The sequence below is a fragment of the Cydia splendana genome, chromosome 1 (genome assembly GCF_910591565.1).
Source record: "Cydia splendana chromosome 1, ilCydSple1.2, whole genome shotgun sequence".
NCBI classification, from domain to species: domain Eukaryota; kingdom Metazoa; phylum Arthropoda; class Insecta; order Lepidoptera; family Tortricidae; genus Cydia; species Cydia splendana.
The window spans coordinates 13,245,187-13,355,242 of NC_085960.1; the positions used below are offsets into that span (position 1 = coordinate 13,245,187).

Consider the following 110,056-nt stretch of genomic DNA (forward strand, 5'->3'; position numbering starts at 1 on the left):
TATTTATAATGTAGTATATGTTGCAAGAACATTAAACATCAATAAAGTTAGACCAAGAAAAGTCTGCAGCGATTTTGATAGCCCACGCAGTGCAAGTGTCAAACTTCTATCAAATTTCGACGTATTGATAACATTGACCGTCTTTGCACCATAGTTAATGCCTCTGGATAAAAAGGTAACACATTATAGTTTCCTTTGAATGAAAGAAAGTATCATTAAATATTTGAAACTTGTTAATTTGGCCTATGTATGTAGTAATCATTATGGAATTATTACTGCATTGCATACATAGGCCACACGGATAAGTCTCAAATATTTAATAAACCTACAACATTAATTGTATAGTCCAATAAAAAAAATGAATTATAAATGTAGATATCTATAAAATAATATGACATACATAGCACAAGTTATGTGACATAACATATCTACTTTAAGGACGATATACAATCATGTGTTTCCATGTGCATATTTCTTTCCTTACTTTTATATTGGTTTAAAACACTAAGTAATAATTCATTACACTTATTACTCAAACATACACTTACAGAAACATAGTTATTTAAGAAAACTCTTCTCATTTGATTTGTCAAACTTAAATTGTCAAACTTAAAATAATTTCAATGTAGCACTTATAACAAAAACGTAATAAATCAATGAACAAAAAAATAAGACCATATGGCAGTACAACATTTTAGTCTTTCTTATTATTTCTCTTTTTATCTAGTACCGTGCGTACTTTAAAACTATCGAGTACTACTTATTTGTAGTTGAACTTCTCCCTCGCCTTTTTCCGGTTTTCTGTCTCTGTTGGTCTTCTTCATCCATTTTTGAGTAATGAGATTGGATATGCGATAGCAATTTTTTCTCTCTTGAGAATTTTTCTGGGCACATGTTACAGGAATAAACATTTGCATCTGCTTTCGAAGCGTTAGTTTGCGGCGTGGAAGTAGAAATTTGAGATTCCTGAATAATGTTGTCTGTAGGTAGTACGTAAGATGGCTGAAGTAAAGGGTCTACATTTATAAACGTAAAAAAGTTATCCTTTGACCGGGTCGAATCATCAGACGATGCATTAAAAGGCGGCGTAGGTTCTCCTGTATTTGGTACTAACTTCGATTTTCTTGGCTTCTTTTTAGGAGGTTCTTCAACTGGCGGCTGGGCTTTAGTAGATATCAAAAGTTTACTCGGATTACCGGTTTTCACTATAGTATACGATTGCTTTTTCATTGCCGGTGTGGGAAATGAAGGTGGTTGCGGGATTACAGGAGGGGGTAAGGTATTAGGATTGTGCGAAACTGTTGAGAACAATCCTACAGGATATGGAGGCGCTCCGGAAATATGAGGAGTTATTTCTTCCGCATCGTCTAAATTAATTACTTGAGATTGGAAATGGTGATTGAGAACATTTTTAACAACCTGTTGTGGAACTTCACTAGGTTTTACTGGCGTTAGCTTTGGCCTGATGTCTATGGGTGTCCCTGGTTTTTGTACAATACGGGGGACAGGAATGTCGCGATCAACGTCTTCCATAAGCGTAAAAGTGTTGTTTGGCCCTGGCACTAATTTATACCTGCTCTTCAAATTTGGAGCGGCAGGGAATTCAACGGCAGGCATGGCCGCAACAAGAGTTGGTTGAGGTGCTGGAGGACTCGGCTCTCTCGGTGTAACAACCATTCCAACAACAGGGCGTTTAACTTTGCTTGCGGGACCTATTTTAGGCTTAGATTTAACTTCAGGTGCGGGTGGTTGGGTCGGTTTAAGGATAGATGCTGTAGGCGGGACAACTGTTGAAGGTTGTGCTGGTTTTCGGTCGCCGTCGATCCTCGTATTAATATATTTAACAGTGGTTACTTTAGGCGGTTCTGGAATCGGAGCCAAACTTGTGGTAAAATCAATTTTAGGTACACCGGTTTTCGCACAAGCATGAGAAATCACGACTTCCTTCTTAAGGAAGTTTCTGTTACATAATTTGCACTGAAAAAGAACACCAACGCCGTTCACTTTTATCATGCTAATGTGATTCATAATATCAAAATCTTTGTCTTTCGAGGGAGCACTTTTTACGGCTTCCTGGTTAATTTGTTCTGGTTGTTTAATTTTTATATTGTTATCAGATTCATCTTCTTCGCTGCTGATAACATTTTTCTTAGCTTCAATGTGTGGTTTATTTTGATTAGCTGTTAGCTTACTCTTTTTAATACTGTTTCTTGTCTGTAATGGCTCGTCATCGTCAGATTGAACTTCTATTGGCGATATTTGGTTTTTCAAGGATTCAGATTCACGTGTCACCCTTTTGTTTTTTAGTGAATCTAAGGGTTGGTTTCCAACAGGGTTATCATTTTTAATTTCTAACTGCTCTTGTCTAGTTGATCTTAATTCAATGGTATTATTAGTTTCTCTTTTAACTATATTAAGTGGTAAGTCGGATTCATCATCTTCCTCATCATTCTGAGCAGAAATTGTTATTTTACTTTTGTTTTGCGTTTCATCAAGTGGCAACGATTTTAAGACCAAGTCCTCAATTCCTGCCATGGCTTTTTTAATCAAAGCATCACATATTGCATCATTTGAAATATTAGATTTATGCAATTTTTCCTCCCATAGTTTACTAGTTTGAGTTTTTGGACCAGATTGCCCTAAAGCTTTTCGCAAATTTTCTTGAGTTCTAATACATTTTTGTACAAATTCATGTAGCTCCTCCACTTTGGCTGAACAACGGAAGCATATTTTATGAGGAAGGTCGTCATATTCAGCAATCTGAAATAAAAAAACAACATGAGTAAATAAATCGAGCGTTCGTTAGGTACTTTTGTTAAAATTAGCAGATCCAAAAATAAATTTCAGAGAGAGGGAAACAAGTAACATCCCGAAGTTGAACATGTGTGATCACCTGCATTGGTCAGATAAGAAGATGTTATTCATTTCCAATTTAGATCTTATATAAAAGTTGTAACATAGTAGGCTAGAGTTTCCCTGATAGCTAAAATGCAATGCTACGATATTGCGATGACTGATAAACGGATCAGATTCAGCCCTAAAAACAATACCAGTGATAACATCCGGTTGATTGAACAGTACATAAATAAGTAGGAGAATTAACCAAAAAATTATCGATAAGAAAGTTTTTTGCTTTAACATTTAGTATTTTTAGATGTGATTTCATTAAATGGTCAACTTGTGTCTAAAGAAGGAAAATTATTGATTATATGTACTAATTTAACCATATAGGCCATGCATGGTTGTGTTTTACAAGTCTTTATTTGACTTTGTTAATGAGATGTTTTGTTTAGGTTAAATCTTACAGGCAATGTTTGAATTTCCTACATAATAACAATATCACAATCACAATGCAACCAAAAACAATGCAATAAGCGATAGGAAATTGAAACTCAAGTGCTCATAGCGAACACAAGCCAATAGAATAGACTTGACAGCAAATACAAAACCGGTGGTCCCCACCACCACCACCTTCATTCAATGAAGGAGCACTCAGTTGCAAACTTTGCTTATCTGGTGAGCAGTTCACAACTGGAACTTTTGCGCTAAGAGCTCTTTTGTTACTCTCTGTTTGAGTCTAAATGGAACAGCGTTTCAAGATAGTGGAAATAAGCGGCTACTGGCTTACTGAACTAACGTAGCAGCTTTTAAGGGTGCCTTTAAGGCTTTAAGATTATTTGTTATTTGGTCGACTTTGGAGATTTTCATGAAATCAACTGACATTTCGAAAGAAAATCGGACAGTTTCCCTACTGCATCCTCTTCTTTGACAAGGAATTAAATTATTTGGCTATCTAAATGGCTACTAGGTTTTAATTGCAGATAAGTCTCACAAGGTCGTGTGACTCGTCGGGATGGCCGTGTCTGAGAGTAATGGCATCAGTAGCAAAACTCAGAAACTTTTGGAAGATATATTTCAGTCTCATAGAAGAATCTATCTCTGTTATTGCATATGGAAAGAAATAAAAATCAACAGAGTAAACAAAAACTATAGAACCGTAACGTACGCTAGAAGTGTGTGGCAAGAGTAAGATTACTCAATTATTCATAGACTAATAATTCTAGACCGCTGATACCATTGACATGCTTCTAACCAAAACGCTGCTTTCTTTCGTAATCGAGTAATCGACATCTAGCGTCAAGTAGCGGATGTATCAGTACTGCCTGCTACTTGACTCTAGATGTCGCGAGAGTCGCGACGAACGAAAAGTCCATATTTGATTTCGAGACAAAAAACTTACAAGGCCTTAAAAACCAAGATAGCAGTTTTAAGAAAAATTAAAATTGCCTATAAAGGGTGGTATTTCACGCTGGTTTAGCGGAAGCAATGTCCCGAGCATCATGCAGTTAGGCTAGTTAGGGAAAACAACAATAGCGCCAAATAAAATACAGGCAGGACATCTATCATTTGGCAGCATAACTATCACTCGGGATATAGCATAGCTCTAAAACCAGGGCTTGTTAACGATACCAAATTCACATTATAAGTAACGTAAGGTAACGGTAATATTATAAAAATACCGTAAATTGTAACGTTACTTGATAACATAACATTATTATAACTTCACCTAGTTAACGTTACTTTTATCGGTAATTTTACTTTTTATTGCAGGGCTTGTAAACGTTACCCAATTCACATTGTAATATAACGTTACCAAAGTAAAGTAAGTAGAATGACACATTCTTGAGAAAGATTCACGTCATCATGCAATTCGCAATAAACAAAAAGGGGATTATTGCGAGTATTGCGACTAATCTAAATTTATTTCGAATATTATAATTATAAATAACTAGTATTCATTGTATGTATTTAAACTGACAAATGCAACAGTTGGAACAAAATCTTCAATTTTTAGAACAAAACACCAAAAAGCGAGAAAAAATCTTTTCTCAAAATGGTGCTCATGTGGGTTAACACATTATTGCTTATCTGCATCCATCTGTTGTTAAGATAATTTTCAGAAAAAGTGTACTATTTGACATTTATTGAAAAGCTCAACTTTTCAGTTATTTGTACTCAGAGTCATATCAATTTAAAAAGAAAATAAGTTTTTGGCAAAAATTTCATTTTTGGTACAAGCTTTTATCGCTGACTGTACTTTTCTTACGACAGACAACTAATACTCATCAAGACAATTCTAAAAACCCCTAACACAATTAGGTTGCGTTGTTTCATCACAGAGTTCCTATGGCCACCTCCTGTCTCAATCATCAGATCAGCTCGATGGTACCATAATATTGCATTGTCATCCGATTTATACATGCATGCAAAATTTCAGCTCAAACGGAAACCGGGAAGTGGATCAAATTTAACTTGCAAGATTTGATTACAGACAGACAACGGTCAGGTGAAACTAAATAAAAGCTTGTAAAAAAGTTTTCAGTTTTGTGAATATTGTGATGCATGATATTTCAAATACATTTTATATGGACTGTCATAAAATGCCACCTCAATTTTGTATATGAACAACTTAAAACAAATACTTTTTTTTGTTTTGAATCAATAATCCTATTTATTCTGAGTTGAAATAACCCAAACTCATACTGTGCCAAAGTTGGCCAAATAAATACATCAAGTATGATAATGACAATAACATATTCGTTGCCCGTAAGCCATAAACAAGACATCCACACCAGGCCGCAAAAATTTAGTCATATAAAGCTGTAGTACAACGATCCTGACTCCGGTCCAATGGTCATCTGGCCTGGGAACGAAATCATAAAATACCCAATAGCTGGGTTTTCGCCACTGAAGGAACTGTGAGCTTAGTGTTGAGAAACATTAATTGGGTAAGATATTGCAAACCAAAAGCGGAGAAGGCTTTGGCACACTATCTGCTGAAAATAACACAATATCCTGGACAGTGCTCTCATTTGGCAGCCACCAGTAGAACTCTAGTGAGAAGTAACTGAAAGCTCTAATGAGCTGGGAATGACACTGGACTAAATTGAGGCAGAAGGCATCAAGAGGTGTGACAAGGCCTTGAGAAGGCCTTCTGTGCCACTATGGTATCATAACACGATAAATAACAACAACAAAATAGCATTACATATTATAAAACAAAGTCCCACACCGTGTCTGTCTGTCATGTTTGTATGTTTGCGATAAACTCAAAAACTACTGAACGGATTTTCATGTGGTTTTCACCTATCAATAGAATGATTCTTGAAGAAGGTTTAGGTGTATAATTTGTTAAGGTTTTGTATAACCCATATATATGAATAGCCAATGGATACCCACACACTGGGAAACATCACACATCATCCTATTGCATAAGAAAGGCCCAAAGGAAGACATAGGTAACTACAGGCCCATAAGTCTGATGTCTAACTTATATAAAATCTTCTCAAAGGTTATACTGGATCGAATAAGTAAAAGACTTGATGAAAACCAACCAATGGAACAAGCTGGCTTTAGGAAACATTTTTCAACAGTAGACCACATCCACACAGTAAAACAGGTAGTGGAGAAATATAATGAGTACAACAAAAATCTATACATGGCATTCATAGACTACAATAAGGCATTCGATAGCATAAGCCACAAAGCCATATGGGAAAGTTTGTCAAGTCAAGGTATTCCGGAGATATACAGGGTGGAAAGGCACGACGATCCTTTCCGGAAATGGGAGATAGTTTAGCCTAAGCTCTATATTTTCTCCATAGAAACTATGTTAATATGGGCAACCGTTTCTAAATTATGACCTTTTAAACATCCACGCAAAAAACTACTTTGTTCTAACCCTAACAGGTGACAGGGTCAATGAACTTACTTGTAAACAATCAGTATTCGACAAGAAATTATGCTAATTTGTTGCCATCTAACCATTTTTAGGTCTGCTTACAGCACGGTAAGAATCATTGCAGGATTTTCGCTTTCTTAGTGGTTCCACTTGTTCAATACTTGAATGAAATAGTTATGTTATTCCTTAATATTAATAATACTAACCACAACATTGTTTACAACGACAGTTCAAATGGTGACATTGACAACCACTCAAAAGTACGCAATCGTCTTATAAATATCTCTGGTTTCCTTGACTGATAAAAAGGTTTTAGTTTCTTAACACGTTTCACAAAATTATTTTCGAATAATTGGAAACTATCTAAAATAATTAAAAATTACATGTAGGTTGTGTTAGTTGCACCAAATGAACTTGCAAAAATGAAATACTAAGAATAAATCAAGAATAAATACTTCTTCAATACCAAACTAACAAACCTTCTTGCGTGGTAGGAAATAGACAAGACGTCTGATGTTTGAAATTAAATTTTCATTGAACTATACTTATTGAATGTCATATTCTTCAAATAAAAATGTTAGATGCTCGTGGCTATTTAAATTTGTGGGGCTGTGTAAAAGATATGGTGTACCAAACCAAACGGAATGTGAAACTGCGGACGAAATGAGACAAAGGCTAATTGGTGCTTTCTGCGGAGGATAAATGACGAAGAGCATACACTATATCGCATGTGCATCGACATACTCGGGTACGGGCTGCGGCGGCGTTGTAATACACGGAGGTACATTTGAACACCGTATGTGAAAAGAAGATAGTATTAAATATTGGAAAAAAGTAATTATCTAAGAAAGTAATAAAATTGTTTGTAATATTTTTGCATGCATTTGATTTATTTGACATTTATGCGTCATTCATACATCATTGCGATACTGTCAACGATCGGAAAAAAGTGTAAAGTCCCGAGCTTTCCCGACGGAGATCCTTAATCTAGCCGTCATGTGCACATGTTATAGGGTTATCACCACAGTTAAAAAGTAGTATTTTTGCAATTTTTATTTTTTACTCAATTAACAATTCTTACCATTGCCAATAGTCTCTGTATCACTTAAACGACCTAATACTTCCGGGAAGGATCGTCGTGCCTTTCCACCCTGTATATTAACGTCATCAAAACCATATACAAAAACAGCAAAGCAAGAGTTCAACTAGAAAAAATTGGCCCAAAATTCAGAGTAAAGAGGTGTGAGACAGGGAGACCCAATGTCCCCCAAGTTATTTTCTGCAGTCCTTGAAAACATTTTCCGTAAACTAGAATGGGGTCACATGGGTCTCAACATAGATGGTAAAAAACTAAACCACCTTAGATTTGCAGATGATATTGTATTATTTGAAGAAGATCCAATCAAACTGCAAGGTATGATCGAGTCACTGTGCAACGAAAGCAAAAAAGTTGGGTTAACAATGAACACCACAAAAACAAAATTAATGACAAATTCAATAAAAACAGAAATAAACATAGATACGATCGTACTAGAATATGTAGATGAGTATACATACCTTGGCCAACTAATATCTCTGGTAGACCTCACTAGCAAAGAAATAAATACAAGAATAACCAATGGATGGAAAAAATATTGGTCCATGAAAGAAGTTATGAAGTCCACTAATCTCAGCATTACCATAAAAAGAAAAGTCTTCAACACATGTATCTTACCCTGCATTACATACGGATGTGAGACATGGGCACTCAACAAAGAACACAGAGACAGGCTTAAGTACTGCCAGAGGTCTATGGAACATAGTATGACGGGAACATGAAGACTGGACAAAGTGAGAAACGAAGACCTAAGACAAAAAACAAAAGTGACCGACATACTCACCAAAATAGACCAGCAGAAGTGGAGATGGGCTGGCCACATGCTGAGAGACAGGCGGGATAAATGGAGTAAGATTGTAACGGATTGGTACCCAAGAGGCTGTACACGGAGCCAGAGGAGACCTCGAACAAGATGGGAGGATGAACTCAAACTCACAGCGGGCCCGAACTGGAGAAGAGTGGCCCACGACAGACCTCAATGGAAAGAGCTAGAGGAGGCCTTTGCCAAGCGGCACACTGAGCTTAGAGATATACTCTAACTCAGAACAAAGGGGCTAGATAGATAGATAGATAACCCATATGAAGCCAGGGCGGGTCTCTAGTCTTATTATATGTATAACTGGTGCATGTGTACAATGTTCGATGTATCAGTTTGTAGTATCACATTGATAAAAGACAAAGTCAAACTGACAACAAAATAATTTTTACCATGATACCACTTTATTCATAGAAAGGAAGAGCAAGAGGTTTTCACACACACAAGTAGATCATTTTGATTAGTAGTAGTAATAGTAATCACTTTATTATACACAACACAGGTTGGACCTAAAAATGATGTATTTTGTTGTAAAAATGTACATACACTATGTGTTCTGTTTAGTTATGGTATGTGTATATTTCGTTTTAACTTTAGAAATACAATTTGAAACAGCAAAACTAAATTATATACAATGTGATGTGATGTTTAAATCAGTATATATAATATCTTACCACGAATGGCATCAGGTCTTGGGTTTTCTTAGCAGTTAATGTTTCGGGGTCGAAGATGTTAAGAAATGGGCCATCTTTTGTCTCGCAGAGTCTACAAACTTTCATTAGGACTGGCTGAGCAACTGAACTCAAAGCTGCCGCAATGGCTTCTTCTGTGTTGATCGTGTCAACGCCTGGTGTTTTAGTTACAGTCCCAGGTGACTCGACAGCAAGAGCCGGTTTTGCTGACTTCGGTTTAGATCTTTTCTTTGCCATTTTGCTTTATAAATTTGCAGTCTGGCCACTAGAATGCACACTCAGAGTTCGCGTAAGTAATCAAAAGACTTCAATGTTTAGGATGTTATACTTATTACCTATGCACTTATTACATCCGATTTTTTTAATGGATCAATGCATTTTAAACACAGCAATCTAAAACTCTAATACACATGGTCAACAGGAGAGAACATAATCACGATAAGTCATAAAGAAAACAATATTAGCCGCAGCCGCAATAATGTTTGTTCCTCATGTTGCCATTTTCTTCGTAATCTTCGTTCCGTTCGTTCGGTCGTTCGGTTCGTGCCGGACGGTTCGGTTTCTTTTTGGTCGAACAAATTAAGCAACCATAGACAACCTCTGTAAATTCTGACATTCTTGACGTATACAGACGACTATTATGCTATTATATATTATATGGCTATTATGTATTTTTTATAGAAAGGTTATCGGTGCCAGTGATATTTTTGATACATTGCGGCATTTGATCGGTCGGTGGAATATGTTGCGGCTACTGAGCCGGCCATGTATCGCAAAACCTGCGCAAAACGCATACATGTTTCGGTGATCGGTGAGGTTTGTAGAGGCTCTTACGACTACAGTCGTCACCAAAGTCAGTAAGTACTTATAGTCGTGCCTAACAGTCGTGCGAATCGACAATAAAATAAATGAATGTACGCACAAATAAATGAATGAATGAACGCGAAATTCAAATTTTCTATGAAAAGATATCCCTTCGCGCCTACATTTTTCAAATTTGCCGCCTTTTTCTACTGACAAGATCTGCTTGACCAACTATAATTCACTTTTTTTTTCAAATTGTGTTAGCGAATTGTTATTAACTTATTACTCCCAACGGAACCAAGACGGCATAGGGATTATTTTCGTCTAACCGGTCGCAGGACACTACAGTCTGAGAGAGACAGTAATTGGACTGTACTATTTATAAATTCTATAACCTATACATTATTCCCTGTCGCTTTAACAGCAAGAGGCTTGCAAGAGGTTATCTGAAAATGATTTTGATCCACCAAAGATTGTTCTTTATACATTATAGTCTGATAAACCAATTTGTCAGTGGAAAAAGGTGCGAAATTCAAAAATTCTGTTTGAAGTTTGCCTCCTTTTATACTATTACCATAAAGTACTATTACATTACATTGAAGAGCTTACATACATATAATATTATAGATGTGAGATGGCGATACTTCCATCTAGTCCCGCGTATTGCGGCGTCCCTCTCATCAATTACATACTTACTAAATCAAGTATGGTGTCCCGATTGCCATCAATCACATTGTTTCTGAAAGTAGAACATTATTTTTTGTATAATTTGCAATAATTTGTGTTAAAATTCCAGTTTCATATTTTATCTAATTTTTTTATTACATATGGCTTTTATTATCTGGCAATACTTTTCTGTACCCGCCATCCAAAGAGCATATAATCACTACGTTCTAAGCCCCCATTCGCACGACAGCTTTTTCAACGCGCGTTAAAAAAGCGCTTGAATCTGTCCGCACTCTAATTTCGACTTAACGTCCAAGGCTTAAAGTCGAAAATCCAACAACGCTTGATAAAAAGCGCCACCGCTGTCGTGTGAATAAATACACACGTATCCATTTGTGTCATTCAAACGCTTTTTTAACGCGCGTTGAAAAAGCTGTCGTGTGAATGGGGGCTAAGAGAAGGAACTCCATAGTACGTTTTTGTCAAACGGTTGGTTTTGACAGGACTTGACTGATGTATGACTGATGAGCATCTATTCATACCAACATAAAGAAAATTGTTTATAGCACAGATAAAGAAATATATTATCTATATATTTATCTATGGTTTATAGAAAGCAGTGCTGTGAAAAATCGATAATAGTGAGTTCTCGAAACGATAATAACCGACATGATAGAAAGTAGTGCTGTGAAAAATCGATAATAGTGACTTCCTAAACCGATAAAAACCGTCCTAAACTCATTCAATTTTTTATCTTAGAAAATAAAACACCTGTGAGTTTATTACAAACTTTATTAATTTCTTAAATTGATACTTGGTATATACAAAAACTCATTTATTATAAATAATAAGTGTTCTAAAATGAATATAAAACTAAAATTAACTACAATTAAGATAACTGAAGCTAAAAATTTTGCGCCCTTGGTAGGGTACCCATCACGCAGGCAGCGTTCCCGCGCTGGATTGCTATGGCCAATCTTTGCGCGAGAAAGCTGCCTGCGCGAGGATCACCTGTGGCCTCCCTTAGGAATTTACTGAGCACCTTGTGGAGTCCCCGAGCCCCCCTACCCCATGGACCTAGTGTCTCGACGCCAAAGGCTACATATTCGTAGTATGCGCCGAGACAACTATATTTATTCGCCTTGAAGAGTTCTCGGACGTCAGCCGCCGCCCCGGCCTGTTTGCTGGTGGCTAAAATGTAGGACACCGCCAGCGTATCTGCGCAGGTGGCGTCGTACACCAGCGCCCGGCCCATCCGCCAGGGGATCAACGACATCCCGTCGGGGCGTTTGCCGTCGTCCCTTGCGATCTGGGGCTCCAGAGCCGCAGGGACGTCGGCGCTGACGAGCGCTCTCCTCAGGATGTCGTTGAGCGCGGCATGACGGGATAGGCGGCCGGCGCCCGAGGAGCAGGCGAGTCCGTGGTGGCCAAGGCGATCAACAGGGGCCCCACTAGAGGCACAGCTGTGGTCCACACATACATCGGCCCCGACCCGGAGTCCGATAGCAATTCTGAGTGTTTGGCTCGATGAAAGTGCCGTTGTTGGGTGATGGATAGGCGTGCAGCCATAAAATTAGTAAAATAAAATAATGTATTTACCAATAAACTATGGTATACATATTTACCAGGGGCCCCCGCACTAGGTGAGACCTGGGCTATAACCGCGAAAATCGAAGTTCGCAAATTGCGGGCATTTTTCTCTGTCACTCTAATTACACCTTTAATGGAGTAAAAGAGAAAAATCCCCGCAATTTGCGAATTACGGTTTTCGCGGTAGCCCCTCTGTATCGCGGGGAACAATTTTAGGCAGGGGCCTTAAATGGCCTAAGGGGCCCAGAATAACCCACGCTGGCCCATTGTGTATAGTTGAATTATCGAGAAGATGGAATTGCATTTGTAGTGGTTGTATGCTGATAGTACAAGAAAATAGAAAATTCAAATATATAATGCCTGTAAACAAACAATACTACTACATATGCAATTCCACGCTCTCGATGATTCAACTATACAGGGGTACACAATGGGCCAGCGTGGGCCATTCTGGGGGCCGCATTTATGCGTTAAAGGGAGCAAGTGATATTGCTATCTCATTCTACCGCATGGCTGCGTCCCTTGGACTGGCCGGCGCTGGCCCATTGCGTACAGGGGCCTTTAGATTTGTACATGCAGTATCTGAATTTAGTTACTTAATAGGTATAGCATGCAAGTTACAAAATTACTAAAAATGACACTTAAATATTTGCGTACATTATAAAATATTACTTAGTATAGCTTCTAGCTGTTTCCACGTAGTTAAGTGATTGAAGAAGAGTGTAGGTAAGCTTTTTGGCCTCAATAACTGATCTGTCTTTGATTTGAGATAACAATGCTTTAGCATGGCACTGTAGGTTGAAGCCTTAAGGTGGTCCCCAAATCGTTTACCGAAGGCGGAGAAGACTTCTGGAACAGGTAGGTTAAAGATTCGGTTTTTGAGAAGCGAGACGTAACAAGTCATGAGTGTAGACGATTTGTGTGTAAGCAAAACGATACTGTGCAAAAATAACTGCCGAACAGTCAGGCCCATAGCTTCAGCGTAGAGTTCAGAAGTTGGAAATCGAAAGGGTCATTGTCCAGAATCTGGTCACAGCTAGGAGCCTTGCGTGGTCCCTTCCCGACGAAGTGTCAATTGGGGATTTTAGAACGGCAGTGGGGGCTAAGTTGTCCCAGGCCCTTATTGCCTCTCGGGTCTAGGTGGCACATCTGGCAGTTTAGCTAGCCAGGCTTTCTTGGCCTCATCCAAGCACGCGACCTCGCAGTTTGTTATTTTAAGGATTTTACCTGCGAGATCAGACGTGCTATGGATTGAGGACAAGAATGCCGGCAGAGCAATACTCGATATTTTGCGTGTTCCTAAACCGCCAAACCTAATGGGCAAAGAATCTTGGGTCACATTCAAAATCGATTCCAGTTGTGACTTAAGGAGACTATCGATAGGTTGGACTAAACTAGCGACTTTCCAGATAGCGCAGCAACGGAGCAAGTACGTAAATTTGGGAACCAACAACAACATTTTAAAATAAATAAGGCCGAATGGCTACTAATTTTGACTAAACTTTCTGAATCTGATCTAAACTCGAAAAACTTTGAAGTACCTAGGCTGCTAAAGAGGGTTCTACGTTTTCGGAAATGTACAATTCACATTTGTCGAAGTCAAGTTTCAGGTCAATGGCGCTAAATTTCTGTATAACTAGGGATAAGTCACGTCGCTCTCCGGATAGCCTGGAAAGAGTAATAATAACGGGAAAAGTTGAAGGCACGACACCTCAGGGCCCTCCTCCTACTAGATGGTGTGCTCAAATTACGGCACCTATGCTATTAAAACTGCACGAGGCCATGCGCTTGGCGGAGAACAGAACCCTATGGAGGAGCCTGGTCTTCAACAGAAGGATATGATGTCACGATCCTCAGTATTGAGGGACCGACTGAAGAAGAGGGATAAGTCTGCCAGAACCGTATTATATGTGAGTCTCCGCTGATGGTGCCGTCGTCCAGGTACCAAACATGCAGTATGAACGTGAGACTATGAATAGCTGAATTAATAGCCAGACTTAATATATGGTATATATATATGTATATATATATATACATATTTGTTCTTATTGCACAATTTGAATACTGAATGTACAAATATGCTGTACCTTTGTTTTTAAACACTGAACTGTACAAAATATATTCTGGTAGAATTTACAAACGGATACACTGTACTCGTTACAAAATCTAACATGTTTGTCTAAAGATTTTTCAAAAACTAATCTTAGAATTAATATATTTAAATAGGATAAGGTAAACACAAATATAACTGTAAAAAGGAAGTAGGAACTAACTGAATTACCGTCACACACTCAACTCAACAGTCGAAATTATATATACCTAGGTCTATTATATACTTTAAGCCGTATCAGCTGTGGGCTGTGTGTGATAGTGTGTGTGTTAATTATTACGCTATGAGCTGATCCTCATTAACCCCTGACGCAGAATGGCTACAGAATCACAATCTCCAAGTTAATACGCATAAAATAAAACTCATTCAGTTAAGACCCTACCAAAACGAACCCATAGATCTAACTTTAACCAAAATAATAAGTTTATGGCAAAAAAAATATTTTTGGTACAAGCTTTTATCGCTGACTGTACTTTTATTCCACGGGCAACTAATACGAGTACTCATCGAGACAATTCTATAAACCCCAAACACAATTAGGTTTCGTTGTTTTATCACAGAGTTCCTATGGCCACCTCCTGTCTCGCGTCTCGCCTTACTTATGTATACAAATTTCCAGCTTCATTGGAAGTCGGGAAGTGGGTCAAATTTAACTTGCAAGATTTGACCCGTACAAACATAGTTACATATAGTCTGTACTAAATATGGTGTGCATTGATACCATCAATGAAAATAGAGTGTATAGAGGCGGATTGTCAAAGTAAATTATGTAGCCACTGTAAATTTACTGCCAATATCTTTCGACAGAAAATTAAAACTGTTAGAACGCCATTTGACTTTGATCCATAAGGCTGATTAAGACGGCGCGCGAAGCGTATATGCGATTTTAGCTACATTGCGGACTGTTGGTTAAGTCCAATTCGACCGCCCGATCGAAAACCGCAATGTAATGGAACTGGCATGCGAGTTGTCGCATCGACTAAATGAGCCCTTTTATTATTTCACTGATATGTGTAAATTTGTTAAATATTGAAATTAACGCCATCTACTCGACTGTAGGCCAAAGGTTATGGCGCCATCGCTCGAAAAGATTACACCATACCTTTGGCCTACTCTCGAGTAGATGGTGTTAATATTAATATTTAACAAGTTTACACATATCAAATACTATTACTTATTCTGTGATATCAGTGAAAGAATAATGATCAAAGTCAAATGGCGTTCTAACAGGTTTAATCTTCTGTCGAAAGATGGCAGTAAATGTAGGTACTGTAGCTACATAATTTACCATGACAGTAACTCTCTATTTAAAATTCTCTTTGATACCATGTTTCAAAGATGGATTTAAAAACAATTTATCTGGTTAAAGTCCTAAGCTACCTATTAGGCAGACTCTTAATAAAGTAAACTCGATTTCACTTTCATGAGCTTCTTCAGCAATTCTTTCTTCGTTGTATTGTAATCTGTAACAAGTAAAATTAATTTAAATGAAACTCCGTAGAAATCTTTGGTCTCTTAAATGCATTCGTACAATGCAAACATAAAGTACATCCGCGGAAAAATTAAAAGATGTATGAGAACCTTTTACCAAGTGGATGAAATTAGGCTTGTTTTAAGCAATGGTATGTATGCAGGCAGAGATTAAAAAGTATTATTTGGTACTATTCCGCCGTATACATCCTTTAAAACGAAGATGAGATAATAATATACTGTGCGTAAATATTAACCAATAACTTTGGAATGAATGTTTCAAACTGCTGAGAGATAAACAAATTTTATTTTAATACGAGTAACAATACCATATTCACTTACCTAGTCTTTTGATTTGCTCGCTGCGTTTTTCGATTATCAGAAGCAAGAACTAGAGCAGCGGTCGGCAACCTTTTAGCAGCCAAGGGCCACATAGTAGTTAAGGAAGTTGACGCGGGCCGCACTTTTGTTAATATGTGTGACTTTAATCAGACATTGTTGTTTGACAATATTACATACAAAATAGCCAGGGGGGCTCGCGGGCCGCGAGTGAGAGGGCCGCTTGTTGCCGACCGCTGAACTAGAGTATCCCTATAGATCCGCCAGGTTGTTTGTCAGCAAAGTGGGGGCGTTTAGCTGGTATTGCCGCTGAAATCAAATAATCCGCATAATTATAGAGGTACTAGCTGCTCACCTCTTTATTAGTAGTATTAGTACCTACCTACTTAAAAATGGAGACCTATAAGCTCTAAAAACCACGGACCGGAAGACGCAGCGTGGGAAGGCCCTCTACAAGATGGAGTTGTATGGGGTCGGCGCGTGACCGGCCGCTGTGGAGATCGTTGAGGGAGTTCTTTGGCCATCAGTGGACGTCTTTCGGCTGATATGATGGTTATGATGATGATGAAGCTTTCGGAAACCCGTCGCGCGAGTGACTAAAAATACGTAAATGCTCTACCCATCCATGCAGTATCATACCATGACCGTGCTGTCGTGAACGTATCAAGCATGGAATGTAAGTTAGTAATAAATAAGAGCTCGTCAACATAGGTAGAGTTTTTTTGATACTCCTACAGTCAGCAGCAGATGTTGCTAAGCGGACGAGGTGTTCAAAATTACCTTGATACCATCTTGATACGCACTTATTCTCTTAACAATAAAAGTCGCGTTAAGATCATTTTGAACACCTGGCCCTTATAGTAAATAACCTTATAATCGGTCAAGTCCTATAAATTAAATACCTTTGTACTTAAATTACATACTTCACTGCAGGCTTCACTTATACGGACTCTACTTGTCTGGTCTAATGTATGGTTTTGAACCATAACCATTTCTTATTCGGTGGACAAGTCGCATGCTCAATAGGCAATAGCATTAATTGAGCCAATAACATTTTTTTTTTCTCAATTCTACGCTTACCTTTATCCAGTCGAATGCTTATTCCAGATTTCAGACAAGCTTGGCCTGTACTCGTAGATGCAGTAGCTGAAGTTTGTGCTGGAACATTTCACACGTTAAAATTTTAAAAATAAATTACAAACATAGGTACCAACATAAAACATTAATAGTTAGTACCTTCACTTATTTTTATTTGTCAGTCGTAGTTAGCTGTTAACCAAGCAGGTAAGACTTAGACCGTTTAAATACCTTACTTTGAACTTCTTATCTGTTTTATACCGATCCATGTTTTACCTAGTAATAGCTGATACTAATGACCTGCTTGAAGACATGCATATCGGCGTCCGCGTGAGAGCAAATCTCGCATACTACCGAATACCTAGTAGGTAAAGAATCCTCAAGTAAACTATTAAAGAGCATGCGAAGACCATCTCCGTATAAATCCTTAAGCGGACGCACACATTTAACCGGTTTCGATGAAACTTGCATGGGGTATGAACTTTAAGATGTTTTGCCCCGTTTCCAATGATACCACACTCGTAGTTCGTACCTATCAATAAGCGAGATTATCATACTAATACGTACACGTACATTAGAACGTTATTGATAAACCGGTTTTGATAAAACTTCCACTGAATAACCTACTAAGTTGAGATAAATGTACCTATGCCAAAAATATTTAATAGAAAAAACCGACTTGTCAAAACAGTCTGAAATGCCATAAATGAATGACGACTGGTCTGGCCTAGTGGGTAGTGACCCTGCATATGAAGCCGATGGTCCCGGGTTCGAATCCTGGTAAGGGCATTTATTTGTATGATGATACAGATATTTGTTCCTGAGTCATGGTTGTTTTCTATGTATTTAAGTATTTATATATTATTTATATCGTTGTCTGAGTACCCACAATTAACACAAGCTTTCTTGAGCTTACCGTGGGGCTTATTCAATTTGTGTAAAAATGTCCTATAATTTTTTTTTTTATATATGTAATTTATTGGCTGGCATTTAACTGATCACAGTGATCACCATATATAGTAATCCACTTCGTCACCTTTACCTACCCATATAACCATTCCAGTCGCAGAATCACAAAGTGGTAACTAAATGTCAGATGTGTCGTAACAGAGTCCACACAATGTGTCTAGAATTGTTTCGAAACAAAGTGTCGTCGCCGTGTCTACACTTTTCCGTAACAAGGTGTCGACACATTTGTGTGCACTTTGCGTGCGGTTTGCGACTAAATCTGACAGCAAATTTGTGACAGCAAATGTCAATATAAAATACCTCTTGAAAACCAAGGTTTGTCAAACTACTATTAGTGTCTCGTGTGCTCGTAATTCTAGTAAGTCATCATGGGCAATGCAAATGATAATAATCGACCGAAACCATATAAACACCCAACACCCGTCAACCTTTTAAAGAAAAGTTTTTAAAGAAATTCAATAAGCTACTTAGGTCAGGCAACTAATGCTCCAAAAGTTGTAGAGGGAAATGCTCGGAACACAATTTTTGACTCCGTAACTCGGTTTGACAAGTTAGGAGGAGAACATATCAAAAGTCCCCGGCCGTAGCCCTTGAGCGGGGGGGAGAGAGGGGGCTTTGAAGGTCCCATTTTCCCGTTTTTCGATTATATCTCGGAAACTATGCATCTCAGCGACATGGCCACTTATACAAAATGAAAGTTAATTTAATTTGTTACAAGTTTATTCAGTAAATTTTTTCGATATGTTGAATAGTTTTTGAGATATCCGCTCTTGAAAGTTTATTTAGGGCTCTCAATTTTATCTTGATATATCTATATCAGTGAAGGTGCTAGGCCGTGTTTGGTATCGTTTTCGTATAAATCTGGGGTGCTGAATCCATTTAAGGTATCACATTGACACCATTCCACAAAATAAATAAATCTTTTTAGGGTTCCGTACCTCAAAAGGAAAAAACGGAACCCTTATAGGATCACTCGTGCGTCTGTATGTATGTCCGTCTGAATACACAAAATAGTTCTTTACCTATAGATGACAGGAAAACCAATTAGAAATGTGCAGTCAAGCGCGAGTCGGACTTAATGTACGGAACCCTTAATACGCGAGTCCGACTCGCACTTGGCCGGTTTTTTTGAAACTCCTCTTGAAGCTTAACCGCTGAACCGATTTCGTTGAAATTTGGTATAGAAATAGTTTGCGTCCCGGAACAGGACATAGGATAGATCTTATAACCAAAATCATCTTTTGAAGGTGTGAAAAGTGGCGTGGAAATTTGTACGGGAAATCAATAACCGCTGAACCGATTTATATGAAATTTGGGATGGTCTACATCTTTGATTTAGTTAAAAATGATAAAAAAACATGACTTCAAACCTAAACTTAAACAGTATTAACTTCAAGAAGTCAATTCTGAATTCCCCCCTACACCTCATTTCACACCTTTAAAGGATGATTTTTCAGATAACTTATTATGTCCTGTCTCGGGACTCAAAATATATGTGTACCAAATTTAAATTAAAACTGTTCAGCAGTTTAAGCGTGAAGAGGAGTTTAAAAAAAAGTATTTTAATAAGTTTATATGTTTTTACTTCGGAATGGTGTCAATGTGATACCTTAACTAAATTTGGTACTGCGAATTTATACGAAAACGATACCAAACATGGCCTCGTAGCTTTACTGTTGTAGAAGTCAAAATAAAATTGAGAGCCCTAAATTCTTATTACTTGGCCAAACTTGTGTAGAAGGAAAAGGTAAAATAAAAGTCTTCGGCAGGAATATAAGACACAAATATATATATTTTTTTGCGTTACTATTTCAATCATCAAATATAAACATACCTTGATTATATTATTCTAGTGAGATCCTCATAGATAAACAAAAACATTTACTTAAAAAATTACAAGGTCGAAATGTCACGGAACTTGTGAGAGTAATATGTGAAAAATAAAAACTTTTATGACAAAAAAATCTGGACACAATTTAAGAATCACCCAATTGCGTCGAGGAATCATCTGTATTTTTGCTTGTTTCATTACCTCCTCTTTTCTTTTTTGTCCTTTGTATTCTGTAGCAATTTGTTAGATCTGAAAATAAAGATAACTTGCGTCGTCACGGATGTCGATTTATAGGTTTTAGGGAGTGCAGAATTCGAAAACGATGATCATTTTATAATCCAAGATGGCGGCTACGTATTTTGTCATAAAAGTCGTCATGAATATCGTTTTATAGGTTTTAGGAAGTGCCGACTTCGAAAATGATGACCAGTTTGGAATCCAAGATAACTGCCGTGCACTTTGTCATAAAAGTCGTCATGGATATCGTTTTATAGGTTTAAGGGAGTGCAGAATTCGAAAATGATGACCATTTTGGATTCCAAGATGTCTGCCGTGCACTTTGTCATATGACCCGTCATGGATGTTGATTTATAGGTGTTAGGAAGAGTAGAATTCGAAAATGATGACCATGACCAACGTGCACGGCAGACATCTTAGATTCTAAAACCGTCATAATTTTCGAATTCTCCACTCCCTAATACCTATAAATCGAGATCCATGACGACTTTTATGACAAAGTGTACGGTAGACATCTTGGTTTCCAAAATGGTCATCATTTTCGAATTCTGCACACCCTAAAACCTATACATCGCCCCGAACTGTGAACTCGCGGTTCGCCAAACAGATCAATTGAATGCAGTGCTACTTAGTCTGAAATGGGCATTTCGTAATTGATTCCTGATTCCACGATTACTTGAAATTACTTTGTAATCTGATTACCGATTCCTAGATTACTTTGTAATCTAACAATACCGAATTACCAAGTACAATTCCATTTGAGGAATCAGGAATCAATTTTTCGAATACTACAATTACTAGTAATAGAAATCAATGTCGATTCTTCATTAGGTACAGGAATATATATTACTTGATTCCTTTCAGATTACATTTCGTACTACTACATAAGTACTATCAAAAGTACATTTCGATAGTAGATATAGATGTTGTTGACTTAGGGTCGGTTACACCAAACTGTTCGTATCGTTAAAGAGTTCGCTAAATTTTTATGTATGGAAAGTTTCATAGTAAAGTGCCGGGGCGCGCCGGCTGACGTTGATCAGTCTGTCAAATGTGGTTGGTGCAACTGGCCCTTACTAGGATGCATCTACCGATACCTTATTTGAAACAGGTGTGCAGATTTCGAAATTGATGACCATGACCAATAAAACGACATCCATGACGACTTTTAACATAGTGCATGGCGGCCATCTTGGATTCCAAAATAGTTATTATTTTCGAAATCTGCGCTCCCTAAAACCTATAAAACGACAGCCATGACGACTTTTATGACATACTGCATGGCCGCCATTTTGGATTCCAAAATGGTCATCATTTTCGAAATCTGCGCCCCCTAAAACCTATAAAACGACATCCATGACGACTTTTATGACATAGTGCATGGCCGCCATCTTGGAATCCAAAATAGTCATCATTTTCGAAATCTGCGCCCCCTAAAACCTATAAAACGATATCCATGACGACTTTTATGACAGTGCATTGCCGCCATTTTGAAATTGAAAATGTTATCATTTTCGAAATCTGTGCCCCCCAAAACCTATAAAACGACATCCATGACGACTTTTATGACATAGTGCATGGCCGCCATTTTGGATTCCAAAATGGTAATCATTTTCGAAATCTGCGCCCCCTAAAACCTATAAAACGACATCCATGACGACTTTTATGACATTGTGCATGGCCGCCATCTTGGTATCCAAAATAGTCATCATTTTCGAAATCTGCGCCCCCTAAAACCTATAAAACGATATCCATGACGACTTTTATGACATAGTGCATTGCCGCCATTTTGAAATTAAAAATGTTATCATTTTCGAAATCTGTGCCCCCCAAAACCTATAAAACGACATCCATGACGACTTTTATGACATAGTGCATGGCCGCCATTTTGGATTCCAAAATGGTAATCATTTTCGAAATCTGCGCCCCCTAAAACCTATAAAACGACATCCATGACGACTTTTATGACATTGTGCATGGCCGCCATCTTGGAATCCAAAATAGTCATCATTTTCGAAATCTGCGCCCCCTAAAACCTATAAAACGATATCCATGACGACTTTTATGACATAGTGCATTGCCGCCATTTTGGAATCCAAAATGGTTATCATTTTCTAAATCTGCGCCCCCCAAAACCTATAAAACGACACCCATGACGACTTTTATGACATAGTGCATGGCCGCCATTTTGGATTTCAAAATGGTCATCATTTTCGAAATCTGCGCCCCCTAAAACCTATAAATGACACCCATGACGACTTTTATGGCATAGTGCATGGCCGCCATTTTGGATTCCAAAATGGTCATCATTTTCAAAATTGGGGCCCCCTAAAACGTATAAAACGACATCCATGACGACTTTTATGACACAGTGCATGGCCGCCATTTCGGATTCCAAAATGGTCATTATTTTCGAAATCGGCACTCCCTAAAACCTATATATCGACACCCATCTCGACTTTTATGACAAAATGTTTTGCTACCATCTGCATGCAAGACATTTCTATTATTTTTACGTACAAAAATGGCCCCCTGTCAACTTTCAATCGAGATTTAATCGATAATTTATTCGATTAATATTCAGATTAATTCAATTTCAATCTATGTTAGGTCGACTAAACTAATCGCGATTAAAATTTGAGAATTAACTTTTTTTATTCCATTAATTAGTCGAATAAACAGTTAATCGATGAATGCCCATCTCTGACCACGGCATTTTTACACTTTGAGAATATCTGAAAACAAATCAACACAAGGAGCCATTTTGCAAATCCAGTAACATACCAGTAACTTTGTTATTACTTTTGACAGCGCGTGTCATGTGTCAACACAGAGTCGACACAAAGTCGAAACATTGCAACTACTTTGTGACTGCAATATTTCTCAGCCTTAAACCATATTTATACATCATAATTAACAAGTTTCGTAGTATGTAAAGCGTTATTTCTGTTATTTAAGTATAGTATACGCATCGAAGTACTAAAAATGCTTCAAATAATATAGTTATGAACACAGGCACTGAGAAGTAAACAATTTCATTTCCGGCTAAACTAAAACAATGTGGTGGCGCGTTGATTATATTACACTTAGTTTATCAAATCACTCGAGCAGTTTAATTCCCCATAATAATTTAAGTCCTATTGTAATATAAATGCAAACAATATATAATTACGTCTTGTAATCCGTTTTAGAGATGGCGTATTAATGTCACTTATTTTTATTTAAGTATTTTTCCATCTGACAGTTTCCATTTGACAGGAACAAAATGAACGAATGAACGAATGATTTTGGCATAAAGTAGTCGCAAACCCGAAACAATGTGTGCACACGGCGACCACACTTTATGTCACTTTGTGTCATGTGTCGACCCTTCCCCATTTCTGGTAACTGTGTCGACACGGCGACGACTCTGCGACTGGAATTGTGACCGAAACAGACGGTGTCGACACAAGATGTGTCAACACCGCGTCGTAACGGCGACTGGAAATGGTTGTATGGGTAGTAGCATTTCGTTTCTGTAAGGGTCGCAGTTCTTACCTAACCTAATATTAACCTTACCCACTTTTATACTCGTAGTAGCATTTCGTTTCTCTAAGAAGCGCTAGTGGCCTAGCGGTAAGAGCGTGCGACTTGCAATCCGAAGGTTCGCGGGTTCAAACTCGGCTCGTACCTACCAATGAGTTTTTCGGAACTTATGTACGAAATATCATTTGATGTTTACCAGTCGCTTTTAGGTGAAGGAAAAAATCGTGAGGAATCCGAACTAATCCCAATAAGGCCTCGTTTATCCTCTGAGTTGGAAGATCAAATGGCAGTCGCTTTCGTAAAAACTAGTGCCTACGCCAATTCTTGGGATTCGTTGCCAAGCGGACCCCAGGCTCCCATGAGCCGTGGCAAAATTCCGGGACAACGCGAGGAAGATGATGATGATGATAATGATGATTTCGTTTCTCTAAGGGTCACAGTTTTATCCTACCTAACCTAACCCACAAAATCGAAATCGCCAAATGTGTACTATGCGTCGTTCAAGAGTTCTGTTCTGATAATCATCAGCAGTTCCACTTCATCAAATGCAAATGTGACAGTTTTTAATGTAAATGCTTGATTTTCTGATTAAAATACATAAATCTCTGTACGTATGCCTTTAAAATTTGAGGAGTTCTCTCGATTCCTCATGGATCCCATGTTCAGAACTCGAGCTTGACATAAATGTGGCTTAAAAACGTGAGCTATGCGTCGTTGAAGAGTTCCGTTCTTGGCCATCATCAGTTCTACTTCATCAATTGTCACTTTTTTCAATGTAAATGCTTGATTTGTTGTATGCCTTTAATTAAAGATTTGAGGAGTTCCCTCGATTCCTCATGGATCCCATCATCAGTAGGTACCTACTCGAGCTTAACAAAAATGTGGCTTAAAACCTTAACTTGCTTAATAGTAATTTCGAAGACCTATCGAATGATGTGCTTATGTTGATATTTCTCAAGAAAAAAAACAATTTTAGTTTCATACGACGACGACCGGTCTGGCCTAGTAAGTATAGTGACCCTGCCTGTGAAACCGATCGGATCCCGGTAAGGGCATTGTATGATGAACACAAATATTTGTTCCTGAGTCATGGGTGTTTTCTATGTATATAAGTATGTATTTATCTGTATAAGTATGTAATGTATATCGTCGCCTAGCACCCATAGTACAAGCTTTGCTTAGTTTTGGGCTAGGTTGATCTGTGTAAGATGTCCCCTAATATTTATTATTTATTTATTTACCTACCCATGGAGTGTATTTTAAACTACGTACCGAAGCGTAAAGTAAGTACATCAACACCACTTAATTAACGTCCATTAAGAGAAACGTGGACAAACTACTTGAGATCTGTGTGAAAACTAAAATACTTTTACCTAAAAGCAAAACTAGCATAATTACCATTTTCACTGTTTGATGTTGACAGAGGTACTCTGGCATGTGAAGATCTGATCTGAATCTGGTTTGCAGCTGAAATTTAAATTATTGTAAAAGAAATAAGGTAGAAGTACTAGTGCTTGACGCTGCACTAGTATTCGACATGGGCACTTTATGTCAAAGTAATATAGGTTAAATTTGAACAGCGAAGATTTTTCTGTATTCAAATTTAATCCTTGTCACTTTGACATAAAGTGCCCATGTCGAATACTAGTGCAGCGTCGAGCACTAGTACTTCTACCTTAATTTAACATTTTTAGATTAAGTACTATTAGGTATAACTCCATACGCCGTGCACCGCAATAACGCGGTTGGGAGCGGCAATTTATCCAGAAAAAAAAAAGATCTTCATGGACTTTCCATGTGCGACGGTAATCGCTTATTTACAGGTGATTCGTGTCCTCGTTTGCCTCCTATATAACTTATATAGAAAAGCCTATGTTTATTTTAATATCCTTATATCTTATAGTTCTTGAGTAAAATGGCTGTGATCTACGGACGGACGGACGGGCGGACTGACCGACGGACATGACGAAACTATAACGGTTTCATTTTTGCCATTTTGGCTACGGACGGAACCCTGAAAACGATCACAATTCGGACTAACCAATTCGAAGAGAAACGTGGGTAAACTGAGGGCCTCTCGCGAAACACGTTCGCCGTGTTACTTCTCTGTCGCACATACGTACGAATTTACAAGTGCGACAGAGAGGCAACACGTCGAACGTGGTTCGCGGTAGGCCCTCTGAAGTCTGTGTGAAAATACTTTTAAAGATAACTAGCATAATTACCATTTACCTACACTGTTCGATGTCGATGGTCTGGCATGTAAAGGTTTGCACCTGAAATTTAAAATTCTGGTGAAAAATTATTTTAATATTTTTAACATTAGGACATGATGTCACGATCCTCAGCATTGAGGGAACGACTGATGATGATGAGATGATCTATTTTTTATGGGTAATCAAATATACCTACTGTTACTGTCTGTCTTTCGGGGCTCCCTGAGGATGGGGGCCCTGGGCACGAGCCCCGTGTGCCCTTATGGGAAAGACGTACTGACTTATATATTAAACCACTTATTCATAAAACTTAGCATCTACCTTTGTTAAATTTGTCCCTTTCTAACAAACACAAATGACAAAATGACAAAAGCGTTTATGAATAATGTCATAAGAATACTGTTGTTGAAATTGAAATAAGTACCTTCAATTCAATCTCTCATAGCATAGCATACTTAGTACCTATTGATTGAAGTTTCTTGTTAGATGGACATTGTTTCCATCAAAAAATAGGTAGGTAATACTAATAAGTAATGAAAAATAATGAAATAGCTGTAAGTACCTACTCTGGACTGGAATAACCGTGATGTGCACAAAAACAGGCCAATTCGAACATACACTGAAATCAGAATAATAATTTATTTTAATCATCATCATGCATTCATTGTTAAATTTAGTCATCGTGCGTCTTGCCCGCACCAATACATGTACGGAAAAGTACGATATTTGAATGACATTAGTTAGATGTCATTATGATCCAACCTCACAAACACCCAATTATATGACAAATTGTTTACAGTACCTATATTAGGTACTCAGTAAAATTCCTCCTCCTTAGAAGGTAGGTAGTGTATGCCGTTTATACATGTTTTAGGGTTCCGTACCCAAAGGTTAAAAGCGGGACCCTAATATTACTAAGACTCCGCTGTCCGTCCGTCTGTCTGTCTGTCTATCACCAGGCTGTAACTCATGAACCGTGATAGCTAGACAGTTGAAATTTTCAAAGATGATGTATTTCTGTTGCCGCTATAACAAGGAATACTAAAAACAAAATAAAATAAATATTTAGTGGGGCTCTCATATAACAAACGTGATTTTTTTGCCGTTTTTTGCATATGGGCACGGAACCCTTCGTGCGCGAGTCCGACTTGCACTTGGCCGGTTTTTTAAATTATAATATTAGGTCTTGGTACAAAGTTTGTTTGGGGTTAGCTGGATGAAGGGATAACTTCATCTTTATAATTTAAAATGTATCTGTTGCTGTGCTGGACTGTTTTAAACTTACCTACGATAAAATGTTTATTACTTACCTAATCACTTAGTGCTACTTGCACCATACCACTAACCCGGGGTTAACCGGTTAAACCATTAACCTAGTGTCAAATTGTACTGGTAACCATGGTTACTCTAGGTTGAATCAGTTAACCCCGGGTTAGTGAATGGTGCAAGTGGCCCTGTGGGCTACAACTAAGGCTAATTACTAATTATGGCTAATAGAAAGTTACCTCGTCTACTTGTAGCATGTTGAGGAAATTCTCATAATAATTGGTATTCCGACAGTGGAGGTGCGGAAAGATTTAACTTTGGATAGGCTCTTTTTAGGGTTTTGTAGTCACCTAGAAACCCTTATAGTTTCGCCATGTCTGTCTGTCCGAGGCTTTGCTCCGTGATCGTTAGTGTTAGAAAGCTGCAATTTGGCATGGGTACATATATCATGCATTGCGGCAGCGATAAATTAAAAACTATAAAAAAATTGTTTTGTTCCAATAGCGTGGGGTACCGTTGGATAGGTCTTTCAAAACGAATAAGGAGACCCTTTTTTGATATAGTAAATTTTTCGGAAATAATCGCTCCAAAAGAAAAAAAATATGTGCCACCCCTGTAACTTTTGAACCATGGGTCCAAAAAGTATGACAAAAATCGTGAAACAAAAGCTTAATAAATAATTTCAATGAAAACTACTTATAGCAAACATGATCGGTCCAGTCGTTTTTGAGTTATTGCTAAAAATCTCCTTTTTCTTAGTAAAAAGACGTACAAAGCGCTGCAAATAGGTACTCCCTGTAATTTATAATGTACCTACATGATACTTACGAATATCCCCCGTTTGGCCTATTTTGACAGAATCGTAACTACGAAACTCTACACTGAGCAATTGAGCATGGCTCGACATGTAGCTTATTTTCTGTCTTGCCAAAGTCTCTCCGTTCAAAATGATCGCCACAAACGTGACGAATCTTCTGCAACTTTTCTATGGGTAAATGAACGAGATCTTCTTTTCCAGTCTAGCTTATCTAACCCAAGTTATACATCTGTAAGCAAAGTGGTTTTGGCTTCCTTTTCATTGTGTACTGTAAACATAATATTGAGGGACACAAATGATGCAAATTAAAATAAGTATTGCAAACATAAGAGGAAGATAGTAGTAGTAAGTATGTGCTTTAAAGTGATTGCGACATTTGGGTTCATGCAGGACTACTTTCAGATAACTAAAATATGAAATTGAATAACACGTAAGCTTTTATAGTAATAAAAGGTCATATTTGAAAAAGAAATGGAGATTATAGAGATTCGATGATGATAAACAACGTGCGTTGTGTCGGTCTAATAAGTACCCTGTGCCCTAACTATTAGAAGAGACTTACAGGTAGCAAACATAGCAAATTCAAATAATTCACCGCATAAGTAGCAAATAATATTTTTAGGAATTTATAAATTGAAATAGACGTCATCTTTGAATGCCTGAGAAGTATTTGACCATCAACAACTTTGATAACTAGAGACTGATGACCCCACAATCAAACTCATTGTTGAGTTTTGCTGGGCTATGACTATTTTGAAGAATACCTCTGTATTTTATTAAATAAATAAATAAATAAATAACATTTACGGCGAGCAATACGTGCTTGTTCCTCCTATTACGGAGTGGCGGAGACCGGATTCGAACCGGCGTCTCGGTCGGTCTTTAGCTTGTTACGCGGCTGATAAATCAAAATGTTTAATAAAATAATTTGATTTGTTCCCTGGTAGTTGTATTTCGGAACTTGTAGACTTACCGCTGTTCATCCTTGAGAAATTTGGCAAAGAATCCTCCTCGAGTGATTTCTCAGACACCGCATATTTCACAATATCGGTTTTTGCCGGCCATTGTACTATTTTACAACAGTAGGTACGGGTTTCTGTTTCAAATCACCACAAAACTCAGGAGAAGCAAACTCAACTTTAGAAAACTGTTATTATTTTGCAAAATTTGCACACGAATTATGTCAATTTTGTATTTCAAAATGGTTGCCGCTCGTATACGCATAATGTCAAGTTGGCATTTCAATAGTGCTGCCGCCAATGCCACGCCGCTGAACTAATTATGACAAATATCTTTGCTATACGTTTGTTCGTAGTAAGAGAGTTTCTCGCCACTGCCCGCCATCTTGAATTTAGTATTGTGCCAGTCGGGGGGGTGGTGACATATTTTATTTAACCCGTCATCACCATAATTTTGTGAATTTGTTGAAAAAAGGAAAATTAGTGCCGTGTCGAGGTGTGGATAGTTTATGTCAGGACTGAACGTGAAAATGGCGGGTCAGACTATAAACGATAGGCTTTTAGCCGCTCGCCACAGTATAGCCGGGCAAGGCTTAGCAAAATCGGTATGCAAAGCCACTACGGAAGAAATGATCGCACCCAAAAAGAAACATTTAGATTGTAAGTACTGTTTCTACTATGTTTCTGCATGACTGTTATCAGTAGGTAGGACTGTATAACTTTCCGTTCGATAGTATGGATTTGTCACTCTAAATTCGTTCCAAGTTATTGGTCGATAAATTCTACGATATCACTTCTTGAATGGTGTACTTGTGCTTTTTGGTGAATAAATCACCATCATACGGCTGAACAACTTAATAACTTGTAACTTAATAGTCTTCTATTGGAAGTTATCAATCAACCACACTAACTATAGTGTTTTAATTATTTCCAAACAATTTTGATCCCACGAATTGTATGTAGATTGACAGATTCTTGTATTATGTCATGAGAGACTGGAGGATAGTAGTTCATACGATGAAAAAACTTGATTGTATTCATTACTGTTTATGTAAGAACCTTGATTACACACATACTGAAATAAGACATGTAATCTCCTTATACTTATGTCTAAACAACCTCAAACACCTTGTTTTCTGAATATTTTGGTTGGGGTGTAGCAAAGGGGGGGCTGGGACTTAGAATTTTTTTTTGCAAAGTGGTGTCATTATGACACCACTTTTAAATGATTGTAATGTGTAGATCACGTGAAAATAAGCATCTTTTATTAGAACAACTTTTCTATAAAATTAAAAATGGCCGAGTTAGACGCCTCCAAAGATTGGTGTTTTTAAAGGGAGCTGGGACTTGTAAAATTTTCATCGAGAGTGGTGTCATTATAACATATATTTTAAATGATTGTAATGTGTAAATCACATCAAAATAAGCATCTTTTAACTAAAATGAGTAAACATAATTAATTTTATTTATTTATTTTCATAGTAACTTATTTCTGCTGCTGCCGGTAGGCTGCTGGATATCATGTGCAACCTGCAAACTTAAAATAAAATGAATACTATCTAGTAATTATATAGGCCATTTAATGGCATAGCTACTTTGCATGTTATGAGTTAAATCCAAATTTTGGATATAAATAAATGATAACATTTATAAGTCAAGTAAATAATACCTTTGTACTTGTGAATTCTGAAATGGGCTCTATAAAATTATGGAAAGGTTATTGACCCTATAAGGTCATTAATTAGGCACTTGTTTGGTGTATTCACTAAAATTGACCTGCTGTCATTGACAAGAACTTAAACAGCTTAGCTGTTAGTAACATAGAGAAATAAGCTTAGAGCGCTCATTTTTTACATATATTTCCTTACTTAATAGTAATAAGCTTAAAACTTAATTGAGGTTTAATATTATCATAAATAAGTTTTCGAAAAGCTCGCTTAAAACTTATTATGAGTTTTTATCTATGTATGGAGTGAACACTCTATGCTTACTTATTTCTCCATGCTAGTAAAGCATAGCTATTGTGCTTCATTTTTAAGTGTATCCATTTGTATCTCACTATATCACTGTATCTTTAGGTATTTAAATAAAAGTAAAAATCTACCCTCAACTGGCTTAAGGAAGGTAGATGAAAACATTACATGATCAAATAATGTAGGTTACAGTCAGGTCGTTCAGTGACTGATCCAGGTGGTTTTGTATTTGGTTGGTTAACTAATAAATGTTATAACTACCTGAAAATGTCCAAATTGTTTGTTTACTTTTATTAAAATACCTAAAGATAAAGACTATAGTGTTTGATACCCAATATTCACTTGTATTTTAAAAGATAAGGCCAAGGAAATATGCCTGTACAACATGTGGAAGATGATGATTATTCTCATGATGTTATTTCTCCAACTTTATGTTATATATGACTCGAGGTTTTATTTTATAGATAGAGTAAGAAGTAAGTAGTTTGCCCAAATAGACTTTTTTTTTATAAACAACTAGCAACTTTCTCATAATGATGATGATCAGTCAAAACTACCCTATGTCCTTCCTCGGCCTCAAACTATCTCCATGCCAAGTTTCATCTAAATTGGTTCAGTTTTAGAGTGAAGAAGTGACAGACAGATAAGAGTTACCTTTGTGCATTTATAATTAGTAGGAATTATTTAATTACTGACTGCTATTACTATAAATTGTGTACTCTACTAAGTGATTTAAAATACCTATTCATTTTGATCAACTATAAAAATCAGTCATACACAATTACGAGTAAATACATTTGAAATATAAAATATCAAATCTGTTGAAGGCTAACATTTGTTTATTGGCAGCGAGACAGTGATAAACAAACAGGACTGCTTCCTGTGTTATCATTGGGGCTGATATCTAAGCATGGCAACATGAAATGCATTTATAATTGCCTAATTCAGTTGGTTGTTGCATACAATAAATTTTCTGCCATACTTATATAGTTTATATGTTCTTGTGGGCTTGGTTTCCGCAACTCGACGTCATATTATTGCGCCTATTTTGCGTGATGGGTTCAGGGTTGCCGGCACTATTCTTGCCTATTTCTGCCATATCTTATATGGTCAGAAGAATAATGCTTAATGGATATAAAATGGAATTTATGAAAGTTGTCAAGTTTATATGTAATTGTAACATGATATAATAAATCCAGTTTCAGTTAAGACATGATCATGTTATTATTGCTTTTTGTTTGGTGCAAGACCAAGCTACTAACGGAGGGATCAAATATTGTTATACTGTCCTGTAGGAAAAATATTGTAAAACATTCTACTATCATCATCACAATTACCACACTAGTGGCTCTGTGAGCTGTAGACCTCGTGAGCATATCTTATTGGGCACGATGACAATATAGTAAATAAAAAAGAACAATATGAAAAGTGTAAAAAAATACAAAAAATTAAATCCCAGCATATAATTACTGGGGATCGAACCCAGACCTTCTGTGCAAACAAAAAAAGCGAACGTTTGCAAAATACGCCATGATGGTTCTTACTTAACGTGACGAAATTTAGCTACTCATTCTCAAGTAAAAACTAAATATCTTAATACCTCCAAAACCAGCGAAATAAAGTTTCTGAATTTTTGGCCATTTAATCTGTAAACATGTTTCAAAAAGAATACACTCTTATGATACCGATACGACTATTTGTTTAAGCGCGAGCTATCACAACTCTACCATTTTGAAAAATTTCTAAAATCTGGCTCGACGAATTTTTTTTATCGAATCATAGAATTTGGTCACAAAATTTCACGAGAGTCGGTTAATAATTGCGACCTGTAGAGGAGAACATCCGGACATACAAAGTAAAATATCTTAATACCTCCAAAACTGTTAGAAATATAGCAATGTAATTGCACCTTTGTGGTGGTTTATTTTATTTGTGTCGATGACATGTAGTTTAAAACTTACTTCCGGTTTCCGACGTTCTATGTCTAATGTCACTCGTGTCTTTTCTTGCTAATATGAGTAACGTGTAATGGCGATTCTTATATATAAAATAAAACTCACATTACCAATTTAAACTGTTTTCTTTATTTAATTCCATCAGGTTATGGGCCCAGCCACATATTCCTGTAAAATTATATAAAGAATTCAGGAAGTTCATCGCCGAAAGAAATGTGTCGGTGATCAGTATAAAAGTGAGGTTTGGTACGGACGCCATTGTTGAAAGTACAAAATTAATTTACTTGCTCGGCTGAAAGAGCAAGGGAGGACAGCAAGATGGATTTGAATCTTAATACAAATAACAGCTTGATAAAGCTGGAAGGATCCAGTAATTGGAATATATGGAAATTTCAAACCACCGTTTTATTGCGAGGTCAAAATTGGTTGGACATTGTCGAGGGAAAGAGCGTCGAAGAAGCTGGTAATGCTCGAACTACTTGGGAGACAAAAGATGCCAAGGCTCAAGCCTTGTTGGTTACGCGTATGAAAGAGAATACCATGCTGCATATTATATCATGTTCAACCTCGGCTGAAATGTGGAAGAAACTGCAGAGTGTTTATGAGCAAAAGACGGAGACAAGTATCCACATCGTACAGCAACGTTTCTTTCAATTTAAATACGAATCAGGGACTGAGATGTCTACATTCCTATCAAAGATCCAGGAAATGCAGAATCAGCTCAAACAGATGGGCGAAGAAGTCTCTGATAAGTTCGTTATTACAAAAGTCTTAATGTCGTTGCCTGATGAGTATAAACACTTTGTATCAGCTTGGGAGTCTGCCCCTGATGACAAGCAAACTATGGATAACTTGGTGGCGAGATTACTAGTAGAAGAAGAAAGAGTAAAAGAAAAAGGTGAAGAACCAACCCCGTCCTCGTCAGCTTTCCTAGCGAAGAATAAAAAGAATGTAAAGTGCATGAAGTGTAACAGACTTGGACATTATGCCAGTGAGTGTAGAAGCAACAATAGTAACAACAAGAGTGAAGGACATAATAACAAGTGCTTCTACTGTGGTAAAGGGGGACATACTAAAGCACAGTGTTGGTTTAGGAAGAACAAAGAACAGAAGAAAAGTAACGCGTTTGTTGTGTCTGATCCGCTAGAACCGTGTAATAAGACTCTTTTTTTGGTTGATTCCGGATCGAGTGAGCATATTTGCCGCGAACGTGGACTATTTTCAACATTTACTAGCGCTAAAAATGAATGGAAAGTCGAAGTAGGTAATGGTGCGGGACTTAGTGTGCTAGGACATGGACAGATGGCGGTAGAAGTGCATAACGGGAGTGAATGGGTTGAAACAACCTTAGACGACGTTTTGTTCGTTCCGGAAATGAAATCAAATCTATTCTCTGTGGACTGTGTGACAGCTAAAGGTTATGTTGTTGTGACAGATAAAACGTCAAGCAAAATTTGTAAAAATAACGAAGTCTGTGCGGTCGCAAAACGAATGGGGAAGTCTTGTTATTTAGAATTTCGGTTTAAAAACAATGTGGCGAGTGTTGCTAAAACATTGGACGGTACCTTGATCGAGTGGCATGAAAAATTAGCGCATCAAAACTTCGATCATGTCAGAAAAGTGCTTGCGAAAAATAACATTGATGTAAAGAGTTCTTCAGTTCCCAAGTGCGAAAGTTGCCTCGAAGGCAAAATACATCGCTTGCCGTTTAGTAACAGCGAAAGTGTGACCACTAAAACGTGCGGACTTATCCACGCGGATACTTGCGGCCCGATGGAAGTTGCGTCTCTAAGCGGTTCAAAATACTTCGTCGTATTGAAGGATGACTTTTCGAACTACAGAACAGTCTACTTTGTGAAAAACAAATACGAGGTGAAGGATTGTATCTCCGATTTCCTGAACAAAGCAGAAAACATGACAGGAAACAGAGTCCGAGTGTTTCGTAGTGATAACGGAACAGAATTTGTAAACAAAGACGTGAAGGAGATGTTTTCGAGACGCGGAATAGAACACCAGACAAGCGTTCCTTACACCGCAGAGCAGAACGGTAAAGCTGAACGTGAAATACGTATTCTGGTCGAAGCTGCTAGAACTATGTTGAGTGCCAAGAACCTGCCAAAAGAGTTGTGGGCAGAGGCCACCGCAACAGCAGCATTTGTACTGAACAGGACTGGGAAAAGCAAAGATAGTGAAAAATCCCCATATGAAGTCTGGTCAGGGAAAAGTTTTGACATCCACCGGTTAAAACCATTTGGTACCCCAGTGTATACTCATATTCCAAAAGAAAAGAGGAGGAAGTGGGACCGAAAAGGGGAAAAAGGATTGATGGTTGGATACGGAGATACTGTGAAAGGCTATAGAGTATACTATCCAGATACAAAGAATGTGGAACTAAAGAGGGATATAGTTTTCTTGGAAAATAAAGAATCAAAAGATGAGAGTCAGCATGAAGTCACAATGACCACAACAGAAAACGAAGATAATAAAACTGAGGAGCCCTGCAATGAGCCAGAAGGGGAGTTGCCTAGCGTCAGTGACAGAACGGCGACTTCAAGTGCAGAGGAATCAGGAAGTGAATATATCCCGTCAGGTGATGAAGGTGACAGCTCATTAGAGCTAAGTGATATGAATGAAGTGCCTCGTAGAGAACCAAGCACACGAGTTAGAAAACCACCTGAATTTTACAACTGTCACTGTCAGAGTGTCCGCACTACAGAAAATGAGCCTACAACATACAAAGAGGCGATGACCCGACATGATGCTGACAAATGGTCTGAAGCTATAAAGCGTGAAATGAAGACACTGGAAGATAATGCCACTTGGAAAATAGTGAATGATCCAGGAAGTGAGAAAGTGATCAGTAGTAAGTGGGTGTTTAAGATTAAAAGTGGTAATAAGGACACTCCGCAGTACAAAGCCAGGTTAGTTGCTAGGGGGTTTGAACAAGATGACATATTAGATTTAAATGACATTTATGCCCCAGTTGCCAAATTGTCAACTCTTAGGTTGTTTGTAGCAATTGCAACTAAACTTAAATTGCCTATAATTCAGATGGATGTGACCGGAGCCTTTTTATATGGTAAAATAAATGAAAATGTGTATGTTAGCCTACCAGAAGGTGCCTATGAGGGTAGTAAAACTATTGTGAAACTAAATAAGTCTCTTTATGGGCTTAAGAGCTCACCAAAATGTTGGAATGAAACATTTAATTCAGTAATGGTTAAAGAAGGCTTTACTAGGTCAAGTTGTGACTCTTGCCTGTATACAAAGTGTAATAAAACTAGCCAAACGTATCTGTTGCTATATGTAGACGATTTGTTAATTTTTGGGTCAAATGAAAATGAAGTGGAACAACTTAAAAACAAATTAAATAAAGAGTTCAAAATGAAAGACCTAGGGCTAGTGTCAGATTACTTAGGTATTAATATAAAACAAAATGTGCAAACAGGCATTACTGAACTGAGTCAAAAGAGTTATTTAGAGAATGTACTTAAAAGATTTAAGATGGAGAATTGTAAACCTATGTTGACACCAATAGATGTGAATATTAACAGTAAAATATTTGAGGCTGATACTAGCACTGTAGATAAAAGTATTGAAAAGAATTGTAGACAGATTATAGGCTGTCTCATGTATGCAGTGTCTGGTACTAGGCCTGACCTATGTTTTGCTGTCTCCTTGTTGAGTAGATATCAAAAATGTGCAAATGAGATATTATTGACAGCATTAAAAAGGGTCCTAAGATATGTCAAACATACTCTAGATTATAAATTAGTATATAAATGTGAAAATGATGTTTTAGAGGGATTCTGTGATGCAGACTGGGGTGGTGATCTCAAAGATAGAAAATCCACCACAGGCTACTTGTTTAAATTTTCAAATTGTTTGATATCTTGGAGTTCAAAGAAACAAGTGTCAGTCAGTTTATCCTCAACGGAATCAGAGTATGTTGCACTTAGTGTTGCAGCCAGCGAAGCCTGTTGGTTGATAAATTTGTTGAATGATTTCGGGATTAATAGTGTATGTCCAGTGAACATATATTGTGATAACCAGTCAGCCATTTCAGTTGCTTGCACAGACACTGTTAAGCGCCTGAAACATGTTGACATTAGATACCACTTTATTAAAGAGTTGGTTAAGAATAATAAATTAACTTTGAAATATGTTAGAACTAGTGATCAACCAGCAGACATGCTCACTAAAGCCCTAAACAGGGAGTTGCTCACACGTTTTCTTGTGATGTGTGGTATGGAGAACATTTAAGTTTGTTGTTAATGTATTTGTTGAGAATACTTATTAAGTTTTTAAAGTGTAATTACATTGAGAAGGGGTGTTAGAAATATAGCAATGTAATTGCACCTTTGTGGTGGTTTATTTTATTTGTGTCGATGACATGTAGTTTAAAACTTACTTCCGGTTTCCGACGTTCTATGTCTAATGTCACTCGTGTCTTTTCTTGCTAATATGAGTAACGTGTAATGGCGATTCTTATATATAAAATAAAACTCACATTACCAATTTAAACTGTTTTCTTTATTTAATTCCATCAAAAACCAGCGAAATAAATTTTCTGAATTTTTGGCCATTTAATCTGTAAACATGTCTCAAAAAGAATACACTCTTATGATACCGATACGACTATTTGTTTAAACGCGAGCTGTCACAACTTTTCCATTTTATACAATTTCCAAAAACCGGCTCGACAAAATTTTTTTATCGAATCATAGAATTCGGTTACAAAATTTCACGAGAATCGGTTAAGAATTGCGACCTGTAGAGGAGAACATCCGGACATACAAAAGCAAAATGCCCGAGTCAAAACGTAGACCTTCGCTACGCTTCGCGCGTATGTATTCGTGCGCGAGTAGGCAACCCTTTCTGGTGCATCCTACATGATTCTATCGGTAATGGGTCGCAATAATACACCTAGTAAAAGTCGCTTATTCGCATTGTGGCCTGTCGCAGTACTACCCCATTGCACCTACACACGGACCATGTCGTTGTCGCGCCCCATAGTTTGATAATCTGTCCCTGTCTAAACGACTACACAATTACGTGAAAGGATTCGATTCTAAAACACCATTACTCCAAACGGCAAACTCCAATGTTCAAATGAATATCAAAATCACAAAAATAAGGCCCCTAACGAAGCGCGATTACAACTACAAAACACCAATACCGTGACAAAACTATTACTCTGTATTGTGTTTGCGAACTTGACCCAATGGATCTGACTTGCGTTGCGAATATCCGTAGTTCTGTAACAATTTATTTCGTGTTGGTATGGTAGTGGTAGTAGCTGAGTAATTCTAAAGTACTACCAGGAATATCGAAAAATTGGAAGCATACCGAAAAAATAATGAATGCATTAACCAAATTTTGTTAGAGTGGTGTGGTCGAACCAGGATCATGGTACCAGGCCGCGTAGCCAACATGCCAATCGCTTACGCTCCGTAGCGATCGAAACGCAACTGTCACTGTCGCACTAATATGAAAGAGTGATAGAGAGACACAAAGCGTTTCGTTGTCGTAGCGATAGCGATTGTCACCTTGGCTAGGCCGGCTGGTACCTCCCGACCACAATGGTACCGCGATATCTTGAAAACTACCTATGCGGCACTAATTCATGGATTGGTGGTACCAAATAGGTAGCACGTAAAAATGATGAATTTGTGCAATCATTAAATCTTATTATCGTTTCATAGTCGGGCCAGGATCCAGGTTGGGACGCCTAAGAATATACAGGCTACATATATATGTTCCTTAAACTCTTCGAAATTATCCTTCCTTACCTTCATCATTCTCATCGATCGTTTAAAGTTTAAAGTAAACATTATTATCAAGATGTTGCACACCAAAACATGAACATAACAAAGTGAAAGTTCATCTATTTCATATACCGATCTCACAAACGTGTCAAGGACGCTATTACGAGCATTATGCGCCGGCGCATTCAATTCGCACCGTGCCCCTGCGCAGAGGCCGCAGTGACATTTTAATAAGTATGTTCTAACTAGAACTTTAGTAGTGCTGTATCTCACTAAGCTTATTCAGTGTATATTTCAGTTTGTTACATAGATCTGATTTATTTTGGAAACTAACCGCACGAGGCACGATTTTAGGTAGCTTTGTTACGCATGTCCACATAAGAACCTCGTTTTCCAAAAGAGTGATAGAGAGATAGTATACTCCTTATTAGCAGACCTCAGTAAAAGATACATCTTAAAGAAAAACAATTGGTTAAAGATAGAGGCAGACAAGAGAGTGCATCCGAGACCCACGCCACCGCTTTAAGTCCACTGCCAGGTGGCTTGGGTTCGACGGCGGTGCCGCCCTTCCACATATCGATTGAAACCCCATTTCTACCCTAAATTTTTCAATGTATATTTGCCAATGTATTATTTATAATTATATTAAAGTAATTGGACAACAGAGTGATCTTGAGTAACCGGCTTTATTTTCGTTTACTTTTGCCAAATTATCTTTAACATTAACTGACATAAGTATTGTCTATGGGGACGCCGACCTCGATCTTGTCTTGTGCCAAGTTCGGAAAGAATTAACAACAGTATATGGTTGTTATGCCATCGTCATAACCATTACAGTTTTGGTATCGTGCTTTGAATTGTTGTCATGAATATTTGAAGCTTTATTTATACCTTGGAAATATTTACATAGTTATTTACAATACAATACTTCTAAATATGCACCCCTAAATGAAGGACCGGACGAGTATGTTTGACTAACTAAAGTAAAATGTTCTGGAGGCCTAGCCAGGATTAAAATCGTACCTACATCCGCAAACGCCAAGCGAAAAGAAATGTTTCGGGATGACAGATGCTACGAAAAGTCACGTGACTATTTCCATACATTGTTTAAATTTCGAATGGCGTTTTCTAATTGTCAACTTGGCTAGGATCAGGGGGGTGTATTCTCCAAATTCGATCCGAGGAATTGATGTCTGTAGAACGGTTTGACATAAAGAAGGAGCGGTGCCATTTAGAATATATTTTTTCGCTGATCAAAAAGGACAAAGCTGAACTTTAAATAATTTGATATTCTCTAGAATAAGGATATGTATTGAAAACGAAACATTTCTCGCGCTTATCTGGTTTCTTTGTTTTCAGATCTAGTCCACTGCACAAACGAGCCAAATGTCTCGATACCGCAGCTCGCCAACTTGCTCGTCGAGCGAACACAGAACACCAATTGGGTGGTGGTGTATAAAGCGCTCATCACAGTACATCATCTACTTGCATATGGGAATGAGGTGGGTTATTAGAAATTTACTCGATCTTCTAATAGGTATTTTACGCGCTATTTAAAGTACTACTGTGATACTGATATAATATAGTGTTTGATTGTTTGTCCAATTGTCTCAAGTAGGGCGAGCCAGCGCGAACCGAATTCTATGGACGTTTTTAAACTGGTTCTTAAGCAACAAAGTCTTACCGAAATAATATGGGGTGCATGTTATTATAAGGCTTATAGAACTAACTTTTGGTTTCATAGTGGAATACTAACTCTAAGGGAAGAAGATACATCTTCAAAAGTGAAATACATTGTCGTTGAGGTGCATGTTCCGATCTCGTCTTCGTCAACACAACATCAAATATCACTTTAATAAAGTAAACGCTTGATTTGTTGATGGAAATACAAAAATTACTATATGTATTCAACTTTGGGAGGAAATAAAATTATTTTAACAAATATATTGATTTGTGTTTTTAAGTAGTACTACTACACACACACTACTATATATTCAATTACTATCTTCTCTTACACAATTATCTGTTCATAATAGTGCATACGGCCAACGTCGCATTAAATATATAGTTATGACCTTAAGGAGGCTATGGGTCGGATCCTCTAGTGTAGTATTTACATATTAGGCATTTACTCCTGTGATACACACAATTGAATGATGATTCTACAATAGGTTTCAAAGGGCGTACGCTGTACAAGCCCGTCCTTAGCCGTCTCGCACTTAACTGGAATTTCAGATACCATATTCTTGGTCCAGTTCTATTCTATAGTTCGTTTTTTTTTAGCATTAGAAAGAACTTGCAAGAAGGTAAGCGATTTTGACATGTCTTTTAATTGAAAAAAACTTTTTAAAAATCAAAATTTGATTTTTAAAATTTGATGATCGTAGTAGATTCATAATTGTTACATATTTGCCGTAACTTATTTTTATATGTGTTTTTCAATTAAAAGACACATCAAGATTGTTTACCTTATTTCTAATGCTAAAAAAACGAACTATAGGACTGGGTACGGAGATCGGCAAGAGACAAGGTTCCTCTTGCAATGAAGTAAAGTGATGTTATGAATGAGTCCGTATAGATCAGTTATTTATTGATACCATTCTCAGCTGGTGAAAAGAGTGTTCTGTAATATATGTGTACCTATTTAGCAAAGACATATGTAACTCCGTATAAGATGAATAAAGTCTAAGGAAATAACGTGCCTCGGAAATCAAGAAAAAGTCATTCTTGGATAGATGGCGCACACACCTTTGGCCTATGCTCGGCTAGATGACGTTGACGACACCGTTTCATATTTAACAATTTTAACACATAGGTATCAGTGAAAGATCATGGGTGGAAATGATATAAAAATAATAAAATCATTTATCCATAGATATAATTTTTTTTTATAGTTGTATACATTTTCATTTTGAGTTTTAATCGTGTGTCGATAGATGGCAGTAAATTTACTGTAACTACAAAATTTACTATAACAGGAACCCTCTATACTATCTCTTCTCTTTGCTATTTAGTTAGTTACTTTTTCATTTTAGTGACACTTAAGGCTCATGAACACTAATTAAATTAACGTATGTACTAGTATTAGTATTGAATTGATTAGTAGGTAAGCATAATCTTTTTACAACAATCATTATAGGTAATGTCTGAAATAATTAACTATTGCAGAGATAAGAGTTACGCCCCCTTCTGTCGTATTATAGGTAATTATCAAATCCATAAGTTATTCAATACCTATTGCATAATTATAATATGAATATGACCAAATAATTTAAACCTGTATATTTTTAAAAATAACCTCATTTACAACCTGTACGGGTCAGGTCGGGTCATGTGTGCATTAGCAAAATATCAAAAGCAATAAAATGGGAGCCCGGCACCCGCTGCTGCTCTTGGTTATTTTATTTGTTTCTGAAGTTCATGATTTAATTAACGTATAAAACTTGCTGCAAGCGATACCTTCATAATAAATCTAACGAATTATTTCACAACACACGGTAACGGCCGTGTAGGTTAACAACACTTTAATTGGCCTTAAACGATTCAGAGGGGGGGTAAATATAAACACTATACTGACGAATGAATTATTTGATAACATTTTTCATTGTTAATGATGTTTTAATCTCTAAAAATCAGAAGCATGGTTGTCATCACGCGTATTATTATCTGATAGGAGATAATATTTTGGGCAGGTGTAATAATAATAGGTAACTAACACCTACCTGCACTTAAAACTTAGTACAAATTTAGTTTTTACCATTAAACCTTACCATTAATCTGTGTAAGCCGACTTAGCCCCAAATTAAAGTACGGTACTATGTGACGATATACATACTTATATAGATTCATACATACTTATTTATACACATAAATAACATAGGAACTATTAGGAACAAACAAATATTCGTGATGAACACACAAATAAATGTCTGTACCAGGATTCGAACCCGGGACCTCCAGCTTCGTTCTCAGTTCGTAGGCCGGGTCACTATCGACTTTGAGTAGGAGTTTGTCGAGCATCCATGGGTAGAGAATTCACATGTACAGCTAGGGTATTTTGTAATTCTTGCTTTTAAAAACCGGTCGTCAGACCATCAATCAAACGACACCCATTAACACGTTGTATTGATGAAATCAACGTTTAAACCTGCCTGCTTAATTTTAGCCTTGGGTCGGTTAAAGCGCTACGGCTGCTTTGAAGAAAACACCAGTTTTTATGTTATAGGTATGTATGTATGTATAATATATATGACGTTGTAATGTATGGATCAAAATGCTGGGGGTCGAAGTGACGAATGAAAGAAGAGTGCACGCAGCGGAAATGTGAATGATGAGATGGATGTGTGGAGTGACGAGAAGGGATCGGATTAAGAATGAGTAAATAAAGGAAGTTTGAAAGTAGCCCCGGTAACGGAGAAGATGCGGAGTAAGTAGGTTAGCGTGGTATGGGCATGTAATGAGGAGGGATGAATGTCATAATTATATGCAAAATAATGTTAGGGATGAATGTTGATGGACGGAGAGCGGATGGTAGACCCAATAAAAACTTTTACAAAAAAAAAAAGAAAACCGACTTCAAAAAGGATGAAATAAAATATTATCCGTTTTTAAGTATATGCGTTACCAACTGTTTGAAGTCGGTGCCAAGCCAAATTTGAAGCATACCATGATTTTAGGGTGACTCGATAAGAATGTACGTGTAAGAATGTATGTGTGTATGTACGTTGGATTACCTACCTTACACCACACGACAGCAATGATCATACTTTCTGTAGATACCTAAGAACACACCGTCAAGCCACCTTGGCGCAGTCCGTACCATGTTTGTCGGTACTAGTATAAAACCAATGCGATTGCCGATATGTTTTTTAAAGAGCAATTTTTACAAATTTTCGAACTGTCCATAGTACTCTGGTGTGGGATTGGGACTGAGTTATTTCCCGCCTCTTATCCAGAAAACTTGATTTCAAAATATAAAACAATCCAAGGACCATCTACAGGGCTTTAACTTTTTACCTGCATGGCAAATTTCACCAGTTTACATGGCAGTTGTTTAGCCGAAAAGGTGACAAAGAGACAGACAGAATTACTTTCACCATTATAATATTAGTAAAGTTGTAATGTGAATTATAGACATAAACCTGATTATTTTTGACCGGTATTGTTACTATTTGTTGTGGCACCGACTTCAAACATATCAGTTGGTAATGCATATATTTAAAAACGGATAATATTTTATTTCATCCTTTTTGAAGTCGGTTTTTTTTTTTTTTTTTTTTTAAGTTTTTATTTTTAAATTTTTAGTTTTAAGGCATTGTTAAAAGCTTATGAGTGACATGTGACGCATGAATGAAAAGCATAATAATGCGTATCACTAAATTCGAAATTATTCCTGTCACTACACAAACACAAAATCCATCGTCCGCCCCGCCACTGACCCAATCCCTCAACCCCCCAATCCCTCAACCCCCCAATCCCTCAACCCCCCAATCCCTCAACCCCCCGATCACTCAACCCCTGATCACGGAACCCCTCGACCCTGAACCACCAACCTTTCAACCGCCATTTCCCGACTCCTCAGTAGCCTTACCATAAGTCTTACACTGACATATTCGCTAGCGTGTGCGTAACTTACTTTCTATGCGTCGTGCTGGCATCCTATTAGTGCGAACGAGATAGTTACGAAGACGTTAGCGAATATGTAGTAGTGTCAAACTCTTGGTAGGGCTACAGTTGTACTTCATCAAATTGGTGATTTTCGGGGGGAAATGCTTAAGTTACTATAGAAAACAACGATGTCGCCATACTCGTGCCTTTAAAAATTGAGGAGTTCCCTCATTTCCTTATGAATTTCGTCATCAGATTAGAACCAACAATGTTATGGGAACACCTTAGAGGTAACTTCGTTCAAACGAAAAAAGAATTACTCAAATCGGACCACGGGTTTCGGAGTAATCTACATTTAAAAAATCATCATTATTATCATCAACAATCATCATCATCAGGTCCACTCTATCAAATTAGTGATTTTCAAGAGGGAATGCTTGATTTGCTTAAGACTATACCCAAATTACCATACATGTGCCTTTAACAATTGAGGAGTTCCCTCAATTCTTCATGGATCCCATCATCAGAACAGCACCAGATTAATGTGGGACCACCTTGGAAGTACCCTTCTTTCGAACAAAAAAAGAATTGCTCAAATCAGACCACGGGTCTCGGAGTAATCGCTGAACGTCCTACATTTTAAGAAATCGTCATGATTATCATCAAAACAATCATCATCATCAGGTCCACTTCATCAAATTGGTGCTTTTCGAGAGAAAATGCTCGAGTTGCTTAAGAAAACACCCAAATCACCATACATGTGCTTTGAAAAATTGAGGAGTTCCCTCAATTCCTCATGGATCCCATCATCAGACCAGCACCAGATTAATGTGGGACCACCTTGGAAGTACCTTCTTTCGAACAAAAAAATAATTACTCAAATCGACCCACGGGTCTCGGGGTAATCGGTGAACATACATAAAAAAAAAAACATAGCCACAACCGAATACAGAACCTCCTCCTTCTATGAAATTGAAGTCTGTTAAAAAACGACGGATGGATTGTGTGAAAGAGGATATGATAAAAAAAGGAGTTAGTGCTGGGCAACGAAAGGTAGAAGAGAATGGAAGCGAAAAACATGTTGTGCCGACCCCACATAACGTAGGATAAGGGCAGGAAGAGGAAGAATAATATATATGACGAATAGTTTACGAAAGTAGTAGCGGACGAAATTGGTTGAATACGCTCACATAGGCGTCCCAATGTATCCAATATTTGTCGACGTAGTGAGCTTGTGTGTAATGTTCCCAAGTACAAATTTTGAAAGTACCATCTGCCTCTATTTAAATAGCATAACAAACAATTCTACTAAAACCTAAAACGTGCCAAAGTTATCACAAAATAGGTACCTAATTCAAGCACTTGTTCTTATCAGATAACATACGAAATTAAACAAGAATGCAATGTAATTATTTTCTACACTTATATCGATGAATACCTTTCGCTTAAGGTCACTGAAAAACTGTTCATAAATCCATGCGAGCACGGTTGAGAATGTAATAACAGAAGAATTACAGAAGTTTCGAAAAATTGCTCTTTTTGTACGCTGCTGTGCGATGTGTCTGTCGATTGAAACAATTGTATCAATAACATAACGCCTCACTCACGGCTATTGATGGCGTGACAATGCCTACTTAAAGATAATAATATCCTTGTCCGAATCAATGGGAACTTTACAGAGGCCGGTGGACAGTATACACGCTTTTCTGCAAAACTGAGTGTTTTGTGCCAACTGTAATATCTACTATTTCGCCTTAAGTTCTGTTACATATCATTTGAAAAATAGGTATATGAATATTGTTGCAAATTTACGGCTAGATACGCTTGTTCGTAAGCCAGATGGAACACAAAACGGTCAAATCCCGCTTGGACCGATTCAAATTTCATAGTAGTTCCCAATTTCGTCTCACAAAACTAGATCTACAATAATATTGATTTGCTTCAAAATTAATTCAACTTAATAAATGCCTACGTGTCGAAATCGTGTTCCGGTCATCGATAAGTAACACTCAAATTATGTGGGAGAAATATTTTTTTTCCTTATTAACGACTAACGCTTGACCGTAAATTAGTTTGTTGTTATGCTGTAGGTACATTTTTCTTTATTTACACCCAAGTTTGAGGAATACATGCTCTACCGTTAAGATACGAACAAACACGAAAAATTACGTTTCATGAATGGCTCCCATTAAGCTAACATTATGGCTTTAAGTTTGAATTTTACACATTTTTAATTATAGCGGCAATACAAATTACACACTCAAAAACTGTTATGATGGTAGGATTGGTAGGTAGTAATTTTTAATGGTTTTTTTTTGTTGCAGAGGTTCACACAATATCTAGCATCAAGTAATTCAACGTTTCAACTAAGTAATTTTCTAGATAAAAGCGGAGTTCAAGGTATGTATCTGTGTTCTTAGAATTGCTTATATAGATCTTAAATACTCATAATGGTTTTCTATAATTATCAATAAGTATCTACCTACTCGTTATTGATTTCAAAACGACAAACTAAGAAAGTGCAAATAAAATGACATTTTACCTAATTTTACTCTCGTAATGTAGTAATAGGATTTTTTGTAAATCTTAAATGTATAAGGGTTTTTGCTATGAAACGTGTTCCACCCACTGAGAGTTGCTTGCCCTGTATCTACACAGGGTAGTTGACTTCCTGCTCTACCGGATATGAATGCACCCTGTATAGTGTATGTATGCGATCGGTTTGTTATCTCTCTTTAGAGTTCAATGTTACATTTTATAGATCAAACAAACTTACTTTGTATTCGAGTCTGCTGAAATTCTATTATAATCATTATAAAGTATACAGAACACGTTAATAAATGTACGTAACTACGTATACATTTTTCACATTATTACTACAATGAAAGACGTTTCATGAGAGGAAACATTTTCTTGACTGTAACATTAAAACGTCAGCATGAGGTACCACATCAGATTCGCCTGTGTTAAATATGAGGGCTACACATAACACATAAATAACTTAACAGTACATGAAAATCAACAAGGTGGTACCTATGCCCTTCTTGAGTAACCAGATCACCGCACTAATTGCTAATTTGTCCTGTTAGCGAATCATTTAACATTAAACTGAAATTGCTATATTAACAATAGTCTACCTTCTCACAGCCCTTGGCTACGCGTGGGGAATCGGGGAAATCCTATTACGCGGATGCGTATCGCGTATGCAGCGTAGGGGGATTTGTACGTAGATATTCGTTTTAATTTATCGTCTAGGCCGTCTGGCGCCAATAGACCCGGCATATCATTAATATTGCATTCTCAAAGCATACAGTCCCCCTGCCCCTACCCTATTCACCTTTAAAATATTTCAGTCAAAGTACAACTCTGTTTATATTAGAGTTAAAAAAAAGTTAAGACGGGATTTGACAACCAGAAATGCTTTTTTCGCAATCCATAACTTCGCGGGAACAATATAGTCATTTACCCTCCAGTACGCCTGCATGAAATAAGATCTTTTTCGAGCAAGTGTGAAGAAAAAACTGTTAACCTTTATTTTTAGATTAAAGTCAACAAGTCTATTACAGTTTAATCTCGTAGGCTTTAACGACCAGGATTTCATGAGTGCTGCTCACATAAAATTTCAAGCCATATTAAAATTAAAAGGCATGTTTCTTCTTCTGTTGTGACGTTTATTTAGTGCTGTTGTAAAAGACTATTAAACACACTCAGAGATTTTATCACACTCTGATACCGCAACGTCATCTCGCTAACTTAATCGACCAGAGCTCAATTATCGGTACATATTCCTCGAGTCATGGATCCATGATACCTGCAAGGAATCTGACCTCAAGTTCATTGACTCGATCTAACCTCGCATAGTTTATGATTCTTTTTGACACGCATTGTAAACAACGCGTACGTAGCTGGAAGAGTGTTTCGTTAGTCCTTGTTTCGTGTAGTTTGGATAATTTTATCTCATAGTTCGATCATGTTAGGCCTGCGAAACTGAGCAAACACCATGGCTTAATTTTTAGGGTTCCTTACCCAAAGGGCAAAAACGGGACCCTATACTATGACTCCACTGTCCGTCCGTCTGTCTGTCACCAAGCTGTCATGAACCGTGATAGCTGGACAGTTGAAATTTTCACAACAAAATTGAAATTTTGCCTCTATAACAACAAATACTAAAAAGTACGGAACCCTCGGTGGGCGAGTCCCACTCGCACTTGTCCGGATTTTTTTTCATAATCGCACGCAATAAACTTATTAGGAAACACATGATTTCATTGATATTGTTCTTAAAATGTTACTATATTCTTGTTTTCCTTTCAGTAGTACTCAGTTATTGCGCAAGTGGCAGAATTTCATGGTACTCAATGTACTCATCTAATTTTTTTTTGTTTATAACAGTGTATTTTAATTAATAATTAAACATCGCTAGGTATGTAGTTAAATCCATCTGTTGCAATAAAAATGGGCAGTTGCTGATAAACCTGGTTAATTGATAGTGCAGGTTAGGTTTCGCATTACCAACAAATGGCTTCATTATTCGATATGGATATTGTAGTCATAACAACGTCTATTTGATACATTGATTTTTCTAACGTGGTAACTTAGATCTGTGCAGTGTACAGAAACATATTTTTCGACAATGTCTATGAATGTCATTTTATTTGCAAATTACATTTACAGCATATTTTATATTTTAAGCTACGAATTTTAAGTACTTCCAGTAGGTACAGAGGTACCGAATGAATAATGTAACATTAAACCAAGCTGGAATATCTACTGTAAATTGTCATACACATGCACGGTCACCAATGATTATATATGTGTATTTAATGTAAGAGAATGTGATCATTCAAAATTTCACTATCCTGTCCTTAATTGTAATTAGCATGTCAAGATGAGTAAACATATTACTATTACTGCAAGCATAAAATAAAGAATGAATTTACAATACGTTGCATGTTAAATCGCATACAAGTTAATTCCTAATATCGGTTCCATAATTTCTGCAAGTATGAATTTAATTTAGTAGGTAATTGAAAAATAAAATAATACTATTGCTAAAACTTACAGTTGTACAGTACAGGTGTTGCCGAGGCTGCGGGGCGTCAAACATACCTGATCCGTCTCTCAAGTTGCTAATTTGGTTATGACTATCGAGTCCTGTTACAGGACTTGGAAGCTGTAAGATTTGATTGTTTTAAAAATGGGCCAGTTGGAATCAAGGTATATGGACGCCTCGTTACTGTCAATTTAGTGTAGTGCAGCCTACTGCACCGATACCTATAAACGAGCTATAATTAGATCTTTATTTATTAAGAAACGAAGTCTTCTTACTTAGTAAACAAACTAATTCACTAGAAGTTTAGTCAACACAAAACGTTTATATTTCTTAGTAGGTACTTATCTGTTTTTAACCTACTAAATTAGAGATGACTGTATTATTAAGCAATACTTACACGAATTTCTCCTGTCGTCACCTGGCGAAGTCTCATTAGTTTTTAAGTATTTTTGAAAGGTATAATCTCTTCTATTTTAACGATGTTCTACTGTAAATTACCACATGTGTTTAACTGAATATTTTTACTTTCCTATCGCTTATGGAAAGGCGCGGCCGGTGCGCGGATCGGTAAGTTACAGGATGGCCGCTTTTCGTGTCTGTCTGCTTTCCTTGTCTTGTCTGTCAGTAGTGTGAGTAGAGATCGCTTGGGAGACTGCTTGTTTTTGCACCGAAAGCACGCTCCACGAATCAAAGTACCAGATTATTGTTACCGTTAATTGGCTAAAAGTCTTTAATTACCGAAGAAAAATAAAAACCAAAGAAAGTTTGTTATTCAAACAAACTTTCCAAATATTGAAAAAAAAAAAGAGTGGACGGTACTTGAACCTTGCATTAATTGATATCCAACCATGATAATAAAATAATAAGGTTCTTCAATTTCATAAATAACTGTAAAAGGAGAGAATCCTGTATATGCCAGAGAATTATTAAATATCCTTGTGGCAACCTAGTAAACGCTCACTTTGTGTTTGTTTGTAGGCATGTATGTTTTTGCTGTATATCTTGGTTACGGCATCACAAGAAAGACTGATACCGATCAATTGGGTTACTTTTTTTGTTTGTTGTTATAAATATCATTCATCGTATAGTATGACGTAGCTTTGGATTCACGCTTTTTACCTACTTGATTCGTTTTTTGCACTGTTTTATTCATGTAACACTTATGATTGAACAACTAGGACCATTTTTTGTTTATTTTTTTTTACAATTGTAATTTAAATAAAAACATGTATGTTGATTGTTAAGTTAATAAATAATCAGAGTAAAAATATATTAATTCATCTAATTAAGAATAACTTTATCAATATGTGTCTATACATAACTTGAAGATACACTTTAATGATCATTAAATAGCAATAAAAGATAGTTTAACGGCATCATCGCAATACCAATGAGTTATTGGTATTGATAGAGTCCCATTGGCACAAGTATATTATTTGATTAACCTTGTTTTGCACTCACCAATATGTACCTATATCACCTTGTTATTGCACTTCACTTGATGCACATTGCACTGAGTTTGATCGCACATATTACCTTTTATGTTTTTCATTTGGTATGCGTTATCCGTTTACTATTTTCGTGTTGAATATTTACCATATCTATGATGTAACTGTTCTAAATAAAGATAGCTCAGTCATTGCAGAGCTTTCAGGCAATAGTATCAATAGCCAATACTAAATCTCTTTTAGAATTTATATTTTATACTGATTTATTTACCATCAAAATAGCGAAAGCTTACCCCAACGTAAATCTACTTGGACAGCTTCCAATAAAATATTGTTAACCACGTAAATTAGCAATGACTTTGTTTATTTTTATACGTCATATGCGTAGAATGCACAATATGATAGGTACACGTTAGTTACGACTAATTTGTGTTTGACACGTGGTTTTTATACTATTGATGGTATCTACGTAAGCGTAGTACATATTTATAAAGTCTTTATAAAGAACATACAATCGGGAGGTGTGATTTTAATATTAACCTTATTCAGTTTGGTCGAATATTAAAAGTCAAAACCCATTGTCAGTCACAAACTAGAGATAAGTGACCAGTATAAAACTGTACAGGAAGAAAAAATACAATTGTAGTTCAAATATGACCAACTTTTAAGAAATTCAAACTAAAAGGCACTGTACTAGTTAGGTATGAATTATATTCAAATACTGCGCCTTTTGTATTATGCATGTAACTGTCATATAATATATGTTTGCCTTGTCGTCACGTCGTCACGCAGATATGTGCTTTGAATGTAGAGTTATACTTGTTGGGTTAATTTTAATATAGATGGTTTTTTTTATGCAGGCTATGACATGTCGCCATTCATCCGGCGTTATGCCAAGTACATGAATGAGAAGGCTCTGTCTTACCGGACGGTCGCTTTTGACTTCTGCAAAGTCAAAAGGGGGTAAGTCTAATAAATGATTACTTCTTAAGACTACTTAACCATCATTACAAAGGTACTTAGTAGTTTTGCACTTTTTAAGGACAAACATGATCTTACCAATTTTTAGTTTAAATATTTGTAAATTATTAATATTTTAATGAAAACAACCTTCTTAAAAAGTTTAGGTTATATGTGAAACGCTAACAAAATCTGTCATTTGTTTACATTACCTATTTGACATTTCTATCGAGCTACACTTTACCTTAAATTAAACCATACAATTTTGTGACATAAAAAGTCCAACTTCCTTTCTTATTCCTCTAAGCTTAAGCTCTTATCACGATCGTCGTATATAGCACAAGACATCCTTATCCTAGTTCCTAACAGAACTTATTATAAAAAAAATAAGACGTACAAATTTGAACGTTCTAGGAAGGAGGAAGGCTCTCTCCGTATGATGAACGCAGAGAAGCTGCTAAAAACGCTGCCAGTCCTGCAGGCACAGCTGGACGCGCTGCTGGAGTTCGACTGCAACGCCAACGACCTCACCAACGGCGTCATCAACATGTGCTTCATGCTGCTCTTCAGAGATCTCATCAGGTAACGCTGCCAGTGCTGCAGGCACAGCTGGACGCGCTGCTGGAGTTCGACTGCAACGCCAACGACCTCACCAACGGCGTCATCAACATGTGCTTCATGCTGCTCTTCAGAGATCTCATCAGGTAACGCTGCCAGTGCTGCAGGCACAGCTGGACGCGCTGCTGGAGTTCCACTGCAACGCCAACGACCTCACCAACGGCGTCATCAACATGTGCTTCATGCTGCTCTTCAGAGATCTCATCAGGTAACGCTGCCAGTGCTGCAGGCACAGCTGGACGCGCTGCTGGAGTTCGACTGCAACGCCAACGACCTCACCAACGGCGTCATCAACATGTACTTCATGCTGCTCTTCAGAGTTCTCATCAGGGAACGCTGCCAGGCTCTCGTCATTAAGATATGCTTTAATGTTGGTCTTTAGGTGTTTTCCGGGAGCACCAATTTCTATAAGCTCTCGTAAAACACAGTTTTGTGAAGTGTAATTGCCGATGAAGACCATAAAATGACTGTATGTTAGACTGTTTTCTGAAGTCGGGTTATTTTTGGTTAATGGTTTTTCTATTACAGATTGTTCGCATGCTACAACGATGGCATCATCAACTTACTGGAGAAATACTTCGACATGAACAAGAAAAACTGCCGCGACGCTCTCGACCTCTATAAGAAGTTCCTCATCAGAATGGATAGGGTCGGAGAGTTCCTTAAGGTACAGTGTGCATCATTCGGGTCTCACTTTCTCTTCACGTCATATGTTGGCTTCTCTTACAAGTAACAATCTCAATCAGCTTATCGAGTTTAGCTTCAAATAGTATAATTATGGCATTTTTTGCAGGTGGCAGAGAACGTGGGCATAGACAAGGGTGACATTCCGGATCTCACGAAGGCGCCGAGTAGCTTGTTAGACGCGCTCGAAGGACATTTAAACACACTGGAGGGCAAAAAGGGCTCCGCCGCTAACACTCCCACGCAGACTGCCAGGTACAAGAAAAAGTGAAATTGGGGGTTCTGTAAAATTAATAAGCCGCTAAAAGTAGTATTATGACGATAAATTATTAAAAGGAGTAATGTACACTCAATAGCAAAGAAAGATCGTAGTTTCGTAGTTACTAAATACCATCATTGTGGACGGTAGGGCCCGTCTGCCTGTCGGCTATGGGGCACTAGTAATCTGACATTTGACATAAATGAAAGATGTGAAATGTCCCCACAAATTTTCATATTTTGCCAAGACGAGAGCGATTTTTGTTTTTAATTGCCCAATCATGCATTTTGCACATAGCCAATACGTCAACATTTTAGTCACAATGTTAAAATTGTAAATATGTCCTTTATCATATCTAGGCAGTTCTCATAATACATCTACAAAACCATTTAACATTTCTTTTACCAATTCAGAATCTTCTGACCTTTTCCCTTTTTTTCAAGCGCCCAAAAGAACGTGGCCTCCGTTATGGGAGCGCTATCATCCACGTCCTCATCTTTCGGCAACGTAGCGGCCTCGTCGCGACTCGACAAGGCATCGAACGGCGCCGGCCTCTTCATAGACGACCCGCTGGCCCAGCAGGCGCTGGCAGAAGAAGAAGCCGCAATGAATCAATACAAGGTAAGAAAAGAATCAAGTTCGTAGAACCCTCTACCTCGACAAGGCCTCTAACGGCATCAGCCTTTTCATAGACGACCCGCTGGCCCAGCAGGCGCTGGCAGAAGAAGAAGCCGCAATGAATCAATACAAGGTAAGAAAATAATCAAGTTTGTAGAACCCTCGACCTCGACAAGGCATCAAACGGCGCCGGCCTCTTCATAGACGACCCGCTGGTCCAGCAGGCGCTGGCAGAAGAAGAAGCCGCAATGAATCAATACAAGGTAAGAAAATAATCAAGTTCGTAGAACCCTCGACCTCAACAAGGCCCCTAACGACGTCGGACTCTTCATAGACTAGTCCAGCAGGCCCTGAAAGAGGAAGAAGCCGCCAAGAATCAGTATAAGATAGTTACGGAAGCAAGTTTGTAGGACTAGAGGGAGCAATATCTTCTAGGCCTCGATAAGGATGAGCTTAACTGGCACGAACTAAATAGGCCATCATGAATCATGATCATACGAGGTAAGAAAAGAACGAAGTTTGTAGTGCGAGTACTGTCATTGAGGAGAAGAGCCAACCGCAGCAGAAATCACTAATTTTAGGAACCTCAAAGAGCCACAAACGTTTTTTCCTATGTTTGAGAACTCCAAGTGTTAATATTATGAGTGACTTGAAGAGCCGCAATCGTACCTCTAAAGAGCCGCATGCGGCTCGCGGGCCGCGGTTTGCCGACCCATGACCTAGGCCCTATGCCATGGCATGACATGATCCTTATCAGCGCCCGCACAACATAAGATAACAAAGTAAAACGGGAGCATCATTATGGTTACAGTCTCTTCACGACACGACAAATTTTCGAATGGTACTGGCATTTTCATAAGCGACCTGCTGACCTAGTTGGCGCAGTCTTTGTAGGAGTCCGCTATTAAGGTCAGTAATAGGAATTAGGCATAGTCAAGTCACCGTTTGTACGAGTACGATCAAGTCTAATACCATCTATTTACTATACAACATGTGTAAAACTACGGATTACCACTTTATCAGAGGAGTTATGAAATAATTAGCACGTTTCACAGTATATAATTTTTTCTAACCCATATTTTTTTGTCTACTTCAAAAAAGACAAGGTGTCAGTTACACCCATATTTATTAATACCCAATGCTAATGGCCAATGTTGAAATGGATTCAAATGTGTGATGTCTGACCAGATGTTTTATTTATGTATTCGACGTTTATTGGCTCACCAGTCACCATTGTCGTTTTCGTAAAACTGGACTGCTACTACAGCGCTAGCTAAAAATCCGCACTGAACAGTAACTTATTGTGAAATATACTAGTAATATCCCCTTGTCAACTTAATAGTGTGGGTTGGCATCGCTCACCTTGCTTGTCAATTTTTATCAGTGCATCTGCCGTAAAATACGTAAAACGCAAAATAAAAAATACACTACCGAACATATTCCAACTTAGAAGTTTTATTAATCATCAGTTACCAAAAACAACAGATTAGACAGACACAAAAAAAAGATGTATTTTCACGTGGCATATATTTCAGGTGAATTTATTACAAGGGGATGAATGGACGGGCGAGGAAGACATTTCCGTCATTATAGTAAGATATGGGCATAGTTGTGGTTATGGGTCGAGTGAAATGTTACTGCGCTTAGTTGTTGTGTGTATTATTAGAGCAATTTACGCTCATTTGTATATTCTATGTGTGTAAATTATTTGTCATTATGTATTGCGAAGGAACGGTAAACCCAATATTCATTTAGAATTGTTTTAACATCACGATTCTATTGACCCTATGAGACACGTTATGTTTAATGTGTGGCTTTAGTAAAATCATCAAGAATATCTTCATTTCCACTTCTAACGTTTGTATATGATTTAATACTAATTTAGTTTATCAAGATATTAAACATGCTCTCACTCACTACTCTATATCGTTTTGATTAATACGTATATATTATATATCCCTCATTCATTTGAGCTTCTGTCTTCCCGCAATACGATTTAGATCTATGTTCTCAAGGGAAGGGAAGGGAAGGGGGGTTTGCAGGAAAAAACCTATATTAGTTTCACGCGTTTGCTTCGGTGGTCTCAGCTCTACGTATATATTATATATCCCTCATTCATTTGAGCTTCTGTCTTCCTGCAATAAGATTTAGATCTATGTTCTCAAGGGAAGGGAAGGGAAACCCCCCTTGTTTGCAGGAAAAAAACCTATATTGGTTTCACGCCTTTGCTTCGGTGGTCTCAGCTCTACGTATATATTATATATCCCTCATTCATTTGAGCTTCTGTCTTCCCGCAATACGATTTAGATCTATGTTCTCAAGGGAAGGGAAGGGAAGGGGGGTTTGCAGGAAAAAAACCTATATTAGTTTCACACCTTTGCTTCGGTGGTCTCAGCTCCACGTATATATTATATATCCCTCATTAATTTGAGCTTCTGTCTTCCTGCAATAAAATTTAGATCTATGTTCTCAAGGGAAGGGAAGGGAAGCCCCCCTTGTTTGCAGGAAAAAAACCTATATTGGTTTCACGCCTTTGCTTCGGTGGTCTCAGCTCCGATCTATGTTTCGTGACTTTAAATTCCATAAAAATCACATCGACTCGACACGTCAAACTCATTTTATAAACGGCCATAATTTATTTAATCCATTGTCCATGTTTTCATTCCGGTGACGGTACACACCCACAAAAGACCTTCAAAAAGCAGCCGTATTCCTTTCAGAATAAAGTTCAGTCTCCGACGAACGCGGCAAACAACCCGTTCCTCTCGTCCGCACCGCCCGCCAACCAGAACCAGTCCATCGTGGATCTGTTCGGGCCCACGCCGGCGGACGGCGCCAGCGCCGCCAGCAAAGCCTCGGACGACTTGCTGTCGCTCGGCAACCCGTTTGCTGACATGTTTGGAGGTAAGTACTGCTTCTAGGTTTTCCAGTATAATGTACTTTTACAGTATGTTAAAGTAACTTCTTAGAAATTCTAATAATTGTATTAGGTACAATATTTATTTTCCTTCTTTTCTGAAGTATTATTTTCAAAACATTGATCAATGCCCAATGACACGTTTCTAAAAAAAGGAAAATTGAAATGAATGTCTTGAAAAAAAAAAACTGTAGATTTATAAATTTGATCTTTAGATTCCAATCTCAAAGTGATCATACAATGTTGAAAATGTAATTAATTGGATTGTATTTAACTTGATGTTAATTAAATAATGACACTCAAACTGATAGTAAGAAATGTTTCATAATAACTAGAGCTGTTTAACTGACTTATACTTGAGTTAATAATATTAATAGAAAATAATAGGTTATTGTATAGTATGGGTTCAGGTAGAAACATAATATTATTGAGGCAATATTTTAACGAAATTGCTCAACAAGCTTAAATGATTTGTCTACTTAGCCTCTCTTTTTTTTGAAGATTACATAATTTCTAAAAGTTCGTCAAATAATGCCTCGCAATAATATAGCACAGTAATATATTGTAATCCTTAACACTGTACATAAAGCACATCCCAAGCTTCTGGGGATGGTGACAGCACAATCTTTCTGTCCGAGATATTAATGCAGTCAGTAAAATCTTCGTAGGACTTGACATTATAGTTTTGCAATGAACAAAACATAGAGAGAGAAAAAAACACTAAGTTCCAGTACGTTCTTATGGTTTCCATAGCTAGCTTGGATATGGGAACAGTTATTTAAGTATCTACAATCATAAAATTGTACTGTATCAAGCTGTAGTGAAAAAATATTTAGAAATACACAAGTGCAGAAGTAAAAATAAATTGACTGCTTTGTAATATTAAGTCATGTCACGCAAGCCTATATCTCTCTACACCTCTTCTATTAAAACTTACCTAGCTGTTTGGTCTACAGAGTGCAACGAAACATACATAACATACACTCGCCAAACCCAACTTTGCTCCTCGTATGTCTTTGTCGAGTAAAAAAATAACAGATATATGTCAAGAGTCAGACCAATTCTGCAGTGACTTGGCAAGCGGCGTGTGTGGAATTGAAATCATAAACGTCAAGTTCCTATGAAAATATGACGTTTATTATGGCATGTCCACATTCTGTCGCTGCAAATTCTGTGCAGAGTTAGCGTAGACCGTTTTTTACCAGAATTCATATTTTTGCATAAAATGAGACTGGAGAAGCAATATAAACTCGAATTAGGTGACTGCATTTATATATTGGTTGGGCAACTTTCTAGCGGCCCCACAACCGGCGCCGGTGTGGCCCCAGCAACCGACCAACGGTTTCACGCCGTTCCCGCCGCAGCAGAACAACACTTTCGTCTCTGAGGCTAACTTCTCTAACGTTTTCAATAACACTGATACCACAGGTGAGGCGAATGTAGTTCAGTGTTGCCGTGTGATAGGTAGATAATAAATGCAACATAGTAAATAATATAATAATTTATATTTATGAAAAATGGAGAAAATGTTTATATTAAATAATGTGCGATTAAATAGCCAGACTCCTATTTTAAAAGTTGTAATAAACACGCTGTATTCTTGCAGCAGCAAGAGTTATGAAGTGTTCAAAACTATCTATGAACTATTTCACAGTTATAAGAGCAATGCATTTAGCCACTATTGTTGCTGGCTTTATATTTGATAAAGTATAGATTTCTTATCACATGGCAACCTTTTTCTTATATTTTCCCACTTTTGTAAATTAAGTACTCTCATGTAATCTGGTGATGGTTAAGTGAAAACGTTTCGTGCAGTAATTTCGTAGAAATGTGATGATGATAATAAAATGGTAAATATTTTAAAAAGGTCGCATTTTCAATTACTACATTATAGCGTTTTCACTTGTGCACATATTATTCTATGTATCCATTTCTTATCTATGTAAATTTCTTGCAAGCTGCCGCGGCAAACCCTTTCATGGGTATGGGAGACCCCACTCAACCCATCTCCGCCTCCCCCGCGCGCCCGCCGCCGCCGGCGCATCCCCCCCAACCTAAATCCGCGTTCGACGATCTCGAAGACGTCATGCGAATGTCTCTGGGGGGCTCCCCCGCCAAATCCCAACCGATAACCCAACAACCGCAGCCGATGGCAGCCGCGCCGCCCTTCGGTGACGTCATGGCCATGGGCGCTCCGCAGCCGATGATGTTCGGCTCGCCCGCGAGACAACCGATGGTGCCGATGTCAGCTATGGGTTCGGAATCATTTGGATGGATTGTTTTGAGTGCCCAGTTGTTGTCGTGTGCTTTTTTTTTGTTTGCACAGGAATCAAACACATCTCAGTCTCAGAATTCGCAGAGCGTCAGATGGTCGATGTACTTATTATGAGTTAATGAATGAGTCATTATGTAAAATTACCATTTTAATAAATAGGTAACTGTGCCGGTGCCAAGCTAAAATTTAACTTTTTGTGAGTTTCTTATAAGGCTTTACTGTAATGAGAATGCAATTATTAGAAATCGACCTTATTGACATCCGACAATTAGGTACGTTTTGCCTAAAAACATCACATTTACAAAACTGACTGTTCAACTATTCGGCCACCTTACACCCATGTGACGCTTCGTTATTTTATAAACGTTTTGATAGAATTTTTGTTTCGGTCTTCGGATAAAACCCTGCACTTTAGTGCCTCTGCATCTCTAGTCTACACATGTATGTACTTACATTTTGCTAGTAGGTTTTTTGTTTATTGTTTACATTATATGGTCTGTACATACAATATTAATGTCGCTTTTGCATACATTGCAATTAATTTAATGCACATTATGCTTTTATGTTTAACAACGTCAAACTTTTCATTCACGTCTAGTGCTCCTAATTTTCATTAGCTACATGTAGTTGATCGCCCCTAAATTCATGCATTGTGCGTGATTTCAACTTAACATGTGCTGTTAAAAAAGTAACAGAAATGATCCACAAAGCATTAGGTACTGTTATAAGGATGCAATAAAATCCCCCTTATCGATAATCGACAACGTAGTTATGCCTGAAGCGACGTCATAAAATATTCGATCATATCATCATAAATGTACCTATATATTTGCAACGTAATTTTTTTATAAAGAAGTACAAATAATCACCGCACAAGACATAGAAAGCGATCGGCAGCCCTTATAATTACAGTTCATTTTTAGCAATAGCGACCTGACCGCGGTGTAAGCGGCGCCACCACCTAACCGCAATGTCACCATCGGGCAATGCTAAAGCCACAATGGTTACCAAATCGTTGCGTAGGACCGCCTATGATTTCAGGCTAGTCACTTGTTCCTTAGTCTCATTCCCACATAGCCGCCTGTCATATTCATATCAAAGTAACCCTATTGTACCATGTTAATAACATCCGTCTTAGCAGGTCAGCAGCAGCAGCAGCAGCAACCCAATAAAGTGTTGACGGGAGACTTGGACTCGTCGCTCGCCTCCTTGGCCAACAACCTTACCATCAACAAAGCCACGGCACCGAAGTAAGTGCATTGCCTCTAGAGTACCTTAGCTAAATGATATCCAAACTGCTTACAGTGATTTGTGATATTATTCAATTGAGGTACACAATTAGAACTTTCGTAGACTTGCTCTGTTGAATTTGTAAATAATATTAGTCTAAAGGCACTTTCACTTTGGATAAGTGCGACTTCAGTTAGTTCACATGGATTTTGTTAGATGCATAGAAAGTGACTTAAAAGAAATACTCCAACTTGTATTCACCAGAGCATTTTTTTCTTTTATCGATGCTTGAATGATTTTAGTAAATTAAACCCCTAATGGGCATTTGAAGTCTGAATTTGTACTGTGGTAGCTAGGTTTTTATAATAAAGTTTAAGACAAAAATATTGACAATTTAAAACAATAAATGTACCTACGTATTGTGTAAGTGAATGTGTTTATCCATGTTTTTTTAAGTACTATTTTTACATATTATGATGATTGTCTTAAACTTTATACCTGATTCTCCATAATATTCTATGAAAATAATCGTAAAGTGATCCGTTTGCGCTAGTTCAATTTAATTATCAATTGAAATTTTGATCATGCCTTTCAAAATTACTAAACCTTAGGATTTTTTTTTACTGCTTTAGTCCGTATGAAAAATAGTTTAGGAATGCTAAATAGCCTGAGAATGACGTTATTAGATTAGTAAAAGAAAGAGCATTATAAAATGCATTTTAGTAGAAGCATCTGCTCAGTTTATTTTCAGAAAAGTCATTGTTTTATCTTGTAGCGAAATCTGAACGTCACGACTTAATATAAGTATTAAAATCATCTATTTATAGGAACCATTCGGATGAAAATGTTAAAAATCAAATAGGTTTTATCACCTTTTGTTGAGCACCAAGCAGATGCTATTACTAAGTTTGGTTGTTTGCTACGTGGGAGTGGGAATGAGTTTTAAAGAAACCCTTAAAAATCTCCAAACCAAATTGCACTTTTAAGTTAATACACAAGGCACACATTTGCTCAACGCCGACACGACTCAATTCCTCAACATGATTGGCTCTATAGCTAATATTACCTTGGTCCTTAATGCTTTGGACTTTAGACACAAATCAGCACAACTCTGCACGCAAACGAACAGCCAAGCACGCATGCCGTCCGTACTCGTGGCCCAAGTTACTGCCGTCATGTTATAATTTAGTTAAAGATTTTCATTTCCAAATACGGCTTATTTATGTAGGTATTTAGGAACATGACATCTATCGATGCAAAGTACACTAGTGTTAATGAGGCAGCCAGGATTCTTATATCCATCATCGCGTATGCTATTATAACACCGTAAAATCTCTTAGACTGTCGCAAAACCCTTCTGTAATGACGGAAGAATATTAATTCTGCCTCTACTGTTTTAAAACCGCCTACTCGTATTTCCTTACCCCCACTTGAGTGTTAACTGACGTAAACGTGGTTAGGCCGATGCAGTGGAACTCGCCAAAGAACGGATCGAAGCCGGGCGCCACGTGGAGCCCGCAGCCCATGCAGGCCACCACCGGCGCGGGATACCGCCCAATGGTAAGACCCTAGGAATCATTGTCGGTTGTACCTTCACATAAATAAAGGGGCAAAGGGCACTCATAGTGCAGCCATTTAATTTTAAACATTCTACCACTTTGATCTTGCACGCCATTGATGTAAGAGTGACAGAAATGGATATAGAGAAAGTACAGTTAGTTTCCCTTTTGTTGATATTTAGAGATTGACTAAACATATGAAACTGTATATTTTGCACCGTACAACCGACAAGCAGATTTATAATTATTATACTCCAAATAGCCTAAAATCAAACCAAGACAACACCCCAAACAGCTTTCGTCGTTGCATTTTGCGACTATGTTTCCGCTAGTTTATTTTATTCTTTTGCTATTAACTTACAGCTCATTTTACTTTCTGCTCTTTTCTTCCCGTAGCATGCCAGCATCCCTTTTTATTTGCGTTTTTGCAGGGTCCAGGCATGAACCTCCCGCCCATGCTCCATACTTTGCCCCATACATACCACCCCCCGCATTACGTTATGGTAAGTTGTGCTATTTGTTTTTCCGCTTTATTTTTAGATTTAACACTTTCCGCTAGCGCCCACGCCTTATGCTTACGGCTAGTTCTTTGCGTAGTTTGAACGCCTTAAAAATTAAAGACCAATCTTGAATTTTTGGAAGCCATATCACATATGGTAAACTGCCTAAATGTAAATAACTTTTGTGCTAATTTCGTCCATTACTCTTCGATAATGTTGTCTAAATCGTCCCTATTTATGTTTAAATATCCATAATCTATCGTCCTTACTCTCCTCTCGTTCTTCGACAATTAACGAAAGACTAAGGCGAATGGCGTCCGAATTTGTGACAGAGACGTCCTCAAATAACGTCACATTTAAATACGCACGTGAGGTATGGTATACTGTCTAGTGTTTTAACTATAATGTTTCAACTGTTAGTGTCACAATAGTTATTACTTATATACTTACCTAAGAGTAATACCGATGTACAGATGTTCCACTTACCTAGCTGTAAATTTAATAAATTTTACAGTGTTTAAATTTGATTCAAAATAAGACTTTCAATCAAGAATGACAGCTTTGTAGGAACTTTTGTTTCCGAACTCATTTGGTTAAGGTTTGTCAGATCTGTGTTTTGGTATTATTCCTTTCCCATTAGAAAATGTGTGTAGAATTTTGGGTCTAACGTAAACAAGTTGACTGTATGGATGCCATAATGGAAAGCATGTCTATGTTTTTCTGATGTGTGTTCTTTCAGTTCATACACAGTAGAGTCTATTAGTTCTTAAAAAAGTTATTTGTGCTATTTCCCTGCTATTCTCATTTTCGGCCAATTTAAATCTGTTTTTATTGTGGTTCACGATGAATATTATCCCCGAATTGTTAGAATTATTACTACATAGCTGCATACTCGTTTCAAAGTTTATAAAATTCTTTGATGCCATTATCTAAATTCTAACTAACGGCATAAAAAGTATTTCAAATAGGAAAAGCTTTAAGAAATCAATAAAGAATAAACCAGAATATACATAATAATGTAGGAAAAGAGCTCGAATTGTTGATAGCGTTTGATGTCACGCTGCATACATATGGTATAGGTTAAATTGAATCGTCTTTTGTTTATCAACTTACCCCTTATACGGGCATAATCTCAGACATTATTCAAAATTGAATCCTGTCACTTTGTTAAAAACGTTCAAATCATGGTGGGAAATATATTCCCTCTGCCTAAAGGTTTAGTCTTTTTTTGATGTTAGTATAATAAATTATAACTATTATTACTTAGTGGCTCTGTGAGCTGTAGATCTCACGAAACCAATGGCTCCATGGCTCAGTTATTTTGAAAATTCTCTAAAATATGAATCGACAAAAAAATCTATGATCCAACCTGCTCACCGAATTTCACGAAAATCAGTTATAAAATGCGACCTGTAGATCAAAACAGGCTGACAGTATTTTTGCCCAAGCTGATACGGAGATCATACTCTTGTTCGGTCAAAAAGTGGAAGGTAGCTAACGTGGACCTAATGAACTCTGTATGTATTTCGTTCTAAATGCACGCTCGGTCTTGTACGAGCAAAATATTATCATAAACATTTGGAAATGATTCAACCCCTGTTAAATTAAACAAGTCTTCATGATCAAGTTTTTTAATGTACCGTGCTCCCTATTTCAGCAACAGCCAGGCATGGTAATGGGCATGCCCGGGGCGCCGATGCCGGCGATGGCCATGGGGCAACCTATGCGACCGCAGTTTCCACCGCAGTCAACCAACCAGTTTAGCTAAATATGCTTATTGTACTAGCGTTGTTATATCGCGTTTTCTATGTAGTATCTTATTAGCGGAACTATATAGCTCCAGTGACTATTCTAAAACTAAATCTGTTGAAGACCTAATAAGACGTATTGTTTTAATTATGTCACTTGCTATCTTAATCAACGGTAAATTGCTGACCCCCGTCAGCAAGATTGTAATAAAGTCGCCAGACATCACAAAAATGGATCTGATGCCTCGATCGAATGTATCAAACGTAACAGTGAATATACCAGTCAAATATAATTTATTGGAAGGCTATTTTCCTTTCTTACGTGTAGTAACAATAAGTAAGAAGATTGAAACTATACCTATTTATTACGTGATTCATGCTAGAAAAATCGGATCTTCAGTAGATTTGTCTGCCACATTTTTTCTTTCTCGTGATCTAGAGACAGTTATATAAATACTTAACGATGCTACATAGAACTCAAGTATACAATATACATATTCTATTTTATAACTGTTTCAACCCATGAATCGAGGTTAAAAGCCACTGTAAATCTGACTAAGTAGTAAAATATCTCAGTATACACATGTATAAATATTATGTATCTTAATAATACGCAGATGTTACTGTTCTGTTGCGAGTTACCTAATTAATTGGTTAGTTAATTGATTTATATCATCCATTAATTATTATGAAACAGTCAATTATTATTATTATTTGGATATAAATATTATAGTTTCTTCTAATTATTTTCTATAAAATATAATAAAATTATGATTATTTTAATTCCTTAATGGATATACTTTATTTCACCATGAGAATAAGTATTTTGTGTGCGTGATTTGAATACTATTTTTCTAGAAATGAAATATTTCGTTAGTAAATTATACACGAAACTTTATTTAGCTTCGTACGACTATTTATTATTATGTCTTAATGAATTTTTCTTATGAAAACGGTGCATATATCATTATATTCTGTTATCAAACATCACATTCCATATTTGTACCTACAAAAATATATTTGACTGCAGGTTGGTTAAAATGTTATTCCCGATACCAATTATGACATATTTAGCATTTCAACTGGAATTGAAGTGAACATCTCATAATAACTTTAACAAAACGTAAATATATAAATATAACTTGTAAATGTTAGTGTTGATGCTTTATGAAATAAAATATATCTAATACCGTAGTGGGATGCATGAATGCTGCATACATTGATGGTAAGAATATTGGGTCCTTTAATTTTCTTTTAGTTATTCCAGAAGTACATCAGTAAATATTTTCCATCAACCAACAGCATATCAAAACTATAACTTACACTTCATTTCATTCAATATTATGAACAGTGTTTGGGCTTATTGCGCGATTTCTTATGTTTAAAATATTCTAATGACAGTCAAGTCAATAATGCGTCCCAAGTTTACAAAATTCTTAAATGAGCTAAAAATTACTAGCCGATTACTGTAATATACTTTAAGACTGTCATCAGATTTATATTTATGTGTGGAAATTATTCTGTATACTATCCTATAGTCATAGCTTAAGCGTAGCATATCTGTTTCACGAAATCCCACTTCTAGTGTTGTTTCGATACATAAATAACCCTGTTATTTCCATATCTTTGTATAATCTTATGTATAAATTACTATATTAGAGAAACCCTTAACAATAAAAAAAGAAAATATTTAATTATTGTTAATCAAAGTGTACCTATTAATCAACAATAACACAAGTCGAAATATCTGAGCACCACAAAAGGCTATTTTGGTTGAACAATGTTTAAATATTTTTGAAATTAGGGTGTTTGTATAGGAGTTATTCGCATTAGATCGTTACTGAAATTAGGTGTTACGGGTGTATATTCTATCGTGTGGCTGTTGTGAATATAAGGACTAGGTGCTTATTTCGGAAACTATTCAACGTGCGTATCGTGCATTCTCAGTTATCTTCGCCTCTACACGATTTTAGACTATTCTCTGATTATGACGAAATGCACCCCTTGGTCGAATGACAATAAGACGTTTCTGCCATAAATATTCAATGAGAAAACCATGCTTATTGACAACCGGCCAAGTTGTATGTAAGTTTAACATAAGAACGTCATATTTGTTTTATGAAGGGAAGCTGCTCTTGTTACTTTAAAATTTTACATTTTTCAGTTATGATAGTGTAATATGTAATCTAATGTAACTAAGTTACTTATATTATTGATTTTGAGATGCAAAAAACGAAATAATTAATGGTATATGATATCATTTGCAATTGTATATGAGATCTGTTGTAATTATGAGTAGTTTATGCAGTTTAGCCAGGTACTTGACAGTTATGGCAGTTATGAGTATCGACAATATTGGTAAATATTGGCTTTACTTATTCGCTATCATCTAGGTACGCTATTAATTGTCACAAGTTCCTAGCTCTACTTTTGACTGCTAGTATTTATTTGTGCAATATTTTTGTTATTTATAAACTACAGGCATTTCGCAACTGGTTTGAATAGTTACATTTCGCACATATTTTTGGTGTGAATAGTTACATTTTAAGTTTGACTTCACAAAAAACTAAAACACTAATTCCCATTGTTCATAAGGCTTCTAAGTTGCAAATCAACTTAGGAAGAAAACAGCCTACTCTCAAATAAGTACATAAGTAGGTATCTTATAAATGTTCTATAGAAAATAAAATTTGTATTATTGCAGTAGCATCTACACCACTTCTGTACATGCCTATTTTTAAAAATAATTTGCTTATTAAAGCCATACTATATGGTAATTACAGTATTAGATGTCAGATTTCCATCATACCCACGTTTATTGCATAGTGGATTGTAAAGAGAAAAAAAAAAGATTTGATGCCGCTATATTTTGTTAAAGGAGATTAAAAATGAAATACTGTTATTACACATAGTCACTGGCATTTTCAGTTCGTTCTGTGATGTGTGCTTCGACTGATTTATTTGAAAATATTAGAATAAGGGAGGCGGGAGCCAATGCAATGTAGTAACTGTTTAGCGAGTGTAGAGTCGCCGAGCGATGACGGTTTCTGATTGAACTAGAGTCTTCTACGGCTAGGTCTGTAGAACATAGTATAGTCGTTCGTTTTGTAGCTTGCCCCGAACAGCCAGTGGCTTAGCTAGGCGTGGGAAAAGTGGGCCGTCGCCCACGGCCTCGCGTCCCAAGGGGGGCCTCGCGCGAGGCCCCTTCGGGCACAGTGAAAGAAAAGGGCCTCGCAGATGTGACTGCGCCCACGGCTAGATTAGTTCACGCTACGCCACTGCAAACAGCTAATCCTTTGTCTGTTGTAAGTAAAAGCGCACGTGCTACTTACCTGCATAAAAAAAGGTTGCCGCGCTTTAACCGGTTATTGAATTACGACTCTATGTTAATTGGAATAAGATTCGGAATGAACTAATGGAAAAATATTTTGGGAGGCTGTGTGTAGTCCCTCTACGGTTACTGAGTGCCGGCGAGTCGAACGCTACGTAACCAGTCTAAAATGTGTCATGGAGATGCGTAACAAAGGTGCGTTATCGGAGAGCGCATTTAGGTTGTGGCTTTTTGAGCGTTGGATGGCGCCAATTAGAATTATACGCCAATGACCGACCCTTTTTTTGCAGGTAGCAGGTGTAACACGTGCGGTTTTTACTTACAATAGACAAAGAGTTATTCGTATAGGGCCAGCTTGAAAGCTAACGACTATAACCAGCAACAATAATCATGACAGTAATCAGTACAGCCTCAGTTAGCTTAGCCCCCGATGTAGCTGCCATAGTTCACAATATTTTGAACCACGACTCTGTTGAGACAGGGTGCATAAGAGATGAGAATGAGAATATTGACATAATTGTTGTTGCTTGTGTGACTGCCCAATATGATTTATAATTATTAGCACTAGTTTAAACCTTTAAAATTTTTAAGTTGTACATTTTATTCTTTTTATCGATATAATGTTTTGTTTTTTATTTTATGTAAATACCCTCTTATTATTACTTATAGTAGATTTATGTCATGCCTTTAGATATTCAATTTTAGATTATTTATGAAATGAATAAATCATACAGATTATTTTGCTTTTATTTTTATTTCCATTTGGTTTTATCCATGGGTCCATATTAAGCCTAATCCAGAAATGGAGAGTAAGTTCAAAAAGTTTTTTTTGTTTGTGATTTATTTCAAATTGTAATTTTAGAACATATATTGTGATCGTCTATTTACCTCTTATTCCAATGACAATACTTAAGACTGCATCACACGTTTTACAGGCTTGGCTTTAGAAGAGAAACAAATACTTATCAAATAACTGATTAAGGGCCACCAGCCAGCCAGGGTTAGCCACTAACCCGGGGTTAACCATTAACCCAGTGTCAAATTGTACTGGTAACCATGGTAACTCCAGATTTAACCGGGTTAGTGGGCTAACCCTGGATGGTGCGCTAAGAAATAAAACATTCTAATCCAGAAATGGAGACAGAATAAATTACAGAATTACCAAAATAACTGTTAATACCAACAAAATTACAATGCTATTGTTAATAATTGTTAGGTCGATTTAAGAATAAATGCATATTACATAACACTATCAATCATATTCAATGTCACAGTTCCAAGCAAGATAGAGCGTGTGTTGCAGCCTTTATCAATTATTTAACGGCCTGTATGCTTAAGAGTGAGAGGAAATATTTCTGAATAGCGCAGTCTTGGTCTGTCTTAGTGATTTTCTATTAGCGCTTGAACTATAATGGATCTTTCTATGTAGTGTATGTACTTAATGCACCAGTTGTCTTCATAAGGTTAAATAAATCCTACTGGTTTCATATCATGGTCTTGTTATCTATCACTTATGAGATTTTGACTCATAACGGCCATAACACTATAACATATGACTAATGGATTCATGGGGCATTTTATGTAATACATTGTTTAAAAAGTACACTTAAAACATACCTAATTAATAATTATGATCTGGAATTATAGCAAATAAAATTGGTCTTTGTAACATTGTCTTAAGAATCATTTTTGTCTGGCTTATGTCAATAAGTTTATCGCCACTTGAGGGCGCTAGTGTAACATATTAGTCTAGCCAGAAATATTTCTAAGGGTGGTTTCCACCAGTCCAATTTCTTTGTCCAATGTGTATTTGCGTCTCACATTTTGCTTAGGGTGAGAGTGAGTGCGGTTATCAGTTATCACATTGGATGCGATTCGCTCGTCGCTCCGATGTGCGAGCAGGATGTCGCTATAATTCTCGCATAGCGTTGTCTCGCTCAAATCGCATTCAGTGTGATATCCGCCTATAGCGCCAATTGGTAAGCCAAAAAAGGAGAGCTAGAGTCGGACCAAGAAAAGTTTGCAGCGGATTTGATAGCCCACGCAGTCTTGAGACATATTTATACGTCATAATTTCATAGAAGTTTGACGTTTAAAATAACACGTGCACTGCGTGGGCTATCAAATCCGCTGCAGACTTTTCTTGGTCTGACTCTAATATTTGGAATTAGTACCGTGATCTGAAACTCAGATAGGATTTTATGCTTGTCCTAATGTATCCTAGGACAGACCAGATGTTTGGTGAACCTAGTGGTATATTCAATTTAATCACAGTATTAAAAGTAGAACATTCTAGGTGTCTAACAGAGATTATTGTATAGCTGTTATACTTAGCTCGAGAAAAGTATATATTGGGAAATATATATTTTTGTTAGGTGTGGATTGTTTTCTGTGTAATATGCTAAAATAAACGTCACAGTCACCATATTTATAAAGGAAAGCTAGCTAGTCGAATGAAGAAGATAATCTTGCATACAATTATTATAGAATCTCTATCTATGTGGAACTGCTACCTAAACGAGATTACCATAAACGCGACAGAATTGTCGATGGAAACCTTTCAGTTCTATTCTTGTACTGAAATTTACTCTGCTGATAATATTTTTCAAATACAATGGGTACGGTGACAGGTGTCATCTCATACAATTTGGCGGAAGGTTATAAATTCAATGGTGATGACAGCTGTCACCGTACCCATCTTGTTTGTAAAATACTATAACAGCAACACTGTACTGATCATCGATGGATCTCGGGTCTGATTCTAATTGACCAATAATGGCAATAATGAAGTATTATGTATTTATTTGCACTTGTGTAAAATGTTTAGTTCCAACAGTGTTCTGTCAGTTCTTCAAAATGTGTCACTTCATTCTGATAGATTATTGTCAACAGGCATTCCGCTCGGAATTCCGTCGCGCCTACGGTAAGCGTAAATATACTGACAGTGAGTTGTTGGGTAGGTATACATTGTTAAAATAAAATACAATGAATACTTACCATCTCGATACAATATGTTTTTTGTTTTGGATGTTACCTAGAAATGAATTGGTGCTTTCATAAGTTAAACCCGCCAGATTTGAATAAAATGTAGGTGCATATACCTACTTATTACATTTCAAACGAAAGAAAATACTTCAAAAATGCTTTCAGGCATGTTTTTACCTTGTTGAGCCACAAATAGTGAGATAGTGACGATTATCTAGACACGTAAATAAATAAAAATTACTTAATGAATAAGTACTGATGTTTTACTTTAACTTTTCCGCCTTTTCACTATCCCCTTTTGATTCACGATTCAAATGTCGTATTTGGTTGTATTTATTTTTCACTTTTAAGAACGTTGCCACAGCCAGTTAATGTTTATTTACCTCCCTAGGGAGTTATAGATTTTTGAATGGGTACCTTTGTCATTACAATTGATTCAGTAATTATGATGTATGGAACTTATCATACCTATGCATGACAACCGCACCACACTAAAGAAATCAGCAGTTTCAGTGCATTAAGTACCTAATATCTTGGAGAAAGCTCGGAAATCATATAAAACGTCAAAAATGCGCGTTTTCCCAGAGATAAGACCGAAAAGGGCCGGGGCCATAAACCCACAAATAGCAAATTTCATCGAAACCGTTAGAGCCGTTTCCGTACCCAAAGGGTAAAAACTAGTGATGTACCGACTATTGATTTGGCCGACTAGCCGACTAATCGGCGCTCGAATGGCCGATTAGTCGGCCAGATCATTAGTTTCGTATAAGTTTAGGTGAAAAACAATATTTTTGCTCCTTTGGTTGCGCTATTCATCATATTAGCTTGGCTAAAAGGTGTTCTCTACAGGTTTAAAGACCTATCACAAGAATCCTCGTTCAATTTCTGTCTTTAGTTCTTTTATTTTGCGATCCTGAGCAGACCGTCAGTACTGCTTGTGAGAGGTATTTCTAAGGATCTATTTCCCGTACGTAGTCGCCAGTTAAGAACCTATCCCCTGTGGTCAGCCTTATTACGAGCAACGTGCCCTGTCTAAGTCTCTAAATTTAACAATAAAATTGATAGTTCCTCGTGGCTCCACCATTAAAATAATGATAATAAAAAAATAACTATAGAACTTGCACATGAAATTACACGAGAATCAGTTGAGATCGACCCGTAGAGGAAAAAACCAGCCCTCCAACATACGATAACGATCAAACGGTCAATTATATGAACAAAAGTTTTCGTATGCAACCCTGAATAGGTATTTTAGTAAAATAAACATAAAACGTATGGTAAATATCCCTTCGAGTGGCATTGTCCTCCTCGAGGTCTCTACGGTAAGTGGCGGTGGCCGCGAGACGGACAGACATGACAAGCCGGTTGAGTGGCGCAGCCATTTTGGGAAAAATATACGTCAAGTGGCGGGGCCTCAACGGGTGATCATCGCGAACTTGGCGCGTGTTAGAAATATGACCGTTTCCCAAAAAAAATGTATGAATTATATATAAACTATATATCACTGAATTCAGCATAAAATGGGTTATTTGATTGTATACCAATGAATTCTATTCTATTAATGTGAATTATGTTAGACTTGTTCTAATCTCATATTACCTATTTTTTTCTACTTTCTTGTAAAAATACGTATAATTACGAAATAAAACAATTGATTGTAGAAAAAGCAGTTTTTATGACAAAACAATACACTTAACACGATTCACACAGTTTATTTCACTTTTTATCAGTGCGTATTCCGTTTGAATGTTCGCGGCTCGACGACGGTCGGCGCGTAATGGGCGAGGTGGGGCAGGAACATCACGTCATTTCTAACAAACTTTGTTTTACGCGGGAATTCGACCGTTAGGGAATACCATCCTTGTTTATTGACGAATGCATCTTGCAAGAGTGAGCAAGCAAGGCATAGTTTTAACGGTTTTATTTTAGGCGCGAAATGCAGCGTCGCACAGATGCCGCGAGACGGTCTCTGCCAATTACGGGCTTGTTATGATCGAACCTTCTCGCGGCCTCTGCCACGCAGAGGCATATTTAAAAAAATGGCCGCGCCATTTCTCCTACCGTTCAACCGGAGGTGCTGCCACCCGAAGGGATATTGACTGTTGATTTCTATATTTTCTATTTTTCTTTCACTAATAAAGTGCCGACTAATCGGCCATTTTTGCCGACTAGTCGCCGACTACAAATGTGGCCGGATAGTCGGCTTTCCCGACTAGTCGGCGACTAGTCGGTACATCCCTAGTAAAAACGGGACCCTATTACTAAGACCACAGTTCGTCTGTCTGCCACCAGTGGCCTATTCAGTGGTCTAGCACATAGGGTTAGAAAGAGACTTCCGCTTGTAAATTGTAACTTGTAGCTTTATAAAATAGGCCACTGGCTGTATCTCATGAATCGTGATAGCTAGACAGTTGAAATTTTCACAGATTATGTATTTCTGTTGCCGCTATAACAAAAAAATACGAAAAAGTACGGAACGCTCGGTGGGCGAGTCCAACTCGCACTTGGCCGCTTTTTTTATTTTACTTTATTTCTGAACGAAATAATTTCTTGTGGCAACACTAAATCAATCGATGACAGCGACTGATTTTCGCAGTGTTCTCGGGTGGGTGACGACATTTTGTCAATAATTCCTAAAGTTGTTGGGATTGTAGTATATTTCTTTAGTATTTAGTGTGTTTTTAAGCCACGAAAATGGCTGATAATGAACAGAAAGCAATGCAGTTGATGGCGGAGGCGGAGAAAAAGTTGGGTTCATCTAAGACCTTTCTCGGGTCACTTTTTGGGTAAGTACAATGGCTTGTGAATTATTTGGATATTCCTTGTAATTATTACTCTGAGAAGCCTTCTATTTAAAAAGTAATATAAAATAGTGGAATTGAACTTGTCGGTAATCATTACAAAGGTGTAAAATCCCAAAAATCTATCAAAAGTAGAACAAAATGTGTCATAGCTTCGAGTCTGTTCTCATTTAGAGAAATTGTTAGTATTGCAGTTAACACCGTCACTCTTTGCTCATGAGTATAGTATATTTTGCATCCTTTATCGAGATAAAAGATTGAGTCATAGTGAGATCTTGAAATCATGTCTTGCATAGATCAATTTGCGTTTTTATTATTTACTATGCCAAATGTAGTACAAAAACTTGAAATACTGTTACTGGTCAGATAATTTTATTATACAATCAATTAAGTTTTAGTTTGGTTGATTAAAACATAAACATGTTCCTTTCTCCTTCATTATAATGACATAGTTAATTAATTTTTGTAACTATTAAACTGTAAATCCTGTTAAACCTTAGATTATTGTATTGCTTTTGAATATTTAATTTGTTATTAGGTAATACATACTCGGTGAGGAGGGTATGGTACCCAAGCTGTATGTTGGGTGTTTATATATAATGATAATCCTAGCAAGATAGTAGGAATATAGTGAATCAATATTGTAGTACTCTAAAGTAAATTTTTACATTAGGGGATCATCAAAGGTTGAAGAAGCTGTAGACTGCTATCTCCGGGCCGGCAACCTGTTCAAGATGGCGAAGAAGTGGGCGCAGGCTGGACAGGCATTCTGCAATGCGGCACAGTTGCACTTGAAGGCTGGTGTCCGCCATGATGCTGCCACCAACTTTGTTGATGCTTCCAACTGCTACAAGAAGTGTGATGCTAATGGTACATTTCTATATCTATAAAAAACATCAAGTTTGGGCATCTAACTCTTAGCTTAATAATTTATCATATGAAAGTCACAAATTTATTAGGTACCTTTAACCCTTGGGACGCCTAGTGCCATATCCGTACCAGTCCTGTCAACTGCCGGAGGGTCTTCAATTTTTGTACCCGTCAACTGCCTAGTCCCAGATCTGTACAAACTGTCTCAACTGCCTTGTGCCTTATCAGTCACCAAATTTATTGTATTATATTTTTACAATTTTGAGATCTAAACACTTAAAAATAGAGTTTTATATCATCTGCACTATAGCACTTTTTTTTTATCGCGGCAGTTGACGGGTGCACGTACGCGAGCCTATCCGGCATTTGAGGGGGATGGGACGGATCCGGCACTAGGCATCTGACAGGTACAAGTACGTTTGTCGGTTCGGCGTTCCAGGGGTTAATGCATCAATCAAATATTTATGTTGATTAATTATTTATTGGTAAGTAGGTACAATCAGGTAGCAAAATTACAGAAACAAGGATATATTTACTTATTTTCTAGATCTATTTGTGATACTTGTCAGTTTAATATCCAGTCTTTCTTGATGAAAGACCAATTAATCCATGTTTGAATGATAAAATCTGCTGCTTTTTAATATGCTAAAGGTTAGGTTAGGACAATAATAAAATCATAGTTTTAAATGGCACATTTTTAGAGTCTTATCTAACAGCATTCTAATACTGGACTGTCGAGCACCTTTTCAAAGTTATATTGTTCAGTGGATACGCACTACCCAGCTATTGAGTATTATATTGTGCTCTTTCTAATCAATCAATGCATGAAAAAACTCAGTAGAACTCATATCTAAATTTGGTTACTATGTTTAATATAAAAATTGATTCATCAATGTGTGGTAAACTTGATAAAGTGATTTAACTTATGGTGAATATGTTTACAATTTATTACATCACTTTATCCTGGAATCAGCCTGTTTGACTGATAAGATAAGCTATCAAGGGCACAATAATTATTCTGTGTGACATGGACTTTAGCTAGTAGTACATCTTCTTCTTCTTCTTTATTAGGGGCTATATAAGGCTCCAAAGCCTATGTATCACTGCGACCATTCCTGATCTATTGTGATCGCCACCTACTACAACCCTGCAACTTCGAATAGCTGCAGGATCCTTTTGGTCTCGTGAGACTTTACCTCCTCCTCCTTGTAGTACATACAAAACATAATTATAATCTGAACTTATGTTTCTGTAAAAATGACTGTAATGCATTGGATTAATCCAATCTAAATATATAATTCACTATATTACGTCACTAGTGTACAAAACTATTTTAGCAAGACAAAAATCATTTAATTTTATGAAAGTAATAATCTGTGGCTATAACACTGATGGAATATTTTTTGTGGAATTAAATCTTTGCTCTCATACTTCATGATGGACTAATGTACGAGGGTAGATCAACTCTTTCAAGTTCTTATATGGTCCCATCTGCCAGGACTGCCAGGAAGGTAGGTAGCAGTTTATCATAAGAAAATGAAAGACTTGTTGAAATTCTAAGTATTAGTAGCTGGTCCATTCTTCTCAGTCTATCTTCAAAACAAATCAATATAAGTTAAGGGTTATAAAATTATATTATATAACATTTTTTTTTATTTTTTCAGAGGCTGTCTCGTGTCTGTTAAAGGCAATTGAGATCTACACTGACATGGGCCGTTTCACTGTTGCGGCTAAGCAGCATCAGGTATGTATCTGCAAGAGTTGGTGTGATAGTAACATTTGGCAAATTATCTTAGAATTAAATAATACACTGAATACTTACAAATGAGCTGATTCAGTCAATCAAAGGCAATAAAAGTGATCTTACCTTTGACTAGCTAGGTACATGACAGAACTGATTCTTATGCCTCTACAAGTCAATGGAAATCAAAATGGAATGAATCACTATTTTACAATGTTACGATTATGTTTAGAAAGTAATTCTTATGACCATGTCATAAAGACTAATGGCAGTAATGGCGTTATTCATAAACGCGTTACTTTTCTGAATTAGCTATGAATCTTTGTCTCTATCTGTCATTTTGACTTATGTATTTATAAGAAAGGGATAAAACATAATTTAAGCAAATCAGGCCCCTAAAGTTTTATGAATAAGAGGTGAATATCGTGTTTTTTCCTACCAGAACATAGCCGAGCTGTACGAGACCGAGTGCGTGGACCTCGCGCGCGCTATGCAGCACTACGAGCAGGCGGCGGACTACTTCCGCGGCGAGGAGTCCACCTCCTCCGCCAACAAGTGCATGCTCAAGCTGGCGCAGTATGCGGCGCAGCTCGAGCACTACGACAAGGCCGTGCAGATATACGAGCAAGTTAGTGCTGGGACCATAATATATCCCTCCAGTTCGGAGCTCCAGGATAATAGCACCTACTATGTACATATTAGGGATAGAGTTGATACTCTTTAAACTGTCTTCTAAAAATAAATAAGCTGTGGATGGTTCGTCAAACTAACCCAACCTTATTATTACCTTATTATTACTGATGTGAAAAACACAGCAATACATACATCGGAGTCTGATTCTCTGTTTGATTTCTTCATTCTCTGTTCTTCTAAAAAGTGATCACAGGTTTTTTTTCACATGTAAAACCACCGGCTGCAATATAAAACTGATCTAGTACTGCCTGATCTTCGAGTTGACTTTGAATTTTGTTTGTGACACAGATCGCCAAGTCATCCCTGGACAACAGCCTGCTGAAGTACAGCGCCAAGGAGTACATGTTCCGAGCCGCACTGTGCCACCTGTGCGTTGACGTGCTCAACGCGTCGCACGCCATCGAGAAGTACTGCGCGCTCTACCCCGCCTTCGCCGACACTAGGGAGTGCAAGCTTATCAAGGTGAGCCTGGTGTCCCTTACAGTGGACCTGTTTATTATATAACAGAAGTACAGCCAAGGAGTACATGTTCCGCGCCGCACTGTGCCACCTGTGCGTTGACGTGCTCAACGCGTCGCACGCCATCGAGAAGTACTGCGCGCTCTACCCCGCCTTCGCCGACACTAGGGAGTGCAAGCTTATCAAAGTGAGCCTAGTGTCCCTTACTGTGGACATGTCTATTATATAACAGAAGTACAGCCAAGGAGTACATGTTCCGCGCCGAACTGTGCCACCTGTGCGTTGACGTGCTCAACGCGTCGCACGCCATCGAGAAGTACTGCGCGCTCTACCCCGCCTTCGCCGACACTAGGGAGTGCAAGCTTATCAAAGTGAGCCTAGTGTCCCTTACTGTGGACATGTCTATTATATAACAGAAGTACAGCCAAGGAGTACATGTTCCGCGCCGAACTGTGCCACCTGTGCGTTGACGTGCTCAACGCGTGGCACGCCATCGAGAAGTACTGCGCGCTCTACCACGCCTTCGCCGACACTAGGGAGTGCAAGCTTATCAGGGTGGGCCTGGTGATCCATACAGTGGAGAAATGTCTGTTGTTTGAGTTATTCTATTCGAAATAGATTCGAAGGACTTCTGAACATAGGAGGCTATTATATTACAATTTAACTTTTCATATTTTGAATTGTTTTTCTGAATTTCGTTTGAAAGATTTGAAACGCGTCATTCTGTCAATAATTTATGGTGATGGAATATTTATCAAAAATGATGAGTTAGTGGCGTAATTGAAAAATTATAAGCCCTAAGTGTGTAAGATAATAGTCAGCACTTAATGCCTTCTAGTAATAAAGGCACGTTATGACTTTCTTAAATACCTACCAAAGGTTCAAAAAATGCTCACCTAATGACCAAAGTGATGGTACAAAGAAACAACTTTGTGTTTCCAGTCTAAATTGTCACACAATCCCCCAATTGAGATATTTTCGTTAAAATATGACGAAACATGTTTTAGAAAGGTTATGTTTGACACTTTCAAGGGCGCTTGTATACGTCCCTTGTTTTCACCGGACAATGGATGGAGTGTGTTCATTCCAGTTATGTAAGTGGCTACCAGCAGCTACACGCAAGTAAACAAGAAATCGTCCCCTAACAACGGATGTAGCTACATCCGTTTATGACAAGCTACCTAGGGCACTTTATAATAGGCTACTTTCCTACTAGTCAAATCAGCTTCATTTTTAGACTTTTCAAAACGATTTGCTAATATGGAATTTATACGAAAACGAGTATAGTGACGTCACAGTCAACTCACCTACTTTTTATATTTCTATCTGATTTATTAAATAGAAATTGTGTCTAAAAATAACTGCTACCTATGTTTTTCTAATATTTGGTGCACGGAAGGAAAAATAATTTATTTTAAATAGAGGAAACTTCCCTATTGATACTATTCCTTCCCCAGGAACTGATCGAACACCTGGAAGACCAGAACATCGACGGGTTCACCGAGGCGGTGAAGAACTACGACAGCATATCGCGACTCGACCAGTGGTACACGACCATGCTCGTGCGCGTCAAGAAACAGATCAACGACAACCCCGACCTGCGTTGAATCCGCACCACCGTCGCCGCACATGTTAGGTTTGTGTGCTGTAGCTAGGTTGATTTGTGAGCGTTTCCACCTCTTTTCTAACACTATAATAGGCAAATAATCAAAGTACCATTTGTAAAAAACGAACTCAACTGTATGAGCTATCTTGCTATTTGTCGCCGCGCCGTGTAAAGCGTTGGGTAGCGTTTACTACGTCATCTGCCGACGGTGTCCGCGCTAAGCTCTAAACTCTCTAAAGCAAGCGCTGTCAACTGTCAAAGGCACGAAACGATATAGTGTAAATGCGCCCTAAGCCTGGGATTAACTTACATTTAAACCACGTCGCCTTAAAATAGAGTAGTGCAATGTTTTTACCGCTTATCCATATATATCCGCAGCGGAGAGTATTCATTTGATTAGCATTATTTAACTAACACGGTGGAAATGCTCGTAAATTTATTTATCAACATCTATCTAATACTGATCAGTAAAATATATTTGTGTGTACTCTAGTGTAAGATAACGTTTTACGCTAGATTTCTTTTTTACATTAATGTTTAGGGACCGGTATTAGATAGTGTTGCAATGTTACAGTCTGTTTCGATGTAAAAGCCTTATTGAACTGCGCGGTATTTAGAATCGTATGATGTCTTCTGAGTATTAACTACTGAAACTAACTAATTAGTGTGAATTAAATTACGTATATTACTAAATACCGCATAGTATTTAAAAGCTAGGCACACATTTAAAATTCAAAACATACAAAACAATAACACTAAGCGCTTAAAATTTCAACAAGTATGTCAATGTGTTTGTTTTGAATTTTGAATTTGTTTATACATAAAAGCTGTGGTTTATTATAAATTATGCGATAGTAATTTTAATTAGAAAAGAATGGATTGTGGTAAAGAATGGAAATCTAAGATATCATGCGAAAGTATAACGGAATTGTAGTAACGTTTTGAAATTGATTGGTTAGATCAATGTGTGTGACCAAAAGTGGTACAGTTATAATAGTAGCCTGAATATTAAAATCGCAATATATTCTAAGTCTGTGTTTGGACAAACTTCAAACTTTCCCATACCTAGTTATGAGACGATTGTAGACCTTGCTTTCATTCCTTTTATAATTTTATAAGGTATTGCTCAGAAGAGCACACATCGAAGCGGCGACGCGGCTTGACATGTTAATGTAGAACATCAGTGCTATTCCATAATTTGTCTAATCTCTACGTTACACTACGCCCCATTACGCTTTTAATGTTCGGGTCCTTTAAATAGGACAGGATTTTTACATGTCATTTATAAATGATAATAATCAACTCGAGTCCATAATTCAATCAGTATGCTTATAATAGGAAGCAACATTTTTAGGACTAGAAGCTATTTGATAAGATCGATTGTAGTCAACGTTCCTTTTAGTTTACGAATAGTAATATACTAATTGTTACTTAGCAACTTTACCGACACTTTACTACTGTCTGTAAAACATCGCTAGATGAGTTTATCAGCGTCTACCGACCGTAGCAATAATAGTCAAGAGTCACTTGACGAAATACGTCTAGTTTTTTTAACTATAAAAAACCCGCAAATGACGTTCGATATCGTACACATAGTTAGTATAAATACTTGTATGCGAAATAGATGTCCTATTTAAAGGACTTGGCATTTACAGTCACTTTAACGATAGATTTGTAAGACGCAATATTTAAGATTTATACTTAGAAAGTGTATAATATGTATGTACCTATTATCATAAATAGATTCACGTTTCATCGTAATAAATTAAATTATTGAAGTATATTGTTTTCTCTCACTGCAGTCATACATCATACAACTCGATCTAATAAGGTTAACTTTTTGTGACTGCAGTGTCGCAACAGCCTTACATAACGGTTAATGCTTTTCTGCAATTCACTCAGTCAATATTTCACATTCAATATTGGACATAATTACATACATGTCGCTATGTTTATTAGCTGGCGAAAATAAATTATTAAAAAAAATTGAGGTGTTTAAGAGTTTGGTTTAGACTGAAGTCTTGAAAAGTATAAATTTAAGCAAAATTTGAATCTAAAAATAATGAGGATATAAAAGGGACGACAATGTTTTTAATAATTTTATATTCCATGATATGAAATGTTTACCAATCATTGTAAAATTTGCCTCAGAAATATTTGAAGAATATTGATTACTTATGGCGGGTTATTCCCACTAGTTACCACCAAGTTCTTACCAGTGGTAACTACAGGGAATTTTTTTCCCACCTTTTACCACTGGTAACTACTGGAAAAAAAAATCCCACCTTTTACCAGTGGTAACTACTGGGATTTTTTTTTCCCAGTGGTAAAAGGTGGGAAAAAAAACCCAGTGGTTACCACTGGTAAGAACTTGGTGGTAACTAGTGGGAATAACCCCTTATGGCTTATTCTCGTGAGTCTAAATGTACATTAAAATGTACATATTCGTTGCAATCTAGTTTGAACCTTCATGAAATAAATAAAGTAGTATTTCTTTTGTATCATTGCGTTTTAAAACAAACGAAATTCGTTCCAATTTACTTATGGAACAAGGTTCAAATTTAAAATTAGAAAACTTTCTATGGTGGGTCTTACGAGGTTAAAATAATAATTCGATACATACACGGCGGGAAGGAGTTGATAACTCGAGATATAAAATTGAAGAAAGGACCATGGGCAAATTTGTATGGGCACTGTCCCCACCCACCAACAGAAATGAAACATGTCTCATTTAATAGATCTTGGCAAACTGATGATTTTTTACTATGACGAGAATCGCCCTATGTATGGGGTTTTCTTGGAAAACCGTGTTTTGTTTTTACATATTTTTTGCTCATCTCATTGAAAGTTACAAAGAGAAGGTTGAAAAAATATTATGTTACTAACAATAATACTTCACAAATATAACCATGAGTTGTTACATCCGTCTATAGGCTGCGGTGACTGTTTACCATCACGCAGCCCCGCATGCTTGTTTATCAATCAACTAGTATAATAAAAAAACAAAAACTTTCAATGAAATGAGCAAAAAATATGTAAAAACAAAACACGGTTTTCCAAGAAAACCCCATACATATGGCGATCCTCGTCATAGTAAAAAATCATCAGGTTGCTAAGATCTATTAAATGAGACATGTTTCATTTCTGTTGGTGGGTGGGGACATTTCTGCCCATGGTCCTTTGAACTTAAAATTGAATTACATTAGGTTCAAATTTCTTCAATTTTATATCTCGAGTAATCAACTTTATCGCCGTGTACAGAATTATGGTATTTGGTATTCTTGACATTAGAGTGGTTTTTGAGCGAGTGATTCTCTATTTCTATTAGTTTGATGATTTTGGTCAATAGTGTAATGTAGAGGGCATTAGTGTTTGCTGATCTAGGTATAATTAATTAATAGAATGTAAGCAGGGAAGAATTTTTAAATCATCATATGTCACATTTAACTTTCCATTATCCAGAGTTATTTGGGTGTCGGTAGCTATATTATAAAGTGGTAGGGTAATTTGCCAGTAACTGGCCACCCTAAACTAAAAATTAATTCTATTCACCTATAAACAGAATTCATTTTAGTATAAGGTGGCTAGTTATTGAAGGCTGGCCAGTTATTGAAACCTTATACTAAAATGAATTCTTTTTATAGGTGAATAGAATTCATTTTTAGTTTAGGGTGGCCTGATATTGGCCGGTGGCCAGTTACTGGCGAATCACCCTATGTAATTAAATGCAATCAGCTACCGACGATTTTGTAACGGACTTGCGAAGACAGTTAAGTCAAGTCACATGGACTTAAATATGCAAAGAATGTCCAAGAAGGGCATTGGTTCATATTAGATAGAGAAATGTTATATCTATCGACACCTATATCTGGCTATATATTTATAAAGTACACATAGTTTTGAGTATAACTTGTTTATGTCTTATGTCGTTATTAAGCCATTCCAAATTGGCCGTTTTTGTATTGTACATATTTATTTTAGTGCTTAGACATAGATTAACGTGTCCCTAATATTGGGTTATTTTCATTTAGCATTTAAAGGTATTGTACGGTTTGTACAGTTGGTACCAAATAAAAAAAAACAAAGCTCTTATTATCTTGGTTAATCTATAGAGGATGGCTAAAAAATAACTGCATTCCCGTTGACAGGGAGGTTTTGGGATTATACTGAGAAAAGTTGCTCAGTTACTATGGGACCAACTCCGAAATAGCGAAATAAAAATTTGGCTGTTTCATACATTTTGGCTGGTCCATTTTGTATGGAAGGGTAAATTTTTTGTTCGCGATTTCGGGGTTGGTCCCATAGTAAAAGTTGCTCAGTATAATCCAAAACCCTCCCTGGCGACGGGAATGGAAATTATTTTTTAGTCACCGTGTATAATATGGTACACCGTGTACAACATCTAAACGTCGCCGTTTTAACCCCTTACCGCATACGAAGCCATATATGGCGGATAAATATTTAACTCTATTGACAGCTATTAAAGTTCAAATTTCAACAAATATTTTTTAGTATATGCAGTAAGGGGTTAATAACTTACCTACCAAAACCAAAATAAATTGACATACCTACGCTATTTGCCAAAATAACCCATAAGTATGAGTTTACTAAATCGATCTAGTAATATTTTGGGGGCCTATTCTCAATTTAGACTAAACGGTTTCAAACGGTCGAATAACGATCTACCTTTTGTTATTATTGTAAATATTATCGTTTCGTTATCTAATAAACTTTATATTTTATTTGTTTTGTTTACTTGTTCTTTCCTGTTGGTTAAATTTTATACAAGCTAGTATACTGTATTCATAATGTAGTAGCTAAGGTTGCATATGCACTTGTGATCAGCCAGTGTGTATGTGACCTTAGGTTTAAGAACACAAGCTAAATTCTAACGCAGGATCAAACTTTAAAGTAATTATTGCTTTACCATTCGGAAGGAAACGAGTGATCACGCGGCAGAACGTAGCGTGTGCTCATAAGTAAAATGTAAGGTGTATTTCAACCGAGTGTGCGCATCTCAAGAGGCAACATATTATTGTGTCGCATTACCATATAATATTGCCTGAATTCATCCCAACACATTTTTATCTCAAGCATCATCATTTTACATTACGAGATTGGTTCACTTAGGCCATAAACGCGATCAGGCTACTAGTGTAGAGGGCCTACCGCGAACATCGGAAATATAAATTGCAGTATCTCTATATCATATTTATGCTTACGTATTCGAGTAAATTCGATTTGCGGTGTTCGGGGTAGGCCCTCAAACTTACATGCGCAGTTATGTTCGATATATACTGCCCGTTGAGCCAAATATGTAGAGCTATCTCAAAAGAAAATTCATTACTAACTTATATTTTAGTTTCTATAGCTGAGAATTCCATTTTCAAAATCATTTGTTTTTGAGATAGCGCTATTCGGCTTAGGAGGGCAGTATAGCAGTCCTTCTGTAGGTATTAACGAGCACGAAAGTGCCACAGGGAAGATAAAATTGTTAGGTAAAGTGGCGAAGCACATGCGAACACAACGCCCCTTGAGGTCGAACACTGGTTGTCTTTCAATTATTTACGGAGGAAGTACTTACCGTTTAAATTCGCCTTAATGTAACTTAGGCTTACTTTTTTGGTAAAACATAGAATAGTTCAAGATGTCATGTTTTATTAAAACAAAGGACATTATAACATGTAATTAAGAATAAGATAATACAAAGTTCAGTCGTACAAGGCCCCTGTAAAACAATGAGCCGTTATTATGGTTTCTTCTTATTCATGGGCGGTATACTTAATAAATAAGGAGTAATGTCCGTGCTTACTAAAACATCGAAAAAACTATTGTATAAAATATGGATTTATAGATAAAGTAGCACAACTAACATGTTAATTGCGCTGGTAATAGATACCTCTTACTTTTGATTGCCTATTTTGTGTAGTTACCTACGCGTACCATGCCTTAATACATAGAATAGGATATGCACAAGAATCCTCAATTCATCTCAATTGTACCTAAATCAGATTACATAGTTTGCAACTTTGCATGATTGCATTCATGTTGCGTTCGTCTATGAGTACCAATTAGGTACCTTAGCGCAAGAGGGACTAATGCTTTTGGAGAAACTATGGTAGAGACAACATTATTTCCATAAAACGGTAGAAATTCTAGAATAAGTATGATGTGTATTACCTGACAGTGGCGCAACAGGTTCGAACTGAAGTAGGTGCGATGAAAATACTAAAGGTTCCGTCACACAGGCGCGTTTTCCGGGCGGAGCGTGAGCGTTTTATACGTAAAAGCGGCACGCCCCGCCCGGGAAACGCGCCTGTGTGACGAAGCCTTAAGTCTACCATCTACGCGTCTACCTATATACAGGTATCTGATCTAGATGATTCCGAGGATTTTGTTCCCAAGGTTGGTTATGTATCAGCTCTTATTTCGATTACATAGAGGTTTCCAAGCGACAAACCTTTACCTTGTGCGATTGGACACTGGACAGCCAGCTTAAGGCAAAAACTTCTATACAGGGGTGTGTTTACACTCTCGCCGATAGTGAACACTAAAGTGGCCAAATATATCGTAACCATCGTAACACACCTTTATTACCATAGAAATAAGGTTGCGTGTTTGATTACTTTGGCCGTCCGTCACTATTAGTTTTGATGCTGACCGTATCTAACCCTACATGTAAGTGACAACGAGGTCTTTAGTTTTCTGTAGGTACAGTCGCCATCAGATATATCGGAGCCGCCAAGGTGTTCACACATATCTTAACTGAACAAGCACTCTAACGCCTTGACAATATACCTGATGGCGACATTGGCGACTATAAGTACCGCGTACCTATTTATATTATAAGTTACGCCAAGTTGCGTTAAAGGTGAATTCATAATAAGTAATGGATAATACAATCCGCCCCTTATTGCCTTAACAAATGGCACTGTCATGTTTAAACTACTTTTTTCTGAAGATGGTTCTTACAACTTTACCTTCTGATTATGTATCAGAATGTATTGTTTATTACATAGCGTAGGTATTGTACCTCATAAAGAGCGCAGTCTCGCCATTCTTGTTGCCTTTTGTAATATTAAATCTCCGTTTGATTCTATCAGTTTAAAATTACAAGTCATAAAATGGAGACTGGTGAGTAAGTTTTTTTTTTCTGTGGTCATTGTGTCAATGGGTCAATAAAATTTGCGGGTTTTCGAAGTTATTAGGTAACTTTTAACTTTGCGGCTTAACCACCACCTAGTTATGGTGGCAATGGCAATTTACTAAGCAGGTAGATGCCTACTTACTATCAAAGAGAATTTGAAATAGAGGAATATTGTCAAAGTAAATATTGTAGTCAGTACATTTACTTTGATAATGAATATTCCTCTTAGTCTAAATTCTCTTTGTTACTATGCACGCTGTATGCACGCCATTAAAATGACGCCATCGCCACCTACAACGTTCTTGTTTTAATAAAACAAATGACAGATTAAACTCCAGAGTAGAATTAATCTTTCCATTAAATACGGTAACCATAGCATCGAAAGTTAATTGTATCGGCACACTGATAAATTGATAATCGTTTAATGTATTAAATAAAGAGTTAATACGATATTGCTGTATCATTTTCAATGCATCTAATTGCCAACCCTGACAATTTTTTTAAATTCACATACCCACAACATAAATAATAAAATTTAGTTATTTATTACAACTCAACTATATTAATCATCATATTCTCTGCTACCGCTGTGATGTCCATAAACGTGAACCGGTCCCCGAACTCGTCCTGATTTTATGTTCTGTAAATATTACAATATTATTTTTGTATCTACTTATTAAAAAAATATCACACTTGTGACGTGTGAGAATGTTGTCAATCCAGCGACCCCCCTACCATTGCCCCGGCTGAATATTGGAGCGGCGTTAATAATAGCGCAAGTGCCAGCCGCCATAAGGTACCTTTTGCAGTGGAACGTCACATATCTTTACTATTTCATATCTAGTGAATCTCTACTTCATATCCCGAATCGCGCCGCTAGTCCTCTCTGATCCTGATGTGATCTTTTCGTGATAGCGACTTTCGTCTGCTATAGATTCGATACCGTTTTTCTAGACAAAGGTCACAATTGTAATCCGATAACGGTGTAATTACACTAATTACCTGCTCAACCCCTATTACTAGTACCTACTCGCCTAAAACGAGTCGGTACTAAAATAAATTTAAATTCAACAAGTTAAAGGTTCTGTCACACAGGCGCATTTTCCGGGCGGGGCGTGAGCGTTTTATATGTAAAAGCGGCGCGCTCCGCTCACGCCCCGCCCGGAAAACGCGCTTGTGTGACGAAGCCTTAAGTTAAGAGTAAAGGTGACGATAACTTCTCCATGCAAACGTAGTCCTCAAACTCTATACTCCTTGTCCTTGCACTCTAGCGAGTGTGAAATGCTTTTCAAGGCACGGTTAGAGGCAGCATCCTCTCAGTGCAGGTATTGTACCTCCTGACATTTCTTTATGTGAGGTAGACCGCGATAAACGTCAGGTAGTACCTAAAGGTAAACCTATACAGAACGGCTGGATACACGATTGACGAATAGGTGCATAAAGCTAGCTATTTCTTTCTGCATCTAACGCTTTTGCTTTTATTGGAGTGATAGGAGATTGATACAAGTGCACGTCATATTATTAGGTAAGTACTTATATTTCGCAAATCAGAGTTGGCGGTAGAATTCAGTCAACACCCATGTACTTAGTGGGGGAACTTTTCCGCGTAAGAAAATATTTCCAATAGACGGAGAGAGGGAAAGTGATTATGGCAAGTAACTTATTAGAACTGTATGTATATATATAGAATTACACACCTGTAGTAGACTATATTCTTTTTCCTGTTCTGCCTCCTGTACGATGGCCTGAGAAGGTTTACTGGCTAGAGTGCCGGCTACATTTTTCAACATTTCTTTCACAATATCCCAGAAATCCGATCCCTTTGCATCATCCGGTGATTTCCCTAAAAGTCAACTATTTCTGGAATAACACTTCTTTGTGCAACAAGACAGCAAAGTATTTTTTCAACGAGAAAGAAGATAAAAATAAATAAAGATATTTATAATCGAAGAAAAAAAAAGGTTGAAGAGGCCGATTTTTGAATTTTACTGCTCGATTTCGTGTATTTCGTTCAATAATATCTCATTTAAATTCTACTAATAGTATTGTAAACGAATGGTCAATACCACTATAAGTACATATAGATTCCCAATTTCTATCGCTCGTATATCAAAAATTAGCATTTCGCCGTTCTCCACCGATATTCGAGTGTCGAAATCAAGCAACCGAAATTCAAAAATCGCCCTCCAGATTTATACCTGTCATTAGTGAGATACGAGCTAGAACATGTCATTTTCAGCATTAGAACTAGATCAATTAGAATATGTACCTATTTGCCTTAAATTATATGTCATCAAAATTATTATGGTTATGTCGTAAAAAGAGTAGGCCCAGTTGTAATACGCGTTTGAGTTACAGTCTCATTTTGTATGGGATTTTGAACAGCGCGCCAAGCGGGACGTTTTGAAAACTCAAAATGACACTTAACGCAAACGCAAAAGTTGACCGTGGTAGGTGCCTACAATACCTTTCATGCCCCAACCTTGGAATTGGTCAGGGGTCGTTGCCGTCGTTGGGGGTCCGTTTCCCATGGCTTTAATTAGTTGCAATATGCGTTCTTTAAATTTATTAGACGCCTCTGATACTTGCGGTTTCGGTGTAGTAAGTTTGAGGCCTTTAAATAAATTATTTATCTGTAACCCTTGCAAGTAAGCTGTTAAGTTTTGAATGATACTTGTGATATTGCTCCCCAGTTCTACAGATGAATCAAATTGTACTGATTTTGTATTTCCTTGTGGAAGAGCTAAAAAAGGCATTTTAAATACTGTAATCATAATAAGGTGTAGGGTTTACTCGGGTAATTCCGAATGTCGAAAACTGTCGGATAATTCCGAAAAGAGACTTTTATTATGATGGAATTAACACATTCAATACCACTAAGTGCTACGGGTTACGCTCGTAGCGCGTAGCCACGGTTTCGTCGTATGTAGCGCGTAGTCGCTACGAACAGTGTACCCGACAGTCGGGTTCTTGGTGTTGAATGTGTTAAGGGTGATTTTCATCTGAATTTCGGAACTATCCGACATTCGGTATTACCCGAATACACCTTACTTAAAGTCTAAGAAAAAATAATGCCTCCGAATGCCTGCCCATATGTTTTGTGGCGAACAAATAGTCAAGATGTCATATGTCATATTGTACGGGGCCGTCCAGTGCCACCTACGTCAGCTGTCAAATTCGAGGCACGATTTTTACTTTGGCCACTTCGACCTAAAATACCTAACTCTTCGTTATACTTAGGTCGTTAGTGCATATTAGGTATACTAAAAATTACTACAGGCTTGAACGTCTTTTACGTTAGGCATATGTTGCTTAGTTTATTAATTCCAAATAAGTGGATTAATAAACTAACAATGATATGGACTAATAGATATTTTTTACAATAGCTTCACTTAGAAGTATTTGTAGTTCCCATTTTTCTTTAATCACGTTGGTGGAAAGCTGTTTTAAATAAGTAGAACTTACCGTAGATAATAAAATATAAAGTACAAAGTATGATTCTAGACTGCATTATAGAAACTATTTACCAAACACGCTCAACTTCATTTCCTTTACTTCTACAGTAAGTACATATTTAGATTTCAATAATTGAACTTATCGCATGGTCGCAATCAATTTATTTGTAATCTTAACGGACAAATTTAATTGATTTATTTTCCAAAGAAAAATTGACTTGTGATTCTTGAATGATACCTACGGACAACGGTCACAATAAGTACCTAGTATTTGTCTCGGACTAAAGACTCGAGTCTCCGAATAAAGATTTTGTTTTTTTTTATCTACTTAAATAACATTAAAGAAAATATTCGCTATTGTATTATTTTTGCACATAACCCAGGATATTTTAAATGGAGCCATTGCATTTTGAATATTTTTTAATTTTTTAAAGTTGATTGATTCAAGTCTTAAGGGGCCCACTGATTAACAGTCCGCCGGACGGTATCGGCCTGTCAGTTGTTCGGAACTGTCAAAATTTTGTTCTAACTGACAGGCCGATACCGTCCGGCGGACTGTTAATTAGTGGGCCCCATCAAAGGCCAGTCCAGACGGGATGATCGAAAGGTCAAGCGAAAATCTCAGAAATCGAGGTTTCTTTCTCGACATATTCCTCCTTCAAAACTTAACCAATAATAACGAAATATTGGTTACGGAATGAGAAGAAAATTATCTGTGTCTGACCGTTTTCATTTTTGCGTTTATTACCTATGCCGATTTTGTATGCTAGGCGAAGTAACCTTCTTAAAAACAAGAATTTCAAAAAAAGCAAAACTTACAGACACACAGACAGGTAAGTAATGAACTAATGAATATTTAACTCATATAAAAAATATTCATCTAGGTCCAAAATCCACAAATTCAAATGTCGAGAACATTTGTATGGAAAAATAACCACTAATGTTTCCTCTTCAATGAATACTAAGTATCCGCCCATCTCCATATCCGGAGTGACACTTAAAAAAAATTAAGCAAGTGCGCGCTAAAACGTACCTACTTCTTGTATTATAATTTATAAATAAGTTTCACAATGGTAGTGAAAAGAAGCGATAAGTGATAATGTGGTTGCCGCGATTCTGTACACCATACTCCCACGTACTTATTCAAAAAGAGAACATGTGAAACAATTTCAATTGCACTTAAGTCATTTGCTACTAATGCGGTAGATAGATAACCACTTATATAGTTGTATCGTTAAAAACTTTAACGTCAACCTCTTTTCAGTAAACTTATTAAATAATTCAGTAGGGGCACAGGTCGTGGTATAATGGAGTATTATAGATTCCAAGTCACATTGTTTATGTGGCAGTGCTCGCGCGACACCCGAAGTGATTGGGTACCGTAACCATGTATCAGGAAACCGATGGAGTCACCTCCAAGATCGAGAAGAAAAAATTCGAATCTTCTATCAGTGAGCTGAAGAAGAAGGCGTTTGTCTCTGCAGCTGACATAGAGAGCTATGGTAATTAATAATCTGTGGTACCTAGTGTAAGAGTAAAAACATCAGAGCACCATTTATACCAATATTTATAAGGGATTCACAATTATGAGAGTTTAGGTCTAACTGCCCTATTCGAACTTTAAGATACGTCAATTAATAGATCTAGAAACGATATGGATTAGATGTATCAGTGTCAAAAGTGACGTTTTTGTTTGAAGAAACGTCACATTTGACACTGAAATATCTAATCCATATCGTTTCTAAAGTTCGTTTTTTTTAGCATTAGAAAGAACTTCGCAGAAGTAAGCTTGTGGTTCCAAATCCGGCACTTTTAGCGGTAATAATTTGAAGTAAGTACTTAAATTATATGTATTGACCATGCTACATTAGATAATTCAATAATTATTAACAATTAAAGAGCCTGATAAAAACTGCACGCTTGCTTCTGTGGAGTTCTTTCTAATGCTAAAAAAACGAACTATAGATCTATTAACTGACATATCTTAAAGTTCGAATTGGGCCGTTAGATAATATGCGACGCCGTTCACGCGCAAAACCGATCTACAAGATGGACGACACCTGTGGCATTCCCGGTTATGGTAGTGATGTGAAGCACCGATAAATGACGATTCCGCCTTATAGCTCGGCCATCTCCTGACCCGACCGGCGCCCCGAAGGTCACTGGCTAAAAGGCGGAATCGTCATTAAATTTACTAGGTGTGCTAATTAGGTTTCGTGATATGAGAACTGGTACTCCTGGCTGACATAGACAGGGCGAACTAAATTGGGTGAGCACAGATATCATTAAAATAACTTTTCATTTGTCGTGCTCTGAAAGTGGCTCATTGTTTATTTATGAAGTGGGCTGAAAGTGATACGTTTCTGCCCTAGGACGTTTTACTTTCCAAGTACGTTCTTTTCATATTTTACGATAAGTTCGATAAGTCGATTAAGTAAAAAACTCGGTTCTAAATGGACTTGTTGCATAATTGTAGGTAGGTCTTAGAACACGAGTAAAATTATTAATTATTCAATTACACAAAAAAATATACAGTTACAAAACGCTGACTTAATCCCACAAGGCATTCTCTACCAGTCAAACAGAGTAAGTAAAGTTGGTGCGGGGTATGTAAATGTAAAGAACACTAAAAACTTGACTTAGGTATGTATAATGTACCTACATTCATTTACAACACATTTTGAGTTGCTATAAGTAGAGGTACCTACTTACCAAGTACCTACACTACATAGCTTATACATACCAATATAATTCAGTATGTAATGAGCATGGGGGCATCCTGGACCTGGTGTTAAGCGGACTGAATCCTGATGGAAATGAAGGAGTCAATGTTCTGTCCTCCTAAGCTAAAAAGCGGTATTTGCATTAAATTTTCATTGAAAATACGTCCTTTTAGCTTAGGAGGGAAGGACGTATTTTCAATGAAAATTTTATGCAAATACCGCTTTTTAGCTTAGGAGGGCATGAGGTGTGTGCGTTGGTGCCAGCTGATATATGCGTATCATCCCCCTTTACTTACCACTCTCTCGTTGCCGCGAGGCGAGGAACCTGTCCAGCAGCAATGTCCGTCTGGTAACCCTAAGCCTCAATCGGAATGGGACTTCCGAAAAGCCGACCTTGGTGCGTTAAGTATACGAAGCTTTAGGCAACATAGATTGGAGTGACGTATGTAAACAAGTTAGTGTCAATTTAGCATGTAAAAATTTTCTATGCAAAAATGGAAGAATGCATTTCAAATATAGTTCCATTGAAAAAGTAGCGGTTAACTTCAATGAGTATCCAAAATGGTATACCAAGGATATTATTCAAAACAGTAAGAATAAATATTACCACATTAAAAAGTTTAAAGAAACTGGAGCTATATACAATCATGAACTGTTTAAGTACTATAGAAGCCACGTAAAACTTTTGATAGATCAAGCATACCAATTATACAAAAATAATATTGAGCAGGATATTATTAGCAACCCAAAAAAAAATCTGGGACCACGTCAAGAGTAAACGTAATGATCGGCGTCAACATAACGATTACACCTACCAAGACCAACCAGTGACAGGCCAGGAAGCTGCTAACGCTTTTGCTGAATACTTCGGTAGTGTATTTCAGGCCGAGGAACCGCGGCTTGACCCTACGGAGGCTGCACAAAAGAGCAAGGGAGACGCGACGTGCGTCAATGTAGATAGTGTTGACATTTCGGACTTGAGCCGAGCGGCGCGTAGATTGAAGCCGCGCTCCTCCGCGGGTCCTGACGCGATCCCTCCATTTATAGCTAAAGACTGTATACCTGTATTTCAACTCCCACTTCTATACATCTATAATCTCTCGCTAAAAACAGCTACCTATCCTGCATGCTGGAAAACGTCTAGGGTTACTCCAGTGCCCAAAAGTGGTTCCGGCAAAGACGTCACGGGGTATAGGCCAATATCGGAGCCGATTAGAGTACGCAGCCATCGTGTGGGACCCGCACGAAACAAAGTATGGGCTCATGCTTGAGCGAGTTCAACGAAAATTCGCTAGGTACATTTATAAACGGACTTATGGATACTATCCATACCTCTTTCCATCCCGCTTTGTCCTGGGAATGGTAGGCCTCGATACTTTGGAGCTCAGACGAAAACTGATGTTAATAGTGCATTACCATTCCCTGATCCATGGCGGGATCGACAATCCCACTGTTTTGGGCCGTGTGGGTCTAGCAGTTCCCACGCCGAGCTTCTGTTTGGAAGGTGCGAGTACTGGCGGCGCGCGCCCCGCACGGCGTTGCCGGCGCCTCCTGGCGAGCCCTGAGACACGCACTGTGCATGCCGCAAACGCGCCCACCGCCCGAGCCATCTCTCTAATAAATAATATACTCACCCAGGTCCCGGATGCCGACTTATTCACTGACAGGTTGGGGAAATTTATCAAAGCCACCATGTCTGCTCTAAACCATACTGAACTTGATAGTTAATATTAAATTTTTACCTTTGTTTAAGGCTATGCCGCTATTTTGTATTTGTTTTCCTATCTGCTCTATATTTCTATTTGTTTTGTTGTCACTGTATTTGAGTTTTACTTCTTTAAATTTATAATTTGTTAATGTGTCATAAGTTCTATTTTACCGTGTAAGCGAATTGGTAAACTACTGTAAGCTTATATGAGAGAAATAAATGGTATTGTATTGTATTGTATAGGTATTAATATGTACCTAATATATTTAGTATTCAACACTACTATCTTTTGTCGATTTCTTATCATTTTCTAGTGTGATGAAGTCTTTCTTTAGCAGGATTTACTTACTTATTTCAATTAAATGTTAGATATATATTATTGTTACAAAGGGAAAGGAAGGCTAACAGAAGGAAGGACACTGTAACACAGCAACTGTATAATGCAGAATTAAGTGCAAAAATAATTCAAAAAAATAAGCCACTTAAAGGTACCTCCCTAGTTTTCTAATAAGGCTGCGTTTCCACCAGAGATGTGCGGGGATGCGTACCGAGGGATGTGTTATTAAGAACCAATAGAATCACTGCACGCTGAGCGAGGAAAACAAATGAAGTGATTCTATCGGTGCTTAACGAACACATCCCTCGCTACGCATCCTCGCACATCTCTGGTCGGAACGCAGCCTTATGTTTTAATAAGTACCTAATGCTAATGTATTTTTGGTCTAGGCGAGAGCGGTGTGACGGAGCAATATCAAAAAGCGTACCATCGCTCCCTAGTGGACCCCGAGGGATTCTGGGCCGACGTGGCAAAAGAGATCGAGTGGGCTAAGCCTTGGGACAAGGTTCTGGATCACTCCAATCCTCCATTTACAAAATGGTAAGTTTTTTTTCAGTTTATTTATTCGCTTTAAATTTAAAAAAAAATTTTTTAATGCATAATGCCACTATTGGAAACCTCTAGGGTTTAAGTGGATGCTATATTGTTTTACTCGTATTTAGCACCAGGACTGCCAGGGATTGTACAAATTAAGTTGCATCTAGTATACAGTACCTATATATGCGTTGGTGACTCTGACTTTTGAATTAAACATGAGGTTGTGGTAGTTATTATAATGAGAATTTATTCAGTTCGAAAATCATCCTGCAGATACAGTAGACTAATACACCAACGTGTTTCAGGTGGGTAGGCGGCGAGTTGTCCGTCTGTCACAACGCAATTGACCGGCATGTGGAGAAAGGCCAGGGCGACAGTGTGGCCCTGGTACACGACTCACCGCTCACCGACACAGTGAGGCGTATCACGTACAACGAGATGAGGGACCAGGTTAGTGACAGGGTCATATAGACCGCGGGCCAGGAACAGATTTTCACGACCAATCCCGGGTGAAAAGTCGTAAAGTGGTTTGAGGGTGATGTATAATGACCCTCGTGGACTTCAGCAGCTGGATTGAGAAACTGCAGCCTAAAGTAGGCGTTACGCCTAAATAATGAACTTAGCAAAGATTCTTAATTAGGAAATACATCAAAAGATGTAAGGCGGGTATTTTTTATATGCTCACGCGACCAGATGACGGTCTTTCCACCGCGATACAACCGGCTAACGATTTTTTAGCTCAATAGAACATCTAAACTATCGGACAAAGTTTCAATCGAGAAGCGATGACTATTTTTTTTACGTGTTTGGATGGCTGCCGTTCCTCAACCCACTCACAGAGCGACAGCTGACGTCCACGAGGGTTAACTACACATGGCTCTTAACCACTTTACGAGTTGTCCGTCTATCAGTCAGTCCAGGGTGACACAGTAGCCCAGCTACATGTCTCCCCGTCCCGTCCCCGCTCATAGATACAGAGAGGCGCATCACGTACAGCAAGATTCCGATGCCGAGAATAAGATGCACATTACGAAATGCCAAAGTGACTGATGTATTGGTACACCTATTGTTACTTCAATGCTTCATAACTGCGACATATCTCAATGACCCTATTCGTAGTCATTGTGATCATGAATAATTTAAGGACAAACGATAACTAATCATTTCTTTTCAGGTTAACATGTCAGTAGTTATAGGTACTATCGTTTTTGGTTAAGAGAAAGAGATTGCTACTCTATTTTTTACCATCTACGCAATAATCCCTTTACCTAAATGAATAAAAAGGGAACACCCCTTCCCTCCCTCCTTCCCTTGTTCCCTTTGTGACACCATAGTCCCCTCGGTGTTTGTCTGTCCTTCTAATCTTCCGATGAAAGAATTTTTTCTCAGTTAGGCACAAATGATGATAATTTGGGATAGCAATTTTTGACTCAATCACAGAAGTTGTACGCGTTGTATCTACGCGGTAGCGTGTCCAGCCAAGTTCAAAGATAAACCTTATGTTATCACATTTTAGGTATCTAGGGACTGGCCTTACGGGCAATAAGAATGGGGCATAAAGATGGGGCAAATCGGCCACTGACCGCTGTACTGGCCCCCAGTACAGCGGTCAGTGGCCGATTTGCCCTAAGGCACAGTAGGCCCGGGCCTAGGGCGGCGAGATATTAAGAGCGGCAAATTGTGACAAAAAATTCGCTGATGATAACAAGAAATAACTCAAAACTCAAAATTAGACCAGGCAACGAATGCTTGGAACACAATTTTTGACTTATCAAAAGTCCGCAGCCGTAGCCCTTGAGCCGGATTTTTCGGATTTTCGCTTATATCTCGGAAACAATGCGTCATAAGAGACATGATCATTAAACACAATGAAAGCTGATTAAATTTGCTAAGTTTTATTCAGTCAAGTTTTTCGATATCTCGTATAGTTTTCGAAATATCCGCTGTTGAAAGTCTGTAATTTTGTATTAAATTTCCTTCAATAATATATATTTACGGTACGGTGCTCACGAGGAACCTGAAAGATTTTAACAGTGTATTCCAGATCATATTTAAAGACTAAAATATCCTATAAACTTTTCTGGAATTCCAGAGTAGGCCCATTTAGATGGTGCGAGTTTCTCGCCTCGACCATACGATTATCGTAGCACGAGAAAAAATATAGTATCATGTAGACTATACGTACCATATCGCACGAGAAGGAGCAATAATCGCCTCGGCCTATGGATGTGTCCGTGTAAACAAAACATTCAAAATATCGAAAAAAAAATGTTTAAATGGCGTAATTGACCTACACTCATTTTTTTCCCTTCTTTTGGCCTCCAGCGAATTCCAGAGAAGTTTTTAGGACATTTTAGTCTTTAAATATGATCAGGAATACACTGTTAAAATCTCGTTAACAGTGTACCTTTCGGGTTTCTCGTGAGCACCGTGAATATTATTGAAGGAAAATTAATGCAAAATAACACTTTCAAGAGCGGATATCTCGAAAAACACGACTGTATAAAACTTGTAGGACGCATAGTTTCAGAGATATAACAAGCGAAAAACCGAAAAATGGGACCTTCAGCCCCCCCGGCTCAAGGGCTAGACAGTTAAAAATTGTGTCCCAAGTAGAAAGAGAAAAGGGGCCTGGGGCCTAGGGCGGCAAAGACTGCAAATCCGCCACTGACAGCGGTGTGACACCGCTACAACGCGATTGGTTGATGAGTTCGCATCACGCGCGCGATTGCACGATTGGCTCGATTTCGTGAGTGACACCTGTGGTAACACCGCTGAACTAGTACCATTTTTAGTGCCCGTAAGGCCCGTCCTTAGATATTACACGTCCATGTTATGCAGGTATCTCGCTTAGCCGGGAAACTGTCGGAGCTAGGAGTGACGCGAGGGTCCCGCGTCTTGATCTACATGCCATTAATCCCCGAGGCAGTCATCGCCATGTTGGCGACCAACCGCATCGGAGGCATCCACTCTGTGGTATTCGGAGGTAGGTACTGCCTGGTATTTTTAACCTTTAGACAATGAAATTTTAGGCCGGTTTCAGGCCGCACGAGCTTACACGCGTGCTACATTTCCCTACATTTGGTTTTTATGAGCTTACACGCGCGTTATTTTTCCCTACATTTGGTCTATCATAGGTACCTACGCGTACGCTCGTATAAAACGCTACTAGTCTAAAACCGCCCTAAAAGTGAAAAAAGCGGGCGCCGGTTTTACTTTTTAAGGCCAGTCCAGACGGGATTATCAAATCGGCCAATTTGATCTGAAAAGAAATTGGCGTCAATGTCCAATAGAGAATATTACGCGAAACTCCGCGTAGGAGGCGCCACTATCACTATCCATCATAATCTGAAGGTCTACCGCGAAACAAGAAAATCGAAATTTTGTTATCTAACCTCTCTATCACTCTTGCTTATTCGACCGATAAGGCGTATCCAGACCGGACAATTTTTCGCCAAACTGATTAAATTGTCCGATCAAATCAGGCCGTGCGGACGCCAACTCCAATTTCTCTCGCCGAATTCAACCGCCGATAATGACCGATATTACCGATAAAATGGAATGCGGACGCAAGCATACCAATTTGTGACGCCAGTATTTTCGTTCTGGGGCATTTTTTCAATTTAGAGGCCTCTAATATCACCATAAATCTAAAATTGGTGATTAAATTGGAGATTGACGCCAATTTAATTTCAATCAAATCGGTCGATTTGATCATCCCGTCTGGATACCGCTATAAAGAGGCAGATAACTAAATTTATATTTTCGCGTTTCCCGGTAGGCCCTTGTTAACAAACCGCCTTGATGCATCAATGTCATATTTTATTGTCTGTGAAAACTTGAGTTACTCTATGGTTTACTAGAGGAGCTAGTGCTGCACTCTGGCGGCAGAACATTGCAGTAATACCCCCTATAACTATTGAATCACCTATTTTATTTAGATTTATGGTGATATTTGAGCGCTCTAAATTAAAAAAAAACCCAAACGCAAATATTTGTGTCCGCACCGCACCTCAGTTTATCGTTATAATATATAATATCAGTTATAATCCGCAAAAGTCAAGAATCTGGGGCGGGACGCAGGGGCGTATTTACCATAGGGCCAAGGGGGGCGGCGAAGCCGCCCCCTTGCGGCTTTTTCTGGGCGCCTTTTATAATCAAACTTAGCTATATTTTTTATTATATTTTAATTGACATTTAAATTAATAAACAAACGAACGCTTCAAACCCCACCAATTGCTAAAAATATCTACTAACAAGTACCTAAATTAAGCAACATTTTCGTTCAAGAAGTATTAGTACGGCACAGTGCCGGATTTACCACTAGGCTGAGTAGGCTGAAGCCTATGGCGGCAGATTTTAGGGGGCGGCAAATTTGGGTCAAAAAAATATTTTATTAGCTGTTCAGATAGGGTCGACCAGAATTTTGTCGCTCCCCTATTTATTTGTAAAATTTAAATAACAAGCCTTGTCGATTTTGCCGCCCTCTGTAATGTCAAGACCCTTTATATTGAGACAGACAGACGGCCGGACGGGCAACAAAGTGATCTTATATGGGTTCCGTTTTTTTCCTTTTAAAGTACGAAACCCTAAAAATGTACCTACTATTTTCTCGAAAAAATTTCGCGCTCGCTACGCTCGCGTTTTCACTCACATACCTAACATTATTTGTGACCCATCTGACTACATACATACGGGCGGTTCTTGTGTCTTCGTGGTATTGAATCTCACTAAATTGTTCCGATCCCATCATGCCGAAACTCAGTACAGATAGAGTGCTCTCGATATTAGGTACAAATACAATACTTTTCATGACTTTCCAGCACCACAGAATGAGGGATAATGGTACGGCCTGTGTAATACGCATCCCTACTACTGTCGTCTGCATAGCAATGATTATCATTGATATGCAGCAATGACAGCACAGAACCTAGTGCAACGCCAGCGGTAATGTCCACACTATCGGAGCAGCTTCCGTCTACTATACGGCTCATGTGCGTCTACCGGAAAAAAAGCTAGCGATCCATTTGTATAACATATAGTCCCTCGAGCAGACTCGATGCCAGACCCGACCGAACTCTTTAGCTATATCCAGCCTGACTGCCATGTCACCTTGATTCTCAATGGCCAAAACCCAGCAGTACCCACCGGTCACCGATCAGATCAGGCAAATATAACGAGGTCGCATCGTCATTGAGTGACAAAAACGGCCCATATAAATCTGTATCTAGAATAGTGACATTAGTGACGTCACCTTTCTGCACTCAAAAGAATAAAAAATTATCTACGTTCCACTATCAGCGGAGAGCGCCTGAATAGCTTAGCTCTTCTTAATATAGAAGCTGAGCTGACAAACGTTTTAAATTACGACAGCGTTATTGATGATTTTGTCAACCAATTTGTACATAGCAAAACAATGTAAATGCCTATGTGAGTAAATGGTAAATGTTTAGTTTTTTTTTATTTCACACCCCAAAGGTACTTGTTGCAGGTTTTTTTTTTCTTAAATAAAATACTTTATCGTCACTGATGAAGGGGGGCGGCAAATCAAAATGGCCCGGGGCGCCAAATTTGTAAATACGCCTCTGGCGGGACGACTATCATGACAACTAGGGAATGCAATAACCGGCCAAACTTCATAACCGATTTCGGTCACGGTTATGCCCGAAAAATAACCGAATATCGGTTATAATCGGTTACGGTTATTTTCGTCAATAAATGATAAATTTACAATGAAGTAATTTAAAAATTACGAAAATAAAAGTACAGTAAGGGTATGTGAGTATAAGTCTTCGTTTTTTAATAAACCACACAAAATACAGTAAAAGAAAATATGACCTCGGACGTGATACAATATTCAATAAAAATATTTCATAAGGGAAGTAAATTTGGTATAAATATTTTCATAATTAAAGTACACGAATGACAAAGCTTATAGTCATAGGCGTCACAGCCAAAAAAGGCAGGATTTTGTAGACATTATATGATAAAAACAAAGAATTTAAGTCATAAATAAATAACCGAAAATAACCGTAACCGGTTATTCGAGTTTCCAATAATCGGTTATTAAATTTTGTCAAAATAATCGGTTATAACCGATTTGCATTCCCTAGTGACAACTATGTTATAGGTTTATTTTAAATTCGGATTTTATGAAAATGCCTAGAGTATCTAACATAATAGGGAGTACCTATTACTGCAATGTTCTGCCGCCAGAGTGCAGCACTAATTTGTTTAGTAAACAATAAGAGTAACCATAGAGTGCTAGTGACGCCCTCTACGTAGAGTTGTGCGTAATATTTCCTATTGATATTGATAGGCACATAATATAATTTATACCTATATCTACCTACTCTGGCAAGTCAACTTGGTCAGAAGAAAAGCCGCGAAATTTTAAATTAGTATGGGAGACCGATTCTTCACGCAATTCTCAAATTGGCCGCCTTTTTCTACTGACAAAGCTGGTTAGCTAGCAGCGCTATATTAATTTAAAGCTAAACTAGTAAGGATATGTAGGTACCTATTAATAAACTTTATAAATAGAAAAAAAATCGATGTTAAGCATGAGCACCCAATATGAATTGTTTTGAATAGAATGACCGACACAAACCACCGAACGCATGCGGCGGTGCCACGTTAGGTTATATACCTACTCGTTATAGTCTAGCCACTGAAAAAGAGTTTATTGATCCATTCATACCTACATTTCACGAATATCGCAATTATTTCTGGTAACAAATTTGGCTAGTCATAGTCAGTTAACATGTCTTTTAGTTGACATATAATATTTAACTTACAAGAATTGTAATATCGGATATCGATTCATTTCAGGATTTGCGGCTAGAGAGTTGAGAACAAGAATTGAGCATGCGGAACCAACTATTATTATTGCAGCAAGTTGTGGAGTTGAACCAAATAAAATTGTTAGGTGAGTTCTCTGAAAAGTTTTTTTTATGTACTTAATACATTTTATTACATCAAATTAATGTAAAATTTCTACTAAGAAACACCAAAGTAATTTAAATTTTGCTCTTTAGCAAAGTTTTCAAATTAATCATCAACTTAATTAAATAAAAAATATTTGAAAAACACTGTGTATATACCTAAGGCTGAAAATCAAATCGCTCTCTTAATTATATATTTTTGGTATAAAGTCAATTGGATGGAAAGCGAAACATAAACATCTGCTTAGTCAGACAGACACTTCATCAAATCATGAGACAAAGAATAGATAATACTACTACTACATCGTATCTACCTATAGTATTAACTCGTACCTAGTTACGCACCAAATCTTACTTTTGACATGCATATTTGCAGATACAAAGATATCTTAGACGAGGCACTATGTCAAAGCTCACACCAGCCTTTGAAGTGCATTATTTACCAGCGGCGAAGAGTTCTTGAGTGTTCTCTTGAGAAAGACAGAGACATGTGCTGGAAAGATGCACTTGAGAGCGAACCGGTGCCATGCGTGCCTGTCGAGGCAAATGAACCCTTATACATTCTATATACTTCTGGTGAGTTAATCTGATCAATACTTAGATACTTACACATTATGTATTTTGCAAATGTTTGTAAAAACATACTATTACTTATTCTGTGGTACAAACTTCTTAATTTTCTTCTTCATAATCTTAGTGTGGAACTCTGTTTAGGAACTACTGATGCTCCAAAAGGTGTCCAACGTCCATGTAACCATGCAGTTACACTTTGTTGGTCCATGAACACAATATATGGCTTAAAAAAAGGTGTTTGGTGGGCTGCCTCTGACCTTGGTTGGGTAGTGGGTCATTCATATATCTGTTACGGCCCCCTACTTGCCGGACTGACCACTGTTTTGTACGAAGGCAAGCCGGATCGGACACCCGATCCAGGACAGTATTTCAGGTAAAGGCACCTTTAAAATAGGTCTATACTATAGTTTAAAAATGTCTAATAACTTCGAAATATGTAGTTAAATAAAAATATAAATGTTATACACATTTATATTTTTATTTAACTTACATTTATATTATTTAATGTACCATCAACTACAACAGTCATAAAAAAATTACAAGGCATAAAACTAAATTAGGAACATTGAAATGTATGTCAAAAGTTTGACTACTCAATAATGGATTAGTGTGTTGTTCTTTTTAACAGTTACTTATGAATTCACCTTATTTACATATGCTTAAATCAATAAATAGTATAAATTGACGAGTATAATTAAAGTCAGTTGCGACGTTAGCAATGTTTTTATTGTATGGAAGTTTAAAAGGTCTGTGCCAAATTATGATATATTTTACTAATTTGTCCATCCATTCTTACTGTGTGTAACCGGACCTTAGTATTATTATGTACATATATCATAAATAGAGATCGACGTTACTTATTCTTATCCAATATCCTCTTTTGTATTTTGAACAGAACAACAATGGTACGCATAATTCATTTATATTTTTACATAATACTAAATTACTACTAATATGTAATGGTAATAACATAATATTTTTTATTTACTAAATTATTTTATTTGTTTATTGTATAAAATATATAAATGGTATTCCAGGATAATAGAACAGCATCGAGTAAATGCGTTATTCACAATCCCCACCGCAATTCGTGTGCTGAAGAGGGCCGATCCCAACGCCAAATACGCTAGAAGATATTGTAATCAGTCTTTGAAATCAGTATTCATTGCCGGAGAACATTGCGACCAAGACACACGTGTAAGTATTAGGTAGTATACCTAAAGTAAACAATGTAAAGTAAAAAGTAAACGTCCACTTCCGTTGCAAAAAAAGGAACAAAATTCAAAATATCAATATGCGACTATTTTGTTATATATTATAATTATAACTATGTATTTTTCAAATTTTAAATTGCTCAGTAAGAAACGTAAGTTAATTTATTTAACGTAATTGAGTCTTTATTATATTTGCTTATTATAATTATAAAATTACAAGAATTCGTTAAAAACAGGATCATAAAATTATGTGTAATGTAACACCTCTATCCTACTAAATATTAATGTAGTGTATAATGTACTTAATAATCGATGTAAGTACCTATGTATAAAGGTATAACCATCGAATTTATATGATCTCATCTTAATCGCATCCGTTCTGGCAAGATGAAAACAGGAACTACCCATAAAGATCTCGGAGCCGAACCGAACTTGAAACTGATTTTAAGGAATACTGTGAGATACTTAACTAATATTTTGAAATATTAGTTAATGTAGAAAAAATATAAGTATTTCAAATAAGTATATAAAAAACAAACCTGTTTTTTTTGCAAAAAATAAAGTCTTTCCGTAGAAAGTTAAACTGTATGATTGTTCATTGAAAACATATAGGTCCCGTCCCGTCATTATGTAAACTTATTCAGTTACTGTTCGTATGACCTCTGGGCAGTCCTTTGTTTTGTACGATTCAATTACCGTAGCAACATTAATTACTAGAACATAAGTTTGGTTAAAAATAACAATTAATACTAAGGCGATTTTTGACTTCGAATAATGTTTTTATACAAAATGTGCATCTAGGCACCTTTTTGATTCTCCCAAAAATGTACCCATTGAATAAACATTATTGAAAATACCAGACACTTTAGACATGAATGAATATTTATTGAAGGTACTTAATTGTAATTTCAGCAATGGGCAGAACGTATATTTTCAGTGCCCGTGCTAAACCACTGGTGGCAAACAGAAACAGGGTCAGCGATTACTGCTGCCTGTCTCGGGTATGGCATTAAATCAGTACCGCCACATTCCGCTGGATACCCTGTTCCAGGATACGAGAGTAAGTTAGTAATAATAAAATAACTGAAAAAAATTAATATATAATGATTAATAGGTAACAAACACAATTAACTCTGCCAGCGGCGTAGATTGGCAAATAAATTTTCTTATCAGTAATTCAAAGATATAATAGACAAAATTTATATTAAATCTAAAAATCTTGTAACATAACTTTATAATTAGGCTTAGGACTTTTCGTAGCATACCGTGGTTCTAAAATCCTTGGAGCCGCCATATGTTAAATTTTCGAAGTCAAAGTCAAAGTCTAAAAGTATGAAGTTATTTTAAAGGCTTAGGACTTTTTGAAGCATACCGTGGTTCTAGATTCTATGGAATTTTTAGTTGTAAAATAATATATAATAAAGTAAAAAAAGGACATTTAATATAAATAGTATAATATAATATATTAATTTACAATGCATTTTATAACGGTGATATAAAAAAAAACCTAGAAAATATAACGTCTCTAACGTATATTTTAGTATCACACGCCGAACAGTATATGTGTGACTTATCTTTTTTTTGTTTTTTTTATTTATTTATTCATAAGCCATAAATTGTATGTGTATCTACGCTTACCGTTAGTTATTCGTAAGGTTTTATCCAACTTACAATATAACTAGATAAATAATATTGAAGCATCACATGTGATCAGTAATTTGTATTATTATATAGGTTTATGATAAAATTAATTACGTTCGATTAAAATGAACTCGGTAACAATGACAATGACAGTATGTATAAATCATTATATTTAATATGACATCATACTTTTTGACTTTGACTTCGAAAATTTCACATATGGCGGCTCCAAGGATTTTAGAACCACGGTATGCTACGAAAAGTCCTAAGCCTATTTATAATAAATGAGCTCGTATTTTTTACCACATACTTTTTTCAGTGCTTGTTCTAAGAGAAGATGGTTCAGAATGTCAAACGGGCGAAGTTGGTAGATTAGTCGCAAAGCTTCCTCTGCCTCCTGGGTTTGCCTCTACACTCTGGCAAGCAGATGACAGATTTAAGAAGACATACTTCGAGTCGTATCCAGTAAGCGTTACCTAGTTTCACCTTCTGACATTTTACTCATTATCAATCAACTGAAATGCTTCCATTACCAATTGTTTAGGAAGTTACAATGAATGATATTGCCTTTTAAATGGTAGTAATATTTAATTTAGACATTAATTAATTTTAATGCGTAGTTTGGAAGGTAGGACACATAACTAACTGATGCTTAAACTTAAACTAATAGGTTTTTATTTTCTTGTTAATTATATACATAGGTATTATTACATTTATACTTAATCCAGGGTTACTACGACACTCAAGATGCCGGTTGGATAAGTGCAGAAGGAGCCGTTTGGGTTGTAGCCCGTGCGGATGACATCATTAATGTAGCTGGTCATAGGCTATCGACTGCAGCCATTGAAGATGTTGTGCTAAAGCACGCAAGGATAGCAGATGCTGTTGTCGTTGGTGCCCCTGATGCTACCAAGGGCGATGTACCTTTATGCCTTTACGTGATGAGACCACCCCAAGATGGTTAGTATTTAAATTGAAAGTCATCATTTTGTACTGTAATTCTGAGTAAGGCCATCATTGTAGTCTTTACAAAGACTATAGTCTAGTACTTAATATGTTTACCGTTTAACTTCGGTCAGCTACGGACAAGTCAAAGGCTTGGCTGCATGACGCTGATTTTGTATTCTATTAAGTTTTATTTTTATTAGTAAAAATGTAAAAGATATACTATTTAGTTATAATCCCAAAACTCACAGACCTTCTACTAGAAAATGACCACAAAACTTCTTTACCAACCACCTGAGAAAACTGGTACATATACCAAAATTTTGTCCCTTCATACATTCATGTAGTGTAGGAACGGTAAACACATACAGAATCCTTTATCTACTTTTTTATGTACTAAAAATTTAATAGAATAAAACTGGAGATGGAAACAGCCATTATATAACTTCCAAAAGGCAAAGATGTGTTGTTAAATGATTCGACACAATTTTAATGGTGTTTTGACTTCTTTGATTAAATAATAACACAAATATTATATCTATGTAAATGTAATATCTGATTGTATTTAGCTATTGTGTTTTGTTTTTTTAGATGAAGAAATTGTGGCTGAAAGTACAGTAACCCAGGAACTTATCGCATTAGTTCGCCATCTGATTGGGCCAATAGCAGCGTTTAGGAAAGCAGTTGCAGTCCCTGCGCTACCACGGACTAGGTCTGGCAAAGCGCTCAGAGGAGCAATTGCAAAATTAGCTAGATCGCAATTAGTGCGGCTGCCAGCTACAATTGAAGATGCAAGTGTATTTGCTGAAATAAAAATTGCACTGCAAAAGTTTGGATATGCCATAGATGCACCCGATCCTGAAGTTTAAGAAAATACTAACTATCCTCATTTCAATCTTAATGATTGGAGTTTTTTTAGGAAAATTAGGATATCAACGAAATATGTGATTTAAGTCTGTATTGTAATATAAGAGGAGGTATTTATTTATGTACTTACATTAAGTTAATTTTTGTACCTAGTAACAAATCATAGAAATGTTAATAATTATTTGTAAAAAAAGAAAGCAAGAGCTTTTGCTGCGAGTGCTGATTCAAAGTCCAAGCTAACGATTGATTCAGCAATACAATTCACATTGTTGAGTGTACGTAGCGAGGAGCTCTAAGGCATGAGGTGCAAAAGCTTTTGGTCTCGCGTGGTAAATACCTATAACGTTTCACCTCAGCTATGAGAACATATAAAAGGGAAAAAAAGAAAAATACGACATGAAAGAAGTTTCTGTATTTATTTCTAAAAAGTCCAAGTTCTATTCTAAGGTCCAGATCAGGTGTCATGTGCAAGAAAATTTAACCCGGCTCGGGTACGGACCAGAACCGGATCCGGAACCGATTCTAAATTTCATTCCGGTTTAGATTCCTACATAAAATCTGGATCCCGGTCCAATTCCAGATCCAGAAGAGAGTCTGGATCCGGATAGAGCCCGAGTCCGAATCCGGGACTGATTCCGTAACTAGAATTTTAGCTAATCCTGTCGTCGAATGAACGTAGGTATTATTATTGTGTGTAATTTTATATTTATATGTATTTATTTCTCTACTCTCAATGGTCAAACTCAAACTTGTTTAGTTAATTAGTATTTTAAATAAGACTAAGTAAGGGGTCCACGTAAAGTGAGCGTCTCTTTTATTTTTTGCCAGTTTTATTTATTATGTTTTTTTTTGCCAGTTTTGTGTTATTTCTACTCAGAATCATGAGCTCTTTCGATCCTAATGGGATAAAAAAAAGTCCCAGAGTTTTTTTTCCTATTGTGTTACCTTTTCCCCATACACTTTGTATGGCGGTAACAAAAAGAAACGTTTGAAAAATGTATGGAAATTTTAGGACATTTTTTTTCTCCTATAAGGATGGAAAGGGCTCGCGATCGTAAAATGGCAAAAAATAAAAGAAACGCTCAAGTAAACATTTTTTTTGTAAAAATATACCATTTCATATATATTGGTGGACCTAACTGGTTGCATACAATACACATACAGTAAGGTTTCAGGGGAATTTTGTCCAGAGAACGCATAGACTGTGGGATTAACTTCCTGTAGCTGTACTTCAGTAGTTCGTAAGGATCCAAATAGGATAACAAATATTATAATTAAAAAAGTTAACACGTTTATTTTTATGGTTAGCTTTATTTTTTTTGTTAATTAGGCATATAATTTAATCATTCGACTTTGACGTATTTGTAAAATTTTAATATTCTGCCTAAATATATTCTGACACATGAACCACTAAAAGATATAATTCAGTAGCTTTCATGTGGTATTTTTGTGTGAACTTACTTTTTAGGGTTCCGTACCTCAAAAGGAAAAAACGGAATCCTTATAGGATCACTTTTTTGTCCGTCCGTCTGTCCGTCTGTCTGTCAAGATCTTGAGAACGCGTAAAGGTATCGAGTTAAAATTAAAGCCATATACTTACTTAGGTCTACAGTCCCTTGATGATGTGAAAAAATCAATCTTAAAGTTAACGTAAAAAAAAGATACGGCCGATTACCTATGCCGCAAAAAACTTATATTATGTATTTCCACACTCTTAAGGGAATCACAATTTATATAGAGTCGGTCCATAAAAAGTCTACAGCGGATTTGATAGCCCACGCAGTGCAAGTGTCATTTATACGTCATAATTTCATAGAAGTTTGACGTTTTAAATAACGCTTGCACTGCGTGGGCTATCAAATCCGTTGCAGACTATTCTTGGTCTGACTCTAGGGTACTTCCCGTTGACCTAGAACTATGTAATTTGGCAAGTAATATTGTCTTACACTACAAGTACGGGGAAAAACCTTAAAGTATAAATTTGTAAAAAATAAAAAATAAATGTTAGCTTGTATTTTATTTATTATGCAATAGGCCCCCGAACAGAACATCTAAGACACTGTAACATCGATGCACTGTAAGGTTAGTCGCATATAACACACGTTTTTTAACAAATTTTATTCGTGAGGAACTGAGGAAATGCGAATACTTACGAACAAGCACAATGCACCACGTGTACGAAAGTATTAGTATTTCAAAGTATACGTGGGTACGCTCACTGAGTGTGCATATTGTAGGTACGTAGAAGTACAGTGAACTGCTAAAGTGACTTATTAAACCATTTGCCCTAAATCAGGCATGTGTGGTTTTCCTACGCTCTAGATTCGTATCCTATATCCAGTGTTGGGCATTCAAGAATAAAATCATTATTTGAATAAGAATTTGTAGGAATAAAATCATCTCGATTTTATTCCCGTCAAAAATATTCAAATAATTTTGGTCAGGAATAATTCGTATGAGAAAAAAATTGAATGAGAATAACATATTCTTAATCAAATAAATATAATCATGATTTTTATTCGAAATAATATTCCTCGAATAAAAATGTGGTCTGGGTACCGTATAGGTCAGTGGTTCCTAACCTTTTCAGTCCGGTCACCCCTATGACTAACTAGGGAACCTGATTTTACCCCTCCTCCCAATGGTAATAAAAAATAAAACGAGTACGTTTGTTGTATTGTTATATTAGATCAGCTTATTACCCCCGCAAAATACCACTTTTACCCCCACGGGGGTAATTACCCCCAGGTTAGGAACCACTGGTATAGGTACTAATTACGTATAGTTAGGTAGATGTAATAGTAGTTGGTCTCTTGTCTAATTTATGGAATAAAATCTTACAAATTGACTGTCGCATAGTTTTAGTAACCGTATTATTTTTAATTTACTAACCAAATCATTAGGTTCAATTTAGCAGTTCTGGGGGCCTAGCCAACATGCCAATCGCTTGCGCTCCAACAACGAAGCGCTTTCTGCCTCTATCACTCTTACATATTAGTGCGATAGAGAGACAGACACCGTTTCGTTGTAGTAGCGCAAACGATTGGCATGTTGGCTACGCACCCAAGGTGCCTAGCCAAGATG

The 110,056-nt window shown here is 37.2% G+C and overlaps 5 protein-coding genes and 2 long non-coding RNA genes across 9 annotated transcripts; 4 read left to right on the forward strand and 3 right to left on the reverse strand.

Annotated features, from left to right (window-relative positions):
* Positions 1-734: 734 nt before the first annotated feature.
* On the reverse strand, positions 735-9,848 carry LOC134790830 (uncharacterized). Its single transcript, XM_063761796.1, has 2 exons — positions 9,330-9,848; positions 735-2,760 (listed from the first exon to the last, which is right to left on the reverse strand). Exons 1-2 carry the CDS (start codon positions 9,582-9,584, stop codon positions 757-759), a joined length of 2,259 nt encoding a protein of 752 aa, XP_063617866.1. The 5' UTR covers positions 9,585-9,848; the 3' UTR covers positions 735-756.
* Positions 9,849-29,609: 19,761 nt separating this feature from the next.
* Positions 29,610-68,464, forward strand: LOC134796423 (phosphatidylinositol-binding clathrin assembly protein LAP). Its single transcript, XM_063768630.1, has 18 exons — positions 29,610-29,883; positions 40,279-40,421; positions 46,851-46,926; positions 50,126-50,146; positions 51,888-51,990; positions 52,402-52,569; positions 53,134-53,272; positions 53,399-53,544; positions 53,992-54,169; positions 55,702-55,758; positions 56,887-57,070; positions 58,380-58,511; positions 59,042-59,338; positions 60,500-60,608; positions 62,049-62,148; positions 62,579-62,650; positions 64,305-67,493; positions 68,106-68,464. Exons 1-17 carry the CDS (start codon positions 29,733-29,735, stop codon positions 64,413-64,415), a joined length of 2,187 nt encoding a protein of 728 aa, XP_063624700.1. The 5' UTR covers positions 29,610-29,732; the 3' UTR covers positions 64,416-67,493; positions 68,106-68,464.
* A 4,807-nt stretch (positions 68,465-73,271) lies between these two features.
* On the forward strand, positions 73,272-80,659 carry LOC134795961 (alpha-soluble NSF attachment protein). The gene is made up of 6 exons (XM_063767856.1): positions 73,272-73,497; positions 74,186-74,382; positions 76,047-76,126; positions 76,566-76,751; positions 77,105-77,278; positions 78,733-80,659. Exons 1-6 carry the CDS (start codon positions 73,406-73,408, stop codon positions 78,880-78,882), a joined length of 879 nt encoding a protein of 292 aa, XP_063623926.1. The 5' UTR covers positions 73,272-73,405; the 3' UTR covers positions 78,883-80,659.
* Positions 80,660-81,536: 877 nt separating this feature from the next.
* LOC134796557 (uncharacterized) lies at positions 81,537-81,983 on the reverse strand. The gene is made up of 2 exons (XR_010144951.1): positions 81,892-81,983; positions 81,537-81,661 (listed from the first exon to the last, which is right to left on the reverse strand). It is a non-coding gene; the product is annotated as an uncharacterized LOC134796557 (long non-coding RNA).
* A 757-nt stretch (positions 81,984-82,740) lies between these two features.
* LOC134796562 (uncharacterized) lies at positions 82,741-83,623 on the forward strand. Its single transcript, XR_010144956.1, has 2 exons — positions 82,741-83,295; positions 83,407-83,623. It is a non-coding gene; the product is annotated as an uncharacterized LOC134796562 (long non-coding RNA).
* A 2,811-nt stretch (positions 83,624-86,434) lies between these two features.
* Positions 86,435-89,631, reverse strand: LOC134796293 (uncharacterized). 3 transcript variants are annotated; one of them, XR_010144914.1, is made up of 4 exons: positions 89,494-89,631; positions 88,511-88,771; positions 87,726-87,871; positions 86,435-86,668 (listed from the first exon to the last, which is right to left on the reverse strand). XR_010144914.1 is itself a non-coding variant. In XM_063768373.1 (4 exons), the coding sequence occupies exons 1-4, from the start codon at positions 89,537-89,539 to the stop codon at positions 86,591-86,593; spliced, it is 417 nt and encodes a 138-aa protein (XP_063624443.1). In that variant the 5' UTR covers positions 89,540-89,593; the 3' UTR covers positions 86,435-86,590. The 3 variants fall into 3 exon arrangements, 1 of the variants encoding a protein (XP_063624443.1); XR_010144913.1 differs by having other exon boundaries at positions 88,496-88,771; XM_063768373.1 differs by having other exon boundaries at positions 88,496-88,642; positions 89,494-89,593.
* A 932-nt stretch (positions 89,632-90,563) lies between these two features.
* LOC134790837 (acyl-CoA synthetase short-chain family member 3, mitochondrial) lies at positions 90,564-107,999 on the forward strand. Its single transcript, XM_063761808.1, has 12 exons — positions 90,564-90,985; positions 94,641-94,791; positions 95,094-95,238; positions 97,630-97,774; positions 101,620-101,716; positions 102,109-102,308; positions 102,447-102,678; positions 103,343-103,502; positions 104,432-104,579; positions 105,480-105,625; positions 105,889-106,120; positions 106,697-107,999. The coding sequence occupies exons 1-12, from the start codon at positions 90,871-90,873 to the stop codon at positions 106,972-106,974; spliced, it is 2,049 nt and encodes a 682-aa protein (XP_063617878.1). The 5' UTR covers positions 90,564-90,870; the 3' UTR covers positions 106,975-107,999.
* Positions 108,000-110,056: the final 2,057 nt, after the last annotated feature.

Bases quoted from the DNA above. Each gene is read 5' to 3' on its own strand.
- LOC134796293 (XM_063768373.1), bottom strand. From the start codon at position 89,539: ATGCAGTCTAGAATCATACTTTGTACTTTATATTTTATTATCTACG. The intron at 88,643-89,493 runs GTAAGTTCTACT...ATTTATTTAAAG, and splicing joins TTTATATTTTATTATCTACG to GCCTCAAACTTACTACACCG. The intron at 87,872-88,495 runs GTATTGTAGGCA...GTTGACTTTTAG, and splicing joins CCAAGGTTGGGGCATGAAAG to GGAAATCACCGGATGATGCA.
- LOC134790837 (XM_063761808.1), top strand. From the start codon at position 90,871: ATGTATCAGGAAACCGATGGAGTCACCTCCAAGATCGAGAAGAAAAAA. The intron at 94,792-95,093 runs GTAAGTTTTTTT...AACGTGTTTCAG, and splicing joins AATCCTCCATTTACAAAATG to GTGGGTAGGCGGCGAGTTGT. The intron at 95,239-97,629 runs GTTAGTGACAGG...CATGTTATGCAG, and splicing joins ACAACGAGATGAGGGACCAG to GTATCTCGCTTAGCCGGGAA.
- LOC134790830 (XM_063761796.1), bottom strand. From the start codon at position 9,584: ATGGCAAAGAAAAGATCTAAACCGAAGTCAGCAAAACCGGCTCTTGCT. The intron at 2,761-9,329 runs GTAAGATATTAT...TTTTTATTTCAG, and splicing joins AAGACCTGATGCCATTCGTG to ATTGCTGAATATGACGACCT.
- LOC134796423 (XM_063768630.1), top strand. From the start codon at position 29,733: ATGTCAGGACTGAACGTGAAAATGGCGGGTCAGACTATAAACGATAGG. The intron at 40,422-46,850 runs GTGGGTTATTAG...TTTTTGTTGCAG, and splicing joins TACTTGCATATGGGAATGAG to AGGTTCACACAATATCTAGC. The intron at 62,651-64,304 runs GTAAGTTGTGCT...TCCCTATTTCAG, and splicing joins ACCCCCCGCATTACGTTATG to CAACAGCCAGGCATGGTAAT.
- LOC134795961 (XM_063767856.1), top strand. From the start codon at position 73,406: ATGGCTGATAATGAACAGAAAGCAATGCAGTTGATGGCGGAGGCGGAG. The intron at 73,498-74,185 runs GTAAGTACAATG...TTTTTACATTAG, and splicing joins TTTCTCGGGTCACTTTTTGG to GGGATCATCAAAGGTTGAAG. The intron at 76,127-76,565 runs GTATGTATCTGC...TTTTCCTACCAG, and splicing joins TTGCGGCTAAGCAGCATCAG to AACATAGCCGAGCTGTACGA.